General features: G+C 38.5%; 3 protein-coding genes across 5 annotated transcripts in view; 1 reads left to right on the forward strand and 2 right to left on the reverse strand.

Annotated features, from left to right (window-relative positions):
- Positions 1-13,571: 13,571 nt before the first annotated feature.
- On the reverse strand, positions 13,572-103,100 carry antxr1a (ANTXR cell adhesion molecule 1a). Its single transcript, XM_079827732.1, has 18 exons — positions 102,682-103,100; positions 89,024-89,095; positions 88,359-88,430; positions 85,512-85,593; positions 85,218-85,251; positions 84,783-84,862; positions 80,933-81,001; positions 80,700-80,780; positions 78,529-78,589; positions 76,810-76,908; positions 64,321-64,390; positions 64,130-64,208; positions 61,569-61,664; positions 48,352-48,393; positions 44,838-44,933; positions 41,608-41,775; positions 35,803-35,883; positions 13,572-18,050 (listed from the first exon to the last, which is right to left on the reverse strand). The coding sequence occupies exons 1-18, from the start codon at positions 102,822-102,824 to the stop codon at positions 17,643-17,645; spliced, it is 1,833 nt and encodes a 610-aa protein (XP_079683858.1). The 5' UTR covers positions 102,825-103,100; the 3' UTR covers positions 13,572-17,642.
- Positions 103,101-103,547: 447 nt separating this feature from the next.
- Positions 103,548-112,128, reverse strand: msmbl (microseminoprotein, beta-like). Its single transcript, XM_079826578.1, has 4 exons — positions 112,106-112,128; positions 111,692-111,776; positions 111,489-111,603; positions 103,548-105,805 (listed from the first exon to the last, which is right to left on the reverse strand). The coding sequence occupies exons 1-4, from the start codon at positions 112,106-112,108 to the stop codon at positions 105,691-105,693; spliced, it is 318 nt and encodes a 105-aa protein (XP_079682704.1). The 5' UTR covers positions 112,109-112,128; the 3' UTR covers positions 103,548-105,690.
- An 11,900-nt stretch (positions 112,129-124,028) lies between these two features.
- The window catches only part of kansl3 (KAT8 regulatory NSL complex subunit 3), a 49,376-nt gene continuing 29,225 nt past the window's right edge, over positions 124,029-144,179 (forward strand). Inside the window, exons 1-13 of one of the 3 annotated variants that reach the window (XM_079827736.1) lie at positions 124,029-124,231; positions 125,100-125,385; positions 133,510-133,680; positions 133,929-134,019; positions 135,317-135,502; positions 135,615-135,746; positions 135,911-136,027; positions 138,850-138,948; positions 139,653-139,724; positions 139,808-139,882; positions 141,199-141,356; positions 141,446-141,509; positions 141,742-141,930. In XM_079827736.1, coding sequence (XP_079683862.1) covers positions 125,171-125,385; positions 133,510-133,680; positions 133,929-134,019; positions 135,317-135,502; positions 135,615-135,746; positions 135,911-136,027; positions 138,850-138,948; positions 139,653-139,724; positions 139,808-139,882; positions 141,199-141,356; positions 141,446-141,509; positions 141,742-141,930 — 1,569 coding nt within the window. In that variant the 5' untranslated portion in view covers positions 124,029-124,231; positions 125,100-125,170. The remainder of the gene's footprint in view (positions 124,232-125,099; positions 125,386-133,509; positions 133,681-133,928; positions 134,020-135,316; positions 135,503-135,614; positions 135,747-135,910; positions 136,028-138,849; positions 138,949-139,652; positions 139,725-139,807; positions 139,883-141,198; positions 141,357-141,445; positions 141,510-141,741; positions 141,931-144,179) is intronic. The other 2 variants (XM_079827734.1, XM_079827735.1) reach the window with 2 other exon arrangements.

Below are 144,179 nucleotides of genomic sequence, written 5' to 3' on the forward strand. Positions count from 1 at the left end.
GTGGGAAAGATTTTAAATATTTCACAGGCTAAATAGTAGCATTGCTATGTGCATTGCTTTTAGATTTCACAAGAGCATCTTAAATATGTGTAGCTCTATCTTTTCTCCTAGGTAGGTTTTTTTTTCCAGATCAGTTCTGCCATCCACACATTTTTTTGTAGTACAAAAAGGTTGTCCGGCCTTTTTTTTTATGTTAAGGCATGTCATAATGTGTTTGGGCAGTGTGTACAGGATTTAAAACGATGATCAAAAGAGTTAATAAAATCTTCAGTCTTTCTAACTCTCTGGTTGCTTTCATTCAACTTTGGCTTAGTCATACACTGTTTAATCAAATTAGTTAAACCTACTTAAAAAAGTGAAATAGGAATAATATATGCAACCCATTCTCACTCCCAAGGCGTCAAAATCCGAAGCATGGTTAAGGGCCTTCCGCATCACATCAAAGACGCTAAAGTCACCCCTAGGCGTCACTATATCGACGTGCTGGGTGCTCCATTCATTTCAGTTGTTTACCCAATGCGTCAGATCAAGACGCATTTTATTCTTTGCATTTGTAAAAGCAGACATGATTTTATTAATATTTTATTCATATTTAAAGGTTACTTTTATATTTTGGAGCTGCTAACCCAACTCCTACTCTAAACCTACCCACTTCTAAACAATATAAAACACATAACAGGCAAATACAAGTACAATCACATCTATTTATTGTAAAAACTGACCAAAAACAGTATAAAAGTATTAACTCATGTTGCATTCCAGTCTTCTGAAGTCCCATGATGTCTTTATGTAAAGAACAGAGTTGATCTTAATGTTTTAATCGCTGAGATGATGATCCCACCGCTCCATGAACGCACTCATTCATATTTCATTCAAATAATACACACGCCTCTTTAGCATGACGCAATCGGTCATAAGACACACGAGAGCCAATTACATTTTACAATCAAAGTTGACGTAATGACGCAATTGGTCACGAGGCATACGAGAGACAATGCAGTTTCACTATGAAAACTGACGTAACGGGCGGCAATATTTGAAATTTTATGTGTTCGTGATCTTCTGCGGATGGAGACGCTGATCGCTTTCGGGGATTTCCTTCACACAAATCAATCGCTTGGGCTCGGAATATTTGTACTTTTTGAATAAATTGTGCATGCAGTCGTATCTGCCTGTTATATCTGCGTTTTATATACCACACAAATGGGTAGGTTTAGGGATGGAATGGGGTTGGGTTACATGTTAAAACGTGTCTAGATAGCGTAAATAAAATGATGCTGACTGATTAAATATGCATAATGGCAAAATCATAAACCAATATATGATCATCATGACGATAACGTTCCCATGCCCTAGTGACGCCTAGGGGTACCTTTAGCGTCTTTATTGTGACGCGGAAAGCACTTGACCATACTTCGGACTTTGACGCCTTGGGAGTGAGAACGGGTTGGTATATTGTACTGACAGAAGCTTAGTTAGTATAGTTCACTTACACAAGAGTTCTAGTAACTAAAAAAGAACTGTACACAGTACTTGATAATTACTTTAGATAAAATTCAATTGTTACCATTGTTGTGTTTTTCATGCTGAATGTTGAAGTCATAGACAGTAAAAAATATGGACGACGCGTCTTCTTCCGCTGAAGAAAAGTGAAGCCGCCAACGTCCGAATATGGTGCTGACGTCTCGCGTGTCAGCATCAAATAACTAACTAAAACCAAACGTATTTAAAAACTGAACACTTCAGCGTGATTAAAAACTGCCTAAAATGACAGAAACCAACTTTGGGAAAAATGTGTTACCAAACAGGCAATACACATAAAACGTATACAATGAAAAAATAAATTATATGGGTTATTCTATAAATTTTATGGTACATTTCAAGATTATCTATTACATTTATTTCTATAATCTAAATACCTTAGAAAAACAGATTGAGTTCAAATAAAAGTTTCTGTCAAATAACGGAATATTTCATTTTATTAATGTCCGCACAAATTGTAAACTGTTATTAACCAAACCCCCCCTGAAAACTAAAAAATCGTTTATCCCAAAACCAAGTCACCGGTATCATGTGATGTAATTTTTTTTCTTTCTTTCTTCTCCAATGCCCGTCAGCTATGTTGGGTACATCGTTACTGTTATATTGCGATATTTTTATGATTTTATTTTAAATAAATATTAAAATGTGAGGTTAACCTGTTCAAGATAATAACTTTTGGTTGGCTAGACAAGGCCTACCATTGAAATTAGAGGCAAAACGGTGAAACTGTCAACTAAGTTACCCTGTAGATCCAACGCAGGGCCGGCCCGTGGCATAGGCGGAATAGGCAAATGCTAGGGGCGCCACTCAACCATAGGGGCGCCAAAATGTATTACTGATACTATTTTATTAATATGAATTCGAAATATTAAAGGTCCCGTTCTTCGTGTTTTTTTGAAGCTTTGATTGTGTTTACAGTGTGCAATATAACATGTGTTCATGTTTCGCGTGTAAAAAAAAACTGTATTTTTAACACAATTTACTTATCTGTACACCGCTGTTTTCACTGTCCTACAAACGACTGAAGACTTCCTTTATTCTATGAAGTCCCTCCTTCAGAAACACGTAACGAGTTCTGATTGTGTCAGCGGTTCCTGTGTTGTGATTCGACAGCAGCTTAGCGCACGTGGAAAGGTCACGCCTCTTAACGGGAGATATATACGCGCTTAATAATCTCTACAGCGTCCCTGGGAAAGCCAAACAAAGGTGATTTGACTCCGGGATGAAAATAACAGCGTCTCGACGACATGGCGACAAACACACTGAAACGCAGCACTTCCTTTTCTCCACGCGACGTCCTCTTCTTCTCCACGTGGGACAGCAACAAGACCACGCCCCCTTTTTTCGCGTTTTCTTGTGGGCGGAGGTTAGTCTGTTCTACTGCTCTACTGACGTAATTAAAGCAGGAAATACCAGGATGTAGTCCAAACCAGCCGTTCGCTGTAGGCTTTGAAAGGGAACTTCTGTTAAATAAAATATCTCGCTTGGCATTGAACTTTGAGCTTTATCATTTTACAGGTATTATTTATGCTCTAGCAGCAACATTACACACTAACTAAAGTTTGAACAATGGGATCACGAAGAACAGGACCTTTAACTTAACTAAGTGCCCCGCCTCTTCCCGGTCCGCCTCATCAATCTCCCCCACCGAGCTACTTGAAGTGCGTCAGAAATATAACACGCGATCAGTTTAACGTTGGGAATTTGTTGTGTCGCGTCGCCTCTCGCCGCATCTAATGTAGAGAGGATTGCTTTCATTTTTTACGGTGCTTGGCCGCTCGCGCCAAGTGTAGACACGGTGAAAGTTGCCTGATATGACGGATGGCCGAATTGTAGTGTCAAAAAAGACAGAAGCCCTCTGATGCAGGGAAGATAAGGGATACACTGCAAAAATGCTCTTCTTACTTAGTATTTTTGTCTTGTTTCTAGTCTAAATATCTAAAACTTCTTAAATTAAGATGCATTTACTAGATAAGTAAAATGACATAAGATATATTTTCTTGTTTTCTTGAAAATAAAATCAAAATTAAGTGAGTTTATGCTTAAAACAAGCTAAATTATCTGGGGTGAGAAAAATAATCTAGTTTCTGATTAAATCTTGTTTCTTTTTTCCGTCCCAAACAGAAATAAGATAATTTTTCTCACCCCATTTGGCAGATAATTTTGTTTGTTTCAAGCAAAAACTCACTTCATTTGAGTGTTTTTTCCCCCCAGAAAACAAGAAAAAATATCTAATGTAATTTTACTAGTAAATACATCTTGATTTAAGATTTTTTAGATATTTGGACTGGAAACAAGAAAAAAATACTAAATAAGAAGAGCATTTTTTGCAGTGTAAAGACAGAGGTAACGTGATGTAGGCTTATTGATGAATGAATGAATGTACAGTTTATTTAATTGCATAGTAGTAAAATACTATGTTCGCTAATTCATTCCAGTTTTACCTTAAACTTTATGCAAACAGCTGTTCTGGGTTCTCGAGAGGCCTCACCCAGTGTGATTTTGTAAATAAAAACGCATGCAATATCACTTTTTTAATAGCCTAATGTTTTTACTCTACAGTTGTGCAGTTTTAAGGGGACATATGGCAATTTTAAAATGTATTTGCCAAAATTAGGAATGATATTCATATACAGGTTTATTTAAAATAGCAACATTTTATTTAAAATTCACATTAAATATCTACATTTCTCAGTTTAATTCATGGTGAAAACATGAATGTGCATAGTTTAGTGGAAGATTGCTGCCATCTACTGGAAAACAAACACTTTTGCCAGTTCTCAATTAATAGTTTGTGCATGAATGCTGGATGCTATTACTCTTGCTATTTGTGTTTAAGCTGTAATGTGGCATAGGTGCTATTTTTGTATAGTTTAACTATCATCAGCCTTTTAAAAAATAAAATAATAATAATAATATCATGAACATAATGACGGGGTAGAATGGACTGGACATCATATAAAACAACAACAATGAAAATAAAAATAAAAACATCAATGCATTACAAAAATATAACAGTAGAAATTCCACAACTTAGACTGATAACATGTAGTGCTAAACCTTACAAGGGGCACCAAGTAAAATCTTGCCTAGGGCAGCAAATTGGTCAGGGCCGGCCCTGATCCAACGGAGTATGGCAAATAATTCATTATCTGAGTACATAGATTCGCTTTTATTATAATTTTAACCCTGTGTGGGAAGGAATATTTCACAAATTTTACTAAAATAACTATATATTGTTTATTTGTTGAAACGTGAGATCTTCACATATACATGATGGGTGTCATTGTAATAATGTGTCAACAATTATGAAATAAATGCTTTTCTCAAAAACACGTTGGCCACAATTATTGGTACCCTTTTGTTAAGTACTTTTTGCAACCTCCTTTTGCCAAGATAACAGTCTTCTCCTATAATGCCTGATGAGTTTGGAGATCAGAGACCATTCCTCCATACAGAATCTCTCCAGATCCTTCAGAATCCCAGCTCTTCTTTTCAGTTCACCCCACTCATTTTCTATAGGGTTCAGGTCAGGGGACTGGGACGGCCATGGCAGAAGCTTCATTTTGTGCTCAGTGACACATTTGTGTGTTGATTTTGATGTTTGTTTTGGATCGTTGTCCTGATGGAAGATCCAACCACGGCCCATTATAAGATTTCTAGCAGAGGCCGTCAGGTTTTGATTTTCTATCTGTTGGTATTTGCTAATATCTATGATGCCATGAATCTGAACAAGATGTCCAGGACCTCCAGCAAAAAATAGGCCCACAACATTAAAGATCCAGCAGTATATTTAACCGTGGGCATGGGGTACTTTTTTTATCCCAAACCCATCTGGTGGGTTTGCTGCCAAAACTTTTTTTTATAGTTTCATCTGACCACAGAACCAGGTCCCGTTTGAAGTTCCAGTCGTGTCTGACAACTGAATATGCTGTTTGTTTCTGGATGAGCAAGAAGGATTTTTCTTGAAACCCTTCCAAACAACATGTGGTGATGTGGGGGATGTTTGATTTTTTTTTTTTGGCTTTCTGGCCCCAAGACTCAACTAATCTCGGCGATTCTCCATCTGTGATCCTTGGAGAGTCTTTGGCCACTCAAACTCTCCTCACCGTGCATTAAGACAATATAAACACACGTCCTATTCCGGGCAATTTCGTAACATCTGTAGTATATTATTATAACATATTTAATAAACATATACTGTATATACACTCACCTAAAGGATTATTAGGAACACCATACTAATACTGTGTTTGACCCCCTTTCGCCTTCAGAACTGCCTTAATTCTATGTGGCATTGATTCAACAAGGTGCTGAAAGCATTCTTTAGAAATGTTGGCCCATATTGATAGGAGAGCATCTTGCAGTTGATGGAGATTTGTGGGATGCACATCCAGGGCACGAAGCTCCCGTTCCACCACATCCCAAAGATGCTCTATTGGGTTGAGATCTGGTGACTGTGGGGGCCATTTTAGTACAGTGAACTCATTGTCATGTTCAAGAAACCAATTTGAAATGATTCGAGCTTTGTGACATGGTGCATTATCCTGCTGGAAGTAGCCATCAGAGGATGGGTACATGGTGGTCATAAAGGGATGGACATGGTCAGAAACAATGCTCAGGTAGGCCGTGGCATTTAAACGATGCCCAATTGACCTATCGGTAAGCCCCGCCCCCCTTAGTTACTGTTGCTAACTCAGACAAACAAACAGAGTTGCTATATCTTACAATGTACAGCTGTCAGTGTGAAAACCTTATCCCAAGATGGCCAAACTTAACTGATGGTTTATCAAGTTTATTGCATCGTTATTCACTCCAAAAAATAATCGTAAGAGCTTAACAAACAAAGCATAAGAAGTGCGCATTAACGTCTCATTCACAAACTATCTCTCTCCGTTGCATTACATTAATATACACAGCAAATTACACAAAAACACTCTAACAGTAACTAACTAACAGTAAACTAACAGTATGCCTTTTCGAGGGTGCAGTTAATAACTGGTAAACTTTGTATCTGCAAAACAACTCCGATAAACTGCGTGCGAGCTCTCCCTTATACCCGTAGACTATAATACCCATCAAAATAGGAGTCCTCCTTAGTAGGACAGATAATGTAGACCTTAAACATATCTAAAATTAAATTAATCTACATATAACCAGTTTAATATGGAGAGGCACTGAAATGTAGACCTTCGTGTTTTTGACCTACAGTGTTACATGACGTGAGAACAGTTAGTTATTTCAGTTTGTATGTTAGCAGGGACTTTAATCGTAACTTAACGAGAGTATGACAAACAGAAAATCCTCTCAGGATCCCTGGAATCAGTGTTGCAGTACCTCAGGCACGACATTTTAGCATTTTTGTAGCATAAACACCATCAAACCGATGAGAGCTTCGGATTTTCCAATGCATCTCTATGGCGCTGACACCTAAAGATGTCCGAGTTCCGGTCCCAGCGCAACTGATACTCAACTGCTATTGGCTCGTCTGCGTTCGAGGGGAGGGGCTTACCGATAGGTCAATTGGCACTAAGGGGCCTAAAGTGTGCCAAGAAAACATCCCCCACACCATTACACCACCACCACCAGTCTGCAAAGTGGTAACAAGGCATGATGGATCCATGTTCTCATTCTGTTTACTCCAAATTCTGACTCTACCATCTGAATGTCTCAACAGAAATCGAGACTCATCAGACCAGGCAACATTTTACCAGTCTTCAACTGTCCAATTTCTGTGAGCTCGGGCAAATTGTAGCCTCTTTTTCCTATTTGTAGTGGAGATGAGTGGTACCCGGTGGGGTCTTCTGCTGTTGTAGCCCATCCGTCTCAAGGTTGTGCGTGTTGTGGCTTCACAAATGCTTTGCTGCATACCTCGGTTGTAACGAGTGGTTATTTCAGTCAAAGTTGCTCTTCTATCAGCTTGAATCAGTCGGTCCATTCTCCTCTGACCTCTAGCATCAACAAGGCATTTTCGCCCACAGGACTTTGTAAACCCTAGAAATGGTTGTGCGTGGAAAAACCCAGTAACTGAGCAGATTGTGAAATACTCAGACCTGCCCGTCTGGCACCAACAACCACGCCACGCTCAAAATTGCTTAAATCACCTTTCTTTCCCATTCTGACATTCAGTTTGGAGTTCAGGAGATTGTCTTGACCAGGACCACAACCCTAAATGCATTGAAGCAACTGCCATGTGATTGGTTGATTAGATAATTGCATTAATGAGAAATTGAACAGGTGTTCCTAATAATCCTTTGGGTGAGTGTATATTACAGTGCCCTCCACTAATATTGCAATTTTAATATAATAGCTGCAGTTTTGAAGATGCTCTGACCCAGTCGTCTAGCCATCACAATTTGGCCCATGTCAAACTCGCTCAAATCCTTACGCTTGCCCATTTTTCCTGCTTCTAACACATCAACTTTGAGGACAAAATGTTCACTTGCTGCCTAATATATCCCACCCACTTACAGGTGCCGTGATGAAGAGATAATCAGTGTTATTCACTTCACCTGTCTTTATGGAATGTCACTTTATTTTCACAAAGGGTGAAATATCTTACCAGGGTTGCATGCAAAATGCTATGCTAACTTTTGATTAAGTATTATGATTTACTATGATAGACTAACTCTATTTGATGTCAAATAATAACCAGTTTTGACGATCTGAGCTGTTTGCCCTTTGAAAATGTTCTTTAAGAGCAGAGAAACTTTTAAGCTCTGACTCAAAGGATCTTGGCAGTGCGGAAAGATTGAAACTAACTGTGTCGTTGTTGTTGATGACTGGATTGCTTTATTGGCTGGAGCAGAAAGTGGGTCAGGGAGTGTGATGCTAAACGCAAACTTCACTGAATGTCTAAAGAAAGAAAGCCAACCAACAATGGCCTGTCACTCACAGTCACACACCACTGACATGCCACCCACTTTGTCAGTTTGGGTAAAATGTCAGTTTACTGCCAAGTCTGAGCTCACTTTAACTCCCTAGGGTGTTTAAATTCACTGTTTATCTAGCCACAACTATTTTTCATTTGGGTGCAGCGTCTGCCAGGAACATAAATGTAAATGTTATTGTGGCCTTGTTGCCTTTTAAGTAATAATTTATTAAAATCAGCATCGAGAAGATAATAATCGAAAAGTTTTCCTGTGAGAATACGGCAGGCACATTTTGACCTATTAAAACATGTTTATGAAATTGTGTTCAACCATATTTCTGTACAGTAATGCCAACATTATCACAAGCAAGATTGCTGTTGTGCTGATTCAGATTCATAGAGTGATTGCGACTGTGATGTTGTCAACAGTTCTCCAAACAAGAGGTTAATAACTTTAAGTAAGTTTAAGACCATATTTGGCCAGTTAGTTCATGTATTTTTTTCTCTGCCAACAGTTCCAAAACAAGCCAAGCCATCAGTCTTTGAGTGTGATAAAGCAGATTACTAGTCTCAACCTCAGACGTCACGCCCACGGACCGTTGGCTGAACGTCTGATGCCGAAGTCGTCATCTGATTGGTTGAATTCTACAGGATGTGCGCGAGACGTGTGAGTTGCGTTCTTTACTGGTCCACCTGGAAACAAATGCCCTGACGCCAAACTCCCTTGTGGAAGAAGACAATGAGCGCTTACCAGGATCAACTAAACACAACAAGTATGTGATGTTCGTGGCTCAATTGTTACAGTAAACTTGAACAACATTCTTGAATGAATTGTTATTGTAAGGACATCTACTTTACATTTTAATGTCAGTTACATGTCAGTCAAACGTCCTTTCTGGCGGAAAGCTGTGAAAGAGTCCAGACTTTTTGCTGTCAGTCTGAAGGTCTGGCTCATAGACTGTAAAAAATATGGATGTAGTGTCCTTGACGTCACCCGTAGGTTTCTGAAGAGCAGTATTGAAGTGTAAAGTCGGCAAGGGGGTAATCCTACACCTGGAAAGTGTACCTTCCATAGGGGCGGCCATTGCTAACCAAGCCATCACCTGCTGTTAGCATCCCAGTGACTTCCATTCATTTTGGCATCATTTTGACAACGAATAACTTTGCATCTGAGGCGTTTAAAGACTCCATTTGACCATTGTTTATTTCTAAAGAAACACGACAATGTATAAAAGGCTCCATTACCTTGTATCTTACATTATCGCCCCGTAGAAGCCGTTTTTGTAAAAATAGGCTAACGATTGTGTCATAACCACGCGAAAACCGGCGCATAGTAAAGAAATTACCGTATAGACAGGAGGAGAAGCTCGCAGGCAATCTTTTACTGTCTATGAGGCAATCGGGGGGACGTGGAGGCATAAAGTCCGATAAAGTCAAGGGAGAAGCAAGGGGAGAAGCCCATACAGAGCCAAAAGCAACAGGACAAAATATTTCAACAACGTGATTCAGATTTCACTTTGCACAACTACTAGAAGACGTACAACTGTCAGAAAGGTTGCTCACGTCACATCTACGTCGTCAAGCTCAGTCTGAGGCTGCGCAGTACACTCAGCCATCAGGAAGTGAGTGCTTCTAACTAACTTCACTTTTTCGAAGCCTATGGGGTCTCTGTGTCCATTTCTTTTACTGTCTATGAAAGTCGGCCGTTGCCGGTTGCCATCTTGGCAGCGCGTCACCGCTCATCACTCCCGGATAACTGAAAATGGGCAAAGAGGCGGGACGTGGGTGGAGCTGAGGTGACGTGATGGATAACAGACAGCAGACAAACGACAATCCACCTGTCACTCAAAGTGGCCACGCCCTTAATTATGCAGAACTTTAAGGCTTAATATAATTTAAACAAATTAGTTAAAAATAAAATTCACCCCCCACACAGTTGTCATGAAGGGCAAAATTAGCCGTATAGACCAAAACCACAATTTGTACATGTTTTTTTCTGCTGTAAAGTTGGGCATTTTAACATGGGGCTCAATGAGATTCTGCTCCCTTCTGGAGCCTGTCCCTAGTGGCCAGTCGATGAATTTCAGTTTAAGTCACGCCAAGTGTTGGTTTCAAGAGAAACTAGGGGAGGTTGCCGCTTGGTCTGGCTACGCGAGAATAGCCGAATACTGACTGAAAGCCGGTCTGGATCATTGTATATGGAGCAGAATGGAAGCGCATTCACTACAGGTTTTACAGATATGGCTCTCTTGACGTGTAACTGTCTACACTGTACAAAACAAAAAAGTTAAATTTATGGTTAAAAAACGGCAGCTGCAATTGCCATAAATTTACCGTAAAATTCTTGGAATGTCGATTTATGTTTCTTCACTGTAAATTTTGCAATGACTTGTTCCGTTTCACTTCCAAAAATTTACATTTAACAGTATATTACTGTAAAATTACATTAAATGTACAGTTAAATCTATTACAGTTATTCACCAAATTTTTGTTAACCAAATAACAGTTTTTAACGTAGCCTTTTTACAGTCTTTTACTGCTAAAATCACAATCATTGTTATACAGTGTAGATGGCAGTGCAGCAGCAAATGCTGTTGTGGCATTTGAACTTTAAGTACACAAAAAACAGTGATGGTAACACTAGCTAAACAACCTTGAATGCAATTGAAATCAAAATAGACAGTTCTTATTTTTTTATGGAATATTGCCATGTTTATTTAAATGATTTGTTCATTTTGACATGTTCATTTTGTGCAGTAAATAATGGGATAAAAATTAATGCAATAAAAATATGCCAATTATATCTCTGACTCGCACTTAAATTCCAGGGAAAGTTAATGAAGGGTGGAGAAAATGTAGCCTGACGTCGTCATAGTCAGATTCTAGTCAGAATATGAGTCTGATACTGCTCCATTGGGCTGTGATTATGGGGCGTGTTTAAACCGAGCCAGGAAAGAAAATGCCTCTGCACTCAATTGGATATACCTACAACCAATCAGAGCGACGGAGCAAGTTACGTGTTGAGCGACGCATAATTGTCAACAGAACTCAACTGCACGCACGCTGGAAGAAGTAGAAGAAGAAGATTAAAAAATCTTTGCTGGTATTGTAAAAAGAATTTAAGGATACACGGAGTACTTACCAACACGATTATCATTTTTGAGAGAAATAGTGAAGGTGAATGCATATACGAACAAGTTCTCTGTTTAGGATTAAAACAAATTCAACCAAGCGCTCTTTGGTGACGTGGATGATTACTGTCGATCATCTGTCCATCATCATATAAAGCCCGCCCTGACAATTTCATTGGTCCGAACAGCTCTGGTTCGAGCATAGTTGCTCCACAACAGATCAAGTCCAGACTGAACTTCCCGCCCTCAAATGTTGTGGGCGGGGCTAAGTTCGGCTGGCATCCAGGCTAGAGAAAATGGAGACACCGATGTGAATTAACACCATCTATACAGAACATCACATTACATTTTTGTAATAGATCTGAACAAAACAGGTTACACAGGTCCCACTTCAGTGCTGGAGAAAAGGCATACTAAACCCAATGTATTTTTCCAGAATAATTTCATTTGCTTGTCTTTGGCTGCTCTTGAAACATTATTTGCCAAACCTTGCTGGGCTTGTGCTTGTGACACTGAATAAAAACTGGCTATTTACTTCTTTTGAAATTGGACACATCCATGATGGCGAGAGCGGTTTATAGCCTCTGTCTCATGAGACGCCAGCTTTCTGTGCAAATGTTGACGGAGCGGCTGTCTGGACTAAATTATACCTGGTCTAAAGGGAATCAGTTAAGGAGAGGAGGCCGAGCTGCCGGAGATGTCTGATTAAAAACAACTCAGGAAAAGGAAGAAATCATTTGTATCATTTTTTGTTTATTTCTTTGAGCAGACATAGATTCAGCTAAATATCAGATGATATTTTATAACCAAATTATGTAGAAATCCAAGTAACCTGTGACTCTTTCAGAACATGTCAACCAGTTCAAGAATCTCTTATAAATGTCCTTTTAAAACATCATCCCGTGACAGCACATGATTTATAGTCAGTTTCTGGTGCTTTATGCCAAGGACAATTAGTTTTTTTCTGTAAATGTGATTCATTTTTCCCATAACAGAGTTGAACTCTTGACCTTATAGTAATAAACATTGTAAGAGAAACTTACCTTTGTTTTAACCATGTGGTAAAACCATTTTTAGGATGTCACTCCCTTAAATATGACTTTAGAATGATCAAGCCACAACAAAGGTCACTGTATAAAAGCACTCAAAAATGAACTTTCACTGTGGTTAGTTGCTCTCAAATCATCCTTGTTCACATTACTTAAAAACTCATGTAACTACATGAACTTAAATTTACTGAGTTGTTTCTACTAAAAATGAGTATTGTCAGCTTTACTTAATAAGTGTTTGTTTGTTCGGTCAACTTAACATTGCTGAATTAAACTAACAAACTTGGCAGTGGATCTGTAGTTCCCAGCATGCTTTGCAAGGGACTGCATTAAGAAAATACATTTAGGGATTAAAGTGTTGTTTTGTGTGTTTTTCAGTAAATGGAAAGATGTTGTCAGTTTATGTTAGTGTTTAATATTCAGTTATGTTGGACATTTAGAGGAGTTTCCCATTATGCAGAAGAGTGGTTCCTGTGTTCAGGCTGTGGGCACTCATATACACATATTTATTGGATGGAATTCCTGCCCTCAATTAAATAAAGTTTGTCCAATGAGTTATTTTTGCATTTTGTTTCTAAAAATATGCTTGTTGTTATTTAATAGTTTTCCACTTACACTTGTAGACCAAATAGAGTGAATTAAATCGATAAATGAGTTCACCTAACATAATAAACTTTAATAAATGTAACATAACATTATTACGTAAACTGCACATAAACATATTATGTAACATTGACAAATTAGAATAATAACAATAAAGACATTTTGTCAGCTTTACTTGAATTTCTTTTGTTCATAAAACTAAATTGTTATCTGTAAAAATTACTCAATATAGTTGCGTGGAACCACTCAACACTGCTTTTTTGAGTAAATTCAGCAAGTCATTTTTTTGAGTGAGGGGTTGAACAAAAATATTTTTAGGCAACGATTCTTCTCTTGATTAAACCTCCAGGCACACCATCCATGAAACGCTTGCAAACAGGAGGACCAGGGGGACTTTTATTTCAAAACAATAGAACATGTAAAAAATATATAATAATGTAGTCATGATCCAAGTCATTAGAAAAATTCATTTACATGATTTCTTTGAAAAGCATATATGATTTAACAGGGACGTATATGATTTCTCTGATGTTAATGACCCATAAAACCATCATCAAAACAAGGTTTTGGAGTTATATAAACTCAACACTGGCATCATAGTGGGACCACAATAACTTATACTCACGGAAAATGACAAGAACTCTTTAGAAGCAAAGGCTTGTGAATCGGACACTGTGATGTATTATGACAATAATATATACAGCATGTAATTATGAACAAAAACAAACTCGTATATCAAATGCATTGGACTCTGGGTTGTAAATAGTTTCTTTGGCAAAAATAATTTCCAATGCGAAAAGCTATTTGTAATCTTCTCCTGTGGTTATTCATGGTGGATAAAATGCAGAGGCTTTCGAACGCTTGCTGGGGAAATGTGTCATCTTTTGTTTTGCTTTTACATTATTCAAAATCGCAATCATGCCACATTAACAAAATCAAAAAAAAAAAAAAAAAATCCTGTATCAAAAAAAAAAAACATTATACACAGTGCTACAGAGATTTATACATACAGCATGTGTAAAGTATGATAATTTGTACAATTTTTGTTTTTTATAATGCACCCATACACCATTACAACTGTGACATGTGCAAAAAGTAAGGTGATGTTGCTTATAGTTTACATACATTTCAGATTTTTCTCTGATGTTTCAAGTCCGTCCCCATAAACATCTCTTCAACATCATCCTAAAGGTAATAGTTCACCCAAAAATGAAGAAAGTTTGGGACAACATGAAGGACAGTGAATAATTATGACAGAATTTACATTTTTGAGTAAACTATCCCTTTAATTCATCATGGTCTGGTACTTTGTTAATAAATTCAAAGATCAAAAAGCAAAATCCCCCCAACCCCCAACCCAATCAAAGCCACTAAAATCACTATTGCACAAATAAATGTCAATTACCTGAATGAGCAAGTCTTTTGCCTTCCTGTGGCAAAGCATTTATCAAAAATGTTTGTAAAGTGGTTGAATTTAACAACGGCATTTAGTTTCAAAGAAAACCGTTTCAAAACTTTTTTTTCAACATTGATAGAAAAAGAACATCAAGAATGATTCAGACATAATGGGTCTCATTCACTAACCGCAGATATGTGCGCATAAAATCATAATTCATTAATATGTTGTCATTAAAATATTAAAATTTACTATAAAATGTAAAACCAACTTGAAGTCACATGTACGCTGCACGCTTCCATTTTAAATAAAACCCTTATATGGAGATGGGTGTGTTTATGCAGATTACAGTAGGGGCATGCAGTCTTTCATTTAGAATAATTCAAATTCATCAATGTTAGAAGGTTAAAAACCAATCCGTGTGCATAATATATGCACCTATTGTGAATGCAGAGGAAATCTTTGTACAAAATTTCCCTGTGCATTTAAGTATGCATAATCCACACAATTTTTAGTGAATGAGACTCAATGTCTAGTTTTGCCATTTAAGGAAGTTGACCTGTATATGGTGACACTAGTTAAAATGTGCATATATACTGCCTGGCTAAAAAAAATAAGTCACTTTTTGGATTGAATAGGAAAATGCGTAAGAGTCTATAATTGGATCATTATTGCAGTGATTATTATGTTTCTACCATGTTATATGTTTGGCAACAGTTCTTCTAACCCTAATTGATGGAGAGTGTAGATTTTAATTCCTTAAACAACCATGTAGGAACCTTCATGACAATATTCCAGGATGACAACGTCAAGATTCATCAAGCTCAAATTATGAAAGAATGTTTGGGAGGGAGCATGAAGAATCATTTTCACACATGAATTGGCATCTCTGAGGCATCCCTTAAATTTATTGAAAGTCTTTAGGATGTGCTGGAGGAGACTTTAAAGAGTGCTGGACTCTTGCATTGTCAATACAAGATCAAGACCAAAAATGTATGCAAATGTATTCCATTTCTCCCTGGGAAGAGTGCAAATTCCACCAATAGCCTGGGAAACGTCTTTATAAGCACATTTAGGGACACAGTCACACTTCATGAAACCGGAAGAGTTGCACGCCTGGATTGCTGCAGTGGACAAGTCTGGGAAAGTTTAAAGTCTGGATTTACCAACATGGCATCCTTCCACGACTTCTCTGGCCAGTGCTGGTTTACGACACTCCCCCTCTGTCGAGGGCTTTGAGAGGAAGATCCGCAACTCTCTGTGTAGGTGGTTGGGTCTCCCTCGCAGCATCAGCAGCATAGCCTTGTACGGGAGTAAGAACAAGCTACAACTCCCCTTCAGCAGCCTGTCGGAGGAGTTCATGGTTTCCGAAGCAAGAGAAGTGCTGCTGTACAGAGAGTCCACTGACACCAAAGTCTCATCAGCTAGCATAGAGGTGAGGACTGGTGGGAAGTGGAGGACCAAAGTCGACTAGGCCTAAGCACGGCTGTGGCAAAGTGTGTTGGAGGGGAAAGTGGCGTCAGGACGTGCAGGGCTTGGCTGTATCCAAAGACCTCGATATGACAAGGCCGGGGGAAAGGACAGGCATCAACAGGGTGGTGGGGATGCCACAACAAGAGGCATGGACTCGATGGAAACAGGTGATGGACCGAAAGATCTCGTGATCTAGTTCCTTATCCAATCAGTCTACGATGTCTTCCCCAGCCCAACCAACCTCTTCCGCTGGGGCCTGATAGACACCCCTGCATGCCGCCTAAAGAGGATCCCTGGAGCACATATTGAGCTGCTGCCCTAAAGCCCTGGGAGAGGGATGTTATCTGTGGCACCACGACCAGGTCATTGCAGAAGCCATCAGCACACGGAGCAGGAACCCAGCAGGGGGACTTCTGGCAACATCCTGCGACTGGCAGCTGAAGGTCAACCTGGGAAGGCAGCTCAAATTCGCCAAAACTACGCTTAGGCCTGACATTGTCCTCCTTTCAGAATCATCAAGGCAGGTGGTCCTACTGGAATTGACTGTGCCCTGGGAAAACCTAATGGAAGAGGCATTTGAACAGAAGAGGGCCAAGCATGAGGAGTTGGCAAGTGAATGCTGTAGCAGGGGATGGAAGACCCGCTACCTCCCCATCGAGGTTGGCTGCCAAGGGTTTGCCGGCCAGTTGCTCTGCAGGACCCTCAAGCTCCTGGGAATCAGGGGACTGAGAAGGATTCTAGATGGTTGAGGATCAAAAGGGTTGATCCGTGGACCACACAAGCTATCTAGACAGTCGGGACTGATCATCTCTGGCTGGGACACCTGGATGAGGGTGTATGATGTTGAAAGACCCAAAAACACCCGATTACTCCAGGTTACATCACTGATGTGTCTAGGTTGCACCTGTAAGGTGTGTGTTAAAATCTGTCGTCCTACATGGTTGTTTAAGAAATGAAAAGCTACACACTCCATCAATAAGAAATGAAAATGTCTTAGGGTTAGATCAATTAGGGTTAGAAGAACTGCTGCAAAACATATAACATGCTAGAAACATCATAATCACTGCAATAATACTCCAGTCATATTCTCTTAAGTATTTGCCTATTTAAAATCCAAACAGCAACTTTTTTTTGTTGGCCGGGCAGTGTATTTTCTCAACTGTTCTGAACAAGAAAGCTCCTGAAAGGTTACTTTGTTTCACCTTTCCTCTTTCATGGAAATCTCCTTTATGAGACGGTCCCATGTGCATGCAATTGTGAAACATCCATGAATCCATTAATGGAACCAGCCACTTCCATTCTCAAAGCTTGGTTAAACTCACAAATGGCTCCTGCTGAGAAACAGTAGCTTCGTACGTGAATTTTCTTTGCAATGCCTAGTGTCTGATTCTGAGTGTTGCTCCTTTTAGTGTTTCATGGTGGATTGTGTTCCATTGCATTGTTCTTTTGCCACAGGTGAGTCACGTTTTATTGTGTTAGGCCACACAGCAACAGAATCTTGAGGAGGGTATGGAAAATGTATATTTCCTGTTTACTTCCAGTCCTCGTCTTTAGGCCCTCATAGTAGTCCACTCACATTAAACACAGGGCCGTGGAGGTGGACGATCTGGAGGAGGAGCTCTGCCTGGAGGCGGGGCTTGAGGGGGTGGGGGCAGGGAGGAAGTAGGTGATGGTGGAAGAGATGTTGGCGGAGAAAAGTAGAGGGTGGTAGGGGATGAAGACCAGACAGGGGGTGGAGAATAGGATGGAGGAGGAGTAATGGGTGGAGATGGGTTTATGGTGTGAGGAGGAGGGGTTGAAGGTACCGGAGGAAAACTGGAGGATAAGGAGGCCGGTGGACTGCGTGGAGGAGGGGGCAGCTGGCCTTGAGGAGGGGGTGGGTTGAGGGTCTGTGTGGGGGTGTAGATGGGTGAAGAATGTTGATTGTAGGATGGATACCGTGGAGAAGGATTTGACTTGACGCGGGTGAAGTTCATACAGCGACCCTGAGAGAGAAAGATAAGACAGAAAAAAAGTATTTTAGAATTTAAACAATATTTTTTCTGAAGAATGATCTGCGGTATGGTTTTTCCTATTGTCAAGGTGTAGCTATAAGGAATGAGGTAGTGTTGCTATGTAGTAGATATGATGTTAGGATATTAGAAGGTGGTTGCTAGGGCATTAATATGTGTTGTGTTCTTTGTGTTTTTTCGTATATTTTGTTATGCAATTGCTTGGGTGTCCTGGGTGGTTGTCAAGGTGTAGTTATACAGTGAATAACATGTTATGAGTGTTGCTAGGGTGTTCTGGGTAGTTGCCAGGGTGTTGCTATGTGGTGGCAAACATTTTATGACTCTCTATGCCTTTGTTCACACTGCATAGTTTTTCAGTTCGATTTTAAGGACTGACTGTCTGCACTGTCATTTTTTTCAAAAGTAATGAAACCGGATCTGTTTCTTCAGACAGTGTTGTCTATATGAGGTCATCTGCATTGGTTTCTATAGTAACAGTGACTGTGTAAGCATCAGCACAATGCAAAGAGATTATTTTCATACAATACCCAAAGTGGAAAGAGAGGACAGAAAAATTTAACATTTTATTTTGCATATCATGACATATCTCAAACTTAAGATCCAAAATGACTAATCACATTCCAAATATATTTGATTACATGGATTTCAGACCAATTATGGATGTGACCCAAAAAATGGTCACACTTTAGATTAGTGTCCAATTCTCACTATTAACTAACTATGTGACTTTTGCCTCAGTACCGCTTATTAATAGTAAGTAAGGTAGTTGTTAAGTTTAGGTATTGGGTAGGATTAAGGGATGTAGAATGTGGTCACGTAGAATAAGGCAATAATATATGCTTTATAAATAAATAGCCAATTCCCTAGTAATATGCATGCTAATAAGCAACTAGTTCATAGTGAGAATTGGACCCTAAACTAAAGTTACCAACAAATAAAATAAAAAATTATTTGAGCCAAATTTGACAAATAAAAACAAAAAGAATTCCGGGAATAAGTAAATTAGGTCCTTGATATTTAATTACAAAGTGTGGCACAAATGGTAAACAGGCAATTTGTTCCCCTCATGCTGAAAACACTATGGCTTTGTTTTGAGTTTAAACTTTTCTCTCAGAGCTCAGAGAATAACAGTAACATTGACTGGCAAAATGCCTTCCATGGAATTTCTTTAGAAATCAGCCTCAGAAGGCGATCGTAAAAGCTTGTTTTGTTGCCATCACAGGACAACGTGGCAGAAGAGAAATGCGCTACATTATTTGATTTCACTTCAGATGACATGAATAAGCATGGACATTAATCTTAAATCTCAAAATGCATGTGGCTGCAATCATGATGGACTTTACCGTCAGCATGACAAACACACACAGACACACTCAGAGGTAGACTAGAGTGGTTAGAGGCGTCTTTCTGCTCTTTCTGTCTGCTGAAGCTGTAGGAAGTTATAAATGCCAGACCAGTTTTAATGATAAACAGAGGAAAAGGCTAGTTGTAGGTGGTTTACTAGAAACACTTATGCAAAATTAGTGCACTCTGTCCCAATTTCCTGTCACCTAATGAAGAATTCCCCCACTGGCCCCATAACGGCACACACACTGAAAGAATTCATGCAGTTAAGAGCTTATGGTATACTGTAATTAAGAACATCAAAGACGGAAAGAATTTGTTATGTATACAAGACATTGAAATTAAAAGACCAAATTCAGTATACACCTTATTAATGAAACCTACAGGCAGGCAGATGAAGCAGAATATGAAAGTAACTCACAAAGTTTCACGTTAAGCGTTTTCACATACACAGGGCTAATTAAGGACCATTAAAGGGATAGTTCACCTTAGGCCTTCAAGCCATCCTAGGCCTTCTATCCTAATAAAGGCCTTCGGAAATATCTAGATTACAGCAAATCGCCTTCTGCATTCAACTTACGGAAAAAGCGTAACTCCCGCAATGATGACGTCGGACGTAGCGTAAGCGTTTTGAACTGCGAGAGGCGTTACACTTTCTTCGTAAGCTGAATATGTAAGGCGGTCCACCGGAAGATGTGGATGTGCTTTTTTGGGCTTCAAATGTTGTGCTGCCATTCACTGCCATTATAAATCTTGGAAGAGCCAGGACATTTATTAATATAACTCTGATTGTATTCGTCTGAAAGAAGAATGTCATATACACCTAGGATGGCTTGAGGGTGAGTAAATCATGGGGTAATTTTCATTTTTGGGGGAACTACCCCTTTAACGCGCAATTTAATGTGTTGTGTTCATATTCTGGGCTCATCTGCTTGTCTATATATAGCATGCATTATCAATAAGGTATATATTTAATCTGATATTTTAATATCTCTGCTAAGCCGCATAAGCCATGTTAAGCAGACGTTTTAGAATGTCCTGCTGTCTTTGGTGATTGAATTACTGCGGCAGGTGCTGTATGGATCGCAAGTGCCCAAAACTTGCAGTTCATAGCATTGTTTTTCTTCTTTTGAGAGGAGATTTAAATATTCATGACTTGAAACAGATGTGAACAGGCCTGTGCTAAGTTTTATGGATCTGGTCCAAGTCTCCTCACCAGTCACGCGACTGAAAACTATAAGGTCAACAGTATAAGGTCGAGGAGACCGACCTCTCATTAAAAATAATGGAAGAAATCGTAATAGTAAATGCGGAGGAACAGAAGTCCCGCCTTTTAGTTAAAAGTACCAATCACATGGTTGGTTACCTTGGAATGTGCATGCATAATAGCTGGTCCTGCCAGAAAATTGTCATTTTTCAGTGTGATTTGAGCTAAATAAGTGTAATTCGTAATTTTATTGTCAGATTTTATTTGTGATTTGACATGTTATTAATATATAATCTTGACAAACACGTTTTTTTTTTTTAGATTTCAGTGTTTCCCAAAATAGATGGGGTAAATTTTGAAGGGACTTTGGCAGTAAGTAGACACTTTTAATCAGACACACTTTTAGTACATTTATTAAAGCAATATACTTTAAAGGTGATGATACATGGGGCAACTTTTTTGAGCAATGTTGCTGGGCAATGTTTCCCAGTGGGAATGGGCAACAAATTTTTATCTGGATACTTTAGATCGGTCATGGGCCCTGTGTCTTACCTGGTTTCCCGTTGACGGCAACATTGCCTAGTAACATTGCTCAAAAAGTTGCCCTGTGTATCATCACCATAAGTGTCCATAGTCATAATAAATTGGCAACTTGTCAAATCATTAAAAATCAAATTAAAAATTAAAATGGTAAAATTATTAGAATGTTTAATAATGTTTGCAGTTCATTATGATTTTAGTGTTCACTTTTAGACATTTTTGATTGCTTTTGTATGCAAACCAATTTTGGCTTTGTGTAGGGTGCACTATGAAATCTAGGTCCTGAAGCAAAACCATGATGAGAACCAGCCCTCTACTCCATCCCTTCCTTCATCTGAACACTATTCAGAACGTTCATCCGCAGAGCTTCTCTCTGTCTCCACACTCTCCCTCAGAAACAGCCTGGGACAGCAGCCAGCTGTAGTTTCTTTTTAATTTTACAGTCGCCAGACCCTACAGTTTTTTTGCTAAATAACAACACGCCTACATGCCTTACTCTGTTAATATCTGGTCTTCATTCCCAGACTTTTGTCATCTGCTCTGCTCAAACTGCCCCTATTGTCACCACTTGCTCAACTTCAGAGTGAATCGAAAAGTGATCACACTACAAATTGAAAACATAATGATACCTTCCTGTTGAAAAGGAAGCACTGATGTTATTTAACCAGTGCACGTGTTAGGCATGTGTGCAGACAACAGGATAGGATTTATGTGGGCTGTAGCCACCGTAAAAATGCCTTTGTCTGACTGAATTAATCTCTTGAGCCAGACTCTCGAAACATGTATTATATGTTAAAAACATTATCGGTAACACTTTACAATAAGGTTTCATTAGTTAACATTAGCTAATGTTAACTAACATGATCTAACCACGAGCAGTACATTTGTTAGTGTATTTGTTCATCTTTAACGTTAGTTAATAATTTGTTCATGTTAGTTCACAGATTTTAATAATGTATTAGTAAATGTTGAAATTAACATTAACAAAGATAAATAAATGCTTTATAAGTGCAGTTCATTATTAGTTCATGTTAACGAATGTAGTTAACTAATGTTAACTAAAGAACCTTATTGTAAAGTGTTACCAAATAAACATACGGGAACACTTTATAATGTGTGTTCACTATGTAAATACATATGAGGAGGTTTGAGGTGAGAATCTATTCATTCTTTATTAAACAAAACAGAAAATCAGGAAAAACGAAAGGGAATTCAAACCAGAGACAAAGAACTGAACCAAACAGGATATAAATACACAGGATAAATGAGGGATAAAACAAGGAACAGGTGAGACTAATCAATTAACAAATGAGTAGCTACATTGCGACCGTTTGTGACTGGAAATGACTGCGTGCGAGTGACCTGGAGTGACCGGATTGAATCTCATGAATATTAGTATAATACAATCTGAATAAAAAACACAACTCCCAAACTGCATCTACACTGTGCAGTAGTTTTTATCACTGCGATTGACTGGTTTTACTGCCTTCAGTCAACAGAGCAACCGTGAAAAAGTTGCGTCATTGACAACACTTCTGAGATTGAACGTTGTGTTTTTGGTCATTATATTTGTGAAACCGTTTAAAGGTTCCGTTTTTCCTGTTTTTTTGAAGCTTTGATTGTGTTTACAGAGTGCAATATAACATGTGTTCATGTTTCCAGACATCCCAACCTGAAAAAAGTCATTTCAGGGAGGTATCCCCCCGCCAAAAAAAAAAAAAAAAACATGAAAGGGGGGAAAGGTATCCCGAATTTCACCACAGAACATGACTTTACTTGTAAAGTATAATATAATATATCATTATTATATAATTTCTATAGGCCTATGCAATTATTTGTAAAAAATTGTCATTATGTAGATCACTTTTACTATTAACATAAGCTGCTTATACTATTTATGTAAACTGCTTTTATTTATATTTCATTGCAACTTTAAACAGGTCTAAGGAGTTTGTTGTTTTCATGTAGCCTTGGCAACTAGCCGACCTGAAAAATTTCCACATGAAATGAAACTTGTTTAACTCAACCATAACATGTCAGTAACAAACTGTACAGCGTGCAAGATTGTCATTATGTTTATACTTTCGTTTTTTGTGGCACTCTCCCTCTGCCATGGCGCTCAAGTTTCTAGATACACTGAACTGATTAATTCGGTTCAGGAGAAGAGATAAAAGCCCGCCCACACACTGACAATTGATTGGTTGATTTACCGAAACAAGCCAATCAGGACGCTCTCCGTCTTACATGCGCTTCATTAGGTGCACACTAGCACACACACGCAAGGTCTCTCTCTCTCTCTCTCTGCCGTGCGCGCGTGCACAGTTTGTGTCTCGCACGCACGCTCTTGCTTGCTCGCTCTAGATTGCAGGAGAATTTAACTAATTTGCGGGCATCAGGGAGCCGCTATAAATATGCGGGAGACTGAAAAACACAGTATTTTTCACACAATTTACTTATCTGTATACCGCTATTTTCACTGTCCTCAAAACGACTTGAAAGATTTCCCTGTTCTATGAAGTCCCTCCTTCAGAAAGACGTAACGAGTTCTGATTGTGCCAGAGGTTCCCGTGTTGTGATTCGACAGCAGCTTAGCGCACGTTGCCCGGAAAGGTCACGCCTCTTACCATAACGGGGAGATGAACGCGCTAAACTACAGCCCCTGAAGGCCAAACAAAGGTGATTTGACTCCGGGATGAAAATAACAGCGTCTGGATGACATGGCGACAAACGCAACCGAACGCAACACTTCCTCTTCTCCACGAGGGAGAGCAACAAGACCACGCCCCCTTTTTTGCGTATTCTTGTGGGTATAGTTTAGTCAACAAACTGTTCTATTGACGTCATTAAAGCAGGAAGTTCAGGGATGTAGTCCAAACCGGCCGTTCGCTGTAGGCTTTGAAAGGGAACTTCTGTTAAATAAAATATCTCGCTTGGCATTGAACTTTGAGCTTTATAATTTTACTAACTAAAGTTTGAAAAATGGGATCACGAAAAACAGGACCTTTAACATGAGCTGCTGTTTTTTAGCCGGTAAATTAACTGAAAATATTACATTTGGATTATCAAAAGCAGGATCAGAAATGAATGGGGGCTTGGAGCAAAAAATGACAATCACACAAGCAAGGCTGCTATTCTGCTCAATATCAGAACATTAGCAAGTGTGATTCTTATTTTATATAACAATTCAATAAACAAGTTAATATTAGGTGATTTATATTGTTAAGACACTTGAAAATAGATTAAAATAGTTTCAAACAAAGCCACCATTGCACATCTCTGCAACAGCTGTTTCATTACTAAATGAATCTGCATTTTCTAACGAATTAAGTGAGTCAATGATTCAATGACCCATTCATAAACACTGTGGCTGCATCCGAAATCACATTCTTCCCTACTAAAATAGTAAGCGAAAAACAGTATGTGTGAATGAATGAATCTCCTGAATGAATCAGATGTTTTTACCGAATCGATTGAATGAATGACTCACCCTTTAAGATATCATATTTCTATATTCAATTTACGATTAGGCTACTATTGTAATTGCAGTGTAAATTTATTTGTCACCTATGAGCTGCATTAAAAAATCTGTGTAAATTAATCTAAATGCCAGTTCAGATGCAGCTTTTGTGCCACTTCTGCAGTGCAAAAATGTATTATGTTGATACTGATTTCATTTGAGTGGTAAAAGCCCGATTATGTCTTATTATTCTAATAGAACTTTTTGTTTCAATATTTTTTTAAACAAATGTATACATTTCAATTCAATTCAATTCAATTCAATTTGACATGAGAATTTAACGTCACGTCAGTAGGGCAATGTTCATTTGTTTGCTTCATTTTACTACAAATTCGTTTTTAAACAAGAAAATAAAAGATGATGCAGTGACAACTACATGTAATACGCATAAATGTTTCACAGTTTCCATCACCCTTTTTTATGCACATTTTGAAGTATTGCATCAGAAACGTGTGATGGAAATGCCAAATTTTGGGGGGGGGAAACCCAACCCTAATTTGCAAAAAAGTTTTTACGCTTGCTTGAGGTGGTTTTTGACTTGTGCAAAAAAGAGTTCATGCGAATAATGGGAGATGGAAACACATTTGCAGAATAAATTCTGACGAACATTAAAGGTCCTGTTCTTCGTGATCCCATTTTTCAAACTTTAGTTAGTGTGTAATGTTGCTGTTAGAGCATAAATAATCCCTGTAAAATTATAAAGCTCAAAGTTCAATGCCAAGCGAGATATTTTATTTAACAGAAGTTCCCTTTCAAAGCCTACAGTGAACGGCCGGTTTGGACTACATCCATGTACTTCCTGCTTTAATGACGTCAATAGAACAGTTTGTTGACTAACCTCCGCCCACAAGAATATGCAAAAAAGGGGGCGTGGTCTTGTTGCTCTCCCACGTGGAGAAGAGGAAGTGTTGCGTTCGTAGAGTGTGTTTGTCGCCATGTCGTCGAGACGCTGTTATTTTCATCCCGGAGTCAAATCACCTTTGTTTGGCCTTCAGGGACGCTGTACTTTGAGCACATGCATCTCCCCGTTATGGTAAGAGGCGTGACCTTTCCGGGCAACGTGCGCTAAGCTGCTGTCGAATCACAACATGGGAACCGCTGGCACAATCAGAACTCGTTACGTATTTCTGAAGGAGGGACTTCATAGAATAAGGAAATCTTCGAGCCGTTTTTAGGACAGTGAAAACAGCGGTATACAGATAAGTACATTGTGTGAAAAATACTGTGTTTTTCTACACGCGAAACATTAACACATGTTATATTGCACACTGTAAACACAATCAAAGCTTAAAAAAAACAGGAAAAACGGGACCTTTAAACCCACATGACTAATCTGCTGTTTCCATTGATGGTGTTTAAATTTCTGTTGATTACTAGGTTACCAATACCACCAACTTGATGGAAACGCACCTAATTCACATTTGTTTATTTTGTTAAATTTTTTTGTTGCATACTTTGAAAAGATTCGCTTCACATTTGGATGGAAACCCAGCTATTGTTGGCAAATATTTCAACTACTACTTTTTCAACATCGGAAGTTCATGACCCCTTTATAGAAGTTATTATGCATCACTGTACGGCTCAATAAAACATCATCTGCTTCTAATTCACATTTACATTTATGCATTTGGCAGACGCTTTTATCCAAAGTGACTTAGTGCCCTTATTACAGAGACAATCCCCATGGAGCAACATGGAGTAAAGTGACTTGCTCAAGGACACACTGGTGGTGACCACTGGGATCGAACCAGCAACCTTCTGCGTATCAGTTCCATGGTTTAACCCACTGGACCACCATCTCACTAATTAGCCACAGATCCATGTTGTTCAATGATTTTGTATGTAGCATCAACTTGACCACATTGCCTAGTTAGACAGAAGCATTTGGCATCAACTTACATTAAAACTGGTTAATTTCCCATTTTGTATTTGTTTTCTTTTTTGAAAATGAAAGATGTCTTGATCCACTCAAAGCTTGACAGACATGTATGACCACAGTTGCTATATAAACCAAAATACACAACCACCGAACTTACGTCATGATAAATGTCAAGAATCTGGGTCAAGACCCACCACTGCAAGAAGTTCCAATACATATCCATCAACTGACACACATCCACTAGAGTGCTGACTATAGCCTTATTCGGACGGTAATTGTTTCTCATGGGGCCGTAAGGTATTTTCATCATTGACAGGGGATAGTCAGTGATTTTATTGCCGTCCGAATTCAGAATGTCAGTGTTTTTCTACCACCACCCGCGTAAAAATCTCTGGCCGAATTACATACTGTTTTTTGACAAAGCAGTGCATTTCCAGGTGCGCAGGATCACAAAACTCGCTGCTCCATCTTGAATAAATCACCATCCGAATGCACAAGTTATCACTGAGGTGGCATGCAAATTTATTTTTACGGACGTCCACATGAGAAGTAATTACCATCGGAATAGGGCTAAAGTTGATGTGCTAGAAGCAGGATTTGCATAATGTATTAGGATTTGATTAAGTTAGACAAGGGCCAAATTATGATGGCTATATGTAAGAGCATCTCCGAAACTGCAGCTCTTGTGGGGTGTTACTGGTGTGCAGTGGTCAGTATCTATCAAAAGTGGTCCAAGGAAGGAACAGTGGTGAAGCGGAGACAGGATCATGAGTGGCCAAGGCTCATCGATGCACGTGGGGAGCGAAGGCTGGCCCATTTGGTCCGATCAAACAGACGAGCTACTGTAGCTCAAATTGCTCAAGAAGTTAATGCTGGTTCTGATAGAAAGGTGTCAGAATACACATACATATACCCCTTTTCCACCAAGGCAGTGCTAGAGCTAGTTCGGAGCCAGAGCCTAGTTTCAAATCGGTTCTTTGTGTTTCCACACCCAAAGCCCCAGCTCCGAGCCAGGAAAAGTGGTTCTTAAGTAGCACCAAAACATTGCTGGGCTGGAACAGGGCTAGAAGTAAGAACCGATTACGTCAGGCGCTGGGGGACCAACACAAACTTGAGATCCGCCATTTTTGAAATAGCAGCTAATTGAGCTAACAGCTGCTGCTCGTTTCTAATCTCCGTCTATAAAAATTACGGCGAACTGCATGAATGCGTTGGATTCGCTGTGTTTTCGTTGTGTTTTGATGCAGATGTAGGATCGCAAAGCCATGTGAATCAATAGTAACGCAACGTTTGCATTGTTGATGGAAGGCTTGTTCGCAGCGGTGCTGTGCAGAGACCAATTGCCGATTGCCGTTTTCACAACAAAACCCGCCCAATTGCTACTCAAAACAAGCCCAATCACGTTTCAGGGGGGCTTCCCCGGTAAAAATCACATTTGGGGGTAAAATATGTGTTTTTTTGGCATGGTTGCCTACTAAAATTCGCATTCCCGGGGCTAAATATAACATAATTGGGGTCGCTTCAACCCGCGGACACCGCAGACTTGGCAACACTGCCGCTGCCTCGCTAGCGTCGCTGAGAAAGATGAGATGTATACAGTGACATAAGACCTGGCTCTGTTGTGGCTCTCAGCATGTGGAAAAGCAAACGGTTCTTAGAAGGCTCCTCAGTCGAACCAACTATGAACTGGGATTAGCACTGGCTCTGAACTAGCACCCGGTTCATTCTGGTGGAAAAGGGGTAATATTGTAGTTTGTTGTGTATGGGACTGCATAGCCGCAGACCATTCAGGGTAGAAATAGACCATTTTACCGTAGAAAGCGCCAACGGTGGGCTCGTGAGCATCAGAACTGGACTATGGAGGAATGAAAAAAAGGAGGCCAGGTCTGATGAATCACGTTTTCTTTTATATCACGTGGATGGCCGGGTGCGTGTGCGTCATTTTCTGGGGAACACATGGCACCAGGATTCACTATGGGAAGAAGACAAGCCGGTGGAGGCAGTGTGATGCTTTGGGCAATGTTCTGCTGGGAAGCCTTGGGTCTTGCCATCCATGTTGATGTTACTTTGACACGTACCACCAACCTAAGCATTGTTGCAGACCATATACACCCTTTCATGGAAACACCCTGGTGGCTGTGGCCTCTTTCAGTAGGATAATGCGCGCTGCCTGAAAGCAAAAATGGTTCAGGAATGGTTTAAGGAGCACAACAAGGAGTTTGAGGTGTTGACTTGACCTCCACATTCCCCAGATCTCAATCCAATCAAGCATCAGTGGGATGTGCATAACAAATAAGTCTGATCCATGGAGGCCCCACCTTGCAACTTACAGGACTTTAAGGATCTGCTGTTAACATTTTGGTGCCAGATACCACAGCGCACCTTCAGGGGTCTAGTGGAGTCCATGCCTCGACAGGTCAGAGCTGTTTTGGCAGCAAAAGGGGGACCAACACAATATTAGGTCATAATGTTATGCCTGATCAGTGTACAGGCATATCAAATTGTGCATCTGGAGTATGTCAGATTGCTGCTGAATCCTAACACTGCAAAATGGGAAATTGCACCATACAAATTGTGTTCAGTACAGATTTTTTGGGTGCATTTGCAACTTTAATGGGTAATTGAGAAGATTACAATAGCTTTCAACAGCATGTTTGTAAAGCCTGTTAAAAAGTTAGCTCAGACTCCTACCTCCTGTGCCCCATTATATAAGCAACATATTTTAAAGCTGGCTCTAGATACTGGAACCTTCTGATGGGTTTGCCAGACAACAACATCCCTATCCGGCACCATAACTGTCTGTGTTTGCTTTACGGCTCACAGCTGTTTGTCCGGTGTAATGTTCTGCATATGTGCCTTTATCATCATTTTAACTACCACTGCACCAAAAAGCACAAACCTAAACAAATATAATTTATCAAACACACAATTGCAACATTTAGCATTTTAGTGATTCAAGCTAAATAATATACATTTTTGGACATGATTCCATGGGAACACCATGTGTTCTAGGCAGTAATATTGTGTTTTTTGGAGATACATTATATTGCCAAATGTATTGAGACACCCCTCCAAATCATTGAATTCAGGTGTTCAGATCACTTCCATGGCCACAGGTGTATAAAACCAAGTACCTAGGCATGCAGACGCTTCTACAAACATTTGTGAAAGAATGGGTCGGTCTTAGGAGCTCAGTGAATTCAAGTGTGGTACCATGATAGGTTACCACCTGTGCAATAAGTCCATTTGTTAATGTTCCTCACTACTAAATATTCCACGGTCAACTCTTAGTGGTATTATTACAAAGTAGAAGCAATTGGGAACAACAGCAACTCAGCCACGAAGTGGTAGGCCACGTAAAATCACACAGCGGGGTCAGCGCATGCAGTGCGCAGAAGTCGCCAACTTTCTGCAGAGTCAATAGCTACAGACCTCCAAACTTCATGTGGCCTTCAGATTAGCTCAAGAACAGTGTGTAGAGAGCTTCATGGAATGGGTTTCCATTGGTGAGCAGCTGCATCCAAGCCTTACATCACCAAATGCAATGCAAAGCGTCGGATGCAATGGTGTAAAGCATGACACCACTGGACTCTAGAGCAGTGGAGACATGTTCTCTGTAGTGACGAATCACGCTTCTCTGTCTGGCAATCCGATGGACGAGTCTGGGTTTTGTTGGTTGCCAGGAGAACGGTACTTGCCTGACTGCATTGTGCCAAGTCTAAAGTTTTGTGGGATGGGAGTTGTTTTTCAGGGGTAGGGTGTGGCCCATTAGTTCCAGTGAAAGACATTTTGGACAATTTCATGCTCCCAACTTTGTGAGAACAGTTTGGGGATGGCTCCTTCCTGTTCCAACATGACTGCGCACCAGTGCACAAAGCAAGGTCCATTAAAACATGGATGAGCGAGTTTGGTGTGGAGGAAATTGACTGGCCTGCACAGAGTCCTGACCTCAACCCGATAGAACACCTTTGGGATGAATTAGAGTGGAGACTGTGAGCCAGGCCTTCTCGTCCAACATCAGTGCCTGACCTCACAAATGCCCTTCTAGAAGAATGGTCAAAATTTCCCATAAACACACTCCTAGACCTTGTGGAAAGCCTTCCCAGAAGAGTTAAAGCTGTTATAGCTGCAAAGGGTGGGCCAACTCCATATTAAACCCTACGGATTAAGAATGGAATGTCATTAAAGTTCATGTGCATGTAAAGGCAGGCGTCCCAAAACTTTTGCCAATATAGTGTATGTACCAATAGAAAGACCAAAGTCTTCTTTGAAGGTATGCCGTATTCTTTCATATTCAAATAGCATTTTCTAAATAATATGGCAATGATACAGTACTATGGTCTCTATCAAAGCAGTTCGTCCCACAGGATTTTGTCAGACTATGGGGGTTGGAATTTAACTGAAAATGTTGTATATTTTAAAGTTAAATGCATCATTCTGGTGCAGTTTGAGAGTTGAAAACTAAGAGCTCCAACTTGTCTTGTTTAAAAAGTCTTTGCATTGACTTTTACCTGGATTTTAAAGGAGCGGTATGTAATATTGACAGCTAGTGATTGAAATCTGCAGCCCAAATTCAAAATATTGGAGAGAGTTGTTTCTCCTGCCCCCTCCTTTAAGATTTGACGCACACGCTGGTTGCCATTTAAAGGACACGCAGTAGGAACGAGCCAATTGACAATGGAGGGCGACGATCCTTAGACACTAAGTTGATGACTTGATTATCCACGTTTTAATACGCCTCTAGATATAGAGATATTAAGATGGATGCCAAGGATTTTTAGGTGGGGTAGAATCTGCGTCCACCAGTGTTTTTGTAATTAATGGGAAATACTGTAAAGTATAATGTCATTGCCATTCCATACTGTCACAGTGTTTTTTTATAAGGCCTGTGAACAGTATCCAGATCATCACTGAATATCGTTTACTGTTTAATTTTTGAGCATCTGGATGTGATTTTCCATTAGGTATCGGCATGCGTCCCAAGTGTCTTCATCCATTGTGGTGAAATGGTGATGGTTTTAACCTCATACTGTGATGTCATCATACTCTAAATCGCTGAGGGAGTCGCCTCCCTGATGGTGTTAATCACTGTACTATCTTTGGCTGGCCTCTTGTTAAGCAATTGTATAATTTTCCTGACAGTCTAGACCCTATTGTTTCTGCCCTGTTTCTCTGTTGGATCTTTTAGGCCCAAGTCTCCTTTAAGCTTCTTTCTTAAAACCTGATTGCCTTGTTGAGTAGCAAATTCTTGACATCACTCAGCAAATATCTGACCAACTCCATCTTACCTGCAGATACATGGAGCAGGAAGTTAAGGAGTGATTTATTGGTGATTTTGTGAAACATCTCTTTAAGAGGATTAGGTCCAAAGCTGAAGCCAAATGTGACTCACAGTGGGGATATGACATTTAGAGCTACAAAGCAAGCTCCTCAGAGAAAACGAGGCTGTGGGTGTTGAGTTTTGCACTGCGCTTCACATTTGTAAATGACAACCCCCTCTGCACATGGTGCGAAGTACAAATGGTTCTGTTGACATTGGACTTCATCTTTTTACTTTGGTAAAATAAAGCTGCACATGTTTTCGTAGTGGAGAAAATGACAGCCTGTTTTAGCAGCTCTTAGTACAGGCTTGCAGGATCCAAGTGTTTATTCAAGTGTCCTATTAGTATAAGAAAGAATACTTTCAGCCTACTTTCTATGCACTTCTCAGAAATATACTCTATGCACTTCTCGGAAATATACTTAGAGTTGCACTTTAGTATACTTGACTTATACTGACAGAAAAGTCTAAGGGTGTTTCTCAATATCCCTCCTCATTCCCTCGCTCCTCCGTCCTCCTATGACCTGGAAACCGATCGAGCTCAGCCATCTTGTAGGACATCTCAATTCTTTAATTGCACGGCGAGGAGGAGAGGATCGAGGAGGCTTCCTGAGGAATCATGAGCGAGGATACACAGGTGTATCCTTGGCGGATGTGTTTTATCAAATCTTCTCATCCTTCCCTCGTATCCTGAAGAGGTGGAGCTAAGACGCAAGGAAAGGAAGCGAGGATACACAAATAAGAATTGAGAAGCACCCTACGTATATTAGGCCTGTACTCAATCTTTTGATCAAGATATACTTGTATAATTAAGTATTCTATACTTGGCTTGTAGCTGTGTTTAATCTTTTGATTGAATAGCCTATACATATATTTTTTTACATAGTTTTACATACTGTCAAGTCAAGTCAAGTCAACTTTATTTATATAGCGCTTTTAACAATGCAGATTGTTTCAAAGTAGCTTCACAGTGTTAAACAGGAAAATAATGCAACAGAATTTTATTCAGCCGTATAGCCATTCTGGAGTAAACGGTGATGTCATCAGCTCATTTTTAATTATCATACAGTGACAATGTAGGCATTATAACAGTAATTAGATCAGTAATTTAGTTTATATGGTTAATTTAGTTTAATAATTAGATTTATTTGGATATTTAGTTGAAAAATTTAGTGTACCCAACTGAGCAAGCCAAGCCAGAGGCGACAGTGGCAAGGAAACCAAAACCCCATCAGGTAATCTAATGAAAATAAACCTTGGGAGAAACCAGGCTCAGTCGGGCAGCCAGTTCTCCTCTGGCCAATTAACAAACAGCGTATGATTATTATTCTGGCAACTGTACAGGTCAGAGGTCATAATAGATCGGAATATTCGAAAGATCGGCGGCAGCACGCCGGAGACAGGTTTACTTAAGATTTACTTCACTCTCTCCCCGCCATTGACTGAATTTTCTGGCTATCCACAGCTTTACTGCCATAAGGTAAGGGGGCGCTGTTGACGCTTATTCTAGTACAGAATCTCTGGATCAAAACACAGGTGAAGAAGAAGCAGGAACAAGCGATAGAAGATTGCTAACGTAAATGTAAAAAACAGGTCATCAAACAGCATGTAGATCAAAACTGCCTACCGTTACTGATTAAATGTCGAGGAAGGGTTGGTGACTGTGAAGCTTTGGGGGTGTTGATGGACTCGATCTACTCCATCTGTGTTTTTATTGTCATTCTAAATCCCATCTGGATGTAAGCTTTTTCTCAGCTTTTTGTTCAAAATGTTGCTTTTTTCAAGCAATTCAAGTGTTGGATGCATGGAGCTAGAATAAAATGTTTGTTTTTTAATGGAAAGAGTTTAAGTGCAAGAGTACAGTTAAAGTGCAAAAATCATATATAAATAAACTATAATTGTGATGCTATGTTCACTTACAAGTATACTTGCAGTATAAAATGACTAAACTAGCAGTTTACTGAGAGGACACTTTAAAGTGTCCTTTCATAAACAAATGTATAAATTATAAGCTCACTTGTAGTACAGATGCAGTACAATTGAGAAACGTAGTTGTGCACTTAAAGTTTACTACTGTTACACTTATAGTACACATAAACGTATACTTTAAATACTAAAAAGTGGGCCAATTTAGTCCCAAGCAGTATTGAAGTACACTTACAAGTTTACTACTAGTACATTTATATTTTATATACTTACAACTTAAAGTATACTTAAAAATATACTTGAGCATTACTTAAGTATACTTAATAAAATTAACTTGAAGTATACTTCTTTTTCGTAAAGGGAGCCATCAAGTAACTGTTAGTGCACTGATCCATCTTGTTCATACAATCTAGATTTGATGCACTTGGATTTTCTAACTTTGTGAAGAAATTGTGAGTGATGTTTGCATATGCAAACGTTGCTGCTGTTGCAATGTTGTTGCTAGTGTTCTGATTGTTTTAATGCACTCCTATATTGTATATTTTCTGAACAACTAGACCTGACTGTGGCCTGAAAGTGTTCATGACATCTCCAACAGTTCAAACTGTATTTAATAGTCTATGAACAGCATTGAGTATGAGGTCCTGTCCTTAGATTAGCTCTTTTTTTCAACGGATTTGACCTGCTGCAGTCTACTTTATAGTCAAATCACCCTTTGCATAAGTAAGAAATAACATACGAGTCCACCCTAAAGAACTTCAAATTTCATTCCATGCACATCTCCAATTGGTATATATGATATGCATTTCCTCTGTTTATTTGCTTAGTCCAGGAGACCCAGCATGCAACAGGTGGGGTTTCACTCTTGGTCTGTAGCCGAGGATAGAAGAATGTTTAAAAGAAGCACAGAGTGAAAGCAAATACATGCTATAGAGACAAAGCCAAGTCTAACTGCAACATTTGTCAACGTTCATGATACATTAGCACAGTTGACCTTGTTTGAGTAAACACTACTAAAATATGCACATTAGTTCCATCCAAACATTATCATAATTTATTGAAGACCGTATGTTTTTATTTCTACATATAACACAAAAGGAGATTTTTTTTTAATTAACAAAAGTTGATGGTGAGCACAAGCTCCAAAAACGACAAAAAGCTCTTTGAAACTGAACTGAACTAAGATCTAGGGTGTCTATATCCATGCTATGTAAAGCTCTATCAGCATGAGGCTGGTTTTCATTTCCTATCAAGCTGTAGAATAGTGCTGTATTCATCTTTATATTTCTGCTTCTCATCACTTCAGTAAAGCCAAGTCATATTGAATTAACTGACAGTTATAATAGTGATTTAGCAGATTGCTCTGTTGGACTGTGAAAAATCAAGAAGAGCCAGTTAAGATCCTTTTTTAAGCTTCAGAGTTCTTGAGTGTCTGTTCATCTTTAAAAAGAAATGAAGTGGAAATGGATACCACTGCAAACTCTTTGCAGCAATTGAAATGACAGATTAAACCCCGTTCAACTCTAAAGCCTCCAACTCCCATCCACTTTTCACACATATTCCCAACAGCCGCGTCCCACTCACTCATATTACCAACAACTCATAAATCGCATACAGTACTTTATATCCGTGTATACAAATCGTGTCTTATCCCAACTGTTCACACATGAACAACAGTCTCACACCATTCTAATGTTGCTCCCAATAACAAAAACCAATAATGCATTTGACACCCCCCCCACAAAAAAGTTACATACAGTACATAGAAGCTATATGTTAATAGGGAATTGGACCCATGACCTTGTCAATCAAATAAAACAGCAGTATTTAATGGCTTCTAGATAACACAGACATTTGTTATTTCCATATTTTATTTACTGTGTAAAGTAAAATAGTCTCTGTATAAATGTCTCTGTATAAAATAAATGGTCTCTGATAACCTGTTAAAGAAACAAATTGTTCTGCGAAACAATAAACAATGAAGAGTCTTACCTTGTCTCCCGGTTGTGGTCGCATGATGGACACTCGATCATACCCTTTCTTCAGAAGTACCCACAATGCATCCAGTTTTCCCTGCACACGCACACAAAGACATGAAAATTAAGATCGAAAAAACAAGTGTGCTTTTGCGGTGCGATTCAGGTCTTCATTGACCCTCAGGTGTTTAATAACTTGCTCTTCACATTGATGATCAGTCACTGAACTCTGGGAAATGGGTTTTATTAGCAAAGAGATTTCCTGAACTCAACATCCCACATGTGGCCTCTCTGGCTCATTATCAGATGAGACGAATAAAGCTCAAAGCCATAGTTTAGAATGAATCAATGCTTCGCTATCTGCCCCACGGTTATTAATATGAAACAGTATTCTAATGTCCCTCAGCCTTGACCCAACTTACTAATAAAGTCAGCCAACTTTCATTGCACAAGAGCCGCTGTCTTTATCAAAAAAAGGGAAAAGGATATAACAAAATTAATGGGTGACAGAAAGAGAAGAACAGAAGAATGTCTAGGAAGATTTTAATGTTAAGTTGGGTCACAAAAACTGGTCACGTCGCCCCTCTCCAATTAACAGGCAGACACATGAGATACAGAGATGAACAAATAAAAAGGGGATAAATGTTCAAACGACAGACCAAAAGAATGAGCAATTGGGGTGGGGGGGGGACTTTGGCAATGCTCTGCACTCTTGGACGGCAGGATCTATGAGAGTGAGCGAATGGAGAGAGGTGAAATGAGGGAAACCTGGTATTGAGTGTACTAAAATGCTGACTCCGCAGGCCCAGTTTCTTGGAGGTTACCACAGTTTCTGGTCTGTATTACAAATCCCCCAGCTAGGACTCATAGAAGCTTGATTATAAGCATTGACATCTCAAGTCATGGATGTTAATTCAGCAGGAGAACTGCATAGTGGGGGGCTGCTCATGTATAACTGTCAGCAGAAAGAGAAATGAAACCGTTTTTTTTACAAACATTCTCAGTGTTTGAAAGTGATTGGGGCCAATTTTGTTGTTGGACCCCATTGTTCTTCAAAATATCTTCTTTTGTGTTTTACAGAAGAAATCAATACATTATCTACATGCATACATTCTTGCGTACTGTTGCCCATAACATACACTGAACAAAATTATAAACACTTTTGTTTTTGCATTTTTCATGAGCTGAACTCAAAGATCTAAGACTTTTTCTATGTACACAAAAGGCCCATTTCTCTCAAATATTGTTCACAAATCTGTCTAAATCTGTGTTAGTGAGCACTTCTCCTTTGAAAAATAATGCACGGCCCCATGTTGAAAGGATCTGTACACAATTCCTGGAAGCTGAAAACATCCCAGTTCTTGCATGGCCAGCATACTCACCGGACATGTCACCCATTGAGCATGTTTGGGATGCTCTGGATCAGCGTATACAACAGCGTGTTCCAGTTCCTGCCAATATCCAGCAACTTTGCACAGCCATTGAAGAGGAGTGGACCAACATTCCACAGGCCACAATCAACAACCTGATCAACTCTATGCGAAGGAGATGTGTTGCACTGCGTGAGGCAAATGGTGGTCGCACCAGAAATTTACTTTTTTTTTGACCCCCCATCACGGACAGATTTGTGAACAATATGTGAGAGAAACAGGAATTTTGTGTACGTAGAAAAAGTCTTAGATCTTTGAGTTCAGCTCATGAAAAATGGGGGCAAAAACAAAAGTGTTACGTTTATAATTTTGTTCAGTGTAGAAACCCATAGAAAGAGACTACAGCACCCCTTGTGGCAAAGCTAAAACTACAACATAGGTATTATAAATTACAGTCTGACAGAGAACACGACAATGCAAAAAGTTTAACATTGAGCTAGAAGCATCTTCAGTCACATACTTATGTAGAGTATATCTTGGGGCCTTATTCAGTACTCTGCAACGGAGCCTATCCAATTGAACAACAGTGTGAGCTACAGTCCAATAAAGACAGTGTTTCCCCTACCATTGTTTTGGGGGGGCGCCCCGCCCTCCCAAAACGACCCCCCGCCCCCCCTGAATGAATGACAAAAAATATTTGTCATTACGGTCGACAATAAGAGATGGTTCAGTGCCAGCGTGAAAGACACTCCCAGAGCTGCATCTTCACGGAAACTGATCATTTGAGCATTTTTAAGCCTTGCCAATTTAAATATTCAAGCGCTCATAGACGAGAAAGTGTGTCTCTCAGTTTGCTCGTCGCGAAGGGCAGCAACACAACACACACACACACACACACGCACGCACGGCCACGCGTCTCACAGCGCGCGAATATTCACACAAAATTATATCAAAATGACTGTCTTGTTGAGTATCATCGTAAACATAGTCGGTTAGGTCTTTTAAATGAACGTAAACATGAAATTTGCCAGTCACCACCAGCATTTATGCTCATTTTCACAAGTTTTAATGGTCCACAGAATATCTAAACATGCAAATATATCAAAAGAAAGAACAGACCCACTGTTTTATTCCAGCTTCATATATTATTTTTTTAATCAACAGTCAACACTTGAATGTTGCAAGTTTCATGAAAAAGCAACATTTTGAGCATAAAGCTGAAAAAATCACGTTTTTGTAAAAGACTACGTTACGTCCGAACGATGAACAAAACACAGATGTTGTAGATGGAGTCCATCAACACCCCAAAGCTTCAGTCCTAGAACTCGTCCTGGGTTGACATTTCATTCAATAACATTAGGCAGTTTTGATTTATATGCTGTTTAATGGTGATGATCACGTTATTTTATGCATCTGCTTACACATGATATCGCACGTTGCTTCTTCGGCAGTGTTTTGATCAGGAGATTCTGTTCTCGTGCAGGAAATGCGCTACAGCGCCCCCTACCATGTAACAGTGAAAGCATGGAAAGCCAGAAAATATCGTCATTGGCTATATAAATATTGAGATAACAAAAAAAAAAAAAAAAAAAATCACTCACTGCTCTTGACTGAATAACTTTTAATAAGGGTTAATCTGTATTTATATGCAGTGGCATATCATTTTATGCAGACTATGCAGTTATATTTTACATTTGATTACTATTTTTGTACCTGACAATCTAGTTTTGACCTACATGAAAATAACTGTTTATTTCATTTGTATATGTTTATTCTGCTTTATTTATTTGTGCTTTTGCTCATAATTTGATTATTCTTATTTTATTACTGACGGTCTTTAACAATATAAAAAAAATATATGAGTTAGGATATTAGTTTTTAGAGTCATAACCTTATTTATTAAGCTTATATGGCAAAAAACAATACTATACAAAAACAATACTAGGCCTATTTTATTTTATTTGTCATTTTTTTTTGTGGTGGGGTCAGTGAAAATTCTGACAGGACAAGTAAAAATTTGAACCCCTGAAAAAAATCCTTAGCATTGAGCCCTGAAATATAGTATATATATTATTAATATTTATTTACCAAATGAATTAATTGATTGTCTATGGCAACACCACGTATCCGTAACACTCCCGCTCCGCGACACTAGTAGTTTCGGGAGCCCCCCCCCCCCCCCAAAGCTGTAAACCTGGGGGAAACACTGAAAGAGATCAGCAAGTCATAACAAAGGTCATTTACATATAGGCCAAGCATGTCCACTGTCTATCGACAAAAAGATTTAAAGGATTAGTTCACTTTAAAATTATCCCATGATTTACTCGCCCTCAAGCCATCCTAGGTGTATATGACTTTCTTCTTTCTGATGAACACAATCTGAGTTATATTAATAAATATCCTGATGCTTCCACGCTTTATATTGGCAGTGACGGGGCCCACGAGTTTGAAGCTCAAAAAAGTGCATCCATCCATCATAAATGTATTCGACACGGCTCCGAGGGGTTGAAGGGATAGTTCACCCAAAAATGAAAATTTACTCACACCCAAGTCATCCTAGGTGTATATGACATTCTTCTTTCAGACGAATAAGACGAGTTATAGGCGGTGGGCCGAAAGTTTACTTGATAAAGTTTTAAATATGAATATTTTTCTTTCACAAACGCATCGATTCGCTTCAGAAGGCGTTTATTAACACCCCGGAGCCGCGTGGAGCACGTTATTTGATGGACAGATGCACTTTTTATGGACTTCAAAAACAGAGCAACTATGAATCAAATTCTAATGCTTGGATTAGCCTGGACTTTTGTAAAATTTTATTCGTCTGAAAGAAGAATGTCATATACACCTAGAATGACTTGAGGGTGAGTAAATTATGGGCTAATTTTCAGTTTTGGGTGAACTATCCCTTTAATAAAGGCCTTCTGAAGCAAATCGATAGGATTTTGTAAGAAAAAATATCCATATTTAAAACTTTATAAAGTAAAATATCTAGCCTCCGCCAGACCGCCTTCCGTATTCAACTTACAAAAAAAAGCGTAACTGACATATGACGTCGGACGTATCGTAAACGTTTTGAACTGCGAGAGGCGTTACACTTTCTTCATAAGCTGAATACGGAAGGCAGTCTGTTGGAAGCTAGACATTTTAATTACAAAAACGCATCGATTTGCTTCAGAAGGCCTTTATTATCCCCTCGGAGCCGTGTGGAGTATATGTTTATAATGGATGGATGCACTTTTTTGAGCTTCAAACTCGTGGCCATCTTCAAACTCGATCTTCAATGTCATTATGAAGCGTGGAAGAGCCAGGATATTTATTAATATAACTCTGATTGTTTTCATCAGAAAGAAGAAAGTCATATACACCTAGGATGGCTTGAGGGTGAGTAAATAATGGGATCATTTCATTTTAAAGTGAACTAATCCTTTAAGATTAAATTCATGTGAATGTTTGGGGGAAAGTGGTCAACATTTCTTGGATTTTTATTTTTATTTGACTTTTATTAGTTAATTTTGCAGTGTGACAAATGTATTTTTTAAGGTTCAAATATTCCAATTAATACGATCTCATAGAAGAGTTTCAGAACTGAAAACTTTTTTGTTTCTTCCTCTGTACATTTTGCTGTGGATTCTTTTGGTAAATCAATCGTAATTTTGGCACAGGCTTTGCAAACAGACTTTTACGATATGGACTCGACAGTTATGCGACAACATGTAAGTAACCCTGTTATTTCTAATGCCTGATCTGTGACCAGTGATTTCTGATATGTAATGATTCATGTTCAATCAGATGTTCTTTGTCTATGTGTCATTAAATAAAATCAGTGACTAAACAGTCAACTTCACATTGTTTCTCTTAGTAAGATAAAAACAATCTGTTATCTAAATTGTGATTAAATATAGAAAGCAATCAAAGGACGTTCTCTTTACAATCGCTGGAGCTGTCAAACAAACAGCGCATTTTATCAGTGACTGAGTTCTGGACTCGTGCCAAAACTCCCATTATAATCAACAAATCTCTTATTTACATTGTGTTTGCACTGTTAATTATAATGAAAGCATTCGTTAGTGTGCAGAAATCGAGTTGCAATGACGAACATCACTGCATTCATGTGCTCAACATGTCTGTTATCGGCAACAATGCGCATCACTGCAACCTTTCATGCCATAAAATAACGTTTTTGAGAGAGTTTCACATGTAATACTTAGCTATTTAATATGCACTTATAATAAATTATAAGTGTTCAAATCAGAGGGCAAAAATCAGGGTAGGAAAAATACCTTTAATTTCTAAATTATGACAATTGTGGTTGCACAAAATTATACTAACTATTTTTAAGTGCACCACAGGAAACATTATAAAACAAGAAAACAATGCAGTTCATGACCCCTTTAAGTTTTAATTATCATGTGTAGCCCAAGTAGGCTATACACAGTTGTTCTTCTCACCTTTATAGGCGAGTACCATTTACGGGGACCTGGTGGTTTTCGCATGCCATTATTTAGGATGCGAGAAGGAGGAGCTTCAAACTCTTGTTCAGGCATCTTAACCCTTGCGTTCTTCGCCTTTTCCAGTTTAGCACCCTCTTCAGTCGAACCTCTCTCACCCCAGCGAACCTGAAACGATGATGATGATGATCAGCATGATTTGACAATAATCCAAAGAGCTGGAACATCTGACCTTCTGCGCAGAGGAGTTCACAGTGTTACAAATTTTACTCTAAAATATTTCTTATTAATTTTATGTCACAACCTTTCTGTTGTGAACATTTCAAAATGCTTTTCAGGCTTATTTAGAACAGAACAGAATAGAATAGCACAGAACAATAGAACAGAACAGAATATAATAGCACAGAAACAGAATAGAATAGCACAGAACAGAATAGAAAAGCACAGAATAGAATAGCACAGAACAGAACAGCACAAAATAGAATAGAATAGCACAGAAACAGAATAGCACAGAATAGAATAGAATTGCACAGAATAGATTAGAATAGAATAGAATAGAATAGAATAGAATAGAATAGAATAGAATAGAATAGAATAGAATAGAATAGAATAGATTAGAATAGAATAGATTAGAATAGAATAGAAAGCCTTTATTGTCATTATACCATGTACAACGAAATTAGGATGTGCTTCCCTTGGTGCCTGAAAAAAAACATATACAACAAAAACATACATATCATACATATGCCACACATATTAAACATATAGTACACAAATTAAATAGTTGATGTAGACCAGTATTTATAAATATTGCACTAATAAAGATATATACAGTATTGCACTAAAACTGTTCATTGCAGGGGTAAAATACACCCTGAACTGTGTGAGCGGGATCAACTCAGACGTATAAAAACTGTGGATAATGATAATGTGCATATTTTATGTTGTTTACTCAAGAACAGATTTTTGTGGACTTGTATTTTCTGAGACAATTAAAGGTGCAGTAAGCGTTTCGTTGGCAAAATAGAGCAAAACAGGCAATATGGTGTCTAAAAAGTATCTTAATATTAACTTCTTGTTTATTAATCTGTTGTATAAAATGAATATCATTTGTAATCAGACTGATATTTGGAGAAAACGGCACTATTTGTGTGATATTGTTAACTATATTAAATTATATAAATATAAAAACATACAGGCAATTTTGCCCCTTATCTTGAATTTTGGGGTTATTCTAAATGCATCTTAATAGACAAAATCACACAGTGAAAGCATGCACTCTAATAAATATGCATGTGCACGAGTCTAACATGCTAGAGTACATCGCAGAGCATATGCATGCTCTCTATAGGTGTGTTTCTGTTTGGCTTTTGAAAAGCGAGGGACATACTCGATAATGTCAGATCATTAAAACAACACTTACGATATTATTGTAGACAGTATCACACACCTACAATGCAGCACTGGTCCGATCGGGCAAGTGACAGCTCTGTCCTGAGCGTCGTTCACGGTGGCCAGGGATCAGCGGGCAGCCTTACTGTCGAACCCTGAATTACCTCACGGGCCGATCAAGGATAGCTAGAGGGCCGGATGTGGCCCGCGGGCCGCACAATGCCCAGGTCTGCTCTACACCCTTGCTTCATTTAGTATACGCTGATCTATGAATATGCAAATTAGCCCCGCCTCCACTCACTCACACCAGCTCAGAGATCAACTCTGTCAACTTTACTTAACTTTACTGTAGTAAACGCTGCACAAAGGTATTGCTCTTTACGTCAGACACATAACGGTAATTAATATGATTAGCCTTTGGCTTGACTACATTATCAAACAGCTAATAATGTGTTGCTAATGTCACACAAACCATGTTCGCGTTCGCCATCTCAGTCTGCCTTCTAAAAATCAGCGTAGTTCACTGGACTTTTAAGGAGAAAATACTCAGCAATGGTGTTGACTTATGAATTTGCAAATGGTTTGTCTGAAAGCATATTAAAAACACCACATAGACATTAAACAAAATTACTTGATTTTCACCACAAGGGGTCTTAAAGGAGCAGGAAGGCCTAAAAACAGATGCTGAGGTTGCTCAATACATGAGTAACGTTGGTTTTGCTGTGTTTTGCAGAACTAAGCTATGCTGTCTTTTGCTTGAATATACTCGTGTGTCATCTTCGCTTGTTTGTGCATTTGCATTATTATTATCATTACAAGCCTGGAACCTCTAAACCTCCACCGCCCGCTTCAAGCATCGGCTCCCAAAGCATGTCCAAAAAGTGAGATAATATACTCCTAATATATGTTTTTTTCTTTTGGTTCCATTTTAGTGATCGCTGTAACCCCTTAATCTTATCACACTTGCAATATATATTAGTTATATATAGTGGACTATCATGTTATGTAGGGAGCTGTCCATGAAAACAGTGTTAGTTTTTTGGGATGACTTTACCATCGAAGGAGTAGAGAAGCTAAATAACAATTAGACATTCGACCTGAATTATCATAGTAACACAAATTGCTTTTACTAATTGATGACATCATACCCTCGGGTAGCAGATTTCGCCATAGTTATTGCTGTGTTGCATTTACCAGAAATCAGTTACTGCACCTTTAAACTGCTATCTCTGCAGTTCTAGTAATTGAGGGAGAATGTTTGATGGATGGATGGATTCTAAACAGCAGATGAGCTGTATAATGCATGCACACTTGTTTTTCTCAAATTGTAAACTCTGTCTTTCTGTGATTGTAAACTCTGGTACTTTACCGGCAGCCATTTGTTGAAAGAAAGTTGATTAAAGCGTTCTCCCCTTGTTTTTATCATGGCATTTGTCTGGTGTTATTGACGAGGTTTGCATAATACATTGTTTATTTCAAGCATACTTTTTGTGAATCAATGCATCTGACAAGCATTTTGCTTTCTCTTCTGTATTTTCTGTTTTTCTTCACGGTTGTGGGCTTTTTATTCACTTTCGGCAGCATCGCTGACTTCAATTATGACGTGGTGAAGTCTCTTGGCAAGTAATGTAAACAACAGTGGTTTCATTCCAAGTAGAGGCAAACTGTCAACTGGAGATTTACTGACAGAATCTATCGCCCTTAGCAAAGAAACTTAACCCTAGGTTCCTCAAGAGACACGGCCCTCTTCCTCTGGATGAAAAGCATCTGTTAAGTAACTGAGCGTGTGCTAATTTAGTGGCTGGTGTCCTCTAGTGAGTAATAAAACTGTTGTTTACCTCCATTCTTTTAATGCCGCCAACTCCTCTTCCCCCATAGTAGGAAGCGTCGACTGTGGGCCATTTCTTCTTCGGAGTGCCATCCTCTTCATCATCCTTATAGAGAAAACAAAACGAGACAATGACTATGTGACCAAATAGAGCCCAACCAGCAGGGAGCAAAGCTATTCTAGTCAATGACAACAGGTAAATTTAGATTTTGGTGCCCATTTCTAAGGTAGCCAAATTAAAATGCCAAATTCCTTATCCTCAAAAACCATCAACAAAATGACACAAGGTAAAAACAAAATACGACCCAGACCATATTAAGTAGGGGTTACAGGTTTCATACTAAATCTGTTTCCCAGTTCTCTCTATGCTGAGAACTGATATACACATCTTGTAGAATATAACAAGACCACTATTGTGAAGATTTTTTGTTTGTTCCAAAAACATATTTTTGGGGTCTTTTTCAAATGGCACAGCATTTTCCTAAATGAGGTGTGACTCACTCTTTTAAAACATGACTTTTTCATTTATTGCCTCTCAGAAAGGCACAAGCCATGCCTTACGCCCTCCCTAGCTCTTCCTGATCCAGTAAAATAAGTCCAACTTGGCTCACTCAAGTTATGACTTTATTTTTCCAGCTCTGAAGAAATTTAACCCTGTTTAACAATCAGTCCTTGGGATTTGAACAGCCATCTTCTATCAATGCCTCCATACTTAATTCAAAAAGGTTAACAGCTGTCCCCTCCCTTCATATTTCAGACCACCCACTTGATTCCCCATCATGCTTTATATCCTGAAAGTGTAGCGTAACTTAAAGAAACCTTTGGGGAAAAATCCCCAACCCATAGCCATTCCACGTATGACATTCCTATGGTCTTACAAAAGTGACATCACTAATGAAAGATTTATAAAAACAAAATATAATATCATATTACAGGTCTTTAGTAAGGCCAGACTGAACTAATTCATTTTAGCACAGCAGAGCCAGCACGGTTAAACAAAAGCCTACAAAGATCTGGATAGTTTTATACAGTCTCCCAAAGTTCCTGTTAAATAGCTGAAACATCCTGGCCTTCAGAAAGAGCTTTAAGTCAAAATAACATTGTTACAAAATAACATCAAAAATGTACCCTTTTTACGGTCTTAATACACATTTTTCATGTGTGGATTTGCACATTGAGACCTCAGGGATTGTTTCATAAAGATGGATTAAGCCTAATCCAAGATAAGCAAATGTTAAATAAAACAATCACCATAAACTCAGCATTTTAATCTGGTAAACACTTTTAGTTTCCAAAGTATAACAGCAAAACTAAACAAGTCATTATCACAAACTTCTTTAGGGTGATAAAACACCCCTCTGTCTTAAATCATAATCTGGTCTGAGTTTATTTAAGCGATAATGACCGGCTGGCTATTCGTTATCCTACTTATGACAGCTTACCAGGATATCTGTCATCTTACTTACAGATAACTTACAGCCACATCCTATTTACTTGTCTCTCTCGGTTTTAAGTTCTCTTTTTTCAGCTCTTTGTGTCTCTACACTGTAAAATCTAATTAGTTAGACTTACTTTAAAAAAACATGCAAACTGATTGCTTAAAAAAATGAAGTAAAGTGTAATAGGAATAGTATGTTGTACTGACAAAAGCTTAGTTAGTATAGTTCACTTACACAAGAGTTCTAGTAACTAAAAAAAGAACTGTAGAGAGTACTTGATCATTTACTTTAGATTTATTCTTGACCATTGTTGTGTTGCTGAATGTTGTCTCTGACTCAAGCATGGTCACTTGCATGATATAGTCACAAATATAGAGGGGTTATATAAACATAATTCAAAGTTTTTCAAGGTGTTTGTGACAGGTGTTAGCAATACATTTTAAAAAGATCATTATTTGACATGAAAACTAGTTAATGATTTATTAATTAAAAAAGTTAGGTCACATTTTAAACTAGTTATTACTTCCCTTCCTTTTAAACCAAATAACTGTAATTTCTTGTTACATCGCTGCATCAATAGGAAGAGAAATACAATAATTTAAATTAAGTTTCAAGTGCCCAACCAAAAGGAACACTGATCTCCATAATGGTGAGTTCAATTTTTTTTTTGATTTCGCCCTGCAACTCAGTCTGGAAACCTGTACATTAATGTCTACCGCTTCTGTTACACTTTTGTGGGAACCAATCACAGACTGGCTTATCCACCTGGCACGCTATTGGCGGGTTTAACACGATGACGGATAGAGAAGTGATGGGTCGTTGCCCGTTGATCACGCCTCTTGTGGTCTGATTGGTTGAAGGACTATCCAATTGCGTACAGAGTCATTTAATTTATGCTCGTTTATCACGCCTCTTGTGCAGTAGAAAATACATAGCAGACTCCCCAGACCAATGTTCAATCTTAAATTGAGCATGGTCTGGTGATAGCCAGACAAAAAAAATCAACATCAATTTATGGAATCAGCTTATGTGATGTTCTCTAAAATGTTTCAGTTGTATTGACAATTAACAATACAAACGAGTGAATGCGACTAGAGAAAGATAACTGCAGAAGTGGAGGAAAAAAGTTAAACGTTTTTTTTTGCTTGACAAAATGGCACTCAAACCAAACAATTAATCTTAATCTTTAAACAAGGCATAGTATGTTTGAAATATACAGATTATTAGATTTGTACAATTAAGTTAAGACATTAAGTAAAGTTACCTAAAAAGTGTTAGAGATTTCTTACAGATACACCTCCTTACAAAACTCGTAATTGTAAAAAAATTTTGCAAAACTCGTAACATGACATAAACATAGTAATTTATCGGGTCCGAAATTTTCTTTTTTTGAAATATTTTTTTTGCTTCAACTGTGGCCTTCTAATCTTATAACCGTCTACCAACATTTTATGCTGACCATACATAATATATTCAAATGTAAAAATTTATATTAAAGTTTGATATATATACTGTCCTTTGGATCATTTCTATTAGTTCTATTAGTCATAGTAACCATTGGTCCATGCTGCCATGGGCAACAGCAAAATATCCAGATTAAAAGTCAATAAACAACAATACTTGACTGGGCAGTTCTGTAACTGACCAATCAGAGTCAAGTATTCCAGGATAAAGTGCTGATATTTAGTACAACATCACTAGGATTTCACTGTTTGTATCACACCACACGTTCCAGACCACAGTATGTGAGCGGTGGCGTGATAATGGAACGCTTTGAGCAGAAAAGGGAAATCTCCTTCGTTCCATTCCAATGATATGCAGTTTCAGAGCAGCTTTCTTTCTGTGTGCTGTTTCGTGACAGGCAAAACTTGATGCTTTGGCTTCTTCTGGAATTATTTTTGTTGGCGGAGAAGAAATAAATGACCTAACTAGCCAGTTTTTGTCTGAAACATTGCATGCCTATGATCTATGGCTAGATCATAGTCTTGCTGATAATCAGTATGACAACACAAATGCAAGTGTGATACTGCTTAATTAGATTGTGACAATTGTGTGGCAGTTACAATAAATAAAAAAAGTTCTTACCGAACTATCTTCCACTATTGGTGGTGGAGGTTCATGGATAATCTGCAGAGAGAGAGAGAGAGAGAAGAGAGAGGATAAACAATCTCAGATGAGCCCACTCATGCTGGCATTACAGACCACATGCTCTCCAAAGTAAAAAACAAAAACACTGACAAGTCAAAGGACCCAAGTAATGTTTTCAATGTGTGCCAAAAAATCAGGTTACACAAAAACACATGGCTAAGGAATTTGCACCCCTCCCCTCCTCGTCTTCGGTGTTTACAAGCAAGTTTAAATGACCTAAAAATCTGGAGGCCAGATCTAAATGCTAAAAGGCAGAGCTCAACATTAAGCTTTTCCAGGTATGCGTCTTTCAGGGTAGTAAAATTGTTTATTTACTTGTCCAGAAGTCACTTGTATAACAACATTTTAACAGTACAGTACACTACAGTAATTAGCAAAAATCCCATCAGGGATACAAAGTCAACCATATTATAAATCCATTAATTATGTAGGATTCAGTTGACCATTCAGTACTGCCATGTGGAAAAAAAGCCCAGATTAATGTTCCTCTGGGTATGTCACTGATCATTATCATTTATAATAATAATAGTTTTGCAATATACTGTAATTATAATAATTTTGTTATTATCAATCTTATTATTATCATATTAAATATATTATAAATCAACAATGTATTCTTATACTGATTTATTTACTAATAAATAAGATAAAGTTCTTCACAAATCCTACTCACATTAGACCACAAGAAACAACTATTTGTAAATTCTGATTAAATAGCGTATAGTATAAGGTTAACAGTTAGTGTATTATAAACTATTTGAAAAGCTGAAAATTTAACACAAAAAAATTGACCATTTACAGCTTTGGTTATATGACATGGCATGCAATATATAATTTAAAAGACATGAATTGAAGGTTAAGGCAGCATCAGTTAAAAGTCAGTTGTGGGAAGTCAGGCACCAAATAAAACAACCAAAAGATCACTGGAAAGCTACTTATAGTGCTAAAGAGTGTAAAAACATCTAGTATTCATCCACATGCAAAACATTTGTGAAATAACATGTTGTTATCGTTTTGAAACTCATCTGGAATTCTGGGAATCATGTGAAAAACATTTCAAGGATAGAGACATTAAAAAGTGTAGTAATAATTACAGCTCGTTTGCTTTCTCATTGGACTGAAGGGGAAATTATTTGATTAATTTGAGTGTTTTTATAAACATTTCTTTGGTCTCTTGCTGTGATGTAGTCATGTCAGGATGATTATTTATGATTGAGAGCATATGAACAACACCACACTGCAAAACATGATTTTCTCTTTTGTTTTCCATTACAAATATCTAACAATTCTTAAATCAAAATACATTTAAAGGTTCATTATGTAACTTTTCCATCTGCTAGAGATCGCCTATTCAAAACAAAGGCGTAGTTTGATGACGCCAAGTGTGAGCGCAGAATCTTGGGACATGTGGTCTTCACCTCACAGCCGGTGGAAAAGAATCGGGAGAGGACTCTGGCAGAAATCATGTTCATGGATGCGATTATTAACGTTATTGTAGTATGAAGCAGAGCAGGGCAGAGTGTTGTGGAGCTGAGCAAGGCCGCTGCAGCGATTGTTAATAAGATGAACGCAACACACACCTTGCGAGCAGTGGGACTTTTATTATGCCACAGTCGCCGGCACCATTTCTGCTTTTCTGGTCATGAGTTTGAGGTAACGCAACTCTGTTTATCATATTAGATACATTTGAGTGTGTTGAAAATTATGTTATGACGTTACTCTGTGCGTTCGCTCGGCGGCTGCTATGACACTTGTTGCACACTGCAGTGAGAGTAAAGCATTTCTCCAAAATAAAACCGAGGGTAACGCAGATATGAAGCAATTCTTTAATTGAGAATGAAAATTAGTTAAGATATTAAGTCTTATTTTCTGAAAACAATATCAAATTTTATGTTTATGCTTAAAACAAGATCTGAAAACAAATATCTACGTTTAAATTACGTTTATTTTCCTCACCCCACTAAGTGTAATTATCTGGGTTTGTTTCTATTTTAGGTGGGTTTATCACGTGCTTTAGTTTTGTGTCCTATTTTTAGCTTGTTGCCATGATTCAGTTTAATTTATTTACACACCTGTTATTCATTTCATTGATTAGTTAGTCTGGTTATTTATGCCCTTTGTTTTTTTTAGTTCATGGTCAGTTCTCATCTCTTTTTACGTGGTTGTTTGTGTTTCTAGTCTTCTAGAGTCTTCTAGAGAACTCTCTTCTAGAGTTCTTTGTTAATAAAACTAAAACTGCTGTTATTAGATCCGTTCATTATTCTTGACTTTGCAACCATAGTTGACAGAAGGACAGACCATTAAAAAAGGATCTAGCAGAAGTTTGCATCCTCCTTCTATCCCAGAGGGACAGCTCCCTCAAGAGACACACACAGCTCTTCCTGGATTTGTGCCACCTTGTCCACTATGACGATGACAGCCTGTATGTGTTTTTCCTCAAGGGAGCTTTCAGGAGTCCATGGAATGGGTCCTTTTTCACTGCAGGTCCCCCTTTACCATCAGCAAGATGGAGGAGGATCACCACTCTATAGCACACACTGCACATTTTGTGCCACCCACCGCCACCATCCAGTCGGACATGAACAACCAATCAGAACATGACACATACACAGGGGGAGCACATCGCAGGCTATCATGAGGAACAGGGGAAGCACAAGACAAACAGGAAGCAGGAAACATGACTTTGAGAATTTCAAATAAAAGACACCAGAACATCAACAAAACCCAAACCAACATGACAAGGATGTCGTGTCGGTGAGGCCAACATTGAAGGCCTTATCGACACGACATCCAGTGGTACTGATCCTCAACAAAACCGTCGCCTGCGTGATGACTCCGATCTTCAGCCAGATGGAACTGGACAAATATTCTGAATATTCCAATCTAATCTGACTTCTGACTTGTAATGTTGCCTGAATCATAATCATTTACTGTTCATTCGTTGGCCAGAGGAGAACTGGCCCCCCGACTGAGCCTTTTTTCTCCCAAGGTTTTTTCTCCATCCTTCCACCTGATGGAGTTTTGGTTCCTTGCCACAATCGCCTTTGGCTTTTGGCTTGCTTAGTTGGGGAAACTAAATATTCAACTATATTACTGATCCGCCCGCATTGACACTATATGAGAACTGAACTGAGCTGGATGACATCACTGTTTTCTCCAGAGTTGCTGTACAGCCGAATCAAATTCTGTTTCATAATTTTCCTTTTACCACTGTGAAGCTGCTTTGAGACAATCTCCATTGTAAAAAGGGCTATATAAATAAAGGTGACTTGACTTGACAAGAGGATTATAGCACTGATCCAGTACCAAATTATTGATAACTGTGTTCCTGTCCTGCCTCCCACTCCCACCCAGGGGCGCCGCTAAGGGGGGGAAAGTTAGGACAATTCTAAGGGCCCACACACTTTTGGGGCCCCCAGAGATTGGTTTTATTAGTAACCTAGTAACAGTACTAGTAGTAACGTAATAGAAATTATAAATGTATAATCTACCAGAGTAACAAATAAAACAAAATGACGTCTTATTTCTGCATTTCCCCCCATTCACTGCATGGTTCCGTCCTGTCCTAGCCTAGAATTTGACTCGCAGTATAGCTTAAATCCGGTCATCAAAACTGAGTACATTTTAATGTACACAAATAAAAGGACTATAAATAACAGAATATTAAGTTGTTTCCACTAACTGAGGGAAAAATCCAAGTGATCGCGCCTCGCACACGCACATATGTCAGTTCTAGCACTGGCAATTTGACATCGCAGCCTGTTCATTATCAAAATAAAATACGATCAATCGAACATATACATAGTTCTGTGGGTTTTATGTTCACAGCTGCTGAGCACGAATTCCAGCGTGACGCTTCAGTTAACGGCCATGAAGTGCAAGATGAGATGTGTAGCTAAACTAAACGGCTGTGTTACGATAGAAGCTTTAAACGAGCGACAGTAACAATCAGTTTGTAAAGACTGTATCCAGCTTTGGGAAGGGAAATATGCAGGTCAGGAGGGAGAAGGTGATGGAGATGAGAAGCAGGTATTTCGCTATTTTACACAGATATACCTAATTAAATTGCTGACAACGTTTTTGGATCGCTATAGGTTGGCTTGTATGTTTGGTACGGTAGGGGGCCAACCTTATATTCTTTCATAGGGCCCAAAATTGCTAGCGGCGCCCCTGCTCCCACCTTAAATGTCTGCATGTTCCGGGTCGACCATGAGGGTCGTTTCTGAGATTTCTCTCTGTCTTGTATCGGTCAGGAAAGCCATTTGTGAAACCCCTGCCTGCACTGCCTCTGATCAGCCATTCGTCTGCTCCTATGTTACCTGCTCAGTGCTTCATGGATCCACCTCGGGCTGATTTGCCAGCTCAGCCTTGGACTGTCCACCTGTTTGTTCTGCCTAGAACCTCCGTGCCTATCACTCTACCTCGGGCTGTGGACCTGTCGGCTCCACTGTAGCTCCTTGCCCCCTCAGCTCCACCTTGGACCACTGTCCTTATGGCTCCACCAGGCTTCCAAGTCCCTCCGGCTGCACATTGGTCAGTCATCACTCTGCCTTCACCATGGACTTCCGAGACTTCAGCTGTGCTTCGTCCCTCCACCCCTTTGGCTCCATCGGACTCTGCCTTCCCTCCGGGTTCCTCCCATTGTTTGCCCTGCCCTGGCCCCTGTGCTTGTCACTTGTACCTGCCCTGCACCTAATTTAACCTAATGCACACCATTTTCTCTTAATTTTGTTGCACTAGTGCTACAAAGTTTCCCATCTTTGTTGAGATATAAAAAAGACGAAATTGGCAACATATTAATTTTATTACATGCAAATTCACTTCAATACACATTATGTTCTAATTAAAATTTCTGAACGTGTAGGTAGAAACTGCCCAAAAATACTTGAGCATGGCATTGGCATACAGAGTATGTTTCATATACTGGTTATCCTACTGTGAAAACAGCTTTATTCATTAAAAAGACAGCATTTCAGTTGGGCATTTCAATATTGCAAATATGGCTCTGTACCTCCAGTAAAATGTAAGCATTAGGCTACTTAGCAATCAATAGATCTTAGTGAAATTGAGAATGGGCACAATTCCTTCTTGTTATTTCAAAGGTCAAATCACAAATTCATTTTCCATGGTAACACAGGATAACTTTCCCAAACAGTGCAGTGCCCCCTTGAAGTTCACGGAGAGATTTCAAGTGGCAGGCAGACAAGTCTTTTTCCATTTTCTTTTTCAAGACTTTTTTGCTGAGCAGGTTTGAACTTCACCAACACACAAAGAACTTATATTAATAAATAAAGCCAAGCTATTTAAACATAGCAATAAGCTAATCCTAATTCAGTCCATGATATTCAACAGCTGGTCTTTATGGAAACTGATCATGGCTGAGCAGGATTTTAGCTGGTTTAGCTGGTTCAACCTTCCATGAACTTCACTCCAGAGCTCAACACTCCTCTAACATGGCAATGACTCATTTCTTCTCTTTTCCTGGTGTGTCTTTCCAGACAAATTCCAGGCATGTCTAGTTATTCTGATATTCCTCAGTTGAACCTCACTGACAGTCTGAATTATTATATGTCCCTCAGAAATCAAGAAAAAGGCCAGGCTTGGGTCTCAAGCAGTAGAAGCACAATGCCCTGTGGAAAACGCTCTCTGTAGGATCTATAGGTCAAATTGTTCCCTCCTGGAAATCTGCCTAGACCAGAGGTGTCTGATGTTATCCTGCAGAATTTCAACACACCCGTCTGTACGTTTCTAATGAACCCAAAACCTTTATTTTCTGCAAGTGTGTTTAATTAGGGTTGGAGCTGCAGAAAGGTGGCCTTCAAGGAGCAGGATTTGACACCTCGGGCCAAGACCATAGCAGGTTCTGCTGTTGATTATCTTAAATTACCAGTCAAAACCATCCTATTGAACATTATGGTGTATGTTTTGGAGTTGGGCATTTTCATGCTTGTTTTGACTGGTCATCATCATGGCAACATTGATCAAGCTACCAATGTCTACTTGAAACAATGACCTTTCAACCAGCTTGTGCTAGTGTAACAGAGACCAACTAGTAAGCCCTTTGAAACTGCATTGATTTGGACCTTGAACATTTTGGTTGCAATTGAAAACCATTATGTGAAGAAAAATCCTGGAATGTTTTCCTCAAAAAAACATAATTTCTTTTCGACTGAGAAAGAAAGACATGAACATCTTGGATTACAACCCCAAATCAGAAAAAGTTGGGACAGTATGGAAAATGCAAAAAAAAAAAAAAGAAGTGATTTCTAAATTTACTTTGACTTGTATTTCATTGCAGACAATATGAACACAAAATATTTCATGTTTTGTCTGGTCAACTTCATGTCATTTGTAAATATGCATCCTTTCCTGTCATTCAGACCTGCAACACATTTAAAAAAAAGTTGGGACAGGAGCAATTTAGGGCTAGTAATGAGGTAAAATGGTTAAATACTGATGTGATTTGAAACAGGTGATGTCAACAGGTGATTGTAATTATGATTTGGTACAAAAGCAGCATCCAAGAAAGGTCTAATCCTTTAGGAGCAAAGATTGGCCGAGGATATTTCTTATTGAAATGTTTAAAAACAATGTTCTTCAAAGAAAGATAGGAAGAGATGTGGATATTTCACATTCAACAGTGCATAACATAATTAAAAGATTCAAGGAATCTGGAGGAATTTCAGTGCGTAAAGACAAGGGCGCACGCCTAAGCTGAACAACTGTGATCTCTGATCCCTCAGGCGGCACTGCATCAAGAATCGTCATTCATCTATAAGCGATATCACCACATAGGCTCAGGACTACTTTGGCAAACCTGCAGTCCCGACCTGTCTCCAATAGAGAATGTGTGGCGCATTTTGAAGCGCAAAATGCGACAACGAAGACCCCGTACTGTTGCCCACCTTAAGACTTTGCAGGTTTGAAAAAAAAAAAGGTTTGCAGGAAGAATGGGACAAAATTACACCTGAAACACTTCATCACTTGGTGTCTTCAGTCCCTAAACGTCTTTTAAGTGTTGTGAAAAGGAATGGCAACATTACAAAGTGGTAAATGCTTTACTGTCCCAACTTTTTTTGAAATGTGTTGCAGGTCTGAATGACAGGAAAGGATGCATATTTACAAATGACATGAAGTTGACCAGACAAAACATGAAATGTTTTGTGTTCATATTGTCTGCAATGAAATACAAGTCAAAGTAAATTTAGAAATCACTTCTTTTTTTTTATTTTGCCTTTTCCATACTGTCCCAACTTTTTCTGATTTGGGGTTATAAATGGGGGTGAGTAAAATATCAGGACATTTTCATTTTGAAGTGAACTAATCTTTTAATGCTGGGTTGATTCCCGCTCTGAGTGATAGGACCATAGTAGAAGAGCAGTATTACCCAGTAGTTGAGACCAGCTCATTCAAGTCAGAGTCAAAACCAAGACTATAAGAGCGTCAAGTCCGAGTCAAGGACCAAGTCCACATGTTACCGAGTCCATGACAAGACCAAGATATATAGTCTTAGAGTATAAAGATATAGAGTCCTGTCTTGAGTACTACAACAATGTAATTCAGTATTGCCTACACGATTGAACTGTAATAATAACAAACACTAATCATCAGTAAGTGTACATGTACAGGTGATTTAAGCTGCGTTTCCACCGCAGGAATTTTCCCCAGGATCTAGGGACTTTGGGGTGGTACTCTGTGTGTTTAGACCGCAGGAACCAGGGTCTAAATGAAGTTCCGGGTAAATATTTCCTCCTCAAAACGGCCCTGCTCGCGAGGTAGAACTTTTTAAGTTCAGGAACTTCCGGGGGTGGGACTTGGGCGCTGAACATGCTGATTGGTTGAGTTCACACAGCATTTTGATTGGTCAACTCGACGCAGAATTTAATTTCAACCACTATTTTTAAAAGTCTGTTGCGGACACGGTGCGTGCAGTAAGAGTTGATTGCTATTCGAATCCACAATGGAGTTTAAAAAATACGACCGATGGGCCAACGACGAGGTTCAGGCTTTATTAAATTTATTTGCAAAGGACGAAATCCAGTGGGAACTGTAAAGTCGCGTGCAGTCCTACGTCACCGGACTAATCTTCACAGTACTTTAGACCGCGATGGAAACACAGACAGCAGCATATATATATATATACTCACACACACACACACACACACACACACATATATATATATATATATATATATATATATATATTTATATATATATATATATATATATATATATATATATATATATATATATATATATATATATATATATATATATATATATATATATATATATATATATATATATATATATATATATATATATATATACTGTATTTAGCCGACTTACCTCTATCCCACAACAGTTTTCTAGCATCCCTCCACCACCACAACTCCTCACTCTTAACTATTTCCTATCCCAACCAGGGATGGGGTGAGTACTCTGGGTTCGGGACAAATTTCAAGCTCATAGCCCTCCCATCGGACAGCATGCCAAAACAAAGTTTTTTACTACTGTATATCCGATTATATGTAAGGGTGAACTTGTGAATCAAGATATTTTAAGCATGAATGACAACAGCAGTGGCTGGCACATGGACTTGGGTTCATGTGGACTCTGTCTTGACTCAAACTCGACCCTATTCTGATCTCGGTCTGGTCAGAATAAGAAAAAATATATAACAGTACGAGTCAACCTCACTAATCAACAATTGGTTTAGCCACATAATCAACAATCTTGACCCACCCCTAATTCAAACTTTTCTCTAATAATCTCTAAATTCCTGTATTGAAACGTTCTTTGTGGGGGAAAAAAGGTTCTGCTGGAAATGTAATGAGGAAAGTCACTTTTGACATTTGACCTTGACAGTTCAAAGGTGACATAAGATCCAAGAGTTGGTGGGCCAATTTGTTCATAAATCCCAGGTGGCCTTGAACATGTGTGGGTCTAAAATACTCAGTCAGGGCTTAACAAGTCATTACAGGACAAATAGGGCATGAAAACTAACTTAACACAACCTGCACAGAATGCCTGGACACCACTGGGATTTAGTTTAGCAAGAGAAATGCTCATTACATGGTCAAACAAACAAACCTGGAAGTCAACCAAAGGTCATTCAGAATGAAGGTGTACATCTTGCCCACAACCCTACCCTTTAAAGTAACCATCTCCTAACTTTTCCCATTCGTTCCTAGGCCTAGGATGTATTAAATGTCTCTTTAGGTAATTCTGTTTTGCTCAAGTCATCTCTCTGTATTTGTATAATTATTGGGAAGAGGAATCCAACAGGTAAGATATGAAACTTAAACGAACACATGAACCTTATATACAACTTTTTGTGAAATTCATCTTTGTAATAGATATTGATTTCTGAAAGATGAGAATCCCCTCCACATTTAATGAAATTAAATCTTCAATTAAATCTTTTCAAATTGTTATTGGTTAACATAATGGGTCATAATATAAGAACCATTGCTGCAGTGAATTCTGAGTACATATATGAGATTTTCAATCTTTTGAATATTGAAAATCTAACCAATAAATAGGCCCATGCAGAATCTGCACATTTTGTCACAGAATGTGGGGGGAAATCTGTGAGAATCTAAGAAATGGTTATAAATATGGTAAAGACACAAATGAGAGTACTAAACTCTTAGGGGCCTTTCCTACAGAAAAAAATAGCATTCCAATTAGGGATGCACCGAATCCAGGATTCGGGTTCGGATTCGGCCGAATATTGGGCTTTTTGACGGGGTTCGGTTTCTGCCGAACCTCAGAATTTTTTTCCACCGAACCGAACCCTAGGTTTGCACTATGCGCCTCCGCTGGTCGAACATAATGACGCCGCCGTTGAAAGTGAAAATGGAACTCATGAACAGATAACGTGGCAGTATACTACTTTAAGTCAAAAGAAGGCGATTCAAGTCGAGCTACATGTTCAATTTGCAATGCCGATTTGTCTCGTGGTTGCAAGGACCCTAAACACATTTGCATATGAAACATCTGAAAGAATACGAGTTGTGCATGAGGGAATCTACAGACAGCAGCCAAAATGTATTTTATTTTACCATGCAAACAGATAATTTAACCAGATAAAATATAAATAAAAATAATAAAATAAATAGGCCTACACTAAATATTTTTCACTTAAATAATTACCAAATTAAGATGACAAAACGAAAATACACTGAATCCATTTTAAGCTTAGAAGAACCGGAATGTTTTTTTGTTTTGTTTTTTGTCAAATAAAAATAGCACGCTTACCTCAATCTACACTTTGTATGTTTTTTTCAGGGTTTTTTTAAGTAACATGTCTAAGTGAGGTGGGTTAGTCTGGAGCGCAGCCTGTTGACAGTTAAAACCACGGCAGAAAACACCCTCTCAATCCTTCTGTCTCCGCTGCGTGCAAGCCTCCAATGACAGCGCGCGCGCCCCCTGCGCTCTCCGTTGGGCTGTTCTTTGAAACGACAGAGGACGACTCGGGGTAATAGTTCTATAAACCATCAGGAAACAGCGGCGAGAAGAACTTTCGCGACAATGTTTACTTTAGTAAACTTGACCAAAACCACACTATTAAAAGCCTTAAACAAGGCTTCAGATGGCACTGATGTCCCGGGAATACAGAGATAACGCCCCGCTAGAGCGGCCAGCGCCTTTCATTTGCTTTCCACCAGTCAGGAGCTTGTACTGCTGCTGTATTTTTTATCGAAATGGTCCCACACAGTTAGCTTCTCCATTGCTTCATTTTGTGAGATATATCTGGTTTGTGGTTGCACATGTCGACGCGCTCCGTGAGGTAACAAATAACGCTATACAGCACCTTTCTTAACCATGTATCAAAAAAAACAAAACTTAAAAACATTTAAAACATTTAAAAAATGTATTAATCGGTCAAAGTTCTTACTTTCGGTTAACGGTTAAATGGTCAATAGCATCCCTACACTGCTGTGGACGTTGTTTACTTAATTCATGTGTTTACTGTGATAATGGACTGAGGATGGGAGTAGGATTCGGTATTCGGTTTCGGATTCGGCCGAATCTTAACCAGTGGATTCGGTATTCGGCCGAACCCCAAAAATCTGGATTCGGTGCATCCCTAATTCCAATACTCTACTTTTCATTGTTTTTCTATGTACATTTGCTAGATGTATGAGTGAACTCACATATTGCGTTTCGTGCATGAAAAAAGCATCCTAAAAAACCCAGTGCTTTTTTTGAATCCCCATAAAACCCCATAAAGCATTTCATTTTCTGTACAAAGTGATGTCAGGCCCCGCCCACGACTGCTGACAGACTCTGCTGTATTAGTATTAGCGTAACTAACCCTAATTTATAGATTATCATGACGGAACATGCTAATCGGTGACTTGAAGATAAGATGAAGTTAACGTCACATCTACTACATAAATTAATCAATGAACTATTCAGAAACGTTCTGCTGCATTCTACATGTTGTCACTTCTTCTTGAGTCTCGCCATCATTGTCCGACTCCGGTTTGAAACTCCGGCTTTTTGACATTTTCCGTGTGTGAGATTGTTTTGTTGTTGCCTGTTTTGTTCACTGAAAAAAATGGTGTTGGATTTACATGATTTAATCATGTACATCGGTTCCACATGATTCAATTAAGTTAAACAAACATAATTTGTTCACATAATTTCAACATAATGGAATTAAGTAATTTTTAAGTAACCGAATTGAGTAGTCTCACAATGATTTTAATATGGCTCCCTAACAACAGTGGTGCACACGGGGGCTTGAGACCCTGCCTCTTTAATCAAAACACATGTTTATTTTTATATATTTTTGTTGTCACTTGACTGATCTATAATACAGTACTCAGTAGCTTTCATTATATTTGCCAACAATAGCCTGCATATATGTGCTAAGTGTGAAATGCTATTTAATGACATGTGCTGAGTCAGTCCACAGCCTAAGCAATCGCTTCCGCTCTTCTCCACTATGGTAACCCAGTGTAATTTAAATGGTTTGAATAATTCCAACATAATTAAACATTAAACACTAATAAACAATATAAAGTCTCCCCCTTTTTCTCATTTTGCCCAAAAACACATAAAATAACACTTAATTTCAACAATTTTACTCTAGTCGTCAAGTCCCGAGCAAAGCATGCTGGGAACTACAGTTTCAGCAAAAATCATTTTCGAGTACTTAATTGGTTCACATTCACCCCAAATAATTTAATCTAGTAGATTGCACATTTTAGAGAATTACATTAATCGAAAGCAATGAAATCATGTTTAGAAGAGAAACACAAATTTGTTGCGTAGATCACAAATAATACGATTAAGTAAATTGGACAACATGTGTTTTCCTGTTTTTTCAGTGTTGTTTCCGGTATGCTGAAGCAAGAGCTATTGAAGCTCCGCCCTCTTCTAGAAAGGGGGCTGGGAGCACCCGCTCATTTGCATTTAAAGGGACACACAAAAACGGCATGTTTTTGCTCAACCCCCACAAAGTGGTAACATTCTATAAAAAATTATCTATTGGGTATTTTGAGCTAGAATTTCATCAAAGACTTATTTTACATCTTGTAAAAAGGGACATAATAGGAGTCCTTTAAAGGGAGTAAAAGTCATTTTACCAGGAAACTGCAGTGAATTTTAGCTACATTTTAGCAGATGTTGAGATTTAGCAGAAATGTGTGTAGTCACGTCCCATGAGACCAGGCGTGCATTTCCTATACAACAATGTAACTCTGATTAACTACCATAGAATTATAGCTAGCTATTCGCAATTGTTTCCCGAAACCTTAGAAACGTTGTCGAAAATCTGTTGTTCAAAGTTGGTTCAACAAGAACTGTCATGGTGGAGTAATAAATCTGCAAGTTAATCATTTCGAGATTATTATTCGAAACTAATGTGAGATTATTCCTGTAAATAATGAACATGGCATCTGAGGACTACTTCGCAATTTTTGTTCACCATTGTTTTTTTGTTTCCAGATGTTTGATTTGATACATTATCATTTAAATTTCCCCTGCAGAATAGAGCATGCACATTCATCCATTTAAGTTTTCATGAGTGTGCTGTGTAATTCTGCAGAGCAAGGTTTGCACACAAGTCCTAATATGTAGCAGCACATCTATTTGAGGAAACAGCACAGAAGTTGAGCTGTTTCACGCAGAGGACTCACCACAGTGCAGCAGAGAGGCCAGAACCACCACAGGAGAGCCAGAATCAGCAGTAGCATCACTATCAGTAGCGCTATGGCCAGGATCGTACCATCAGACTGCAGGAAGGAACAGATGAACAACACTCTGACTGGGACCGTTTTTTGTCATCACATCAGATCCAACATCATGCAGAAAAACATTTGGAAAATGTAATGGAACAAAAAGATGATGTCAGTCCTTCAACCTCCAGTTCAAACAATGGTTCCATGTAAGGGTGCTAGCTGTGAAAATAACAGGTGATGCATGACGACAGAGATTAATAAACGAGGGAATGAACTAAGTTACAAGGGATCTCACTGGGAGATCTCATAACCCATTGACTCTTTGGCTGGCGGGAAACATATTGTGCTCTTCTAAAGAGCTTTGACTGGCACCACTTTACAGGCATCAGACATTCCAGCAATCCTTTTAATAAATAGTTACTTTTTTCCCCCCTTTGTTTGCACAAAAGTTCCCAGCCCGCAGATTGTAGTTGGACCCTGTTATTTTCCTTTCACACATTTTTTTACTGAGTAATTTGGCTGCATTTTCAAAAGCAAAAATGCTGCAATAATGACTGTTAGCTAGAGAATCCATTTGAGTAATAATGATGCTTCTAGCATTGTAATTACTGGTGGTGCGGACTGCGGAGTAAATAAAACAACTAAAACGTACTCCAACGTGTAGAAGTACAGTTTGGTAAGCATCTCTTTTTAATGTAACATTGTCATTTTATGTAAAAATACACTTTCCTTAACTGTTTTATATAACCTGAAAGTTATATTTATAAAAGACTTTGTCCCTTTAAAACAGTTTTGATGTAGTTAGCTACTTTTCTATACTTGGCAAGCTATAGTTTAAAGGTACAATACACTCTCAGAAAAAAGGTACAGTGGAGACACAATTGTGTTCCTTGGGGAACAAAACGTATAACTGTAGGTAGCCTACACAATTGGTCCTACGGGTACAGTTATATCATTGTTTTCCTCTACTTGGAGCAGGGGTAGGCAAGTTTGGTCCTAGACAGTCGCTGTCCTGCAGAGTTTGGCTCCAACCCTAAAAGACGTCTATAAAAGTTCTTATTGAGAATTAACAGAGGTTTAGATGTTGATGTTGTATTGAAAATATTTGGTCACCATTAGGGTGATCAGTGTTTCATTTAGTTGGGCAGTTTGACTCTTGACTTTTTATGCGAGTTTGTGGTTTTTGTTACAGTATTAACAAAACACATAATCTGTTCAAATCAAAAATGTTAATAAATAATATTCACCAACAACTGTCTTGCCACAGATCAGACATTCTGAATTTGGATTTTTAAATGCATTCTAGGCTGTTTTTGTTTTTTTGACGCACACAGATATCAAGAATCAGCATATAAATCTCAACAATGGTGACATACCTAATGCTGCAATGCATGCTGGGAGCCATGAGTTTTATACTATGGGGGCTTAGTAGGGTTGGAGCTAAACTCTGCTGGACATCAGCTCTCTAGGACCGAACTTGCCTACCCCGACTTAGAGGTACAAAAATTTACTCTTAAGGGTACCGCCCCAGTGACAGCCACTTGTACCTTAAAAGGTACAATTTTGTACTCTTTTTTTGAGAGTGTACCAATCAAAAGTTTGGGGTCAGAATCAGATTTTTAGTTTTTTAAGAAATGGCTTGATCAAAAATGACTGTGAAGACATTTACAATGTTACATAACATTTCCATTTAAAATAAATGTTGTCAAAGAATACTGAAAAAAACAGTAACATTGTATTTTAGTGTTCTTGTTACACGTTACATATAATTACTGTTGTAATAACTATAAATTATGCATAATTACATGCAACTAACCCCAAACCAACCCCTATAGACAGAGCGGCACGATTTGTGACAAGGTGTACAGCAAAAAAGCTACAAAAAACCCTGTAACATAGCAGCTTTTAGACACTTTTCTGTTTTTTGTTATAAGTCAGAAATGACAATGAGGCCGCTTCACGCAATACAAAGTCAATGGAGAGTGTTGGATTGTTTCCCCCCTCTGTGTGGGCGTGGCCTAAATGTGCTCTGTCTCTATTCCTGACCCTATAGTAAGTAAATGTAGTTAATTTTTTATTATTTATTATTACTTAGTACTTAAATATATAATTACACTGTAACACGGACATATAATATAATAAAGTGTAACCAAAAAAACTTTCACACCTCCATACTCCAAAACCTCATCACTTTCCACACTTCAAGCAGCATAACCATTTTGAAATAATAATAATCAGAAATCAGATTAGAATGAGTTCTGAAGGATCATGTGACACTGAAAGACTGGAGTAATGATGCTAAAAATTAAGCTTTGCATAATAAAATATGAAAATAAGTCATTTTACTTTATTTTCTATTATAAATGCAGCCTTGTTGACCATAAGAATCTTCTTTCAAAAAAAATAATCTTATACTGGCTACAAACTTTTCAACAGTAGCGCAGCTGTCCCAACATTGGTTGTCAAACACAAAAACACAAAAAAATAAATAAAGAAAGATGAGTTTGAATAATACTTACACAGCTTACAGTGGTGATAGTAACCGAACTAGAGATAAAACTCAGGCCTTCGTTCATGCTAACGTAAAGGGAGGCTGCCCTGCAATACACATGGGAAAAAAATACTTAAGTCTTTTGTTCCTTCATGAGTACAGGCACAGTTAAAATTCTGTTACTAGAAAGAATGCAAAAGTTTTCGCTGGGACACTTACGTTCCCTCCTCTCGAAGAACAGGAGCTGGACATAGCAGATACGTGTCCTCCACTATCAATGGCTTCACCACTAATAAAAAAGAAAAATGCAGAATAACATTTCAAACTGCAAATCTGGAAAATACTGCATTAGAAGTCCTCATAGTTATTTTGTTTGATTGCTTGTTGCATAAGAGGTTAGTTGAGGACAGACTGCATATCATTTTTACTTGTTGGAAACCCACTACATTTTTATCACCCTGGATTTGAAAGTTAACATTTCAATCTAATGGGCACTGCTTCTAGTAGTGGCTAATGCTCAGGGCTAGAAACTAAAAGCTTCCCATGACCTTTCAGTATTGGGCTCTTAAGCAAGGCATTTAACCACTAGTGACCCTAAAGTATCCGAATGGAAGAGAAGTGAGCCAAGGATTACAGAACAGGAGAAATGGGGTCAGAGATTCAGAGCCTCTGACTGTCAAAAGCCTCCAACTGAGAAGCCAGTGGAAGCCAAAAATAACAAATGACTACAGATGTAAAGGTACATTCTTTGTAAACTTTGCAATTTTGTATCAAGCAATTGCCACTCCAAGAAATCCAATGGACAGGAGGTTGATTGGCACTTTTTACACAGCCAAAGCATGCAGAAGGAAATGTACAAATATGACACTTCGGCTTTTTCCTTTATCCTGTAGAAAGCTGTTTGCTGGTGTAGGCGGTTGGTTAAAATCCCAAAGAACCCGAATTCTGGCAGAGGGTCTTGTTGTCATTGCACTTTAATGGGATGTTTACCCATAGGCATAGCACATGAGGGAAAGTCATGTTTTACTACTAAGTAAAGACGTGCACATGGTTTCGACTTGCGTGATAAATCAATAAGAATTACTGTTGGTACCAAATTGCATCCTAGCCTTTCGAGAAGGAAATTACCAGCACTGGGCTCAAGCCTAAGGGATGAATTTAACAGCTTATTATGCAATCATCCAATTGCTTGAGGATTTTTTTGAGGTTAAAGAAAGGAAATGCAAGTCATGGACAGCTAGTCTAGACACCCGCAAACCGCCCCCAGTCCATTCACTGACCGTCAGTCGCATGCACACAAGCAAAAGCCATTGAAGAAGAAGCATTTTCTGGATTTTCCAATGTTTGCAAGGTTAGCGGTATCAAATCTTCAAAAGATGTTCAGAGTTTGGTGCATAAAAATGGATGTATGAGCAGCATTGACCGGAAATGGCAAGCGACTATTTAGTGAACTGGCCTGTAACCCCTATAAGGTCCATCCTTATTGTTTACATAATTTGTTGGTGATTTCTTCTGCATCTGTACATTTTTTCCCACACTGATCTATTAATGTGATATCAACTATTTAAGATTTATTCATTGCTATGGAAGCTTTTTTCTGCCACAGAATAAAAAATAAAAAAGGTATTTGCACCTTTTTATCTCACAATTCTGACTTTTTATCTCAGAATTGCGATATAATGTCGCAATTGTGAGTTATAAAGTCAAAGTTGCATGTTATAAAGTCAGATTTGTGAGTTTATATCTTGCAATTGTGACTTTATAACATGCAATTGCGACTAGGCCTGTCACGATAACAAATTTTGCTGGACGATAAATTGGCCAAGAAATTATTGCGATAAACAATAATATTGTCGTTCTGAGACCATTTTCATCTAAAATAATGATAATGGCATAATAATGCAGGTACACCTTTTCAAAGATCAATAAACTTTTATTTCTAAAGACTATTTAACACTCAAAACGGAAAGCATTTTAAATATCCATAATAAATGAACAAAACAACCAAAACAAAAAAAGCAATGGACTCTCAGTCTGTTAACAAAAAAAAATGCACTTGAATAAACAGCTGGAAAACTGCAACGGATGATTGTGTTTTAGGCAGTGCTGGGAATCGATGAATTTTTTTTACTAATTAATCAAAAAATGTTCTATAATTAATCACGATTAATACATTTTTAATGTTTTGGTATTGTAATAATTTCAGTTACTCTCCAAATTAATGTAGAAACAATTTATTGACAGCTTATTTTAAATATGTGTTGTAATGGCATGTTTTTATGAATGAAGGCCAGTCTCACTGATGCTAATGTCTCTATGAAACATTAATGACGTTACATTACAGAATAACTGAAAGCTACCAATTTCAACATTTATTAGGCTTTAAAAAAACACTTTTAATTGAAGTGAACTTAAAACAATCTTTATATAACCCCATTATAATAAATGTTATATTTACCTGTGCCTTCCCTGTTAGACATATACAGAAATGTAATAGTAATCAAACACCTATCTTAACTGCATAAATAATAAATTAAATATAGATTAATCATCATTAAAGCTACAATTTTCTCTGTTCCCGTTGTTCTTTGATGAACATTAATGACAGGCATCATCAGTGCTCCTGTCACTTTAAGAACAGCCTCTGACGAACATGACGCGGATCTCATGTGCTGTCCCGCGCATCTCATTTCCTCACAACTCTTTAAGTTCATTTAAGACGTTATTTAACTAATTTAAGACTCCTAATATGAGAATACTCAAATTTCTCTGTGTTGTTGTTATTGTTTGTTCAAGAGCAAAAGAGAACTCGATGTGAGCAGGAGACTGACACGAGTCTGTCTGTGCGTCGAGTGTGTGTGTGTCAGAGTGTCCCTCGATTAGCTGACATGAGACGCAGCCACACAGATAGGACACTGACATACAGTGTGTTCTCTTGTGTCTTGTTGCTCTTGGAAGCATTTACATGTATACGAGCGTGATCATATAATGTAAAGCTCGGCAAAAATGGATATAAAAACGGACGCTGGAATTATTGCGGCCGGAAAAATGATCAAGCTCATTTTTTTAATTGTGCGATTAATTGATTTATTGACTTTCGCGACAGGCCTAATTGCGACTTTATGTAAGTTATGTAAACTCGCAATTGTGAGATAAAAAGTCATAAATATCCTTTAAAATGTTTTATTCTGTGGCAGAAACAAGCTTCCGTAGATTGCTAAATGGCACATTAAATAAAATTAATGGACCCTTTTCACATTTCGGGGTTCCCATTTGTCCCAACAGCAAAATAGTGTTTCTATGACTTTCCAAAAGAGGAAAAAATTCGGAGAGATTGATTACGTTGGTCAGAAAAGAGAAAGATGTCAAATTTGCTGTCTCCCTCAGCTGTTGTCTGAGACCTTCAAAGTGTGAGAGACCACAAACATGACAATAAAAAAATCATAGATTTAACAGTTTTGTTCCTGTAGTGTTTGAAGTGCCGCAATCTATAACCAAGACAGCACAACACACACTAACAGATTCCATTCACAAACCAAACAGATTCCCGACTGTAAACATGGGAAATCTTGCAAAATCCACGTGGTCAAACGTGACTTTAGAGTAAACACACATGGAGGATGACAAGCAAGAAGAAATGGCGGTAAGTGTTTTTTACAGAAAATTTTCGGGGGGAAAAAGAAAATGGTTTGGATTAAGTCGTTTTGCGCTTCCGTCAGCACGCTTTCTGATTGGGTATCATTTCATTCCACGTGACAATCTACAGAGCATGTGTGTTTGTCCTCAGGATTCCCCCCACACAACAGAATTTGAGATCGGTGTTTCTCCGACGTTCTTCCGAGCAGAGTCAATCACTCTTAAAGCAGCACTAGGTAGTTTTTGCTCTCGGGGTCCCCCTACAGTTGGGAAACAGTATTGTCATCTACTACTGTCATAAACTGTCATTCTACATCAGTGGATGCATCGCACGTGCATTTGTTGACATGACAACTATGATAGCCCTGAACACTGCGGGAGGAGTTCACCTGTCAGTCGAAGGAGTTCACATGCAGGTGTTCTGCTTGCGTCGCGTGTGAAATGTCTTCATCCCAGGTACAGTGGCATATGTTTCAGCTTGTCATATGAATATAATTTCATGGGTTTTATTTTTTTCAAACGCCAAATGATCGCGATTCTCACGTTTACAAGCCAGCGTCATTATAGTAGCCTAGTCTATTGGTTACCGTTTTACAGAATCTATATGATACTTCAATTCAATGTTTGAGTGGTAGGTAATAACCATATATCGTCAATATTATAATATCAAGCTACCCTAGATGAATCTGCAAATTTGAAAAATCGATTTGCATTATAGCTTGAGGCAAGACAAATAAACCAATATCACAGACATGTTAGGTATCCTAAAATATGATTTTGTACGTCTTACGTATTTACTTGCAAGAATGTAGCCCCTCCTCCTTCAGCTCACGCCAACGAGCAAACGCTGGCCCAATGTTGATCGTCGTCCTGCCTTTAATCCGATCACTTTCTCGTTTCCACTTTTTGCTTTCCTCCGACAAAACCTTTGCTTTCTTATTTTTCTGTGCTGCTTCGGCCATGACTATAACATTCTGGAAACAAATGATAGTTTGGCTCGCACGTCCGAATTTAAGGAAGTGGGGGTGGTGGTGGAAGTGACGTATACATGCCGTAAAGCAGTCGAATTTTGTAGTTCTTTTTTTTCTCGGGTTACTACCCGAAACCCGAAGTTTAAAAGTACGATTAAAAACGATACAGACCCCGTCAGGCTATGGCAGACGTGTCATTCAACCTATTGTAAGTCGATGTATCATCACAAGAGGTTTGAAAATATATTATAAAGGTTGAAAAGTTACCTATTGCTGCTTTAAGGCCGGGACACACCAAGCCAATGGCCGTCAGGCAATGTCAGGCCGTTTTTGAGTGGCTTGAATCAGCATCAGGCCATCGGTGAGAGAGAACTCTGAATGGCTTAGCGATCAAGTCAGCGCACGAGAATAAAAGCGAAAGGGATGAAAGTGAGCAAAGAAGTCAAGATGGTACAGACAGAAGGCTGAGCATTTAAATGCACTAATATTTTCATAATAACATGAGATGCCTGAAATGAAGAAAGTGATGAGCATGATTGATATTCAAAATGGTAAGTAAGCGCTGCTTTGTTTACAGTTTATATATCTGCAGTCCTAATTTTGGCTTCCTTTTTTGAATGTCAAAAATACCTGCTGATATATTTACTTACATGCCGACTCAGAACGCACGTGCTAGTTGGCAGTCGCCTTTAGTCCTTTTGGTGTGTTCTAGAGCCGTTTTTTGGGCGGGACGCAGCCGGCGCGAGGCTACAAAACAGTCAGCTTTTGCCAGCGCTAATTCTTTGATGTTGCTTGGTGCGTTCGCGTCTTTTGCAGCGTCTCGCGCATGACTAGGGTTGGGAACCGAGAACCGGTTCTTATGCAGAACCGAAACTGATTTTTGAAAAATACCAGATCCGCGCGAAATTCCTACGTTTTGGTTCCGAAAACGGTTCTGGTGCAATGTGTGTGCGATGCGCTGGAAGCGTATCCTTTAATAGCGAGTGACAGCCAGTGTTGCCAAGTCCATGGTTTTCCCGTGGAATTGGGCTACTTAAACACTGAACTAGCAAAAAGTTCACGTCCGAGGCCTACACGGAAGACAAGAACTTGTGGAATAATGTCGTTATTTTGATATTTTTTTTCGCACAAAAACTATTGTCGTCGCTTCGTAAAATTATTGTAGAGCCACTGTAGTGAGATGGACTTTGCAACAACGTTTTTAGTGCCTTTTATGGGTCTTGTGAGTGTGAATGTACTGAATGCCAATGGAGGCCTATCTGAGGCCTTTCTCAGCCATCAGCTTTCAACAAAAATATCTTAATTTGTGTTCCGAAGATGAACGGAGGTCTTACGGGTGTCGAACAACATGAGGGGGAGTAATTAATGACATCATTTTCATTTTTGGGTGAACTAACCCTTTAATTAGAAGAAATATTATGCACTTCAAGAGCTACATCTTCCCTTCAGCCTTGAGCTCAGAGTAAGTGGAACAGGTTGTGCATGATGGACATTATCATTCATCGACAGGATATACACTCTAGAGTTTACAGTGGTCAAGAGTAAATAAACAGCAGGCGTAAACAGAGTAAATTTGATGCAGGTTTGGAAATTTGCCTTTAGGATGGGAAAGTGGGAACGGTTTGCTGAAGGGTGGACAGAAAAGAAAATCTAATTTTTTTGGTTTGTTGTTTTTTTTTTTTTCAAATTACTTCCGTGACACAGTTACACTCATTAAGCGGATGTTCTGATTATCGGACACAAACACTTAGCATGGTGCAACGTTTGAAATGTCCAGTTTTAATCAAAGCAAAGACAGGCAAGACGTGAAGCACCAAAGCTGGTACCTATTACTGATACTGTAAAATAAGATTGAAGACAGATGACTGGCTTTGATCTCACAACCAGCGCCAATTTTAATGAAATTACGATAGTTTGTAATAAAATGAGACCCTCCCTTAAGGTTTAATACCATTACAGTATCGTGGCATATGAACTGTCAACATAGAATCACTTTAATAGTTTCACTTCAAAAGGAAAGTTGCCAGGCAATTAACAGCAGATTTTGTTAAATATCCAATGCATGCAGATCTTTTCTATAACTGCCTTAGTAATTAATTTGTGCCATCATGGATGGGACATATGTGAACCTTGGCAGAAAACATCTCTTTGTTTTTGTAAAGGCAAAGCTTTTTGTAAATGTTCTCAAGTGGTGACACCAAAACACGTCCCAGGTCTGTTCTGAGAGTGTAAGATATATTGCCACCAACACAATCTCATGGCAATTTATAACTATTTTACGTTTTGGCAATTTGGCAGCTAATTCGTATGAATTTGTATGAATTTGTATGTTTTCTTGCTTAGTGACGGTAATGTTTAGAGGTGGACCTTCATGCTTTTCAAATAATCATATGAATCAAATCATGCAACTTCATACAAAAAAGATTGGTTGGGTTGCCACTTGACGTCCAATAGACCCTTTTCACGGACTATGATGACGTGTTTTAATGGTCATCAATATCGTAAATCCACTTTTTTTTTTTATTATGTATGCACATTTATAACACTAATACTTTGTATTATTTTACTTTTGCATCAAATTACAAAAAAATAACAAGTTACCGCTGCTGTGAAGGTGTTTCTAATACAGCGTCAATGGGAGTGATGGTAAAAATTAACATATTTCTCTCTTTTCACTGCCGTTATCAATATCACTCTATTTTTTCCCTCTTTTTGAAAGTTTTGAAATCAGTTTTCAGAGTTTGTCTTTTGGTATTTGAGCAAATGGGGACACAAAAAAATGAATTTAATGTGTACTCTCATTCACCGCTATAAAAGTTAACCCAACTATTACCACTTCCACTCTGAGAAACCCAGAAATGTGAAAAGGGTCTATGTAATGTCTGAATCCTGAAGCAAAAATCAATTGAGATTCACAGCCATAGAATACTTCTGCTAGCATACTAGTTTAACTCTTTCCCTGCCATTGACTGAATTTTCCAGCATTCAGTTTTCACTGTTATACAGTAGGGGGGCGCTATGACATCTTCTGAAAGAGTACTGAATCTCCTGATCCGAACACATGAGAAGAAGAAGCAGAAACAAGTGATATCATATGCAAGCAGATGCATATGTAAAATAACGCGAGACTCAACATTAAACAGCATATAAATCAAAACTGCTTCATGTTACAGAATGAAATGACTATCCAGGACGAGCCATAGGACTGTGAAGCTGTGGGGGTGTTGATGGACTCGATCTACACCATTCTGTGGTTTGATCATCGTTCTGAATCCCATATGAGCATAATCTTTGACAAAAACACAACTTTTCTCAGCTTTTTGCTCAGAATGTTGCTTTTTTTATTAAACTTACCTGCATTCAAATGAATGCATAAAAGCTAGAATAAAACAGTTTTTTTTGCTTAAAAACAGAGGGTCTGTTCTTTCTTTTGATGTATTGGATGTTCAGATATTCATTCAACTAAATATTCTAGGGGCCATGAAACTTTTGTGAAAATAATCAAATGCTGGAGCTGGCAACTTTTTTGAAAAACACTGGCTGGGAAAGAGTTAATTTCATTGTGCCTATGACTATGGCTCTGCAACACTATAGTGTGCAAGAAAGGACGCATATCCTGTTTAAAGCGAGACCTACAGTAAAAACTGCAAGGGGTCGAGCTGACATTTGCCTGACGGGCTTTGCCAACTCTGTTTGCCTCTTGTGTGGCAGCGTATCTTTCTTATATCTCCTTCAGTTGGCAGGAATCCATCCTGTAAAACTCCTAATATAACCTTTAAAAACTGCTATTAGCCAAAAAACAATTGGGACTGGCATTTGTCTTGGCAAGCTCTGTCGTTCCAGGGTTACTATGAAAATTAGTCTGCTGCGTTCGGTGGAAAAATGATAGCTAATCAAAAGGTTTTATAGATTCTGACTCAAATCATTCCAACCATATGGTAATTACGCAAGGAAGTCACGGAAATGTCTTATATAAGACTGCTGTCATCCCACATAACATTTAACCCCCGTTTAATAGTCTTTATTGAGCCAGTGATGTGTTCAGCATACATGTTCTTTGTAATACAAGACCAATTCAGAATTGTCGGCTTAAAGGAATAGTTCATCCAAAAATGATAACTCAAGTCATTCCATACCTGTATGGCTTTCTTTTTTCTGTGAAACAGAAAACATCTTTTCTACCAAACAACTGTTCAAAACGTTACCAAAGAGCTTCAAAAAGGACAAGTAGATGAGGGAGACGTTCCTGTTTACACCTGGTGTTTAAATCAGTCTCCTTTGTCCACTTTCAACCACTCCTGTCCTGATTTCTTTGAGGGGAGGGTCTATGTGTGGGCTGTATGGCCTTTTTCAGATCTTTCAATCTAATGGATAAAATAATCTCGCTCAATTGATATATGAACGCGCCCGGAGACGATGGAAAAACACACAGAGCAGCAGCTTTCTTTCTGCTCTGACAGCCGCAAAACCAGCCGAACACTAAGTGTGTGTTATAAATCAGGAATGGTGAGGGAACATTGTGATTGGTACATATTTCGCCTTCAAACCAAACTTGGGTCTCCAGCAGTCAAAGTTTAGATCCCGTCTGGCTAGCGCGCTTCAGATAATGTTTACGCATTAGGTCAGTAGGCAGAGATTAGGCGGTCTTTTGTGGCTGTTTGAACACATTACACATTACGAAAGTAATCCGGTCGAATGCACTTTCGTCTACCTCTGGAAGTGGTCGAAAGTGGACAAACTCAAAAAGTTTCAGACCCCGTTTACACCTGTTTTAGTGTCATCCACTTGTGATCCAATAGACCAAAATGCATCTTAATACCAGGTGTAAACAGGGACATAAATTAGGTTAGTTTAGGGCTACGTCTACAGTAATCCGGATAGATTTGAAAACTGAGTTTTCGTTTCAAAACGCTCTATGTTCACACTAACGTTTTCCAAAAGTTTCTCATCCACACTGAAACGTCAGTAAACGCAAAATTCAACTGACTGCGCATGCATAAAACTTCATAAAAGCTCACTGAGATGATACAGGCATCATAACGTTATCACACAATTCTTCTGGCAGGATCATTTTATTTAGCAAAATATCTCACATTCACTGATGCGTCCAGGTCGCACTTGGTCAACCATTATTATGTTTGGTCTAAAACACAACTCCACTCCTGTTTTGCCACAGGACAGCAAAATGTGAGTACATTTTCTGTCATCCTTGCAGGACTGTGATATGAAGTGCGTAAAGTAACATATTTTAGCAACTGTGTGAAAGTGAATAGTACATAACTGGCACAATAGCGGTATAAACATACAAATCTATTGGTACAATATGCGTCACATGACTAAACATCGCCATCGTTTACACATTTTTTGGAGAGCGTTTTCAAAAAGCTACGTTTTCATTGACTTAAAACGCCGTCTCAGTGTGAACGGACGGCCAAAACGGAGAGATAAAGATGCCTTTTCAAAAGAAAACGTATTAGTGTAGACATGGCCTAGGTCAACTTTATTATCCCCAAGGGGCAATTTGTTTCATTAATCCATACAATCAGCAAAAACAAACAAACACACAACAACACGACACACAAAAAAAATTTAGTCCATATTACTTGGGTGCTATATTTGAAGTCTTTTGAAGCCAGATAGATAGCTTTGAGGAAAAAACAGACCGAAACTTAAATCACTATTAGTCTTCACTAACAGCTCTCGAACTAAATATGGCTGTGGCGAGGATTGCGAGCGAGAGACGTGGGAGGAGCGAGCGAGACCGGTGTGTGATTGAGAATAACCGTCACCTGCGAGGCACACCGAGTCCTCGAGTGAGGGAGATTAGATTAGATTAGATTAGATTAAACTTTATTGTCATTACACAAGTACAAGTACAAGGCAACGAAATGCAGTTTAGGTCTAACCAGAAGTGCAATAGCAGCAAGTGCAGGATATACAACGTTTGCATAAGTGCAGGTCATGGATATGTACTGAGTATATATAAATATATCTATAAATAGAGAGATGGTTATTACTATAAACAGAATTTACAGGTGAATATGTACAGTGAATAATATACATATGGTTATTACTATAAACAGAATTTACAGGTGGATATGTACTATGAATATAATATAATATACAGATGGCTATTACTATAAACATAATTTTACAGATAGAGGTATACAATGATATGTTAGGCTAAAATGAGGAATATGGCAGTGGATTAAGGTGGTGCAATAAATTATGGACAGAAGCTATCCGAAAAAAAAAAAAGTGTAAAAGTGCAGTGGAAAGTGATTGCATATTACAGTTAGAAGTACGGTGCAAAATGCAAATGTAAACAGTTGGTACTATAAATAACAGTCGGCAGTGCAAATGAGCATAATACAGTTAAGGTATGGTAGTGCAAAATGAATAAGTAAACAGTTGTGACTGTAATAAACAGTCGGTAGTGCAAATAACAAAGTGAAGGCGGATGTGAGGTAGGAGAGTTATCAGTATATGAGGGAAGTGGATCAGCGGAGGTTTGAGTTCAGTAAAGAGACAGCTCTGGGGAAAAAACTGTTCTTTAGTCTGCTGGTCCTGGTCCGGTGGATCCTGAAACGCCTGCCGGAGGGCAGGAGAGAAAACAGTCTGTGGGCTGGGTGAGAGGAGTCCTTGAGGATGCTGCGAGCTCGATGCAGGCAGCGTTTCCTCTGGATGTGCTCGATGGCAGTTAGTGGAGTCCCTGTGATGCGCTGGGCAGTTTTCACCACCCGCTGCAGTGCCTTGCGCTCCGCAACAGAGCAGCTCCCATAATACACTGCAACACAGTTGGTCAGGATGCTTTCTATTGCGCAGCGATAGAAGTTCACCAGGATGGCCGAGGAGAGCTGATTCTTCCTCAGTGTCCTCAGGAAGAAGAGGCGCTGGTGAGCCTTCTTGACCAGGCTGGAGGTGTTGGTCGTCCACGACATGTCCGCCGAGATGTGGATCCCCAGGAACTTGAAACTGGAGACACGTTCAACAGCCATGATGTGGATGGTGTCGTGTGTGCCTCTTGACTCCTTCCTGAAGTCCACGATGAGCTCCTTCGTTTTGGTGGTGTTGAGGAGCAGGTTATGTGCACCATGTGGTCAGGTGCTGGATCTCCTCCCTATAGGCAGTCTCATCGTTGTTGCTGTTGAGACCAATCACCGTTGTGTCGTCCGCAAACTTGACGATAGAATTAGATCCATACACAGGCTTGCAGTCGGCGGTGAAGAGGGAGTAGAGAAACGGGCTTAGCACACCCGGAGGCATATAAGGATGAGCGACACCGGTGAAGAACGAGAGAGGACCAGACCTGGACTATACATTGTCTTGTTTACGTTTTGCTATGTGTGTGTGCGGCAGTCGTCCGTGAGGGGCCGCCGCTTTTACTTTCAGCTTGTTTGTTTATTTGATTAAAGTGTCTTTAAAAGTTCGCCGGTTCCCGTCTCCTTCTTCCCTGAACAAAGAACTGTGTTACAATGGCACTTTACGAAAACCAATGACGGTTGATATTACTGACATGCATCGGTCAGAGGTCACTCTTTCGCCGGAACTCGACTCGCGTACGGCCGTTACCGGAAGCCAGTGATTATAGTTCAAAGTTATAAATATGGCTATTTTTCTTACAAAAACACATGGCTTCACTTCAGAAGGCCTTTATTACCCCCCTGGAGCCATTTGGATTACTTTTATGATGGATGGATGGATGGATGGATGCGCTTTTTTGGGCTTCAAAATCTCAGTTACCATTCACTCCCATTAGAAAGCTTGTAAGAGCCAGGATATTTTTTATATAACTCTGATTGTGTTTGACTTAAAGAAGAAAGTCATATACAGGATGGCTTGAGGGTGTGTAAATTATGGGATAATCTTTTGGGTGAACCCTTTAACCACATAAATTACATATTGTACACTATGTTTATGGTGCTTCTTTGGTGTCTTTTTGTAGCTTGACAGTTTGTGGTGAACTGTACTCTATGAACCGTACTTATGTGAAATGATTCTTTAAAGAATGAATTTTGTGTTCCATGGAAAAAATAACACCATACAATTTTGAAACGATATGAGGGTGAATACATAATTGCCAGAAATGCATTGTACTTACTTCTGGTGAGGGTGTCATTTATTCGGAAGCTACAAAGAACCTTGTCCACATTTCTAGCATGAAGAAATCCATTTCCTCTAACAACAACTTGGAATGACTCTATAAAACAGGAAGTTAAAACATAACAATGTTAAATGATGTAGCATATTTTGAAAGACACTTATCAGATCCATCAATACAAGATATATTTTAAGATTTATTTTCTAAAGGAGGAAGACATTTTTGGCGTAAAGCATAATATATGATAGCATCATCAATATTTTGCTTTAAGGTGTGGTCACATTAGCAAAACTTTAGTTAAAATATACAAGCAAAAAAAAGGTCTGTTGAATATTGTTAATAGGCGTGAACTGTTTCCCCAGAAATCCCGCCCTGCAACCACTGTCATTGGCTGGGTTTACAGTGACGGGTAGGTTTAGGGATCAGGGTTGGGTGTAGGCAAACATTATTGTGATTGACACGGCCAATGAAATGTTTAGAATCGGCTCTAGGGTGCAGTTAATAGTGTAGAGTTTGTAAGAAGCTGTTGCAAAAACTGCCTGGGGAAATGTTTTGTTCTTACTACTAAATATTATGCATTTATATATTATTACATTTGTTAAATTTAATTTAAGTGCCTTTTCAGCCTCCTTATTAGCATATTTCAGTAATGGTAGACATTCTACTGTATTTTGATGCTCCCCAACACACATTCTACTGATGAAGTAACTTTACAACTACATGTCTAGCTAACTAACACTCATTTTGAGCATTAGTAAAGTGTAAGGAGTCACACTTTAGATTAGGGTCCAATTCTCACTATTAACTAACTATTAACTACGACATTCGCTTCAATAAACACCTACTTACCACTTATTAATAGTTAGTAAGGTAGTTGTTACGTTTAGGTATTGGGTAGGATTAAGGGATGTAGAATAAGGTCATGCAGAATAAGCCATTAATATGTGCTTTATAAATACTAATAAACAGACAATATCCTAGTAGTATGCATGCTAATAAGCAACTAGTTCATAGTGAGAATTGGACCCTAAACTAAAGTGTTACCCTGTTAGGTTAGGGTTAGTAGAATGAGGGTTTAGGCCTACACGACAAAGATGTACTTTTCGTGTACAGACCCCGTTCACACGGAAAACGACTAAAAACGCTGTATACTGCTGTCAGGCCAGTAGTTGGTGATGTCACTTTATATATAGAAACACTACACGCTTATAGACTGAACACGTAACATGCATGCGCATGTCGTCAATGTTTTTCACAAATTGAAACTTTTGTGTAAATGAAAGGCCAAAGAAAAGTTTTCAGTTTTTAGTTGAAAATGGTGCTCTGTAAACAGCCCCTACGTTGACATGTAGTTGCAAAGTTACTTATAGTCAGTAGAATGTCTGTTGGGGAGCATTAAAATAAAGTGTTAGCAGATATTACGCAGATGGTCTACTAAAACTCTAATGAGAGTTAGTTGACATGTAGTTGCAAAGTTACTTATAGTTAGTATAATGTCTATGGAAGACTATCAAAGTATTACCAAGTAATGTATTATATAAATCCACTTGGTTAAATGTGTGTAGTTTAAGTGTGTTGTTTTGAAACACCAACAAACCTCACTTTTTGATCAAACTAAATCAGACCTTTTAGTCTGGAGGATTGTTCGCTACTATTAAACAAACCTTGAAGCTGTGGCTCAAACAGTTGATCTATTGAGCAGAACAGAATTGTACTCACCTCCAGCACAGATACTGGAAGGTTCTGCAGCAAGAATCTCTATGCATGATTTCTTCAAGATCTGGCGAGTACAAAGAAATTTAGCAGGTAAACATCTAGGTTAGCTGACCTAGTAAAACTAAATGACCACTCAATTCCATGTCCTTAAATTCATAAAACAAACAGTCAGCAGAGAAGACTTTTCCAGAATAAGCTTATTTTATCTTGAAGGATCCACCAATCAAATGAAGCAACACCTCTCCTGCGAGTGCCTCAACAGGACAATCCCCATGTGGCGTTTTTGTTTTGAAATGTACATCTGCTTTCTCCGTCTCTTTCCTCTCGTCCTGGAAATAGCCTTCATCAGCCACACTAGCACCTATGTGTGGCGAGACTGTTTTGATCTACATGACTACCGCCTTCCTCTGTCATCTATGGAAGTATGCTTTCAGATCCCAAGGTCCCTGCTGATTTACGACACTCTTCTCCTGAGCTTCGGCCAAGAGCTTTCAGCATGCAGCTAATTGAGAGCAGATGGAGGCCGGCTGGACTGACCCCAGTCTCGGCTCATGAAACAGTCAACCTCTGCATGGGCGAGACAAGTCTTTACCCAAATATCTCCTCTTTTCTTCCACCTTCAGAGCTAAAGAAATATAAATCATTAGCTTTCATTGCAAAAAGAAAGGACATGGTGAAGAGGCTTTGATCGTGTTTGGGCAGACTCCAGCAGACCGTGGGATCAAAGCGGTCCAGGCAGGGCATGGCAGGTCTTTGCTAGAATTCTGATACTGGAGACGATTCATTATCTTCCGACGCGACTCAATGAATATTCTTGTTTGTTATTGTACGGTTCTGTGTTCTTTTCTTCAATACTTCTGTTGTTTTTCATCAAGAGGCAGTTTTTAGGGTAATTTTTACTCAAGGGGTCAAGGTTTGGCTTGTTGGCATAGCCCTGTCATGGTGATGATGCCGTCAACGGGCAACCAGGTAAGACACAGGGCCCATGACTGATCTAAAGTATCCAGATAGAAATTTGTTGCCCATTCCCAATGGGAAAGTGGCCAAGCAACATTGCTTTGTAACATTGCCCACTAACATTGCTCAAAAAAGTTGCCCCATGTATCATCACCTTTACACCCTGCTGACCCCGCGGTAAATCTTTCTCCAGTGATGGCCATTAAATATCCTTATATGGAGTGCAAATAGCCCACCCTGTTGGCAAAGGTTATTTACACTACCTCCGCCCACTGATGCTTAGGCCAGATACAATTACTGAAGATGCTGGATTGTTGATAGTAGCAATAGTGTAGGGGCAAAGTACGTGGCAAGAAAATCGAATTTGCCTTTTGCCGAACTCGCTCTTCTCCCTTTTCCCATCACATATTAGATCGGAAAGGCATTTATTTTCAATAAAAATTGAGAAAATATTTGAAAAGTGGAAATAAAGCGTCTAATGTGTGTTTAATTAAAAAGGGTTTATCGGTTAAGGGTAGGTATAGGGAGAGTTTTATTGTCCCAATAAGGCGGCATTCATTTAATAATTATAATAAATATAATATAAACTCTATGTTAGTGTTGCATACCATTTAATGTACAACAACACTGCGGTGCAAAGAGTATCTGCCACTAATTATAAGTGTAAATAACATCTAACTACTATTTATTTCCTATTGCAAAGAAAATTCAGCTATTTTTACATACTGTAAATAGAATCTAGTGCTATTTAAACTTAGTGTAAATAGCCGCTGCCTATTTTAAATAACATACTACTGTAGGTTCTGGCAGATATTTATGACAATAGTCCAGTTAGTATTGATTGAATTCGGCAAAAAGTAATACATAGAAAGTGCATTAATGAACGATCGTGTAAAAAAATCACCTCATTAAAATGTAAAACTTATAATATAAATAATATATGAAATATATAAGAAATATTAATATAAATATGATATAAAATACCAAAATATTAAAGTGGTTACCAAAATTACAAACTTCAGTGATGAGTCATTTTTGAACCACTTTTTTTTAAAGCTGAAATTCTGACAAATTAAGTTAAAAAAAATTGAAAAAATTCTGTTACTATAATAGGCTATATTTTACCAGAATGATCAAATACAGTATGATTTTCTCACAGTAATAAATTTTTTCATAAAGAATACAATTTACTGTATTAAAACATTTACAACACTCACCGAATCAATGACACCTTGTAGAGCTTCAAAGCCGTCATTTACTGGGAAGACATGATCTTTGCTGTCAGCAATATTGGCCAGCTATGAAAAGTGAACAAATCAATTAGAAAACATATACTTGCTTAAACAAGTGCAAGTATATAAACCCCCAAGCATCATTTACAGAAACCTTATTAAACTTAAATGGCATAAGTGCCAAGATCTAGTTTTAAACCTTAAACACACACACACACCTGAGTCTCATTGAAATCCTTTACCCCTACGCAGTAGACAGAGGCACCCAGGCTGCGAGAGCGATTAGCCTGAAGGAAACACAAGAGCAGAAACACTTCAGACACCTGCAATCTATTAGCCATAAACTGCCTTATTTAGAGCTTAAGCTTTTGGCACTGACTGGCAAAGCTGAACATCAATGAGGACGCTGGGTAATTCTAATCATTAGAGATGCTGAATAACGTCTTTGTTGGTTGAAGCTGAAAGGAAAATTGGGTCAAAACATGGGGATGGGAAAACTGATGAACAGTACACTTATTATTCCAGTGAGTGTGGCTGTTTTGCTGTTATTTTTTATTCATTTGTTTACCTAAATATATAGTTCATATACGTTAATAGGTTGTAATATTGTTACCCTCTGTGTTACAGGATGATGAAGAAAAAAAGAAATGTGTGATCTAGGGATGCCAAAATTCTCAATTTAACATTGAACCGTTCGGTACGGCGTTCACAGTTCAATACGCGCTTGTAAATTGCGTTTTTTTTTCCGGTTTAGCATTTAAATAATTATCATTTGCCTCCATCCCAATACTGAACAACGCGACATACATTCACATCGCACGTTAGTGGTAGAGTTATACTCACAGAACACTATAGTTATTCACAATCACGAAAGTTCATCATTTGTATGCGTTTTAAAGCCTTGCCGGTTAAACATTTCATTCGCGTGCACTAAAAGCCTGTCAAACACGTGATTACTGGACTAAGTAGTCTTACTGCGCTAATACTGTCAAATACACACAAGGTTTACATAAACACAGTCGGTTATGTATAAAGAGAAAGTAAAATCGGCGTGTCTGTATATTAGATGCGGGCAGGTCTTAAATTGACAGCATCGCAGCCTAGTTAAACCTGTATTCATTTCTTCTGTTGAACACAGACAGTTGAATACCCGACAGTTGATGGTAGCCATTGAAATCCATATTATTATTTCCTACAATGGGGACCAGCAAGTTTGGTTTCCAACATTCTTCAAAATATATGTTATGTCCAACAGAAGAAAGAACTTTATTCAGGTTTAAACCAACTTGAGCGCGAGTAATCGATGACAGAATTTTAATTTTTGAGTGAACTGAACAAAACAGACAAAAAAACTCACACACACACAAAAACACAATTAGCTTTTGGAATGGCACGCGTTCATTTGTGTGTGCGTGTGTGTGTGAGTTTTTTTGTCTGTTTTGCACTCTGGATGTTTTAGAGATTCACGCCTTCATTGTAGAGTCCTTTTTTCTGCATCCTGGCTAATCTGTAGATTGTATGCACAAAAATACTCTGTATTTTCATATTTTTGCCAATTTCCCATTTATTTCCTATGGGGGTCATTTTTGACCCGAAGGTCCTGAGTGTGACAATTTTTTTTACGACCACTTAAGACGTTTCAAATCCTGTCCTGTTTTTGGGGTGTTCATATACCAAGTACCAATAAAGTCACCAAGTTTCAGACCATTCCAATGAAGTTACGATTTTTATAGTTTTTATAGTGGTAAAAATGTGCTATAGCATGATAAAAATGCTCAATGTGTCCACCGGATGGCACCGATCTCATTTAAAAAATTGCTTTTATGAGGCCTAGGCTTAAAGGGTTAGTTCACCCAAAACTCACCCTCATGTCCTTCGACACCCATAAGACCTCCGTTCATCTTCTGAACACAAATGAAGATATTTTAGTTGAAAGCTGATGGCTGAGAAAGGCTTCAGATAGGCCTCCATTGGCATTCAGTACATTTACACTCCCAAGACCCATAAAAGGCACTTAAAACGTCGTTACAAAGTCCATCTCACCACAGTGGCTCGACAATAATTTTACGAAGCGACGACAATAGTTTTTGTGCGCAAAAAAAAAATCAAAATAACGACTTTATTCAACCTCTTCTTGTCTTCCGAGTATGCCTCCATGACGCATGCGCGAGAATATTATGAAGGTCCTTAGTGTGACCCATAAATGAAGAACCCCAGAGGGTTAATAAAACCACAAAAGACTGAAAAGCCTTAATAGTAGCTTTAATAAGAATCAATGTATATTTTATAGTGAAGTCTATGTAGTGTTTTATTTTTACATTTATACATCAAGGGTTTTTTTTAAGTAAAGTTTTAAGTTTAAGTAAGGTTTTTCAAGTCTTTTAAGTAAAATAAAGAAAGAGTATTGCAATAAAAAAAATATTATTTCTCCTTAACCTCTTGCTGTTCCTGTCTGAATAACAAAAAACACTTGTGACAAGCCATCAGAACTGAACCGAAAACCGTGGTTAAAAAACAAACCGTGGACTAACTGTATTGTTGCATCCCTAGTGTGATCTTATTCCCAGTATGCGAATGGATTCATATGGGGCAATGATGACTCCATATGACGCCACATAAAACGCAACTTGAGTGTAATTAAAGAGAGTACACTATCACGACTATGTTTCCAAACAAGTACACTTTTAAAAGGCGCACTTTGTAATAATGTCAAATTAAAAGTTTCACTTTAAAATACATTTGAAATCATTGTATTAATAAACTTTTGTCATGCTTCAAAAGTACACTTATGTTAACTAACATACTAAAGCACATGTAAAGTACTTGATTATAATTTTTACTGTAGTGTGTTATTCAATATTTAAAGCGAACACATTTTAAATGTACTAAACTGCAACTTCGTAATTTCTAATGTGTAAAAATACATGACATACACGTTACAATAGAAATGACATTAAAGTACAAAGTTAGTTTACCATATATGTTTGCAAACACATTGTTTACTAACTTTTATGTTAGATGCGATTAAACGATTTTCATTTATGTTAGATGCGATTAATCAAGATTTGAGCATGAGTGAGTTAACGCATGCAATTCATTTGTTCAGTTTAACGCGTTAAAAATATTTAACGCAATTAACGCAGCATCCATTTCTTCTGTCATCCTTTGGCTAGAGTTACATTATATGTTTACGCTCTTATTCATGCAAATGCTTTAAAAGTAAAGTGTTTTGCTTTTACAGCCCTGACCCATCGAGGCATGGACTCCACTAGACCCCTGAAGGTGTGCTGTGGTATCTGGCACCAAGATCTTAGCAGCAGATTCTTAAAGAATGCCTCGATGGGTCAGGGCTGTTTTGGCAGCCAAACACTTTACTTTAAAGCAAGTTTGCGAGGTGGGGCCTCCGTGGATCGGACGTGTTTGTTCAGCACAACTGACAGATGCTCGATTGGATTGAGATCTGGGAAATTTGGAGGCCAAGTCACCACCTCAAACTCGTTGTTGTGCTCCTCAAACCACTCCTGAAAAATGTTTGCTTTGTGGCAGAGTGCATTATGCTGCTGAAAGAGGCCACAGCCACCAGGGAATATTGTTTCCATGAAAGGGTGTACAAAGGGTGTCAGCAACAATGCTTAGGTAGGTGGCACGTGTCAAAGTAACATCCACATGGATGGCCAGACCAAAGATTTCCCAGCAGAACATTGCCCAAAGCATCACACAGCCTCCGCCGGCTTGCCTTCTTCCCATAGTGCATCCTGGTGCCATGTGTTCCCCAGATAAGCAACGCAGACGCACCCGGCCATCCACGTGATGTCAAAGAAAATGTGATTCATCAGACCAGGCCACCTTCTTCCATTGCTCCGTGGTCCAGTTCTGATGCTCACGAGCCCACTGTTGCTGCTTTTGGCGGTGGACAGGGGTCAGCATGGGCACCCTGACTGATCTGCGGCTATGCAGCCCCATACGCAAAAAAAATGCGATGCACTGTGTATTCTGACCCCTTTCTATCAGAACCAGCATTAACTTCTTGAGCAAATAGAGCTACAGTCCTTCCTTCATCATTCTTACCTCTCTCTCAGCGTAAAAGAAGAGATCTTCATGCAGTTCCCCGTCTGTGAGGGCGATGATGACACTGGCTGTGCGGTATCCTTCACAGAGACACAACGTTTTTTCACGTTTGTAACTTGGATCATTTTTTTTTTACTGTTTTAGAGCAGGAACATGCAACATGCTGAAACTAGCAAGCAAGTTATTTTGATATCTAAAAGAACAATATGAGGGGAATAAACAGTAAATGTGCTGAATCGAAACAGCCAAAACCAGCTAAATTAGTTAAGGTTGACCGGTATAAGGTGTGTTTTGGGTTTTAGCATGGAAACACTATAGTCTACCTGCTACTATAGCCAGTTTAACTATCTTCTGTCAGTTATATAAAACCAATTAGAAAAAAAATGGTCTAAACAGTTTTTTCTTTAAGCAAAATAGTGTTTTAAATTGACCTACCCTCAGAGTTACCATAGTAAATCTGTTCGCTTGCCTAGTAGTAAGAAAAAAAGCAAAGAAAAACATCATAAATATTGTAATCTCAGGCAGATCAAACAACATTCACAGCGACTGGTTATTTCACTGAAACAACGGAATAAATTTAGCCCACTGGAAACATCATTTAAAAACATTTATTATTTTTTTAGGTCCATCAGTCTGAATACAGGCCAAACATAACCTCTGTAAAGACTAGTTAGAGCTATTTGTCATAGCTGGATGGGAAGTACTTCCAAGCCAAAATTGCTCACTCACCCTCTGAATGCCTTCATGCATAAAAGTGTCTCCACCTGGCCGGACATTTTTGAGTTCCTCCAAACCCTTACGAATTTGGTCCCTGACATTTGCACACAATGAAAGAGAGACAAAAAATACATCATGGCCAATTAATAATTAAATCATTAAATTACAGAACACTATACGCCAAAAGTTTGTCATAATAAAGATAATATTGTGAAACAGTAATATTGTGAAATTTTACTAAAATAGTTTTCTATTTGAATATACGTATTTTAAATTTGATATTTATTCCTGTAATCAAAGCTGAATTTTCAGCATCATTACTCCAGTCTTCATTCTAATATGATGATGTGCTGCTCAAGAAACATGTCTTTATTATTATCAATGTTGAAAAGTTTTGCTGCTTAATATTTTTGTGAAAATCGCAAAAGTTTGGGGTAGGGTGTTTTTTTTATTTTTATTAATTTATTAGGACACATTAGACACAACAAGGACACCTTAAAACAATTCAATTATCTAAAGTCACAGTACACATGTATAACGTTGCAAAAAAGTTATATTTAAAATAAGTGCTGTTCATTGAACTTTCTATTCATCAAAGAATCTTGAAAAAAAATTATTACCGTTTCCACAAAAATATTAAGCAGCAAAAACTAATAAACATTGATAATAAATAAAGCTGCAAGCAGCAATTAATGGGCCAAGCACAAAGAACATGATAAGTCATGCCAACATGACTGGGAGCATCAGACCAACTGCAACAATGAGCAATTCAAGACATATTAAGACCATTTTAGGTAAAATGGTTGAAAAAGTACAAACACTAGTAATTTGATTGAATGGTTTATCACTTTTGACCAATAAGTGGCGCTGTTACGAAATTGATGTGGTGTAGTAAGATGACAATGACATACGCCAAGTTTGGTGTCAATATGCCAAAGCATTGCAGAGATACAGCCTCAAAAGTTGTTTTGGCATCATGCCATCAAATTTGTTTGAAACCATTTTATCTATTAATACGAAATCCATAACTTTTTGCCAGCATGGTCTGAAGGTGATACGATTCAATTTTGGGGACAATCGGACAAATGGTCTAGGAGGATTTAGAAAAAGTAGGTTTTGAAAGAAATTCAAAATGGCGGACAGGAAGTTTGGTCGACTATGGCAAAGTTGGTATCTGTGTTCTCAGCATGACCCAAGGGATCTAATAAGACCAGTTTCATTACAATAGGCAAAGCTAATTAAAAGGTATGGTTACTAGCATTTTTGGAAATGCGCTGCCCAAAACAGTTTGAGCACCTTCAGGGCATGGTGTTGAAGACACACACAGAGTTTTGTAACGATACGCCAATGTGTTCGTAAAACAAAGCATTTTACGACAAGTTAAAAATGGCCGTGGTACATTAAATTTGACGCCTGACAAGTGACAGCAGCACTAATTATCTGCAAAATATTTGTGCTTATAATGGCATGCATAGTGTGATGGCCTGCGACAATATTTTATTTAAGTTTAAAAACATTGCCAGTGCCGTGCTGACTCTTTATGAATGAAATGCACAGAAGATGGCGCTGTTTGACAAATCAAATGACAGTAGCATCAGTACCGCCCACATTTAGAATGAAATAGAGTGGTGCAGGTATTACATCACTTTGTAGGCCAAAACGCGGACGCGAATTAGCATTTTAGCACTTCAATGTTTTTTTTTTAATAGGATTTTGATTAAATGCCTGAAGTAAGGTGTGGCGAATACAACCTCAAGACACTTTTCACATTTTATTCTACGACATAAACTACATCAGTATTACCCCACTCGTGCTTTTTTGAAGCGGTTACGTGTCTTGACAAAGGCGGTTGCAAACAAGTGGCTAAATGGACTACAGAGGCTGTCGGGGATATTAAACATCATTATGCCAAACAAGTAAACTCAGTCCGCTTTTACAGCCTCATTATGCTCATAATTGTGCTCTTATGACTACTTTAACTCAAACTTTCTGGGAAAATGTTTTGAGATAAAAACTGAAAGAGTTGTTTGAAGCTTAGCGATGGTGACGTTGAAGTTGAGTGACCGTGGTGTAGTCCTGTTTATAGCCTACCTTTAGCTTTTTACTTCTGGCGACTGCATTTAGGCTTCAAAATTCATCAAAGTTGTGCTTAGCTGTGAAAATTATCTTGATGGATAAAACGTGTAAGTATCATATAACTTTTGTTGATCACAGAGCTTGTTTTTTGCGATAATCCAAAAGCCTATAGGAAAATCCTATTAGGTTTTTTTCGAGGGAACCAGCGTGATGCTACCTACCGATTGGCCTAGAAAGTGACGTCTTACCTGCACCACTCTATACTCAAGCCATAAACTGATTTGTAAACTACAAACAAAAAAAGAAGTATCAAAACGAAATCTTGTTTTCCAAAAAAAAATATTCAATTTATCATTATTCCTTTTCAAATAGGAAATGAACACTGACCACAATTTATACCATGAATAATGTTCATTTGCACTGACAATCTTTGACAAACCAACACTTCTCTGGACTCATGGAAAAGCATTTTTGGCATTGGCAGTCCACAAAAGTGACATTTCTTAAGTATTTGTGAGCCGAATGCTGAAGTCATAGAAGTGCTGTTTTGAGGATTGAAGACGATCGCCAAGACCAGGGAATGTTCACAGCCGATCTGTCGCTCTTTGTGGGTCATTAACTGTCACAATCGATTCTCACAGATTTGGCCTTCATTGGTAACAGAAGTGTAAAACTTCTGTTGGCTCAAATTCATACTATGGTCAAAAACCCTTCCAGACTGCAATACATTTGTGCAAACGGCTGGAGATAAACAGGTAAATAACGAAGATAAAGTTTACTCACCTGTCTTCTGTAAGCTGCATCAAAATCTTGCCCTGATCGGAGAATACAATGAAGGACATCCGCAACTGTGGGCTATATGCAATAACAAATTATAATGTATATTTGACTAATATATACACATTTCAGATGAACTGTAGTTTGATTAAAATGAGATTTCCACTATTTTGAAATAACTGAAATAGTGTATTATAGGTTTCAAGGCATATTTGTTAACACTTTATTTCAATGGTCCACTTTAGACATTGATTCTACTAAGTAACTTTGTACTACATGCAAACTACTAGTCATAGTAGACACTTTAATTTGATGCTCCCCAAACAGACATTCTACTCATTATAAGTAACTTTGCAAGTACATGTCAACAAACCCTGACCTAACAGCCCACTACAGTCTAGTAATACAGAGAGTTAGTTGACATTGCAAAGTTACTTATAGTTAGTAGAATGGCTAAAGTGTACTATCAAAATAAAGCGTAACCAATTCATTAATTTACATAACTTTTATCAAGCCAACTAGAAATTATAGATGCAACTAGTCACTAAATATCTTTAGTTTAACATGTTTTTAGAGAGGTGGTGTTTGTTCAGGGAATTTTTCATCCACATATACAGTTTACAGTATAGTAGAAAAAAGTATGCACACGCACACATTTTGTCTTTGCCTACCTTATGAACTTATGGGCCAGATGTTCCACAAAGTTATATATTTCATTCCAGTGATGCTGCACACTTCCTGATCTGCAGGGTGAAACAGACAAATTGGACACTTACAGTCGAACATCAAGGGGGCAATAAAGATTCACACGCTGAGAAGAATAGCCAAAGTTTGAGATTTACAACTGTGTGAATAAGATAGGATTTTTTTTAAAGCAGCAGTTCAAAAACTACATTGACACATTTTTATCCTCCTCAGAGGGAAATCGTTCAAGTATCCAGCATCCTCCCGGAGCAGCTGTCTGAATGAGTGTGATGCCAGCTGTTAATACTCCATTGACTTTGAATTAAGCCAAAGATCAGCTTTCAAGATCCTTACATATTACAGTAGTAATGCATTGAAACCTCACATTGGAATCTGACTTTGAAATTCAACTTAAATACTGTTGTGAACTTTTATCTTCTAAAGTGTAGGAAACTCAGAAGATGAAGACCAGGAGACTTCGGGATCAAACAGAAGTTATTCTTTTAATATTCAGTCTAACTTAACAGTACAAAATAATGCAATTTATCTACATTTCAGGAGGAGGGATTATACAGCAGGGGAGGAGACATTCAAACAAAGGAATGCATAGGTTGTGTAGGTAAAAGACACACCTTAGACATAACGGAGTGACCTGTCCTAATTCAATCAGCATAACAGTGTCATTCAAATGCATAGATGCTAATCCAATCACTCAGACAATATTGCTCTAAACTTGTCATGTTAAATAGTCAGGAAGTGCATAAAGACAAAATACTTAATGTCTAAAACACTTACACGGCCTGACGTAATCTCCTTAGAATTTCCTCAAGTTTACTTCAAAATGTAAAACACAAATATAGATAATGTTTTCAGTTATATTATTTTACATTGGAACCTAGATATAACAATGTATACATTTGTAATCTTACAATACCTCAAATAAGGTAATATAGGGGAGGATGCCCCCCTTAAGAACAATGTGCATTTACTCTTAAATAATAACATATTTAAAAGATGTAACATTTATAAATAAGTTTAGAATGTGAAGGATAATGCTGCATCAGCCAATGTGTTATTAATGGAAATAGAAACATTTGCTAAATTATTCAAAGACTATTGGGGTAAGATGGCTTCCTAACTGGGTCAAGAAGCCCCTAAGGCTAAAAAATTACAAAATGTATAAATTACTTTTGATATCATTCGTATAAATATTTATTTAAAGAGTCATTAATGTAACTAATACTATTTCAACTATTCTATTTAAAATAGTCTTTTGACAATTTAGTTGAATAATTGAATAACCGGTGACAAAGCAGAATCCTATTAAAAGAGTGTCAAGTCTGTGTTTGGGTTTGATTTCATATTCATGTTTTCTTGTCTTTTTATTTTGAAGTTTGTCATAGTCATTTTTCTTGCTCATGTCATGTGATTCCCTGATCCGCTCATGTGATCTTGGGCCTGTCCAAATACCACCACTTGAGAGTAAATGCGCAAGACTGTCCCAGGTCTTAAAAACGGCAAAGCTCAGTGCCTTTAATGCACACTAAACCCACGCAATCCGAAGCGGTATTTGAGGCTAAATGCATCCCATCATGCATTGTGTTCAGTATCTCATATTCCCTGATATTGCAAAATATACACTACGTATATTGCCAAAAGTATTGGGACGCCTGCCTATACATGCACATGAACTTTAATAATAACATTTCATTCTTAATCTCTAGGGTCTCCAAATCATTGAATTCAGGTGTTCCAATCACTTCCATGGCGAAAGGTGTATAAAATCAAGCACATAGGCATGCAGACGCTTCTACAAACATTTGTGAAAGAATGGGTCGGTCTCAGGAGCTCAGTGAATTCAAGCGTGGTACCGTAATAGGTTGTCACCTGTGCAATAAGTCCATTCATGAAATTTCCTCACTAGTAAATATTCCACGGTCAACTGTTAGTGGTATTATTACAAAGTGGAAGCAGTTGGGAACAACAGCAACTCAGCCACGAAGTGGTAGGCTATGTTAAATCCCAGAGCAGGGTCAGCGCATGCTGAGGCACACAGTGTGCAGAAGTCGCCAACTTTCTGCAGAGTCAATAGCTACAAACTTCATCTGGTCTTCATATTAGCTCAAGAACAGTGTGTAGAGAGCTTCATGGAATGGGTTTCCATGGCCGAGCAGCTGCATCCAAGCCTTACATCACCAAGTGCAATGCAAAGCGTCAGATGCAGTGGTGTAAAGCACGCCGCCACTGGACTCTAGAGCAGTGGAGAGGTGTTCTCTGGAGTGACAAATCACGCTTCTCTGTCTGGCAATCCGATAGACGAGTCTGGGTTTGGCGGTTGCCAGGAGAATGTTACTTGCCTGACTGCATTGTGTCAAGTGTAAAGTTTGCTGGAGGGGGGATTATGATGTGGGGTTGTTTTTCAGGGGTTGGGCTTGGCCCCTTAGTTCCAGTGAAAGGAACTCTTAATGCTTCAGCAAGCCAAGACATTTTGGACAATTTCATGCTCCCAACTTAGTGGGAACAGTTTGGGGATGGCCCCTTCCTGTTCCAACATGACTGCGCACCAGTGCACAAAGCAAGGTCCATAAAGACATAGATGAGCGAGTTTGGTGTAGAGGAACTTGACTATCCTGACCTCAACCCGATAGAACACCTCTGGGATGAATTAGAGTGGAGACTGCGAGCCAGGTCTTCTCGTGCAACATCTGTGCCTGACCTCACAAATGCGCTTCTAGAAGAAGGGTCAAAAATTCCCATAAAAACACTCCTAGACCTTGTGGCAAGCCTTCCCAGAAGAGTTGAAGCTGTTATAGCAGCAAAGGGTGGGCCAACTCCATATTAAACCCTACGGATTAAGAATGGGATGTCATTAAAGTTGTAAAGGCAGACATCCCAAAACTTTTGGCAATATAGTGTATGTCGAGGAAGACAAATAAGTTAAAGTAATTTACAAGTAAGTTTAATTAATGAAATATTACATTTAATTTGGTATAGCAAAACTATATTGGTGCAAAGATGAGTGTATTTTGTACAGCATTTGCAACTGCTTTTTATCACTTAATTAGAAGCACCACAATTAATAAATTGCTTTTTGTTACATACTTCTTACTACTGACCAGACGTTTTTATTTTGAGGTTAAATATCAGACAGCTGTTGATGCAGTGTAAACAGTGCAGCGTTTCCTAGTTCTATGGCAGAATTTACACTATGTCAACAGCATAAAAGTCTGACACAGACTAGAAGAAATTGTTTAATAAAGTCCTTCTTTTATTTGTTTTTAGTGCACAAAAAGTATTCTTGTCGCTTCATAAAATTAAGATTGAACCAATGTAGTCACATGGGCGATTTTAACGATGTCTTTACTAATTACTGTTTATGGAGGGGTCAGAGAGCTCTAGGATTTCATCAAAAATATCTTAATTTGTGTTGCGAAGATGAACGAAGGTCTTACGGGTTTGGAACGACATGAAGATGAGTAATTAATGACAGAATTTTCATTTTTGGGTTAACTATCCCTTTAAGTAGCTTTAATTAAAGTCCCCATGAAATCAAAATTGAAGTTTTTGGGCTGTTGAATATGTTAGCCTTGCTGTTATCTATAAGCTAGTGTGCTCTAAAACAATGACAAAATTCACATTTACAAGATATCAGAATTCAAAACTTACAGTTTCTCATATGGATCAATGTATTTGATGACATCGCTCTGCAGATGCTCAATCAAATGCTCTCTAGAATCTGAAGCGTCTAAAGCGTTTCTTTGAGCATTGGCCAAAGCAGCCAGTAGGTGGGCATTATGCAAATGAGAAACATGGTGACAGGTTTTGTCTTGGCCTAGAAAAATACATCATCAATGCAGCCTTCTACAGGACTGCAAAAATGATCTGTTTCAGGCAGGTGTTTTCTGTTGGAGAGATTAACTCTCTTTGGCATGGACTTCCATTTCCATTTTTTAGAGCGGTTACATGCACAAACAGCTATATTACACACTAAATGAAAGGTTAAAAAAATTAAATAAAAGCATAATACATAGGTGCCATATAATGTTTTTGTTCCATTATAACTGCCTCATGAAGGAATTCTGATTAGTGCATTTGTCACTGTGCCAGATGTTATTTCAATGATGCCATGTCTAGTGCAGAGCTACGACCATTCAATTGACCATCGTTCAAATGATGTACTTGTTGTTCTAATGTATAACTCTGCCCACGATTAAATTGCTTCCAGATGATCATGTTTTACATGGTAATGCTGTATAAACATCCAGGCCCTGCCATCAAACCTATCTCAAAATATAGTGTGCACTTTATATTAGTTATTAAATTGACATAATCATTGTTGCCATATTTTACCTAAATGTTAAATGTATGTCAAGTACAATTGCCACATTTTTGCCACACTTGAATACTTTAAAATTTCATAGATAACAAATTATCAAATTAAGTGGCATCTGCAATGTGATTTTAGTGAATGTATGAAGTCAGTTCTTACGTTCACACAGGTCTTTTTGTCTTAATTTATATCTTAAAACAAAATTTTGTTACATTCAATAAAAATACTGTTACATTTTGATTTAAAAGTGAGTGTACTGTCTGCTATATATAACTATGTCTATATTATTCTTGCAAAAAAAACACTTGGTTTGATTTTGTTTTATATTATTTTATTTGTATTAGTGCTATAAAATCCACAATATATTCCACAGCGTGAAACACACAGCATCCATAGCATATGGATATTTTTGTTGCATAGCAATGATTTTTTATGTTTTATTACTGACTTTGCTTAATACAAATAATGGATTTTAATATTTAGGTGTAAAAGTATTGCTCTGGAACAAGGGTAAAATAATACATATACACAAAAAAAGCATTTAAAAGGCAACAAAAGTACAGTAAAGATTTTGCAATACACTTTACTATAACAACAACAAAATAAAATAATAAAAATGAAATGAAAATCTGTTTGTTTAAATAAAAGCAGACCCCCTTGGGACATAATTGCTGTAGTTGAAGAAAGACCAAGACCGTCCAAATAATACCCACTATAGCTGAAACAAAAGAATCCTGGTAACAAAACAGTTAACAGTAGCCATTGACTTACATATTATGAAAAAAAAAAAACATTATTCAAAATATCTTCTTTTGTTTTCAACAGAAGAAAGAAACTTATACAGGTTTGGAACAACTATAGAGGGTGAATAAATGATGACAATTTTCATTTTTAGGTGAACAATCCCTTTAAAGGTGCCACTCCAACAACTACTATATCTCATTTTAAAGGGTTCCTTGATTTTGATTTCACTTATTTAGTTAGTGTTGCTGTTTGAGCATACACAACATCTGCAAATTTCAAAGCAAAGGGAGATATTTTCTTTTACAGAAATAGCTTTTTAAGGACTACAACAAATGGCTGGTAGAGACTGCAACAAGCTTCTTCATGGGTTAGTGACATCACTAACTCTAAAATTTACATAAACCCCACCCCCGGGAATACACAACAAAGGCCATGTTGAGAAGAGGAAGAGTTGTTGTAGTAGAGCACATTTCGGAGTCTGCTCAAGCTGTCACATCCGTCTTTTCACATTTATTGCAATACAGCACATAGCCTAACACAAATGCAATAGCATGTCATAAAAGCAAGATGACAACATAAGTTATAATCGTAATTAAACTAAACTATACCTGTTCTACCTTCATGCTGCATATATTCTCTGGCTCTGAAGGCATCTTACAACAGTTCCCACACCAGCGATTTATAGATTATCATGACAGAACATGCTAATCAATGACTTGAAGATAGTTAACTCCACATCAGCTACATAAATTCATCAACTAACCATTCAGAAACGTCCTGTTGCATTCTACATGTCACTTCTTATTGAGTTCTTATATTCCATCATTGTTCTACTCCAGTTTGAACATAAAAGGCTGAACATTTTCAGTGCATGTCTGCATGAGGTAATGCAACCCTCTTCTTGAAAGGGGGCCGGGAGCAGCAGCTCATTTGCATTTAAAGGGACAGACAAAATGGTGCATTTGTGCTCACACTTTTAACATGCTATAAAAATGATCTGTTGGGTATTTTGAGCTAAAATTTCACATACACACTCTGGGGATATCAAAGACTTATTTTACATCTTGTAAAAAGGGACATAATAGGACCCCTTTAAGTTTAGAACTATTAATTGCAATGAAATGATGTGAGATATTTGAATTGTTTAGGCACTGCCTCTGTCCTCCTCTATGCTTGTCTTTCTCCCTCTCTCACTATTTTTCCATTGTTAACGGGATCCAGGGCTCTAAAGCAGCCAAAGCAGGCAGGGTTTGGAACATCTGGAGCTGATGGTGAAATGGTTTAACAAGAGGCAAATGGTATGTGTGTGCGAGTATGTAAAAGAGAAGGATTTATTTATATAGCTATAACTCTTAATGAACTAGCCTTCTACAGCTGCCCAAGATTGCCTATTCATTTTCACTGAAATTGGACTATTGTCACATTATTCAGTTCCTCCCTAACCCAAAGGTTTAGATAATTCCTGGGAATGGACGCGAGCACAAAACCCACCCCCGACCGCATCTCTCAGCTTTTATTTCAGACCTAGAACAGGTCAACGAGGACGTTTCACTCATATTGGCTCAAAACAATAGCAGTTAGGTAAATTATGTTTTACGTTATATTTAACCTTTGCTCAAGAATAATTTGGTGTTCAGAGCCAGATAACTAGAAAAGAAAACCAAGAACATTTCAAAATCAGCTCAGATATCATTAGATGAATGCTTGGCCCAAACGGTATAAGTATTAAAGGTCTTACTGTAAAATTAAGCAATGGATGATGTATAGTCAGGCACTCACAAAGCATGCTATCCAATACTCATGTAATTAAAAATAACACTATCTAAACTGACTCAAATATAGTTAGAGTAGCTCATTAGAAAGATGCTTAATTTTATTAGTATATTAAAATACTAAAATATTAAAGTAAATGATACTAAAGTATCAATTTTTTTATAAATATCGATGACATGGTATCAATCAAGCCTATTTTGGGATACGTAAGAGTTCATAAACTCCTAATTTAGCGATACTGATATTAGACATAAATTAATGGGTATTTTATTAACGTAAAATATATTGTTTGCATAGGAAAGTAAACATATAATATAATTACTAGAATAACTGCTATTAATAATCAGAAACCTTAGTGTTATGACAAAAATCAGTCCATGGCCAGAATAATGATTATTTTCTTTATGATCATGTCTCTGAAGATATCACAGAGCTTTAGCATCACATAAACGCACTAAATCAAAGAAATATGGGGGACAATCCAACGCTCTCCATTGACTTTGCATTGCGTGAGGCTGCCTCCTTGTCATTTTATTTGACTTATAACCAAAAACAGAACAATGTCTAAAAGCTGCTATGTGACAGGGTGTACAGCAAACAAGCTTAAAAACACAGAAATACGTTTTTATAAGCTGTCGACCCAAAAAAAACAAGCGTTTAAGGAGACAAAAGTGGATACAGGCAATAAGACGTGAAGCTTCAGCAGGAAGAATGGGTAAATTTTGGGATCCTGACACTCAGTACACTCAGTATGCCTATATGTGCAGAAAACATTTTGTCAGTTAAATCAAATATCCAAATGTCAGTTTTATATATTATATTTCCTGTCGCTGATTACGTTCCCCTCTAGTGGGTGTACTTCTCAGTGTCTCAATTGCCTGTATCCACTTTTTTGTCCTTAAACGCTTGTGAATATAATAACCTCACAAAAAAAATTTTCCAAAATGTTGTACTTTTTAGTACTTTGTTGTATGTGACATGTAAAATGTGAAGTGTAAAGAGTCTAGGTGCGTCTATATATGGAAATGATCTAAGGCGCCCTCTTCTAAGCCACCCACCTTGCAGGCAACGCCCTACTTCCAGCTTCACAAGGTCCTCTGAGGGGCCCTAACGTTAAATCACGTGAAACCAGGTACCCATGTAACCAGTGCTCATGAAGAGTATTTAAAGCCGGTCCCAGTGACGTCACATTGGAAAGTGTTTAATTGAAGCGTTCGAAATATTCACTCAGCTGCAGTGTTTCAGTCTCATTTCGACATTCGAGTGAAGATTCATCGCAGATCAAGGACATGTTCTCGCGTCGGTCACACTACACTTTTCTTTCCAAACACAAGCTTGTGCGCAGAATGTTGCATTCCAGACAACTCGGAATTCAGTTTTTTCCCACCTTCTGCTAGGAAATAACATTTGGAATGCTCGCGACCAGTGAACTCGGGGTTGATCGATACATATGCATATGCCAGCAAACCAATGAGAACGCAGGGACAATTATGATGATAAATAACAACAGAGTGTAGGCACCAAAGCTGATGTGGATCCTCTTACCCGGAAGAAATTTACCGTCTTTTGGCAATTAAATAAATGACAAGGAGTTATATGCTCATTGCCAACATTTTATCATGTAAGCTTTATGGTACACCTCAAAAAAGTGAAAAAATGTATAGTAATTTATAGTGTTAATACTAATCAGTAAGTCCATGAATGGCGTATATACACTCACCTAAAGGATTATTAGGAACACCTGTTCAATTTCTCATTAATGCAATTATCTAATCAACCAATCACATGGCAGTTGCTTCAATGTATTTAGGGGTGTGGTCCTGGTCAATCTCCTGAACTCCAAACTGAATGTCAGAATGGGAAAGAAAGTGGATTTAAGCAATTTTGAGCGTGGCATGGTTGTTGGTGCCAGACGGGCCAGTCTGAGTATTTCACAATCTGCTCAGTTACTGGGATTTTCACGCACAACCATTTCTAGGGTTTACAAAGAATGGTGTGAAAAGGGAAAAATATCGATGCTAGAGGTCAGAGGAGAATGGGCCGACTGATTCAATCTGATAGAAGAGCAACTTTGACTGAAATAACCACTCGTTACAACCGAGGTATGCAGCAAAGCATTTGTGAAGCCACAACACGCATAACCTTGAGGCGGATGGGCTACAACAGCAGAAGACCCCACTGGGTACCACTCATCTCCACTACAAATAGGAAAAAGAGGCTACAATTTACACGAGCTCACCAAAATTGGACAGTTGAAGACTGGGAAAATGTTGCCTGGTCTGATGAGTCTCGATTTCTGTTGACACATTCAGATGGTAGAGTCAGAATTTGGCGTAAACAGAATGAGAAAATGGATCCATCATGCCTTGTCACCACTGTGTAGGCTGGTGGTGGTGGTGGTGTAATGGTGTAGGGGATGTTTTCTTGGCACACTTAGTGAACCCTTAGTGCCAATTGGGCATCGTTTAAATGCCACAGCCTACCTGAGCATTGTGACCATGTCCATCCCTTTATGACCACCATGTACCCATCCTCTGATGGCTACTTCCAGCAGGATAATGCACCATGTCACAAAGCTCAAATCATTTCAAATTGGTTTCTTGAACAAAATCAATGAGTTCACTGTACTAAAATGGCCCCCACAGTCACCAGATCTCAACCCAATAGAGCATCTTTGGGATGTGGTGGAACGGGAGTTTCGTGCCCTGGATGTGCATCCCACAAATCTCCATCAACTCCAAGATACTATCCTATCAATATGGGCCAACATTTCTAAAGAATGATTTCAGCTTTCAATGCTCTTATTTAAGTTCTCTCTCTTCGATCTCTGTCTTGTGTCAGTCCTTTTCTGTTCTCGAGCAATGGTTTCATTTCCTTTCTTTAAATAGGAAAAGTTAATCAAAGTTTTAGTTTGACTAATAACATCTAAATGTTTTGAGTACCAAAATGGTGTCAATTTGTTATTTTAACGTGTCTGTGAAGACACAAAAAGGACCAGTATACCGAAGATTCGGGACAATGGCCAAATATTTAGTTTGATCAAAGAATGATGTGACTGACCATTCAGAAGCAGAAGTTCCAGAACTATTCCAGAGACAACAACAGGCCTTCCTGGTCATTAGTGTTATGAGTTATATTATTAGTTTCATAACACGTGTGTCTTTATTCCCAACACTGCTTCTAAACTGTTCTCTTGTTGCACTCTCTGCAGAAGTGCTTGAGCCGAATGAATGGAGGGGAACGGTAAATGGCCTTCACAGACCCTCCTGAGCACAGGAGCCAAAACCATCAAGCCCACAGCTATAAAGTGGAGCCACAGAGATGGCCCATAAGTAGAATAACCAAACCCTGACTTTCCCATAACTCAGATCCAAAGCATTGCTGATTGATTTGTGTTGATAAACTAACCCGTGTTAAACATAACCAGAACTTAATAGTGGGCATAGTCCCATAATTGCTAGAAGGCTCCTGTTTTATATGCTAAATGAATCCCATTGCATCTCTTGTCTGCTGAAGATTCTAAATAGACTGTAACTCTGCATGACTTATTATGATCAGTTGTGTTTGTATATAAATAAATAACGCTAAAACTATTGCAATAGTCAGATTTGACTGTATCTTGCCAAATTTATACTGAAAAAGTCACACAAAAGTGCTTCTGAAGTGGGCAAATTTGGCCAGGATGCCGGGGTTAAACCCCTACTCTTTTTTCGAAGGACATCCTGGGATTTTTAATGACCACAAAGAGTCAGGACCTCAGTTTAACGTCTCATCCGAAGGATGGTGCTTTTTGACAGTACAGTGTCCCCATCCCTATACTGGGGTGTTAGGATCTACACAGACCACAGGGTGAGCACCCCCTGCTGGACTCACTTACACCTCTTCCAACAGCAATCCAGTTTTCCCAGAAGGTCTCCCATCCAGGTACTGACCAGGCTCAACCCTGCTTAGCTTCAGTAGGCAACCAGTCTAAGGCTACAGGGTGATGTGGCTGCTGGCTATAAAAACTAGGGTACTAGGGGCTGAAGTGGGTGATTGGTTGATACTAGGGGCTGAAGTGGGTCAGAGCAGGCATGGCCTTTACCAGTATAAACTGGACTTTATCAGTGGTCGATGAAGTACCTGAAAGCCACACTTGAGTAAAAGTATAGATATATTACCAGAAAATGACTTCAAGGGGATCCATTATGTCCCTTTTTACAAGATGTAAAATAAGGGTGTTTCTCAAATGGAAGGCTGCATCCTACGAAGGTTGCATTTCTCTGCTGCCACTTCATCAAAAGTTGTCTCAATTTGAAGGATCCTTGGAAGGATCCAGCGAGTCAATTCAGTGGTTCGGAGTGACTTTGCCGCTCCGAACCACTGAATCGACTCGCTGATTCGATACACTCCGAAGCTTCATGAAGCATTATTTTGAAATCGGTTATCACTATGGAAGTCGTTATTTAGTTTTTTTTTGGTGCACCAAAAATATTCTCGTCGCTTTATAATATTAACATTGAACCACTGTACTCACATTGAATGATTTAAATATGTTTTTAGTACATTAATGGATCTTAAGAGTGTAAATTGCTTTGCTCTCTATGGAGGCCTCATTGAGCCTTCAGATTTCAACAAAAATATCTTCATTTGTGTTCCGAAGATGAACGGGTGTGGAACGGCATGAGGGTGAGTAATAAATTACATTGTTTTCATTTTTGGGTGAACTAACTCTTTAACTCGGCTATGTAAAGATGCCTTTTGACAACATTTGACAGATTTTGGCATTGCTCTTTTGCTTAGTAGGGTCTAAAAGTTTAATGCCACAGTAAAAATGGGAGTTATTAATATTATTTAAACCTGGAAATAAAGAGAAAGGTTAAGGCATTTTGAACAATTTCAATCAAAGAAGTTATGATGTGAAATAAATGAGTTGCAGATGTCCTTGATTCAATTGGAGCACAAGATGCACATTTCAGATCATTCTGAAGAGCATGATCATCAGTTTTTCTTTAAATCACCTTGAGTGCTGCTGTTATTAATGTGAAAGGGGCACATTTATCTATTTGCTTTAGTGGCAGGTTATGTCATCATTGCATTCCTTAACTTTTTTCTCCCATAGCATTTCTAGAATTAATTTTGTGTATCTAGTTGAACAATAATATTTAGACGTCACAAGTCTTGTAGATGATGAAAGACATGAAAAGGGCCCATAGGAACATTTGAGCATTTTGAGTGCTGATAATGACATAACATGCATATTTGCACCAAATATCAATAACATAACCGACATTGTTATATTCAGGAAAATCAGCGAAAAAGAATTTGATCCGACATCATTTGATTTACATGCAGGATCCAAGGCAGTGGCGTAAATGGGAAATGAGTTGAGATACAGCTGTATGTCGCTGTAAAACAATATGAATCTGTCCAACAAAAACATCACATTCACAGCTGAACTGCCAGCCTACCCATGACGAATGCTTTACATGTATTAGGAAACACAGCTGTGTTATTTTTTACTTAAAACACATTCGTCGAACATGAACATAACACTCTGGGGAGCCAAGTAGAGCCAAAGTTTATACTGGTATAGAAACTAAATAGTTGGAAACTGTGACCCACATCCAATCTACTGTATGTCCAGGGGTGTGTATATTCCTATTGTGTACAGCACGCATCACAGTGTGATGATTGAGTTCAGAACCATATGTAATTGATTTTCCATGTGTTCTTATAGGTCCAAGGGCTTGCGCCACAATACATGCCAAAATGAGGTCAAGATAGCTTGAGTTGCCAAGCAAACTTTCAAACAAACTCAATTTGAAGTCAAAATGCATAGAAGCACATTACTTTTTTTATTCAACTGCCTATGTGGAACTAATATGGCAAATAGCCTCTAAAACCAGCTGTTTAATATATCATTCCCTTGCAGGCTTTTGGCTCAGAGCTGCATATTTGTAAACTGGCCTCAGGAGGCAGCACTTGCATCCAGTCAGCGTGTCCGCATTGACCCCAAACATGCAATTTTCTCACCTCATGTTAGATGAGACATATGTTACAGAGGAAAACAATTATCGTTATTGTCATTCGTCTCTCTCTCTCTCTCTCTCTCTAATATGTCAATAATATTATGATAAAATCACTGACTGATAAAATATCAAACTAAAGCTAAATATTTCACAAAAAAATAAACAATATATATAATAATAATAATAATATGTATAAAACAATAGATATAGTGAAGACAATATATAGGCTATTTGGGCACTTTGTTGTTGTCTAACGTTAGTGGATCATATTCATAGTTACTGTTAATATACACCTGTGGATCCTCTCATAGGACACCTGTGTGAACTTGAGGAGAACTGACTTTAATAAAAGTCATTGAGGAAAAATGATGAGGTGAAGTTATTTCTCAGAAAAGAATATGCAGCATTTGTCAGCAGATGCCACTTATTTAGCATCTAATGTAATGTTTAAATGGCATAGGGATTCATTTTAAAATGATCTTCAAAGTACCATAAAGGGACAAACATGACTCTTGAAGTCAGGTTCCAATGTGTTAAAACATTTAATACATGAAAGCATCACTTAATTTAGCCATCCTCACTGTAACAGAACCTGAAAAGCTTTACGTTATGCACTGCACTATGTGTATTTCTAACTACTGATAACTAAATCAGGTTAATGGGTTAAAGCCCTCACTCATAGTGAGTCTTATATGGTATGCAAATGCCAACACAGTATTTATGGAGTGTTGTCATGCTGATAATCACTCATTGGTAAGGAGAAGTGTTAAATAACAGGATAACTTACTTGTCTAGAACAAAATAGAGGTCAAAGCCCCCATAGCAGGAGGAAGCTGCTGTCCCTCTTTCCGGCACAAGTCCTGTATTTCCATTCGCAGTGTCCACCAATTTGACACAGAGCAAAACTGCTACCCTCCAAAGTCTGCACATGTTGTAAAGCACTGTTTGAGTCAAGCAAAAGTCAGGACTACAGGAAAAATAAAAAAGTGACCATGAGAGAAAAGTAAGCTTCCACAGGATCCTTAACAATCCGTAATCCGTATGTGGAGACCTAATTTGGAGAAATTTGTCTTCTTTGTTCTGCTAGTGTCCTGTGGTAGCAGAATGAATGTTTTCCAGAAAAATAGAAGAAAATGTCTTTGAACAGAAACAAGCTTCTAGAACCCAAATGCACACATGTGAATGTGCACATGCACCCAAAAGTCTGACACACTTCTGCTAGCTGCCCCAGTTGCTGCTAGATTGATGGAGTGTGGGAGGGAGTGTGGTTGTGTGTGTTTATGTTTGAGAATGTGTGTGTGCGCGTGTCTTTGCCAGATTCAAAATCATTGTCTCTCTCAGCCCCTTGACTCCAAAACAACTTTCCATCCTCTTTTTTTAAAGCAATGAAGAAAGCCAAAGAGAGATTTAGATTGTTGTTTTGCCATCTAGTGGTAAGAAATGTTAGTGAAAATGTTCATTGACCGCTTCATATTAATCATATTGACCACCAAATTCCAACCGTTTGAGATGAGATGAGATGAGATGAGATTCAAGTTTATTGTCATTACACATGTACAAGTACAATGCAACGGCATGGCATGGAGTTAAAAAAGTGTTAAGATAGAATTGGTCTGTGCTGCTTTTTAAAAAAGAAGTGCCAACAAACAGATTGTATTGATTCAGCTTTATTGATATAAACACAGGTGTACAATTAATTTAAATTCAAATTGCGTTTTTTTTTTTTTTTTTTACATTTTATTCACATTTATTACTTTTTTTTTACATATAAAAAATGTAAACTAGAATTTGCATCTTTTAATGTATATAATTTATTATTTCAATTCCGTTATATGTCTTTCATTTAATTTACAGTTTTAATTTTAAATGCCATTAATAAGGTTGCCTAAATACCTGTCCAAATGATGTTGACCTAGCCTACACTACCAGCCAAAAAATAAAATAAAAACTGTTTTCTATTTGAATATATTTTGAAATGTAATTTATTACTGTGATGGAATTCCATTATTCCAGTCTTCAGTGTCACATGATCCTTCAGAATCATTCAAATATGCTGATTTAGTGCTCAATTAAAGGGGTGGTAAAACACATTCTTTTGAAGGCTTGACTGTGTTTGTGGGGTGCACTGTAACATGTGTTCATGCTTCGTTTTAAAAAAAATTGCCTTATTTTTCATATATTTGACCTTTATTCTACACTGCTCTGTCCCTCCTTGTAAAACGGTCTGATGCTTTCCGGGTTGTATGAAGCCAGTCCCTCAAAAATACGCAGTGGGCTCTGATTGGTTAGCTGGCCTAGTGTGTTCTGATTCGCTAACCGCAGTGCACGGTTGTCGGAAACGTCACGCCCCTTACCTTTACCGGAGGCTGTGCTTTGGTCAGTATTAGAAACAACGGCGTCAATAAAACCATATGAGCCCGAATCAGACCCAGAACATTTGAGTGAAGATGATCGAGCAGAACCTGTTCAGTCCTCAAGAGTAAAGACTGCGGATCTATAATCGCTAATGAATGGCACTTTAACTTTTGTATTTTTAGAACGATTATAGCCAAATATCTGTCGCAAGAACTAACCCAAAACGAACACTAAGCACTGGCTTTAACTAGTAAGTTAGCCAAATCACACACAGAACCATGTTTAGCATGCCTGTAGATAAACAATACATAAAAGCTCTAATCAAAGAATAATTTACACTAATGTCAGGTTCGCTGTTGAGATTTTAACGTTAGTGTTTGTAACGTTAGGTGTTCGTCGGATAACGTTAAGTATGAATGAGCATTTAACAGACTGGTTTGCAGAACAGCGTTGTCATCTGTTTACTTCCTTGCTACAACCTATTACAGGAAAACACATCGATGAAAAATAAATCAGACTTACAGGTTGTGGCCCGTAAACAGCTTCTATTTGTAAATCCAGCTTTCAGGACAAGCCGTTGTGCATATCCTGTATTGAACTCGCGAAGTTTGTGGAAGTTTGTGTTGTCCTCCGTGAAATGTGCAGCGCGCGCGTCGTGCATCCACGCACCAGCAGTGTTTTTTTCACGCAGCTGACGTTGTGCAAATCCGGCATTGAAATCGCGAAGACGGTGGATGTTTTCCTCTGTGAGATGTGCTGCAGGGAGCCCCGCACGCGCCTGTTCCCCGCTGACTCAAACACACGTGCATTTAACATGCTGTATGTTAAACGCTCTGCAACACCCCCGTCCCAAGGAAGGCTGAACAGAGCAAGTACCCCAGACCTGCAATCCGGATGAAAATAACAGCGTTTCCTCGGCATCGCGGCAACAACACTCCAGCCTAACTATACCACAACAGCGCCGCGATACAAAATGGCCTCACCCCCCCTTATTTAATCTTCTCGGAGGAGGGGTTTATGTAAATATTGAGCCTGTTGATGTCACCAACCCTGGAGGAATGTCTGTAGTCGCCTGCTGGCCGTTTGCTGTAGTTCTTAGAAACTGATTTCTTTAAAAGCAAATATCTCCCTTTGCTTTAAACTTTGAACGTTGTAACTTTGCAGATGTTGTTTATGCTCAAGCAGCAACATTACACGCTAGCGAAAGTTAGAATAGTGAAATCGTGGTTTACCACCCCTTTAATATAATTTTTTTTTATGCATCCTTGGTGAGCATAAGAGACATTTTTTGTGGAAATATTCCAAACTTTTAACCCAGTAATGCACAATTCATGTTAATTTGGATATTTCTTTTATTGCCCTTTAAATCAGCAGTCAAAACTCAAGAATGAAGATCAAAACTCAAGAATGAAGATTTAATTCTTTCCTTAATTCGTGGCCATCATTTCCCAACAGCACTATGAGCACATGGAACTTTCTGAAAAACTTCATATGTGCATGTAGTGAAATCGTACTCCACTGTGCACATGTCAGGATAATCAGTGGGCCTCGCCATTCTACGGAAATGAAACAAAATAAAAGGAATTATTAGGTATTATATCCATCCAAAATTGTCACAAAATGTATGTGTGTTATGTTAAAATGTCTCTGGGTTACAGTAACCTGGTTCCCTGAGAAGGGAACGAGACGTTGCGTGAGTCGCTGATGCTATTGGAACGCCTTTAGCATGCACCAGTGTCTGAAGCATGTGTGCAAACACATCAATTGACCGTTCGCAAAGAAAGACCCGCCCCCTTTAGTTACTGTTGCTATGTCCGACAAGCCATGGCGCTCTCACACCACACACACATGTTCTCACATAGAGAAAATACATTGCGTAGCAAAGAGGACACTGACAATACGCCGACAGACAGGACAGAGCAAGTTACTTTTGATATGAAACAAAGTCTCATCTTTCTAAATTTTACATTTTTTAGAAATGTAAACAATGAATACCGTTTTGTGGCTCTTTAATGTGTCGTGATCGCTGTCCTGCCTCAGTTAAAGCTGCTGGTGAACCGATCATCTCTTTCTTCTAGTTAAAGGTGGGGTGGGTAAGTCTGATCTAAAACACTTTTGTCCAAATTTGTTTAAACTGTCTTTATATGTCAATACATAATTAAAATTTAAGTACTCTGAAAAAGAGAGTATAAAAATCGAGTGACTCTAGACTTTTTAATCTGCAATAAACACCGCTCATTATTTGCGTTCGGGCCGAATCAAGTGATTGGCTGGGGCGACTGTCACTCTCTCTCGCTACCATGGCTACCGCCGCTTTTGCTCCAGGATCTGCCCACATGCGCGTGCCCCACTGTTGCCAAGTCGGGCTACTTCACACACTTGCCGCGGGCTGATTTTCATGTCCGCGGGTTGAAGCTACCCCAATTATGTGATGTTTTGCCCAGGGATTTGCGAATTTTAGCAGGCAGCCCTACCAAAAAGACACATATTTTACCCCCCAAACGCGATTTTTACCGGAGAAACACGATTGGGCTTGTTTTGGCCTAGTTTTGAGTAGCAATTGGGCGGATGTTGTTGTGAAAACCTGGCAACCCTGGCGCACCCGTTTGAGTTCAAGAGGCTGTATTTCTGCTGGACAGGTAATCTTTCATTTTGATTATACATTTTTTTGGTTTATGTTTTCATGAAGCATGTCTCACTAGCACACGTAGCTGGCTAATATAGCTAACATAACATTACTTAGCATAAAGTTACAATGTTATACACTTAGCAAACCATTAGTTGAGATGATAAATACTCAATATGCTTAGCTCAAGTTGATCGCTGTCGTGTTGAATTTCGCAAAATGTAACTTTAGATAACCAAATGCATGTGTAAAAGCTAGTACACCGCATCCAGGAACTTTTTTTAGAACTAAGTTAGCTTTAGTTACTACCCTCTGTCTAAACTCTTCTACCATGTTCACCGGGAACTTTACCTGCACGTTTATTTCGCCCCTTGGTTTGTTTTTATATACTCTACCTACGTTTTTATCTTGTATCTGTGTGTGTCGTAGACACTGTGTTGTGTGTGTATTTTGAACTTTTCCAGTATCGTTATTCTAGCTTGAGAGTGAGTACTAAAAGACATCTTATTTGTTTATATTCATAATGATAAAGTTAGATTTTTTTATTACATGTGATTCTGACATGATGTCACTATATGCACTCCGCTCCTTGGATGGAAATAATGAGCTGTCTTTAAAACAGTCGTGAGAGGTCTACAGACACTCAATTTTCATACTTTCTTTTTCAGAGTACTTACATTTTGATTATGTATTGATATATAAAGAAAGTTTAAACAAATTTGGAAAAAAAGTTTTTTAACCAAATCCTACCTACCCTACCTTTAACTAAGTTAACTTATCAAATAAACATGAATGAACACTAAAATAAATGTTGTTTCAACTGTGTTAAGCACACACCGTTTTTCAAGTTCAAGTCCACCGATGTTAATCTACTAACTTCCCTGACTGCTTTGTCGGTCAAAATAGCAGATTTGGCGATGTGATTGGTCAGATCGCCTGTCAATCAAACTTGCCGCGAAGGGTGAATTCTATTGGCCAAGGCAGACATATGATGTCACTAAGTGCACCGGCAGGACTATAAAAGTCCGCCTGCATTAAACGTCATCAACATTTTTGAGTGGTGTATTGAGCACAGTTCTCTCACTGCAGCGGACACATGTGGTAAGTGAAATAATTATTTTAGCATCGTGCGTTCGGAGCTTTTATGAGTGCTAAGTTCCCGTTCAAACTGAAAAGGCTGATTATCAGCGCAACATGACTGAAGCCCGGTTTATTTTTGTGCACGAGTGGCACGCGATTCACCCTACTCTGCACACGTTCACCAGCGCTCCAGAAGTGTGAAGAGATTTCCACGAGCTGTTCCTGTCGTGACCAATGATAAAATGTGCGACAGTTGAGCGAATTGACAACTTTAAAGGAACACGCCGACTTTTTGGGACTTTAGCTTATTCCCCATATCCCCCAGAGTTAGATAAGTCCATACATACCATTCTCATCTCCGTGCGTGCCATAACTCTGTCTGACGCACCCACCGCTAGCCTAGCTTAGCACAAAGACTGGAGGTAAACGGCTCCTGCTAGCTCTACTGCTCAATAAGTGACAAAATAACGCCAACATTTTTCTATTTACATGTTGTGATGTGTATAGTCACAGCGTGTACAAATAACAAGGTTACATGAGACACAGCCATCTTATAAACGTATACACACTGGGGACTATATTCTCAGAAGGCGCAGCACTGCTCTACTTCTGGGGAGTGATTTGCTCGCAGCACCTGAGAAACCCCGCGGTGCAGAGAGTTTGCTCAGAGTTGGAGTAATAGAGTCAGCGATTACTAGATAGTTTACAATCATGCGTGTTCACTGTATTTTAAAGAACTGCGACAATAAACAGGGGAGAAAAGGTAATACCATGATATAGAATTCCAATCCAAAACGCTGACCTGATGAATCTATGGCTGCTTGCTCTGGATATAGATCCAAACACACCTGTAGTCATCATCAAGTACCATCGCGTTTGCTCAGAACATTTAACCGAGGACGACTATTTTGAAAAAATGGAATTTGCCACACGGACCATGAAACGTGTGCTGAAGGATACGGCCATCCCATCGGTAGTACAGACAGGACAAAGCGGATCACCTGCAGCTGCGGTAAGTGTTCCGTTATGTTTAGATGACTAGCCTACTGTAACAGTGCCATTAGCTAGATCTAGTAATGTAACGTGTGGTCACTACTGTATTGCAGTTGTTCCTGTGCTTCATGTATCCCCTGTAATGTTAGTATTGTGTTGTCACGAACACGCTCTGTCACAGTAACAAATGAGCGGTGCTAGAGGTAATTCTGCGTCTTGTCTATCAGCTTCCAAAGTTTTTTAACTCCTCGTCTGTGTATTCTGGCTCAAAACGATATGGTTCTGGATTGTGGTTTGATAAAGCAAACCGAGGGAACGATTTATAAATTAAGGGAACAAATTAATAAATTGTACGCATGATTTAGCCTACTAGTTTTTTCCTGCATGTCATGTTCGGGGCTCCGTATATATCTGAGGGGGAAATGACTGCCTTAAGAAAAGTTTTAATGGCATTTTCTTTTCATCTTCCCTCTGTGTAACGCATATGCTGTGTCCGAAATCGAATACTTCTCTACTATATAGTATGCAAAAGCCAGTACACCAACAGAGTAGTATGTCCGAATTCATAGTATTCGAAAAACAGTAGCAAAAAAGTACCCGGATGACCCACTACTTCCAGCGAGATTCTGAAGGTTCACATACGATGGACACTTTACTATCCCATGAGGCCACAGGAGAGGATTTATGAATGGAGGTGATGGGACGCAAATGGCGCTGGTAGGTCACATGATCATGACAACATGGCGGATGTAGTACGTCCGGATTACATTAATACGACATTCATTCATACTATATAGAACATACTTGTTTAACGGCCCTTTTTAAATGCCCTGACTACTGAACTAGGGAGCTGATTGAGCATCCATAGTGTTTTATAAGCTCAGCGCTGCTTTGTTTACAGAGGTTACCGGGAAACAGCTCTATTTCTACTGTTCTATAAGCGCCACCTACTGACAGAGGGTGGATTTACAATTTCATTCAGCCTGTCTGCGGTTTTTGTTGAATTGAACTTTATTGTCCATTCTGTTTGTCACAGAACAGAAATGTATCTTTGACACTGGTGACATATACAAATTCACACTACTACACAAAATCACATCACACATTTACAAAACAAATACAAAAAATAAAATTAAACAATTTGACATTGTTTCAGAGTAAGAAATGTTATACTACTTTAAAAAACTGCGATTTAAAATAATCACTGCCATTGGGACAAACGATTTTTTATACACATTCCTTCTGGCCAGAGGAATTTTTAGCCTACGTCCGGATGGAAGCAATTCAAAGGTAGAATGAAGCGGATGAGTATGATCTTTAAAAATCGCAATTGCTGTTTTTTCCATAAAACTTTGTGAAACTCAGAACACATTTTTATTTACTGTTGTAAATTTTTTACCAGCTAATGCTAATAAGCTAATGTTCAAAAACCAAAACTAAACCCTTGAATAATTGGCTTTTATATCGCCACTAATGCCAAAGCAACAACATAAAAGATTTTATTTGATAACAAAAAAAAAAAAAGATTTGGGGGGAGGGGGGGGGGGGTGCTACTGGGTAATAGGACACCACTTATTTTTTTAGGACCACACCACTGGTGGAAACAATTCTTTATGGAGATCAGGAAGAAACCAAAAGCTCATGGGGGTTCATGCCAGCGTTGAGTGGTGTCATATGACTTCCTCGGCCAGTAAAATTATTGTGATTACACATGTGCTTCAGACACGTGCGGCACACACTTAAGGTGTTCCTATAGTGTCAGCAACTGACACATTGAGTTCCCTCAAAAGGGAACCAAAATGAATGAATTAACCTAATGCTTTTGTAATAGAGAGCAACAGTGATTCGCCTTGGGTCTTAAAGTATTTTTCACATGGATTTAAAAAAAATAATAATAATCTTGCCATGACAGTGTAACACCTAAAACTCTAAATCAGGGGTCTCCAAACTTGGTCCTCGAGGGCCGCTGTCCTGCAGAGTTTAGTTCCAACCCCAATTAAACACACCTTAACCAGCAAATCAGTGGCCAAAATCGCCCCCTATACCCTCATAGGGCACTATTTGAGGGGACAGTCATTTGTAGTGGTGTCTGAAAGCATAGTGGGCATTATTGAGTGCACTCATTCAATACCACATTGCACCACAATCTCATTTTTATTCACTCCTGCAAGTGAACTCTATTAGTGGACTAACATAGGGAATAGTGAATGAGGGTTTAGGGGGAGATTTCGGATTCAGCCAGTGTCTTACTAGGACGTGTAAGACCTTGATTAGCTGGTTCAGGTGTGTTTATTTGAGGTTGGAGCTAAACTCTGCAGGACAGCGGCCCTCTCGGACCGAGTTTGGAGACCCCTGCTCTAAATCATCCGTAAAATAGAATAATTTTTACAGCTCAAGTAATACACAATTTTAACAGATTTGTTATAAGTGCTTCACATTTCTATTAAATCCTCCCAAAATGGTCCCATTTACTTTAGTAACTTAATTCTCAGGAAAATCAATACAATTAATGTTCACTAGTAAACATTAAATATACTTACGCATCGCAGCAGCTCTTGGAGTCAGCAGAACAACTACAGTCCATACATTTACTGTTTCTCCAAGTGGATCCAACAGGATGCCAAGTCTTATCTGTTGAGTCCTGGCAAAACGTAACTATATCAAGGATCATATAATTCAGAAAAATGGGTCATACTTTTTAGTCATGCAATAAAAGCAAAGGAAAGTTTATGTGTGTATGTACCTGGTGTTTTGTGGTCCTCCTGGAAGCATGCAGCATTGACCAGAGGAAGGACAATGCACAGAAGCAAACCCAAAACCACAGACCTCTTCACAGTCAACAAACAAAAACAAATAAAGCAATTGATCCAATGTTAAACTTTAAATAGTTTTACATAGTTTAGCTGCAGTATTGAGGTGAATTTAATTTTACAACAATGTATAATGAGCATATAATGAGCATGAAAGTATGTTTGCTTAACAAAGTAATTTGCAGTGATTGTATTGTGAAATTGTATTATCATTGTCATAAAACGAGTATCAAATATCACATGCAACTGACACACATTTAATGAATCCTGTAATTAATTGTGAAAAATATCTATTGATCCTAAAATATTTAAATATAAACATAAGCAATATTATAATGGAAGCTCACCATGTTTCTGCAGACAGTGATCTGATTATATGAAGCCAAAATCTATGCCTGTATTTAAGTGAACAGAGGAGGGTGGAGCAATACGTTAATGATTAATTTCACAAATTATTTTGAAAATCTGATACAAATGCATATAGTTTCATTACATTATTATTATTATGAATAAGTACTAATTTTCATGCTTTGGTAATGATCATTTTTAATTAGAGAAAGATCATGAAATGGCCACAAAGATATCTGTCATATTGCAATTACATTAAGTAAACTTTACACAAATATCATATAGCTAATTGTAGTTTTATTGAAGAGATGTACTACTCGTTATTCTCTACAATTTGAGTAGAAAAACAGCCTTATCTGTTAAGTAAAGTGCTGTTTGGACTTTGAAGTTTAAACAAACAAAAGCTCAGCAGCATTCCAGTAAACCCAATATACACATAGCCTACCGTTCAAACATTTGGGGTCAGTAAGATTTATTTTATTACAGTAATACTTGATTAGTTAATACTTTTCAACAAGGACATACATTGATCAAAAGTGAAAGCTAACACATTTATAATGTTGCATAAGATTTCTATTTCAAATAAATGTATTCAAATATATGTATTTTGACCAGCTTTCTGAAAGATTATGTGACACTGAAGACTGGAATAATGGTTGCTGAAAATTATTGCTTTGAGAAGCAACTTTTGTGCAAATCCTGTGTTCTCATTTGCAAAGTAGCCCAGTGTACATTGATTCACACATGTTCTGAAAGCATTCAGTAAACATGATGGAAAAATAGGACCAAAAAATTACATTCTAGGTTGGTCCCCTAAAGGTCCTGCAAACGTTATGGGAATGTAGTGTAAAGACCACTGCACTGAACAAGATATGTTGCAGCGCAGTCCCGATTGAAACGACCCCATCTAGGGAACCGTATGAGAACATTCTGTTAATGTCCAAAATGTTCTCTTTGTAACGTTGCTGTGTGATCATAGAATAACCAAAATGGAACGTCCCCCTAAATTCAAATAAGGAACGTTATTATTTGACCAACAGAGGACCATGTGAGAACGTTCTATTAGCATCCCAAATGTCATCTTTGTAATGTTGCTGTGTGAGAATAACCAAAATGGAACTTCTTCTAAAGTCAAATAAGGAACGTTATTATATGACCAACAGAGGACCATGTGGGAACCTTCTATTAGCATCCCAAATGTCATCTTTGTAACGTTGCTGTGTGACCATAAATAATAAAAATGGAACATCGCCCTAAAGTCAAATAAGGAACGCTATTATATGACCAACAGAGGACCATGTAGGAACCTTCTATTAGCATCCCAAATGTCATCTTTGTAACGTTGCTGTGTGACCATAAATAATAAAAATGGAACATCGCCCTAAAGTCAAATAAGGAACGCTATTATATGACCAACAGAGGACCATGTAGGAACGTTCTATTAGCATCCCAAATGTCATCTTTGTAACGTTGCTGTGTGAGAATAACCAAAATGCAACGTCCCCCTAAAGTCAAATAAGGAATGTTATTATATGACCAACAGAGGACCATATGGGAACGTTCTATTAGCATCCCAAATATCATCTTTGTAACGTTGCTATGTGAGAATAACCAAAATGCAACGTTCCCCTAAAGTCAAATAAGGAACTTTATTATATGACCTACAGAGGACCATGTGGGAATGTTCTATTAGCATCCCAAATGTCATCTTTGTAACGTTGCTGTGTGATCAAAGAATAACCTAAATGGAACGGCCCCCTAAATTCAAATAAGGAACGTTATTATTTGACCAACAGAGGACCATGTGGGAACGTTCTATTAGCATCCCAAATGTCATCTTTGTAACGTTGCTGTGTGAGAATAACCAAAATGCAACGTCCCCCTAAAGTCAAATAAGGAATGTTATTATATGACCAACAGAGGACCATATGGGAACGTTCTATTAGCATCCCAAATATCATCTTTGTAACGTTGCTGTGTGAGAATAACCAAAATGGAACTTCTTCTAAAGTCAAATAAGGAACGTTATTATATGACCAACAGAGGACCATGTGGGAACCTTCTATTAGCATCCCAAATGTCATCTTTGTAACGTTGCTGTGTGACCATAAATAATAAAAATGGAACGTCGCCCTAAAGTCAAATAAGGAACGCTATTATATGACCAACAGAGGACCATGTAGGAACGTTCTATTAGCATCCCAAATGTCATCTTTGTAACGTTGCTGTGTGAGAATAACCAAAATGCAACGTCCCCCTAAAGTCAAATAAGGAATGTTATTATATGACCAACAGAGGACCATGGGAACTTTCTATTAGCATCCCAAATATCATCTTTGTAACGTTGCTGTGTGAGAATAACCAAAATGCAACGTTCCCCTAAAGTCAAATAAGGAACTTTATTATATGACCTACAGAGGACCATGTGGGAATGTTCTATTAGCATCCCAAATGTCATCTTTGTAACGTTGCTGTGTGATCAAAGAATAACCTAAATGGAACGGCCCCCTAAATTCAAATAAGGAACGTTATTATTTGACCAACAGAGGACCATGTGGGAACGTTCTATTAGCATCCCAAATGTCATCTTTGTAACGTTGCTGTGTGAGAATAACCAAAATGCAAAGTCCCCCTAAAGTCAAATAAGGAAATTTATTATATGACCAACAGAGGACCATGTGGGAATGTTCTATTGGCATCCCAAATGTCATCTTTGTAACGTTGCTGTGTGAGAATAACCAAAAGGCAACGTCCCCCTAAAGTCAAATACGGAACGTTATTATTTGACCAACAGAGGACCATGTGGGAACGTTCCATTAGCATCCCAAATGTCATCTTATTAACGTTGCTGTGTGAGAATAACCAAAATGCAACGTCCCCCTAAAGTCAAATAAGGAACTTTATTATATGACCAACAGAGGACCATGTGGGAACCTTCTATTAGCATCCCAAATGTCATCTTATTAACGTTGCTGTGTGAGAATAACCAAAATGCAACGTCCCCCTAAAGTCAAATAAGGAACTTTATTATATGACCAACAGAGGACCATGTGGGAACGTTCCATTAGCATCCCAAATGTCATCTTTGTAATGTTGCTGTGTGATCATAGAATAACCAAAATGGAACGTCCCCCTAAAGTCAAATAAGGAACCTTGAACTGCAACACTTTCATAACTAAAAGAGAACATTGTAGGAACGTCCCTAATGTTCTATAAAGATTTGGGATTTTCGTTACGAGAACATCCCCTCCTGCATGTGTATGGGATCACAGAAAGCAGTGCTAGATCTGTCAGCAATACAAGCCACGTACATCCAAACTTTTTGGAACCCCTTAAGTCTACTACTCTTGTGAAAGAACCTGGACATATGGTTGGTGTTGATCTTATGACTGTTTCCAAGGAGCCTGAAGTTGAAGGAGTATCTACTGGTCACCGTGGATTCATGTAGCAAGTGGGTTGAGGTGTTCACTTTACGTTCAGAAAAGAAGCTTTTGATAATGAACATCCTTATTAAAAAATATTTACCCGATGGGGGGTACCTACTTTTTTATGTCAGACCAAGGACCGCAATTTACCTCACAGCTTCAGAACGCTACCTGCAAACAGTGGAGTGCCATTAAAAAATTGCCTTTTAATTATGCATAATTAAATTATGGCAAATGTTTCAGAACTTTTAAACTTACACGAATCCAAGAGAGTTGCAATTCACAATGATATTTAATAAATTAGTATTAGTTTTGCTTGCAAATGATAACACACATTGGCTGGACTTCAATATGGAAACAAACAACAGCTAAGCAAGGTACTTGAGACACAATGACCACAACATGCACCAACCCCCTGAACCAATTCTTCTAAACTACAAGCACAATTCCTGCTTTACACTCAAATTGCAGTACACACAATTATCTGCATTTGGCACAATTTTCATGCAGAAAATCTCTTGTTTTCACAAGGAACACACTGCCATTCAATTGACTCATCACATGGGCAAACACCTGTCACACAGTTTTACAATTAGCAAACAGAGCTTTAGCGGAAAAGGGCAACAGTTGAGCTCTTCTGTTTTGGAGCAGCATAGTTTATTTTTATTTTTATTTTTTTACTATGACTGTATACAGTAAATTCTTTTGTTGTTTTGTATGTAGACCACTGTATGTGCAACTTTGTGTTGGTTGGGATGTACACTGCGTACATTTGTTTTTGTGGGAAAAATAAAATATATTTGTTAGTGTATTTGTGTGTTCAGAGTTTAAAAACAATAGTCTCAAATATCTTACAACACACTTGTACTGTCTGTAGTAAGTGTAACACTGATCCAAAAAAAGACCTAAGTCATTATGATGAATGGAGAAGAAGTGTTTTCCATTCATCATTGTGTTTTACATTGAGCACATTAGTGTTCAACTGGTTCTTATAAATGTCTATTCATATGACGGTTTGTGGGTGTCATTTGAAAACAAAATACCATTTTGAGAAGAAATAACATTGTTTTGAATGTAAAGTTTCATTTTGCAGGAGAATTGAGGGTGTTTTTTGATTGGTGTGTAGAGTTCTGAGAGTATGAGGCATGCTTTCAGAAAAAAGTGTGTAAACAATCGAGAAAAACTGTAAATGACTACATTTGTGCATGTTTTAAGTTAATTGGTCTTGATGGTGTGTGTGTGTGTGTGTGTGTGTGTGTGTGTGTGTGTGTGTGTGTGTGTGTGTGTGTGTGTGTGTGTGTGTGTGTGTGTGTGTGTGTGTGTGTGTGTGTGTGTGTGTGTGTGTGTGTGTGTGTGTGTGTGTGTGTGTGTGTGTGTGTGTGTGTGTGTGTGTGTGTGTGTGTGTGTGTGTGTGTGTGTGTGTGTGTGTTTGTGTTTGTGTGCACTGTAAAATCCAATTAGTAAACCTTACTTAAAAAAAGCATGCAAACCGATTGAAGTAAAGTGAAATAGGCACTTGTTAGTTCTACATACTATTCCTGTCTAGTTTTGTACACTCACAAGAGAGTTCCAGTAACTTAATAATTTACTTAAGTACAGTCGGTCTGTCTGTCTGTCTGTCTGTCTGTCCTTATTTATTTATTTACGTTTATTATGAAATTTATAATAATTACCTTCCATTTTCTTATAATTTGTCATTTTGTTATCATTTTATTTAATTATTTGTGCTGTACTGCTGCACATAAATGCTATTTTGTCCTTTTTGAAACTGAGCCAGACAATGTTTACTTACTGGAATAAAACATTAACAACGCATTTCATCTATTTACAGTTTTTCTCAGTCACTTTGGTACATTTCTCGAATCATCCTCGACATTTGCAAAACAGCAAGTGCATTTCTCAAAACAATTCGTACAAATAGCAAAACACCATGGATTACCTGCAAAAGCCAGTCTCTTGCTCAAAATCCTTAGTTCATCTCTCAAAAGTAAATATCTGTGTCAATGAACATGTCAGTGCCATCAGAATGACAAGTCCTTGTGTCATTGTGTATGAATAAGACATAATAAATTAGTCATATTGTCAATATAACTGTACTCTGGAGGGATGTTCTGATGTAAATTTGGCTAAAATTTTGATGACAATTATTGTAAATTGTAGGTTACACCTTAGTGTATGTGGGAGTTTGAATGCAATTTATGCTTTTACTGTCTGTACTGTAATTTGTTGACAGACCATGTCATTGCGATACAGAAAGGAAAAGACAGCACTGCATAGCACAAAGAAAAAAAACAAAAAAAACATAGCACCCAGAAAAACAAAAGTAGTAATGTGAACGTCTAATGGAAATGAATAGAAATATGCTTGACATTTTATGACAACTTGTTCAACCATTTTGCATGTAAAGACTTGTGCTATGAACTAATGCCTAAATGTTGTGGGGGGTGAGACTATTCAACAGAGACCCATTATAATAAATTTTGATCAACATGACATAAGCAACTGATAATGTAGGAAACAGCAGAGAATTGTACATAATCATTTGCATGGATGTACACAAGCATTTGCAACTTGTTCACAAGTGACACAATGATGTGAAGATTGAACAGATAGCTTTGAGAATTTCAATTCTGATCTGAGAAATGTACCAAAGCGACTGAGAAAAACTGTAACACAAGCTGCGTCCCAATTCGTATTCTATCCGTACTAAATAGTTTTTGAAAATAGAATTAGTATGTCCCAAATAGTAGTACGTTGAAAAGAGTATTCCATAGACACCCGGATGGTCTACTATTTCTGCACACTCTAAAGGCTGATATTGCCCACAACCCATTGCAAGTTGGACGAGGTTTCGATTAGAACTACAAACGAGGATAAAAAGTGTAAAAAAACTACGAACATGATAGATGTGCGAGTCCAACGGTTAAGTAGAGAGGTTTAGATAAAGGGGTTTGAGTGATCAATTATCAGTATTTAACCTGACAAAGATATTTATTCAATGTTATCCACATTATATTTCACTTGCAGCAGCAATAAAATAATAATTAAAATCCCACAGTCCCAGTGTTTCCTAGATTTCTTTCTAATGTTACATGTTTTCAGAAATCAAGATGGACAGACTTTTCCCCTTTTAATTAGTTAAGTGTGTAAGCACGGAACAAAATTTGCCTCAGAATATTTAAAAATAAAAACTATCAAATAAACATAGAAAATTATTTAAAGGGGCTATATGCAACTTTTTCCCCAAAATAAACGTAGCAATAGCCTTTTTATTTTACCATTTATGACTCAAAGATCTCCTGATGAGCATACTGACACCTTGTCCGCTCACAGTGGGTGCACCTATAAGTCTGTATCCTATTTTTCATATTTTCTGGCGGGTCGTCTTTTCCCGCGCTGTCTGCGGATGTGACGTCACCACCACTGCGAGAGCCAGCAGAAAATGAGAGCAGTTCTGTTTTTTGGCCACAGGTGTCAGTCGCGAGTTTAAATTTCAGAAAAACGCATATAGCCCCTTTAAACAAAAAACATTCACAACAGAGATGTTCTGTAAAAAAACTACCGTGCTAAAAATATAGACTGGATTACTAATCTTACAATACTACTATAAATAACATTAAGTGAAGATCTTGGGTGTGACCCCAGACTACTTTGTTGGGTAACACACCCAAGATTTTCACTTACTGTTATATTTGCATGTATGTAATCGTTACCCACATTACTAGATTTTTTGCAGTGAGGGAGAACAAGCCTGCATTCCAATGTGCATACTAACCATCCTAAATAGTATGTAAAATTAGTAATCCAGTAATCCATAGGGCAGTGGCCCTCCAGGAAGTTAGGACACCCTTGCTTTATGACCTCTAATTAATGTAGAAACTACTTTAAAAATGATGATAATAATAATTTGTTACAGGACAAGACTGAAAAACAAAACAGTGGAAGCAAAAAGATGATTAAATTGTGAATTTAAAAAAACCTGTTCATAGTTAGGACATTATATACTATATAAAAACGTTTATCTCTTTTTTATATTTTACCAAAATATTGGTTTTGCTGCAAAACAACAGAGTGATGAGTAATTTTCTCTAATGAATCATGCAGTTGTATTACAAATGTTGACTTCATGTTGATTTTAAAAGACTTTAATTATCCTTTACAATATGTGAGTGAAAAATATGGTATCATGTATATTTTGTATTTACGTCTTGGAAGTTTACCGAAACAGGAAGAATCGCTTAAAGAGACAAAGGCACAAAATACCAAAACCAGAGCCAAAGATGTCTGTAAAGAGAAAACTAGGAACTTATTATAGTAAACAATGATATACGACGGTAAATGTGTAAATTATATTATTAAACTTAGCATTTTTGCAAGTTTAGCACAGATGATGGTCTGATGAAATGCAGTCATATAGCACAATGGGTGTTTTTAAACAAAACAGAAGAGGGGCGGAACATCTGAGTGGCCAAACCACATGATCCGCTTGTTGGTAGTGATGGGAGAAACAAAGCTTTTCAAAGCTTCGTATCAATTGAACCAATTGTTTCGCAAAATGATTCACTGTTTCGAAGCGTTTCAAAACGCCACGTGCTGCAGTTGACCTTGCTGTTCAGAACAGTGAAAATGCAACAAAAACTTGCATAAAAACACAAAAGTTGTTTGATTGCCGACTCTAACAGTGCATTTGCACTGTTATGTAGTAAAATATGTTAGAAGCCTACTAAAAAGCCTACCTGGGGTTTTTGCTCGTGGATTTTTTTAAGTAAATTCCACATATGGAATAAAGTGAACTGTAACTAAGTTAAGTAAAATTAACAAAGAAAATAAGTTACTTTAACTTGGCCAAGAAAAGTTTCTTATTCAAGAAACTAATTTCTTAGTTGAAGTTTAATTTGCAATACTTTTTACTCAAACAATGGGCCCCCCAGTGTAATGTGGCGCCAGGCATGACGCAACTGTTTTTTTGCTAGTTTTAGCCCGACGCAGTTATCATTTTCACGTCCAGCGCCACGTTGTTTGCACTGGCGCCATTGGTCTGAAAACGAGGTGTGTTCAGGCACATTGTTGGCGCATTGCTATTTTGAGGAACTGAAAACGACTGCGCCATTGACCAACAAAGTATTTTTTGTATTACTTAAAGGCCGTGTTAGTAATATGCGCCTATAGGCGGGTGCACAACACGTGTACGCACTTCTTATTACACACACAGGGACACGCAGCAGCACACAGACATATGTAGTGGTGCAACGGATCACAAAACTCACGGTTCGGATCGACTACGGATCATGAGTCACGGATCGGATCATTTTTCGGATCAGAATAAAAGGGGGAGGAGACTATTTTTATTTGCTTTCCATTTATTACATGAAAACTTTTGGTGTTAACATAACCTATATGGTTTATAAGGTTAACAAGGAACTTTTGGTGTTAACATAACCTATATGGTTTATAAGGTTAACAAGGAACTTTTGGTGTTAACATAACCTATATGGTTTATAAGGTTAACAAGGAACTTTTGGTGTTAACAAAGAAAAAATAAAATAAATAACCATCTAAATAAATCAAATTTGGCTAAAAACAACCTGAGACATGAAAATGGGCCTGAGCTTTTTTATTTTAAAGATTAGGATGTCAACATTCTCAGGGGAGAGAGTAGACCTCTCACACTTGTCAGCATTGCAATTCTCTTTGTAGGCCTATACACTATTTTATAGATATCATGTTTAAACGCACTACACTTAAACAACGTGTTATTGAATTCATTACTTTATATTTATATGGCCTAGTGCCTACTTTAGATGTAAATATTACGTTGCTCATGCAAATTGCAAAACAGACAATAGACTATGTTAAAATAACAAACATTTTAAATTAAAACTTAGGCTTTTCTTTAGTTTTTAAATCTTTTTACAAGAAATCCTGCAGGTCATAAAGAACTTTGTTTTTTCCACCTCCAAGAAAGGACAGGTGCTCTCCCTTATTTCTCCTTGTTTACTTAAAGGCCATTTTCCTTGCTTTACTCGAGGCAAAAAGCCATGTGATGACTTTAAAACCGAGTAGACGTTACATTATATGCATCTGTGTGGTGGAATTACTAGATTTTCGCATCTATACATGCTTGTTTTAATGCGGATGCGCTGTCACTTTAATTCAGCGCCAGCACATCAAAAAATAGACCCTGTGCGGAAACGATCGCAGCACAGCTGTATGGCCACGCGCTCCTGGAGCGCACCTGACGGACTGAAGCCGCTGCTTAATGCCCTGTTCACGTGAACACGTGTTTCTCTGAAACTCAGCATCGAGTTTAAAGGAACGAGATCACTTAAAAAGCAATATCGGCAGAAAAACTGTCTTTTAGTCTGCTAAACAATTCAGATGAATCCACAAGTTTAAAAAAAATGCTCAATAAATCCGTGGGTCACGTGCGTGCCGAACCGTGGGTCACGGATCAACTGCGATCCGTTACACCCCTAGACATATGTAAATATAAAAAATAAAAGGAATCCTCTCTGGAGAAGCGTTCAGTCTTTCGGCTCCATGCCATGTAAATAGCCAATCCGCCATGGTGCATGTGGCTTTTAAAGGGAATGGGAGATGAGACTCTGATTGGTTTTTTGCACGTTACACCCAAAACACACCCTTGCCTTGACTCATTAAGAGAATATGACATCATGGCTTTACAGTTAGGGTTATATTGCCAACTGTTGATTTGGCATGCTCTTGACTGTGTCATAGCGTGTTTTGCGTTTTCATGTGGATGCAAAAACATTTTTAAACAGAGGAGGGAAAAACTCTGTTTATAAAAATACACGTACGTGTGGGACTAGACCTAAGACTATCCACTAATGTGATTCCACCATCTTGGAAATCAGCTATGGTTATGCCCACTGTTGGGGGTAATGCATTACAAGTAACTTGAGTTACATAATCAGATTACTTTTTCAAGTTACTAGTAAAGTAACACATTACTTTTAAATTTACAACAAAATATCTGAGTTACTTTTTCAAACAAGTAACGCAAGTTACTTTTGTCCTATTTATTGACCGACAGCTCTCTTGTCCCCATGCTTTATAGACCAATGTACTTGCTGCTGACCTTTGATGATTCAATTAAACCACAAGCAAAATTTGCTTTTCCTTCAGCCTTATTATTCAAATTTTGGTGTGAAAGGGCCTTTACATTTGCCCAAAAAATATAACTTTTTTGTTATAAAAAAAAACAACAAGCCCAGCCCAGGTGAGAAAAAGTAACGTATACACATTATTTTTCTAGAAAATCGCAACTTTTCATTTTTAGTTGGTCTTAGCACACGATGTAACTGTAGAAGAGTCAAGTTTTAAATAGGAAAAATATTTAAAGTGTCTTTGGTCATTTTTTGAATGAGATGCTAATGGACTGATCAGAATCAATGATGTATGCTAAGCTATGCTAAAAGTGCTACCGCCAGATACAAGGATCGGCTGAATGGATTCAAAAACGGTAAAACTCAGCTTAACTCTAGGGGACTTGTAAAATGAGCCTATTTTCAAAAAAAGTGGAGTGTTCCTTTAAGTAGATCCCTCCGATTTTAATAATTATCACCCTATTAAAGGGGCTATATGCGTTTTTCTGAAATTTAAACTCGCGACTGACACCTGTGGCCAAAAAACAGAACTGCTCTCATTTTCTGCTCGCTCTCGCAGCGGTGGTGACGTCACATCCGCAGACAGCGCGGGAAAAGACGACCCGCCAGAAAATAGGAAAAATAGGATACAGGCTTATAGGTGCACCCACTGTGAGCGGACAAGGTGTCAGTATGCTCATCAGGAGATGTGTGAGTCATAAATGGTCAAATAAAAAGGCTATTGTTACGTTTATTTTGGGGAAAAAGTTGCATATAGCCCCTTTAATCTAATAATTAACCTATTAACCTATGCCAGTTTTAGCAAATTTTTTTGAATCTATGGTAAACTAACAAATGAAGGAATACCTTGTTAGCCATAATATTTTAAACGCATTTCAGTCAGGATTTAGAGCAGGCCACAGAATGACAACAGCTACTACACTTACTATTGATTTAAACACTGCTCTCGATAAGAGACAGCACTGTGCGGCCTTATTTGTCAATCTGACAAAAGCGCCAGTGAATAAAAAAAACTTAGTGAATCATGCCATAGTGTTACACAGGTTTAAAAATATAGGCTTCAGTAATTCAGCCATAAGTTGGTTTAAAAACTGTTTATCCACGACTAATATACTAAAAGAAGCATATAGTAATAATATGTACCATATGATAAATATCACAACAAAGCACTCGAATAATTAAACGTACTTTTTACTGGGGAAATAATTCAAAAAAGGTCAACGTCTTCAAAGGCGGTGTTTCTGCAGTGATAAGACTGTGACAGTTTGAAATCCAGTCCGGGTTTCTTGCAGCTCCCAACAGCTACACTGACGCCGATTGTGCTCCAGTCCGGGTTTCTCACAGCTCCCAACAGCTACACTTTGCCGAATGTACTCCAGCGCGGGTTTTCCGTTCAACCGCAGTGGCGCGGTAGTATAACAAAAGACAGTCGTCTGTAGCTAAACCCTTATTAGAGTGGATTGGAGTTTATTGTTTTCTCGTCTTATGAACCCGAACTCTTCAGTATTAATTACACTATTCAGAAGATCATTCTTTGGACCGATATTACATGAAAGGAGCCTGATAGCGGACAGTAAGTATTCTGTATCGAGTTAGCCTCAAAGCTAAGAGCCTACGAGACCATATTAAAACACCGTAATAAGGACGAAACGTGAACGTGTGAGGTTGTCTGCGTATTACTTCATAAGTCAAGTAACACGGGATATTTCAGGTAGATTATTGTGATTTAAAAGCTCAACTGTAGCAAACTGGCATGAATGTGACGGACTATGTGTCGCGGGCCCTTAAACAACACGCCCATGCGTGAAGCCTCGCGACTGGCGTCGCCACGAACTGGAACTGTTATTGCATTAACGTTATATGAACATTTAACTAAGCTAAGCGCTGTAACACTTACCTCCTCCGAATGTGGGGTGGATTCAGGGTATTTGGGACACCTTTTCCAAGTCATCTAAATGGCAAGAGGTGTCCCAATCACCCTGAATTCACCCTAGTTATTTATGAACTATTTTTGCAGCATTTTTATTAGTAGCAACAGCTTATGAGGCTTTCGTGGCGTTTAAAAGGTAGGGTCCCTTACACAATTTACCATGATGATAATTTTCTCCATTGTTATGACAAACAATGTCATTTTATAAAGTTGCACTAACAAACATCACACGAGTACAATGGGTCATTCCATGTCAAATCAACCAAATTTTGGAAACCGTAAAGTCATTTTTACCCCCCTGTATTTTGGCCCCCCCCTACAAAATAGTGGATTACTCAGTTAATATATATTCATGACAGTTAATATTTTGGCTTTCTTCATTTAGGCATTTCTTTCACCAGAAGAAGAAGATAAAAATTTTTAGCCTGGGACCTCTGGTTGAGTTGACGTGGAATGACTGAAATGTTCTATTTATCAGGATGCTTGATACTGATAGATTGTTTAATTCTAGGGTTCATGTTTACGGTGCAAGCGTCCCTTTTTTGCGGGAACCGCAGAGCCTCTGTGTGGGGCTAGAGGACCATGTTCCGTCCTGGAGGAGAGAGAGACTTCCAGACGTCGGCTCGCAGGATGGGAACGTCCCTGCTCTTCCAGCTGTCGGTTCATGAGCGAGAGTTGGACCTCGTGTTCCTTGACCACAGCTATGCCAAACCCTGGAACGCCCACCCGGATGCCAGCAGCGCGCGGCCAACCCGCATGCTGTTCGTCACCCCTCGACGGCAACCGGACCCTTCTGTGTGAGTATTTTATTCTAGAAGATTGTCTTTTACCTTGTTTACACTTGGAATTGACATTCATTACGGGTGCATCTCAGATATGCCTTCTTGAGTTCAAATGTGACCCATGTTGTCAAAATGAGCACATTTTCAAAAATGAGTTAGTTATTTTCACATTCTCCATTAAAAAAACCCCCTTCAAAATGATGTATGATTTGGTGGAATCAAAAAAAGTCAGAGCTACACCTATTTGAAGTCGATAGAGTCATGTGAAGTCCAAGTATGGTAAACCCATACTATGAATTTGTCCTCTGCGTTTAACCCATCCAAGTTAGTGCACACACATTAGGAGTAGTGAGAAGTGAACACACACACACACACACACTGCAAACCATGCACACACACCCGGAGCAGTGGGCATCATTTTTGGGAGTTAGCTGCCTTGCTCAGGTGCACCTCAGTCATTTTCTGTCGGTATTGAGAATCAAACCCGCAACCTTCGGGTTACTCTCCAACCATTAAGTCCGGGACACACCAAGCCGACGATCGGCCGTTGGAAACGTTTTTGAGTGTCGGCCGACTTCATTTTCTCGGTCCGTGCCTCACCATTGGCTCTAGTCGGGCAGCGTCAGGTTTTTTTTTTTGCCGATTATATATGTAGAATCGGGGTTGGGCCGTCTGTGAGAGAGAGAACTGTTCAGCTTATGGCGCGTTTCCACTGCATGGTACAGTTCGGTACGGCTCACTTTTTGGTGCTTTTCCGCTGCATGGGGCGGTTCGGTATGGCTTGGTACGGTTCGCTTAAATAGTACCACCTCGGTTGAGGTTCCAAGTGTGCCGTACCGATACTAAAAAGTGTAAACACTGCAGATAACTGATTGTTCAGAGAGAATCATCACTACTGTCACTACCATTATATGCTTTTGTGACAGTGATATAGCGGTTGAGACCCTAAACACATGGCTAAATACAAGATTAGTGTACCCTTGTGCGCCGTTGAGCAAATCAAGCGATGTTGACATCTGCGCTTTGTTGTACGAGTGCCTTCTCTTGTTTTTAGCAGTATTTTGTTTTGCTGCTATCAGCCTCCTTTGAAACAAACGTATTCGTCTTTAGGGATGGGCGATATCTTATCATTTGCGGTAAATTTGCGGTAAAAATTCTCCCCACGATAAGAATTTGTCTTCCCGCGATAATAACGATAAAGCCTAGTTGGTGGCGCGACCCATCCGCACCGTGCCACCGCTGGCCGTCTCTTGATGCCCTAAGCGTTATTACTTTATGATGGCCGCGGTGGCTGCGTTCGTCAATTTGTATAGCTGAACGGGGGTTGGAGAGAGAATTTTCTTGTGGTGCCCTCGCAGCACTCGGTGCCCTAAGCAGCACGCAATGGGAGCGGCGGCACTGAATCCGCATCTCACGTGCAGAGCGAAAACAACTATGGCGGAAGCTGTGGAAGAGTTCATAGCTAAACGAGGGGCTGCCTGAGGGCAATCTGAACCTGTACATACAGATGTATTTCAGTCGCTGAGCACTTGGACTGAGCGCTTAAGAGATTCGCTCTGTCTCAATCGATCGGTAAAGCACACTATTTCAGTTCATCTCAATGAATGCGCAGTGTATTTGACGCACATTAAACACTAGTGTGAGGCGCGCGACTGAGAGCGCTCAGTGTTTCACACACACTCAAAGAGAGAGCAAGAGAGTCTTACACAACACAGAATTGACGTGCTACATGTAAACAATATCCTTTGTTATATTTTCCTGTAAAATAATGCAGTTTATTTGGAATTATTCAGCCTTTCATGAACAGGAAGAAACAAATTCACAAACGGGAATCTAATTGGCTGGCGTGCACCTATTACTGTGTTTTGATTTCAGCAAATCAGTTTGAATGAGCGCTGACAACGTGATTAATATTCATGAACCCAGAAGCTCATTATTCTTTAGTGCAGTTTATTTTTATTAGTAGAAGAATTCGTGGTATTATCTTATCAACTCAAATTACTGAAGTTCTATCATTTAATCTATCAACTATCAGGTGACTCTTGAAGGACCAGCACCACATCCTCTAGTACCACTGTTTGAAGAATTCATCTTCCAGAATCTGGCAGTACGTTTTGGGAGTTCATTTTAGTCCATCCTGAAGTCCGTTTTGCAGAGATGGACTAAAAATGAACTCCCAAAACGTACTGCCAGATTCTGGAAGATGAATTCTTCAAACAGTGTTACTAGAGGATGTGGTGCTGGTCCTTCAAGAGTCATTCTCAACCTATCTGTCCATAAAGCCGATAAAAAAAAACCTTCTTCATGTATTTTACAACACTTCAGCTTGTGATTCTTATCTAGTGGGGGTCATTTTTTAGGATTCTTTACCTAACTGAAGTCTCTGAGATCCTGACACCTTGCACTTCTGGAGACTCCAGGTAGGTTGCAGCTCTGGAAAATGGTGGCGCTGGAGACTAAAGTGTTCCTGATGGTTTCACCCTTAATTCTTCACCTTAATTATTTTGCAGTTAACAGGTGTCTTTTCTTCACCACCTGTTTTTGTCAGATCCTGCTGACCCAACGAGCATTTCACTGTCCAATGGTCATGCCTTAACTGCAATGTCTAGTATTGCATTAGTATTGCATCCTTCTCATGGGCATTTAATACTTTTTGACTTTTCAGTCTGAGTTAAATCTCTTTTTTGGCTCAATTTATCTGTAAAAGAAAACATGGCTAATAATTCTGCACACCTGAATATAAGGTGATTTTCATTTCCAGCCTTCATGAACAATTATATATCACTTATACATTATTAAATACTAAATCAATAGTAGTTATTAGGATTACTGTGGTTTGGAATTGGTCAAATGTGCCTGGAAAAAAAATATGATCAGAAAATCAACGTGCCTAATAATTCTGCACTCCCTGTATATATATATATATATGTATATGTGTATATATATATGTATATATATATGTATATGTATATGTATATGTATATATATATGTCTATATATATGTATATATATATGTATATATATATGTATATATATATGTATATATATATATATATATATCTATATATATGTCTATATATATGTATATATATATATTAGGGGTGGCACGGTACATGGAAAAAAACCGAACCGTTCGGTTCGCTTGTGTCGGTTCGGTGTGTGTGTGTCGCACGGTTCGCGCCTGCGCAATGTATCCTCGTGCCCGCATGTTACCTCAGACAGCTGGTGTCCTTTTCGCGCGAAATAAGAGGTTTGTGTGGACATACAGTAAAGTAAAAGTGGAGTGCTGCAGGTCACGTCACATGTAGAAATGAAAGTGGGAGAGATAAGGAAGGCTGCCGGAGTTGGAGGATGCGCTAGCATCGTATAGCAGGGAAGATGCAGTGCGAGAGCGGGTGCTGCGCGACTCGCGAGACAAACACTGCCAGTGTGTGTATGCGCAGCGGGCACGCGCGGCGCGGCACCCGCTCTCGCACTGAACCGCGGCTGGTGTGAGAGAGAGTGTGTCTGGTGTGTGTGTGTGTGTGTGTGTGAGTCTGTGGGAGATTGAGTGCAGGCACGTGCAGAGGGGGGGGCTTTGGGTGCTCGAGCCCCTGCCCTTTTTCAAAATGAATCAAAAGTGCCCCTCTCAGACGAATATCAATTATAATATCGTGGTCAATAAAACTAAATAAATGTGATTATTATAACATGACAATGTATATAATAGTAACGGACGGCTCAAAAGTCGGACAATTTCTGTTGAGGCGTTGCCATAACGCGTTGCTATCATAGACCGTAAAAAAATAGGTTGCTATGGGTTGCGTGCGTTTTGATTGATTGCTGATTTTCCACTGTTCGGAAACGGCTCTCGAGCCAAATATGGTCCTTTCAGAGAGTGTGTGGCCTCACGAGAAAAAAGTAAACCAAATTTTTTTTTTTCATCCATAATCAGAGCTAATGTGTTGATTTAATTACACATCTATATATTATATATTTTAAAGTATTACACAATTCACCAATGCCCGTTTGTTAGTGTATAATACACCAACCAATCGTGATCTGGCAAAGCAAGTTCAAATTCCATTGGGAGTTGTGAAGTGGAGCGGTAATTTTCTGTTCTTATTCATAAATCGGTTGAAAATGACATGGACAGACGAACTAACGTTTGTGGAACGATTTCCTGCGGTTTGTCTCATTTTATTAATTGCATCACTGACTAAATGGATTTTAACTGACAACAAACAAATCCCTGCACAAAACCATGCAGCAGCAAAAGTCGCATTAATGGTAAGTAGTAAACTCACTTGTATTTATGTATATTGATACACCGTTTACTATTTCATGAAACTATCAAAGTTAACAAAACCCAAGTGCCACCGGCACCTACAAGCCTATTACGTGAAGTGTAGACTGTCGAAATGGTGACGTGAAAGGGCTTTATTATATTAACGTTAACATTTTTTAATATTATGCAGCATTATGAAAGAAGTCTCTTATGTTCTTCAAGCCTGCATTTATTTGATAAAAAACAGCAATATTGTGAAATATATTAAAATAATGGTTTTCTAATTTAAAATAATTTAAAATATAATTTATTCCTGTGATCACAGCTGGATTTTCAGCATAGTGTCACATGATCATTCAGAAATCATTCTAATATGAGGGTTTAATGTCAATGATGGAAACTGTGATACTCTTTTCAAGATTGTTGGATTAATAAAAAGTTAAAAAGAACATAATGTAATAATATTTCACAATATTAGGCTACTGTTTTTTCTGTATTTTTGATTAAATAAATGCAGGCTTGATGAGCATAAGGATATATATATATATATATATATATATATATATATATATATATATATGCGCCCCTTTTTTACATTTGAGCCCCTGCCCCTGAAGAACTCTCTGCACGGCCCTGATTGAGTGTGTGTGTGAGTCTGTGGGAGATTGTGTGTGTGTGTGTCTGTCTGTGAGAGTGTGAATCTGTGGGACAGGCAAATATAGTCTGTTACATTTTCCAGTGTTCTCCTCCGAGCCCTGTCTGTCTCGTGCTTTGATTTATGAAGGGCAACATATCTGCTGCAAATGCGACCGTGTTCCCCTTGTCTCATACACACATTCATATAACATGCTGTATATAAGTAGTTCACATGATAAATGTAACATTTAAAAGTTAAGATATGCTTCTAGTTGTAATAATTTAAACATGCCTTTGAAGTTTGGGCAAAAACTTCTGGCAGTGTTGTGTTTTCGTGTATTTTATGTTATTTTTTCCCAGCGCTGGATGTCATATGGTGATTGTGAAACACACGGGACACTTGGTGAAATGTGTTAATCAGGTCAGCTGAATTAAAGCCACAGTGCATTGTTCTGATCAAAATTGATATGATTAACATGAAAAATGTACGGCAATGTGTCGGACTCGGTTGACAGCCAGTTAGGAAACAACTTGATATAACAATTTTTAATACTGTATCCTAATTGTGGATGATTAAGCCATATATATCATATGCTGAAGTAAATTTCTGGAGTGTTAACGATAAAAAACAACAACAAAAAGAACCGTACAGAACCGAAAACCGTGACCCTAAAACCGTGATACGAACCGAACCGTGGGTTTTGTGAACCGTGCCACCCCTAATATATATATATATATATGTGTGTTATAGGAGCCTATTTGATGACATGTACGTTTTACTTTAGATCATTGTTTGTTTTTCTGAGACTCTCAAGAATGCATGCAGCTCTCACTTGTATCCAAAAACATGGGGAATGATACTACATTTATCGTCATTGATATCGTTATCACAATAAATACTAGAAAATATCGGGATACATTTTTAAGTCCATATCGCCCATCCCTACGTACCATGGGTGCAGCATGCGCAATGATATTATGTAGCACCTTGACAACCTCCTTGCACAGGGAGTGTGCTGGGGGCTATTTTTGATATTTTTTTTATTTAAATAGGAAAAATATCAAAACCTTTTGGTAATTTTTTTGAGCAAGATGCTAATGTCTAATCAGATTCAATGATCTATGCTAAGCTTAAAGGTCCCATGGCATGGCATTTTTCTATTATTTTATAGTGTTTCCTGAGGTGTACTTATATTGTTAGTATGATTTTTACATCATAAAATGTCATAATTTAGAAATAAAAGGCATTTTGTCTATACTGTTGTTTGCCCTGTGGCTGAATGCCCTGCTTCAAGAGGCGTGTCTGCTGTGAGACTTCAGTAAAAACGCCCACTGTTGTGATTGGCTGACATCTTTGCATTTGAAATTAGCGGAGGGGGCGTGGTTTAACGAGGTCTACGACGCACGAGCTGCTGCCAGAGAGACGGATGGACCTGTTCACTTGCTCATTCAACTGATCCGTGCAGTTCACTTCTCATCAGTTCTCTCAGCATGTCTCAGTTCAGGGTGAACTGTTGTAGTTACTAGTATATACTTCCGGTTATTAGTTTATTTCTAGTCGGAGGGGCTGTCACTCATGTCAGAAAGTTAGTAACTTTAGTAAATTATGGATCAGCGCTGACTCGAGACGCGAACCGTTTAGAACGATTCAGCCCGATTTGGTGAACTGGTTCGGTTCACTAAAAAGAACCGATTCAAAAGAATGATTCGTTCGCGAACCGGACATCACAGAGACGGAGCGATTGCTAACAAAGTTATTTATAGTAACTACTGAGTTGTGAGAGCGCTGTCTGTCAGCGCGAGTTTATTGTGTTTGTATCTGAGAGTTCTGAATAAACACGAGTCCCAGTCACGCCGAGTCGTCTTCATCCTTATTCTACCAACTTTGTCACACATGCAATGTACCATTACAGCTGTCGAGATGAACGAGTTAGTAAGTGTTGATTAAAGCAGTATTTCTAGATATGTTCCAATTATATGAAAAGCGGCAGTGACGCGCATTGAGTAACTTACACAGCGCAAACAAAGACACAACAGCAGTAATCGAATGTAATCCAGTTTATTGTGGGGAAAGCTGGCTAGCCTAGCCCAGATACCCTCACGCTTACCCCCGTCTGCTTAATCTCACGCCGCGTATGGTGCCTCCGCTGTGGGCCAGATGCAGTACTGGGGGTCGGGGATGTTGAATGCCGAGCTTCGGCGTGTGTGAGGTTTATCTCTAAAGATGCTGCTGTACAGTCTAGTACAGACTACTCTGCTGATGTTGAGCAGAAACGACTGTATGCACATTTAAGAACAGATAGACGCGACGAGGACGTACAAAAACACTGACTCACAAGATAGAAAACACGAAAACACCGTTCTGTCGGGAGAGAGAGAAGCCGCAGCGTGTGCAAGAATAATAAATAATTAGCTTCACATAAGAAATCAATGATCACAGATCAGAAGGAACTGAAGAAAGACTTCTGTTTTCATTTGTACATCCAAACACTGAGAAACTGCCAGCTTTCACTCGTTCACAAGTAACGTTAATGATCTCTCGAGCGTTTGCATGGGCGTGCCAGAGTCTCTGGGCGGAGGAAAGGGAGGTAACCGTTCCTGCTTGGACGTCAAACCAGGAGACTTCAGGATTGGCTCGTCTGGCCTGTCATTTTCTCAAAGGCAGAGAAAGACAGCCAGAACTCGGTTTTACACCGATCAACATTTCTATCCACTTGGGGACAATATTCAGGCTAGGGGAACTCATATTAATGTTGAAATACCTCATAAAATGAAAATTTCATGCCATGGGACCTTTAAGCTATGCACCAGACCCGGAGTTCGGCTGAATGGATTCGAAAACGGTAAAACTCAACTATTTAACTCCAGGGGAGTTGGAAAATGAGCCTATTTTCAAAAAAAGTGGAGTGTTCCTTTAAGGTGACGTAGTTACACATTACTACATGTACTTACTATAGTAATAACAGCAATTTATGTATAATTACAAGTAATTAACCCTAACCGTAACTCTATAGTAAGTACATGTAGTTGATTAATAGTACTTATTTGAGTAAGTTCAATGTAACTACATCATTTTAAAAAATCTTTTCTTTTTTTTTTCGGACAAACGAGGCGCTGCACAACAGAGGTTTTACAGAAATCATAGGGCTCTAGACATTTCAAAGCTTGTTACCTATTTTTCAGTAAACGTATATTACTTCAAAATATATAATGGGTTGTGATGTTATCCACTACAGGGATTCGGACATTTCCATTGACGTAGAGACGGTCACACCCACTCCAATGCCTCTCTATGACAATCAGAAAGCTCGTAGTGTGATGAACGAGTGTGAACGCCACGTTCTGTTTGCCCGAACCGTTGCTGATGGACCACCTCCTCCCGATGATTGGGAAGAACACATCAACAAGTAAGAAACTACCGTCAGTTACTACAAGATTACAGATGTTTGACAATGAGGGTGTTCGTATTTTTGTAGCATCTTTCAGCAACACGGATCTCCAATTCTTAAGTTTTTATCGGGAATGTTATTTATATGGTCTGTCTGTTGCATGACATTTACGTGTTTGAAGAAAACTTATCTTTTTTGCATGGTCATTATGTTTGAGATGTTGCTGATACGACTGGTTTTTTCTGTTCTGTTCTGTTCTGTTTTAGGGCTGGCTGGTCGTTGGCTCAGAACAAGCTCTTCAATAAAGTATTGAAAGCCCTACAGGCTGAAAGACTCGGCAGACTGGCCAATGAGGGTGTGAGTTTTCAAGACTGGGTTTATCTCTGTTTTATAATCAGTCAAATCAATGAGATGCGGTTTCTTAAAAATGCTCAAAGTAGTATTATAACTGATTGAAGTCTTAGACCGCACACTGCTTCATCCTATTTTATATACATATAAAATTATGCCATCATTTACTCACCCTTATGTCATTCCAAACCTGGGTAATTTTCTATCTTCTGCAGAGTATAAAAGAAGATACATTTTTTTAAGCATTTTGGAAACCTCACAGTTTTAGTTACCATTGACTTTGATTGTTTGGACCAAAAACATTTCTCAAAATTAGGGGTGTGCACGAATATTCACTCTGTAATTAATATTTAAAAAAAAATAACAATACTATTTGAATTTTACTACGTTGCTTTGCTGGCCGTAAATGCAGTGAATCCATGATAAATCCCTCTAAAACTAGCAGTTGGCTTGCAACTAGCGTGTTAACAAGTTGATTGATCAAATATTAGTTTCTTATGAGCCCAAATATTCAAATACAATATTTTGGGAAAATGCCCATCCCTACTTAAAATATCTTCTGTACTCCGTTGACAAATGCAAAGAAAATCATAAAGGTTTGGAACAACAGTTTGGACATTAGTTACAACCCAGCACTGTACCAAAGGCAACATAATCATACAGAGATTTAAACCTGTCAATTTGTGACAAAATTGCCATTTTAATCCCAAAATTTGTGATTTCTTTTAAATAAGGTTTTTGAAACTGGCAGCTCATATTCTGGTGTTTCCAGTGTTTTTGAGTGGCTCTGCTGCACCACTTGAGCTCCATCTCGGCATCTTCCGAAATTTGTAATGAGAATCTGTCTTTCTGTGGTTCTCCACCAAAATAAAAGCTCTGTTTTAATGTTTGAAAGCAAAGAAATTAGATTAACCATAAATATTAGGATTATAATTTTACTGTAAAATAAAAAAAATATAGAGAGAAGCTAGAGTGCCTTTTCCCTCTATATCCTAATGTGGAAATTGACTGTAAAGCTGATGTTTTAAACATCTTTGTCACCTTTTATACCTCTAATGAGTTTGCCTTGATAAATTGATAACTTGTTTTTATCATAACTATATTGCTAGATTTTATTATTTGCATTTTAACATTTTCTCCTTGCTGTCCACTAACCAATCAAAACAACACACCTGTTTGACAATTTACTTTATTATTGAGACATGTTTAGTATAGTCTAGTGACCGTCTATTAGAACGAAATTCTTCTGTGAAAGTTGGCACGTCGTGCGCTCTCTCAGTCTCTATGTCTCTGCTCTCCACAGGCCTGTAATGAACCTGTCTCACGCAGGATAGCTGTGGATAAATGTGCTCATAAGGTACGCCACGCTCTGGCTAGTGTCAGCTGGGACCTAAAGCTGACACAGTGGCTGCATAGCACACTTGTGGAGTCTTTGAGTCTTGCTATGCTGGCGGCTTACCTTGATGTACTGCAAACACTCAAAAGCAAGGTGGGTCGTCTTATTATAATCATGTTACCACTGTGTGTAGAGTCCATAGCAGGAGGTTACAGAAGACTGTTTTTATTCTTCTCTTATGACATCTCCACATTTACCCTTTTAGGTACCATCCCTGATTGACAGGATGTTGCTGTCATCCTCTGTAAAAACAGGAGCGGCAGGGGCTGAGGCTCTTTCTCTGCTCCTTAAGCGCCCATGGGACCCTGCTGTGGGGGTACTCTCTCACAACAAACCAGTATGTATCAACCAGGCTTTATTTTATTGGTTTATTCATTCCTATTGAGAATGTTTGTGGTAATATTTCTATAATAAAAAGGTCTTTAACAGAAAATGTCTGGTGTACTCCTGATGGACATCTTGATTGCTGTCTGAATCTAATCTGAGTGTTTATATTTTCAGAGTAAACTTCCTGGATCTCCACTGATCCTGATAGCTCCATCAGGGCCAACCAACCCTGCCCTCTCTAACTCTCGTCGAATGAGATTCTGGCAATCTCAGCTCTCCTGTCTAGGGAAGGTATGCAAAATCATAAGTGAAACACTTTGATCTGGCTTTCTCCACAATCATTTCTGATGGTGGCTTGGTTACATTAAGAGAAATCATTTTGTGAATAAACTATTGCCTTGAATTTATAATTGTTTAAGTCTCTTTGGTTTCTGATTCAAATAAAACAAACTTAAATTAACTTAAAGGGATAGTTCACCCAAAAATAAAAATTACCCCATGATTTACTCGCCCTCAAGCCATCCTAGGTCAGGGGTTTTCAAACTTTATGATGCCAAGGACCCCCAAATATGATGAACCTTTTATGAGGGACCCCCTTCCTAAAATCCATCCATATATTTTTATGAATGGAAAAAACATTTATACTGTTAGATAAATATTAAGTGTGACATTATAAATACAACATATTGTTTCCTAACTTAAATTGGCTATACTTAATCAGGGTTTTTCCTGGGTCAAAAATGGTCTTCAGTGGTGGCTGACAGACATGGTCATCCATACACACACACACACACACACACACACACAGTAAAAAAGTACCCTACCCACGTGATCTGCAAGCGCAATACTGACAATACATTTTAGATAAATTCAAAGAAAGTTTGTAATTTTTGCTTATCTTATTTTGATACCTTATTTTTACACTATTTACAGATACTAGTTTGGTATATAATCATATCAATATTAAAAAGTAGTATTAAATAAAATGATCAAATAGCCTAATTTTCTGCCATATACAATTTCATAAAATTATCAGCTAGCTAATAACAAATTTGTTCTGGGTTCACCTCACTCCAGTCTAAACTAAATGATTTATAGGCTATTTATTTTACTACACATTGTGAACATAAATAAGCTGAAAGACTGTGGATAATTAAAACTAATTCTTACCCCTACTCTTGCTAAATTGGGTAAGCACACTTGTGTTCTCATTTCAGAGATGTTCTGAGTAAATGATTAAACTGATTCGTGAGTTCAGTGTTGGACAGTTCAGTTGTTCTAACCAGTCGTTAAAATGATTCGGTTCAAAGGAGTCATAGGTCGCGAATCGGACATTAGCACACGCGTTGTGTGCGAATCCCTTCTGTTAGAACATCGCGAAAGATTTGTCAACACACAGAAAACACTTCATAACTGGATAGGATTTGTTTCCCGTTTATTGAAAGTATGGTTTATGTCAGCTGGTCAGAGAAGAGTCAACATTTTTTATAGCGCAATTCACACCCACCCAGCGGTAATGAAAGGAAAACATCGTCTGATAGCGCCACGTGCAACATGGATTCGGTCTTCCGACCTTTTGATTTTGATTAACGTTATATGTGAAATATTAGAAAGCGAATGCTTATTTTGAAGACAGAGAGCGTGTGAGCGGGGGAGGAGCTCTCTGATCGTTCTATCTGTCACTCAGTTAATGCAAGCCAGCAGTCATCTATTCTACATCACTCATAAATCACAATAACTGATCAAATAAGGCTTTGGCGGGACAAAAAATAGTTTTGGCGGCCGCCAAAACATTTTCAATGTAGGAAAAACCCTGCTTAATGTTGAATGTATAAACCTGAAGGACATTTTCAATTCAAAATTATTTGTATTAGCAACTTTCACAATAAATGTATGTAAGCCTGCAGCTTACACACTGTGTTAAGAATACCGCCTTACAACCCCAATGAGCGAGATAAAGGGGACTATAGTGAGAAAAACTCACTAGAAAGATACAAAGCAAACATATACAATACTGGAAAGTATGTATACGGCAAGAAAGGAGAGAAACATTTAGAACTGAAACAGAATGTTCGGTAGACTTTATCCATTTTTATTCTCTGAAATTTTCTGGGGACCCTTTAGAACCTTCTGGGGGACCCCAGTTTGAAAACCCCTATACTAGGTGTATATAACTGCGTTTCCACCGCAGGAACTTTCCTGAGGAACTAGTAACTAGGGTGGTACTCTGTGTTTCGACCGCAGGAACCAGGGTCTAAATGAAGTTCCCGGTAAATATTTCCCCCACCGAAAGTCCCTGCTCCCGAGGTAGTACTTTTTCAAAGTTCAGGAACTATCGGGGGTGGGACTTGGGTGCTGAACATGCTGATTGGTTGAGCTCACACAGCCTACATCAGTCCAGTCCTACATCACCGGACCAATTTGCCTAATCTTCACGGTACTTTAGACCGCAGTGGAAACGCAAACAGTAGCAGGTCCGGTGGAAAAAAGTTCCTGGTACAAACTGTTCCGGGTAATTTCGGTGGAAACGGGGCTTATGACATTCTGCTCGGCTTCATAATGGCAGTGAATGACAGCCTAAAATTTGAAGCCCAAGAAAAGTGTATCCATCCATTATAAACTTACTCCACATTGCTCCGGGGGGTTAATAAAGGCTTCTGTATTCAACTTGCGGAAAAAGGATAACTGGCGCAATGATGATGTCAGACGTAGCGAAGCGTTACACTTTCTTTGTAAGTTAAATACGGAAGGTGGTCTGGCGGAAGCTATATGTTTTACTTTATAACGTGTTAAATATGCTTATTTTTCTTACACAAACCCATAGATTTGCTTCAGAAGGCCTTTATTAACCCCAAGAGCCGTGTGGAGCGCTTTTATAATGAATGGATGTGCTTTTTTTGGGCTTCAAACTTTGGGCTTCCATTACGATGCTTGGATTAGCCAGGAATTCTTTTGAATTTAACTGTATTCGTCTGAAAGAAGAATGTCTTATACACCTAGGAAGGCTTGAGGTTGAGTAAATTATGGGATAATTTTCTTTTTTGGGTGAACTATCCCTTTTAAATAAAACTTTTTAATGTCTGTATTTTGTGTCTGTTTGTTTTGTGATTCAGGTCATTCCCATTAATGTTCATGTGGGCAGTGCAGCCAACATCGGAATCACGCAGTGTTTAGAGCACATGATCGGCACAGTCAGAGGAAAGGTCATTGAGGTACAAAACACTAGTTAGACAATGCGACTTTCACTTTACAAAAAAATTTATTAATCAAAGACGTGATTTTACTGTATCAGACAGCCGTAAATATTAGTAGTTGTTCTGTAAAATTATTTATTGAATGCGAAACGAGAACAGGTTTTCTTTTTGTCCTTATGTTAGCAATTTGTGGTTATCTTTTAATGATAAGATTCAAATTAAAGGTGTATTCTTTATCGTTTGTACAAAAACATGTCTATGGAGAGCATTTATTTGTGGTATAGTGTTAAGTACAACAGAAAATAATTTGGACACATACCACAGTTTGTGAAGTATGAAAAATATGTTTACACAGCAGAACACTAGACATATTTCATATAATGCTGTTTAATGTGTATTTATTTGTGTGTCATTTGTAATAAAACGAGTCATATTTTAATAGAATGTTCTGCTTTTAATATCACTTGAGAAAACATGTGATTTAGAAAGTTAAAAAAAAAAATGTTTTTAAGAAAGACTTTTTTATTTCAAATGAAAAAATTTGGAAGTTAAATTATATTATTTAGTTTCTAAAGTGCTGCAAAATTATCATTTGCCATTTGTATTTTAAATTATCATGTAATGACAGCGCTTTTGTAATTACGGCAAAAAATAAATTGCTTTTTTTTTTAAATATATATAATGAAGTATATTTGAAGGTAAATTGTATGTGTTTGCTCTAGGTTCATAGTCACTTTCCCCATAAACCGATCATCTTGGTGGGCTGGAATGTGGGGTCATTGATCTCTTGTCATGTAAGTCTCTCTCAACATTAGTTTTCTCATTTCTTGTCTATGGTCGCTGTAAACTGTTGATAGATGTCTATTTTTGCGTCCAGGTTTCCCTTATGGAGTACATGACAGCTGTTGTGTGTTTGGGTTTCCCTCTCCAAACTGTCAGTGGGCCACGAGGGGTAAGAGGAAACACTGTCCATAGTTTCTCATTCAGTGTACACTAGGGATGGGCATTTCAAGCAAAAATGATATTCGAAGATCGCTGGGAATTATTCGATTTTTATTCGAAAATTGCAACTCCTCCCCCGCATGCACGCATGTACGCATGTATAGGCTACACACATAAACAGAGAGAGACAGAGAGAGAGAGAGAGCCCATTCACACTCTCAATCTGTATGATAACAAACTGTTTAATTCATTAGGGAATAGGCTATATCAACTCAAGCCATATTATTGTAACATGCTGAAACATATGACTGTAATGTGACATCGCCCCAAGTTACCTGATAAATGCCACAAGTCTACAGCGTGCGCGTGAGACGATGTGTTATTCTTCTGTTTTCTCAGGGCGTTTTTACTCTGGCATTTTAGTTCGGAATGGGGCACGGTTAGCATGAAAAATTGCTAATGTGAAAGCTTACCTACAGAGCTTGGTGTGCACTGAGGTACCGAACCCGAGAACACACAACCGGAGTTCGGTTGCTCTCGGAGCTGAGCCGTGATTCACGTGAATGTGCAAACAACACTCGGGTGCGCACTTGTTGTGGAAGAAAGTAACCAGCGCATGCGTTTTAGCCGATTACAATGTCATTAGTTCAATAACATACACGTAAGAGATGATAGTGTTGATGATTTAGCTGAGATACGATCGCGAGAGCGAGCCTGCAGTGTATTCGCGCATAGAGTGCAATCAGGGCAGCAAATGAATGGCAAATCACTGTCTCCTCAAAAGAGTCTGTTTGCAAGCAGCAAAGCCGCCTTCAAGCGACACACATACGGTAAACCCAAGTGTCGTTTACTCAGCTGCACATAATAGCACCAAATTAATTGAAAAAAGCCCAATATATTGACCAGCGTTCTGTTTTCTATCACGCCCGTGCACGTTTGTGATGACGTAAGATGAACGCAAACGCAAACGAGTGTGAAACCAGACCAACACTGCGGAGGGAACAATCAGACTCGGACCGCAGCAAACGTGTCCAGTATAAAACACCCTGAGAGCTGACTGGCAGCTTTTAGGAGCGTTATTGGCAGCGCCTCTGGTTACATGAACGCGTCAGCACCACATCAGCACCGACAACATGGGGATTTTTTTTGGACGATAATCGCACATACTATTCGATATTCTATAATTAAATAACTAATCGAATATTCGAAAATCGTGACCCATCCCTAGTGTACACTGCACTTTTTCACGATGAGCTACATGAAATCATTTAGTAGATACTTTTAAAATGGCGTGCTGAAATGTAATGTTTGTATTCTGCTTGTCAGGATGTTGATGATCCGCTGTTGGACATGAAGACTCCTGTGCTGTTTGTGGTTGGTCAGAACGCACTACAGTGCAGTACTGAGAACATGGAGGAGTTCAGGGAAAAGATTCGAGCTGATAACAGCTTGGTAGTTGTCGGAGGGGCAGATGACAACTTGAGGTTTGCGATTGTGTTTTCAAACATTCACATGTGTTTCTGGGGGAATCACTCTGTATACACTAGTTGAAAGCATTTGGCTTTGTTTACAGGATCAACTCCACTAAGATGAAGACAGAAGGCCTGACCCAGACCATGGTGGATCGCTGCATTCAAGTCAGTACTTTTCACTTGTGTTCATTACACCGTAATCATTTAAAATCCAATTAAGCATGATTTAAAATCACTTCCTTAAGAGAGATTTCTTGAGACATTCAGGGAGAGACTAAAGTCTATTTTTAGGGAAAGCTGACCTTAAATGTTAGCTCTGATAAATGTTAGAGCTGATGAAAAGCTCTGTCTTGTGTGACCTCTTTGGTCTTAATGTTTTTGTCCTTTGTTTTTTTAGGACGAGATAGTTGATTTTCTGACAGGAGTTTTGACCCGTGCTGAGAGTCATGGTCATGGCTCTGGTGAAACACGAGATTTGGATGCTGAGAAGAAGAAGAAACCACGTCGTGAGCTGCCCTTTGACCTTGAGCGGTCACGACCATCTTCACCTGCTGTGAGGGTACCCATCTCCCCATCTGGTTCAGAGGTAAGAATATTTTGAAGACAAAAATGCTTAAACATGTAGGATATAGAGTGCTGCAGGGATGACGTTTTTGTTAGCCAAAACCTGGAAAGGAGTTTCCATCTTCCACCCCGGTTTTTTTGGAATGGGCTTTTGAGTAAATGCCTGAAATAAGGTCTGGGGTTAACTTCAGGTGTAACGATACACCATTAATTGATATATTGCGATATAAAAATGTGACGATATATATTTGGTGTAAACAATATGATTCGCGATATAGAGTTGTTTTTTCCAAGTCTCAACTTACTGTATTTATAAGGTATAATTTACCCAAAAATGTAAATTCTGTCATTATGTACCCGCCCTCATGTCGTTTCGTGTAACTTCCAAACACAAATTAAGATATTTTTTATGAAACTTGAGAGATTTCTGTCCCTCCATTAAAAGTCCATTCCTCTAAAACTTAAAAGATCCTAAAATTTCATAAAGGCATCGTAAAAATGCAGTATTAAAATTTTTGTATGAGCTAAACATTTAGTTTGTGAATAGTCATTTTGACACGCTTTCTTGCGATTAGAACTGTGATTGATTGCAGCGATCATCAGAAGCACACACACACGCTCCTCAAAGTGAAAGTGCAAACATCATTTGAAGCGGCACTCCTTATAGTGAAAGCGCAAACATCATTTAAAGATCACATTTAGTTTTAGTAGTATGATTATTCAAAGCATTTTACATGGTTTGCACTATCTTTTATATATATATATATATATATACACACCGGTACTTCTGAATGGGCTGAGGCTGGGATTTAGTGGGTTTGAAGTGAAAGTATTTTATGAACGTATACTATATCAGGGTGTCCGCGGGGTTGTAAAAGGTAGTAAATGAAATTAGCCAAAATGAAGGGCATTAAAAAGTAGTAAACGTCATCTGACGAGGTATTACATTTTCGAGCCCAATTTTTTTTTAGATACATTTTCATTTTTTGTTAAGTAAAGGCCTTTTTTTTTTTTTAATTCGCGTGGATTTATTTATATGTTGAGAGTAGGACCTGCGCCATATTATGTGAGGTGGTGTTCGTTCGCGCGCGCGCTGAAACAAACTGGGTACCCGGCTGGCTTGCTGCCAAACATGTACGCGTGCTCGCTTCCATTCAGTAATTAAAGCATGGGGAAATGCAAGTTCTCGGACCTCTGGCTGGAGGACTCACGATTTAAAGACTGGCTTAGGCCAGTAGTTTGCAACAGCCGCGGGGCTTATTGCCACGTTTGCAAGAAGACAATTAATAAAGAAGACGTAGCGAGCAGCTTCCCATATCAATGTTCTGCGCTACGGATGCATCAACGACCTCAACCTCCACTGCTTTGCCCTCAACCCCGACTGCTCTCCCGATTCAAACCACTGCCAGTAGCCTAACGTTAGTCTAGCAGCTTCATCAACAGGTGCGTGTCAGACAGTAGACGCTATGCCCTATCACCACCGCTACATTGCGAGCTGAGGTGCAGTGGTGTTTAGACCTTGCAACTAAACACCACTGTTTCAATTTGAACGATGGCATTGAAGAGCTGTTTCGATATATGCAAGTTACTTAAAGCTGGGCATACACTGCGATTTCAGCAAGGTTACCTACTCACACTGTACGAGTAGATCGCATGCGATGTAAAGCCAAAGCTCACGGTTTATGTGCTCACACCATGGCTCGGATCGTCAAGCGCGACTTGTCTGAGTGAAATATGCGCGTAAAAACCTATAACAGAGAGATAGCCTATCAAATGCATCAGCTATCGATATCAAGAGGATTTAGCATTTACAATTTATGTATATAAAGGATTATTATTATTATTAGGGTAGGCCTACTTTTATTATTAAATTGATATTACATTTAATTTGCCCCCGTGATAATTTCATAATGCATCAATGCATAACCGACGCTGAATAATAAAAGAATAGATAGGTTAGCTTACTCCTCATTATTTAAATACATTTTGCCCAATTAAACAAGGAATTATAGGCCTATAATTAAAATTATTATCAGTCTATAATATGTCAGAACACTACAATAATATCAGTATTATCAGAAAGTAAGAGCAGCTTTATTTCAAAAACAACTTGTTTAACACGAAATGGGCCTATACTTCTCTTCTAATTTGTTTCACAATATGGGCCACAAGAGAAATATTAAGAATATAAATTCAGACAGTTATAGGCTATACGTTATCAGCATATGTTAAAGCAGATTTATATAAATAACGAGATATCTCTTGTCTCTG

The sequence above is a fragment of the Gobio gobio genome (assembly GCF_949357685.1).
Source record: "Gobio gobio genome assembly, chromosome: 10".
Classification (NCBI taxonomy): Eukaryota; Metazoa; Chordata; class Actinopteri; order Cypriniformes; family Gobionidae; genus Gobio; species Gobio gobio.

What these genes read in the sequence shown, in the direction of transcription:
- antxr1a (XM_079827732.1), bottom strand. Translation starts at nt 102,824, where the DNA reads ATGTGCAGACTTTGGAGGGTAGCAGTTTTGCTCTGTGTCAAATTGGTG. An exon ending in TTCCAGTATCTGTGCTGGAG is followed by an intron (nt 76,909 to 78,528) that starts GTGAGTACAATT and finishes CCTGTTTTATAG; the next exon opens with AGTCATTCCAAGTTGTTGTT. An exon ending in CAATAGTGGAAGATAGTTCG is followed by an intron (nt 44,934 to 48,351) that starts GTAAGAACTTTT and finishes TTTCTCTATAAG; the next exon opens with GATGATGAAGAGGATGGCAC.
- msmbl (XM_079826578.1), bottom strand. An exon ending in GGAGGACCACAAAACACCAG is followed by an intron (nt 111,604 to 111,691) that starts GTACATACACAC and finishes TCCTTGATATAG; the next exon opens with TTACGTTTTGCCAGGACTCA. An exon ending in TCCAAGAGCTGCTGCGATGC is followed by an intron (nt 105,806 to 111,488) that starts GTAAGTATATTT and finishes TCATTTCCGTAG; the next exon opens with AATGGCGAGGCCCACTGATT.